Genomic DNA, 143,172 nt, shown 5'->3' with positions numbered 1-143,172 from the left:
TTGACATTCAGCACCTGGAAACATCCCTTTCTCCTTCGCAGATGGCCTTAACATACCTTATCTCACCCAGGCTCCCTGCTGCCTGGAATTAGAGAATTGACCCTATTCCCGCTGGACCTACCCAAGGTGTCACACAGCAAAGCGTGACGGAGCCAGAAAGAGAAGACAACAATCCTGACTCCTGTTCTAACTAACAGACAACAACCCCCCCTGAGGCAGGGATAAAGCCCAAGAAATAAGGTGTGAACATTTTCATGGAAACCATTTTCTGTCTGAAAATCCATTCAGATAAAACCACTTTGTTTCTTGAAATCATAAGAAGTAGGATGAAAATACTTTGCAAAAATACTTGTTTGCAAAACAAGAGCATCTCCTGTTTGTCACAGTGCATTCAACTGTCTCGTCGTACACAAAGGAGAGACACTATGATCTAGCAAAAAGAAAAAGGAGTGCTTGTGGCACCTTAGAGACTAACCAATTTATTTGAGCATAAGCTTTCGTGAGCTCCAGCTCACTTCATCGGATGCATCTGTAGCTCACGACAGCTGTAGCTCACGAAAGCTTATGCTCAAATAAATTGGTTAGTCTCTAAGGTGCCACAAGTCCTCCTGTTCTTTTTTGCAAATACAGACTAACACGGCTGCTACTCTGAAACCAACTATGATCTAGAAAATTAGATGAGATGCTTCAGTCTGAGCTAAGTAGTTGCTGCTCTTCACAATTTCAAAAGAATAAAATACAAATAAAAGAGAATATTAGGTCATAATCTGCTATGGCTCAGTGTGATCGGACACCTCCTAGTCTGCACTGCTCCAAGTGACACTCTTCAGTGGATCCCCAGCATCCACCCGTGGCGAGGTAGGTGGGAGAGGATTGTTATTCGTACTTGACAGAAGGAGAAACAAAGGCTGAGAAAGGAGCAGGGACTTGTCTTAGCTGATGCTGCCAGTCCATAGCAGAATTTCTCTCAAATGAGCTACAGACCAGCAATTGTTCATAGTAATTATGCAGCAAGTATTTGAGAAGAATTGGATTGTTCGAGAGGATATTGAACTGCTCCGAGACAATGAATGGAGAGCAGCATCCACATTGGTCAGACATATAACTGGTTGTGACTTATTTGCTTGGTCATAAAAGAGAACAACAAAGACCAGAGTTTCCTCCCTGTCAATAGCTCCCTCCTCAGCCAATCAAGGTTGAGACTTTGAGGGGTGGGAGGCTAAGGGTTCTCATCAAATAGCCCAAAGAATGGCCCTGGTCACCACCGAGGCGATCATTCTTGGAGCCCTATTCCAGTCTCACCTCTCTGTGAGGGCCTCCCACAACCCCCCCGGACCCCGCTCCACACACAGAGCTCCTGGTGGTGGGAGGAGAGCAGAGGAAAATGACAAAGGAAGCAAGAAGAGAAAGGTAGGAGGGACAGAGGAAAAGGGAAAACAAAAAGGAGAAAAACCAACGTCCCCAGTGATTCTAAGGGACAAAGTCCTAGGTCGGAAATAAAATACTTCCCCCACAATCTAATGTTTTCCTTTCCTAAAAATCAACCGACACCTGCTGGATCAGACTGAAGAGGTTCCAAACCTCTCCGAGGCTCTTACCTTCTATACAGGGATGTCTGTTTTCGATCAAAACCACTACAAGAAAAGGAGAAAACTCCGAAGAGGGTCCTCCTTGCTCTCACGAATGTGAAAGTGAATGCTCTCTCAGTCCTCCAGGAGAGACCTCGAGAAGGAGATGTGCTGAAGCAAAGCCACAGGGATCTCCGAGCTTGCCCCTGTCCTGCACCCCTGTCCTGCCTGGCTGATGTCAAGATCTCTCTGTGAGATCATCGCCTCCCCGCCACCTTTGTCCAATAGGCTGAGGTCCTGCCAAAGGCCCTTGTGATGTCACTGCCACACCCACCCCTCCCCTGCAGTGCTGATGTCCTGCCCCTGTCCAGCCACATTGGATGTTTCAGCCGCTTCCCCTGGATCACCCCACTCAATGACTCTTCCTTGTGGGGATGACACCGACTACACAGTAGAACACAGAGCTTCTTCCCCAGGCCGCAATTAGGTTTTCACAAGTTAGTTGACTTTGTGGCCAGAAGCAACCGTTACAGCATTTAATCCCATCCCCTGCGTATCCTAAGGCCTCCTCTATATCAGAAGAGCTGGGCTTTTCTTTACTCAAATGTTTTCCAGAAAGGCATCTAGATGGAGAATCTATCATTTCTCTTGGCAGTTTGTGCCAATGACGAATCACCCTCTTACAAATCCGGGTCTTATTGTCATTATACTTTTTCTGATTTCTGCTTCCATCCATGGGGTCTTGTCATGCCTTTCTCTGCTACATAAAAGAGCCCTTTTATACTCAACATTTTCTCTCCATGAAGTCAAGCAACTCACCCCTCCTTTGTCTTTTGTGTATACTAAACAGATTGAGCTTTTTCAATGTCTCAATAGAAGGCATCATCCCCAACACTCAATTATGAATCTTTTCTGTACCCTCTCCAATTGTTTTAACATAATCTTCAAAATGTGGACACAAGAACTGGATTCAACATTCCAGCATCAGTCTCACCAATGCTCTTTCACTTCCCTTTCCATTCTCACTACTCTATCCAGCCAAGAATGGCTTTAACCTTTTTTAACACAGTTTCACATTGACAGACCGTGCTGAGCAGCTCGTCCTCTATGGCCCCGAAATCCTTTTCAGGGTCGCTTCTTTCCAGCGGATTGTCCCCATTCTGTAGGGTGCCACCTGACCCCTTTGTTACTGAAGCTATGGGGTTGCATTTGGCTTGATTAAAACCTAATTATTTCGTAAGTATTTTAGAAGAACTAGCCCATTAGAGAGAGAATCCTGAATTACTCCAAGACAATGAATGGAGAAAAGCAGCAAGAGCAATCAAATACATGTTTGGTTATAGCCTATTTCCTTGGTCTGAAAAGAGAGTAAGGAGGACCTGAGTCTCCTCCCTCACAATAGTCCCAAGCTCCCCCAATCAGCATTGAGACTCTGAGAAGCAGAAAGGTGAGAGTCCTCACCAGATGTCTCGGGTCACCACCAGAGGGAGTCACTCTTAGAGCACCATTCCAGCCACATGTCTTTAGGAGCAACCCCCCATCCCCAACTCCACATGCACAGACAGGTCCTGGTGGTGAAAGGAAAGCAGGGGAAAAGGACAAAGATGCAAGAGAAGACGAGAAAGGAGGGAGAGACAGGAAAAGGGAAAACAAAAAGGCGAAACCCCAGTGTCCCCAGTAATTCTAAGGGACAAAGTCCTAGGTCTGAATTAAAATGCTGCCCCCACAATCTAGTGTTTTCCTTTCCTAAAAATCAGCTGGCACCTGATTGATCAGACTGGTCAGGTTCCAAACCTCTCCGAGGCTCTTACCTTCTATACAGGAACGTCTGTTTTTGAGCAAAACCACTACAAGAAAAGGAGAAAACTCCAAAGAGGGTCCTCCTTGCGCTCACAAATGTGAAAGTGAATGCTCTCTCAGTCCTCCAGGAGAGACCTCGAGAAGGAGACGTGCTGAAGCAAAGCCACAGGGATCTCCGAGGTTGCCCCTGTCCTGCACCCCTGTCCTGCCTGGCTGATGTCAAGATCTCTCTGTGAGATCATCGCCTCCCCAACACCTTTGTCCAATAGGCTGAGGTCCTGCCAAAGGCCCTTGTGATGTCACTGCCACACCCACCCCTCCCTTGCAGTGCTGATGTCCTGCCCCTGTCCAGCTACATTGAATGTTTCAGCCGCTTCCCCTGGATCATCCCACGCAATGAGTGTTCATTGTGGGCTCAAGCCGAACAAAGTAAAACATCAGAGGCTTCTCCCCGTGCTACACTCAGTTTTTCATAAATTAGCAGACTTTATGGACAGAAGAGACAATTAGAGCATGTCATCTGACCCCCTGCATATCACATGCTTTCTGGAGAGCATAGGAGCTAGTTTTTGACTACACATGTTCCAGAAAGGCATCTAGTCTTCATTAGAAGACATCAAGAGGTGGGGAATTCCCACCACTTCCCTTTCTAGTTTGTTCCTTTGGTGATTCATCCTCACGGTTGAATATGTGTGCCCTCTTTCTAATATGAATTGGTCTCTTTTGAGTTTCCAGCCACTGGGTCTTGTTATTCTTTTCTCTGCTAGATTAATGAGCCCTTTCATACCCGATATTTTCTCTCCATGAAGTCACTTCAACACTTCAATGACGTCACCTCCCGATCTTTTTTATAATCTAAACAGGCTGAGCTCTTTCAATAGCTTATTTGCAGGCATTTTTCTCCAGCCCTCAAAACGTTTCATTGCTTTTTGCTGCCCCATCTCCAATATTTCCAAATCTTTTTTCAAAGGTGGATGCCAAAACTGCATGCAGGATTCCATGATCAGTCTTCCTCATGGTTTCAGAGTAACAGCCGTGTTAGTCTGTATTCGCAAAAAGAAAAGGAGTACTTGTGGCACCTTAGAGACTAACCAATTTATTTGAGCATAAGCTTTCGTGAGCTACAGCTCACTTCATCGGATGCATACTGTGGAAAGTGTAGAAGATCTTTTTATATACATACAAAGCATGAAAAAATACCTCCTCCCACCCCACTCTCCTGCTACTAATAGCTTATCTAAAGTGATCACTGTCCTTACAATGTGTATGATAATCAAGTTGGGCCATTTCCAGCACAAATCCAGGTTTTCTCACACAGACCCCCACCGCACACACACAAACCCACTCTCCTGCTGGGAATAGCTTATATAAAGTGACCACTCTCCTTACAATGTGTATGATAATTAAGGTGGGCCATTTCCAGAACAAATCCAAATTTTTTCATGCTTTGTGTGTATATAAAAAGATCTTCTACACTTTCCACAGTATGCATCCGATGAAGTGAGCTGTAGCTCACAAAAGCTTATGCTCAAATAAATTGGTGAGTCTCTAAGGTGCCACAAGTACTCCTTTTCTTCCTCATGGTGTGTCACCTCCCTATGCTCCTCACTGCTCTTTTCACCCATCTAATGATGGCTTTAGCCCTCTTCACCACAGCATCACCCTGGGTGCTCATGTTGAATGGCTTGCCTAGCATGGCCCCAAAATCCTCTTCACAGTCAGTGCTTTCCTGGATACACTTCCCCACTCTGTAGGTGTGGCCTGCATGCTTTGTCGCTAGCTATAGGACCCTTCCTTTGGTTCTTTTCCAACTTGTTTTCTTTGAATGGCTCCACTTTATCAAGGGATCCGATTGCTCTGTGTCACTGCCCTCTCCTCATCATTAATTACCACTCTGCTACTATTTTATGACCCACCAACGTTAGCAGCAGTGATATTTTATTTGGGTTGCAGTTCATTGATATTTATTTTCAAGAATTAGTCCTTGAGAGCCTCTTCATATCCCTCGTGCCCATAACCTGCTCCACACAGCACAGTGAGAAAAGGCCGCCCAGCCCAGCTGTGCCCTAGGGGCTAAGCACAGAACAAATGTAGGAGCTTGTGTCATCCATAGCTTCTGAACAACATTTGGGGGTCATCAGCTTACAAAGACACTCTAGACCGGTGGCATAGACAGGCCCCAAATGTATCTAAGTGTCCTGCCTTGAAAAACAGAAGACACACCCCTAGAATCCTGACCTGGGATATTCTATCTGCTACCCAAGATCCATAAAACTGGAAATCCTGGACGCCCCATCATCTCAGGCATTGGCACCCTGACAGCAGGATTGTCTGGCTATGTAGACTCTCTCCTCAGGCCCTATGCTACCAGCACTCCCAGCTATCTTCCAGACACCACTGACTTCCTGAGGAAACTACAATCCATCGGTGATCTTCCTGAAAACACCATCCTGGCCACTATGGAGGTAGAAGCCCTCTACACCAACATTCCACACAAAGATGGACTACAAGCCGTCAAGAACAGTATCCCCGATAATGTCACGGCAAACCTGGTGGCTGAACTTTGTGACTTTGTCCTCACCCATAACTCTTTCACATCTGGGGACAATGTATACCTTCAGATCAGCGGCACTGCTATGGGTACCTGCATGGCCCCACGGTATGCCCGCATTTTTATGGCTGACTTAGAATAACGCTTCCTCAGCTCTCGTCCCCTAATGCCCCCACTCTACTTGGGCTACATTGATGACACCTTCATCATCTGGACCCATGGAAAAGAAGCCCTTGAGGAATTCCACCATGATTTCAACAATTTGCGTCTCACCATCATCCTCAGCCTGGACCAGTCCACACAAGAGATCCACTTCCTGGACACTACAGTGCTAATAAGCGATGGTCACATAAACACCACCCTATACTGGAAACCTATTGACCGCTATACTTACCTACATGCCTCCAGCTTCCAACCAGGACACACCACACAATCCATTGTCTACAGCCAAACTCTACCATACAACCGCATTTGCTCCAACCCCTCAGGCAGAGACAAATATCTACAAGATCTCTAGCAAGCATTCTTACAACTACAGTACACACCTGCTGAAGTGAAGAAACAGATTGACAGAGCCAGAAGAGTACCCAGAAGTTACCTACTACAGGACAGGCCTAACAAAGAAAATAACAGAACGCCACTAGCCATCACCTTCAGCCCCCAACTAAAACCTCTCCAATGCATCATCAAGGATCTACAACCTATCCTGAAGGACGCCCCATCACTCTCACAGATCTTTGGAGACAGGCCAGTCCTTGCGTACAGACAGCCCCCCAACCTGAAGCAAATACTCACCAGCAACCACACACCACACAACAGAACCACTAACCCAGGATCCTATCCTTGCAACAAAGCCCGTTGCCAACTCTGTCCACATATCTATTCAGGGGACACCATCATAGGGCCTAATCACATCAGCCACACTATCAGAGGCTCGTTCACCTGCACATCTACCAATGTGATATATGCCATCATGTGCCAGCAATGCCCCTCTGCCATGTACATTGGCCAAACTGGACAGTCTCTACATAAAAGAATAAATGGACACAAATCAGACGTCAAGTATTATAACATTCAAAAACCAGTCGGAGAACACTTCAATCTCTCTGGTCACTCGAACTCAGACCTAAAAGGGGCAATTCTTCAACAACAAAAAACTTCAAAAACAGACTCCAAGGAGAGACTGCTGAATTGGAATTAATTTGCAAACTGGATACAATTAATTTAGGCTTGAAGAAAGACTGGGAGTGGATGTGTCATTACACAAAGTAAAACTATTTCCCCTTGTTTATTTCCCCCCCTACCGTTCTTGTCAAGTGCTGGAAATGGCCCACCTTGATTATCACTACAAAAGGTTTTCTTCACCCTCCGCCCTTCCCCGCCCACCCCTACTCTCCTGCTGGTAATAGCTCACCTTTCCTGATCACTCTTGTTACAGTCTGTATGGTAACACCAATTCTTTCATGTTCTTTATGTATATAAAATCTCCACACTGTATTTTCTATTGCATACATCCGATGAAGTGAGCTGTAGCTCATGAAAGCTTACGCTCAAATGTCTTTGTTAGTCTCTAAGGTGCCACAAGTCCTCCTTTTCTTTTTGCGGATACAGACTAACATGGCTGCTACTCTGAAACAGTGTTAGTCTTGCAGATGCAGACTAACACGGCTGCTACTCTGCCATGCCTCCACCCACTTTAACCCAAAACAAACTCAGGTTTTGGATCAAAGGGGGTAGAGGCATGGAAGAGAGTATATAGTGAACAAAAGATTGATTTTAAAAGTGTCAGAACAATATTGTGAATACAGGAAATTCCTAGTCTTGACAATCTTTCACAAAAAACCCTTGCATTCCAAAAATAGTCACTTTTCTACAGACAATCCTTCCTTTGGAAAAGATTTTCAACCGTGTCTAGAAATTGCTCCCAGGTCAGTGTCTCTCTGAGCGTGGGCTGCACTCATTTGCCCTCCCCTTCCCCTGGGGATGTGTATGAAGCACTAGTTAGAGGGGTACAGAGGAGGTATAAATAAAGATGATTAGGTCTTGACGAATACACATGTGGAGGGTGTGGGGGGAGAGAGACATGACTGATTGTATTGTCCTGAAGTAGTGCACAGCTTCCAAAGACTTGGTGAATGCTTCTCTGGGGGTCTGATTCTGCAAACCAACTTCCAGGAGCATCAGATGTGCATCTGACAAGGCCCTGCTCCCTCCTCATGTCCAGGCCACTTGGCCAGTGGCTTGGCATGAGTAACTCTGATGCTGGACTACCATTTTCCTACCCCTTCCTCTATGTGCATTGTGAGCAGCTGCACTGCTGCACATCCAAGTGGCGAAAGAACCATCAACAGGCTTCACTCTTCTTCACTCTCTGGTCACGCAATTACAGACATGAAAGTTGCGATATTACAACAGAAAAACTTCAGAAACAGACTCCAACCAGAGACTGCTGAATTGCAATTCATTTGCAAATTGGATACAATTAACTTAGGCTTGAATAGAGACTGGGAGTGGTTGAGTCATTATGCAAGGTAACCTATTTCTCCTTGTTTATTCCTTCCCCCTCCCCCCCACTGTTCCTCAGACATTCTTGTTAAACCCTAGATTTGTGCTGGAAATGGCCCACCTTGATTATCATACACATTGTAAGGAGAGTGATCACTTTAGGTAAGCTATTACCAGCAGGAGAGTGGGGTGGGGGAGAGAAAATCTTTTGAAGTGATAAACGCCCATTTTTTCATGGTCTGTGTGTATAAAAACATCCTCACTGTATTTTCCACTTTATGCATCTGATGAAGTGAGCTGTAGCTCACGAAAGCTTAGGCTCAAATAAATTGGTTAGTCTCTAAGGTGCCACAAATCCTCCTTTTCTTTTTGCGAATACAGACGAACACGGCTGCTACTCTGAAACCTGACTACACAGAGTGCTGTCATTTGCACAAAGATAAAATGGAGAAATGTTGTGTGTGTTTAACCTCTTTCAATAAGTGGGCTCTTAAATGTTGCAAACAATTTCTAGCTCAACCAGAAGTTCAGGGCTTGAGGTAGGAGTCTCCCAGGCATTGTCTTCACTGCAAAAGTGTGTTTACATGGAGATAGCTAACTTGATGTAAAATCCGAGTAGAGACATAGAATAGAAACATAGAATATCAGGGTTGGAAGGGACCTCAGGTGGTCATCTAGTCCAACCCCCTGCTCAAAACAGGACCAATCCCCAATTAAATCATCCCAGCCAGGGCTTTGTCAAGCCTGACCTTAAAAACTTCTAAGGAAGGAGATTCTACCACCTCCCTAGGTAACGCATTCCAGTGTTTCACCACCCTCCTAGTGAAAATGTTTTTCCTAATATCCAACCTAAACCTCCCCCACTGCAACTTGAGACCATTACTCCTTGTCCTGTCCTCTTCTACCACTGAGAATAGTCGAGAACCATCCTCTCTGGAACCACCTCTCAGGTAGTTGAAAGCAGGTAGTATCAAATCCCCCCTCATTCTTCTCTTCTGCAGACTAAACAATCCCAGTTCCCTCAGCCTCTCCTCATAAGTCATGTGTTCCAGACCCCTAATCATTTTTGTTGCCCTTCACTGGACTCTCTCCAATTTATCCACATCCTTCTTGTAGTGTGGGACCCAAAACTGGACACAGTACTCCAGATGAGGCCTCACCAATGTCGAATAGAGGGGAACGATCACGTCCCTGGATCTGCTTGCTATGCCCCTACTTATACATCCCAAAATGCCATTGGCCTTCTTGGCAACAAGGGCACACTGCTGACTCATATCCAGCTTCTCGTCCACTGTCACCCCTAGTCCTTTTCCTCAGAACTGCTGCCTAGCCATTCGGTCCCTAGTCTGTAGCTGTGCATTGGGTTCTTCCGTCCTAAGTGCAGGACTCTGCACTTATCCTTATTGAACCTCATCAGATTTCTTTTGGCCCAATCCTCCAATTTGTCTAGGTCCCTCTGTATCCTATCCCTGCCCTCCAGGGTATCTACCACTCCTCCCAGTTTAGTAACATCCGCAAATTTGCTGAGAGTGCAATCCACACCATCCTCCAGATCATTTATGAAGATATTGAACAAAACCGGCCCAAGGACCGACCCCTGGGGCACTCCACTTGACACCGGCTGCCAACTAGACATGGAGCCATTGATCACTACCCGTTGAGCCCGACAATCTAGCCAACTTTCTACCCACCTTAGAGTGCATTCATCCAGCCCATACTTCTTTAACTTGCTGACAAGAATACTGTGGGAGACAGTGTCAAAAGCTTTACTAAAGTCAAGAAACAATACATCCACTGCTTTCCCTTCATCCACAGAACCAGTAATTTCATCATAGAAGGCGATTAGATTAGTGAGGCATGACCTTCCCTTGGTGAATCCATGCTGACTGTCCCTGATCACTTTCCTTTCATGTAAGTGCTTCAGGATAAGTGCTTCAGACAAGGCACAGGTGGCTTTAACCTCTGTGTCACTTGTCCAGGTAAATACTAGGCTGAGCGTATAGCATTCCTGGACTAGCTACATCAAGGTAAAAGACACCTCTCCCTCACCTCTACTAGTACTTTACATTGAGTTCGCCAGCTGAGTGTAAACACATACGTTTTGAGCTGGGAGGTTGATTTTGTTTTGTTTTGTTTTGCTGCTTTTTGGTGGTGAGGGGGGAGGGCACTGAAGCCATAATAGTGACATTCTCTAGCCTGTGTTATTTGTATTACTGTAGCACATAGGAGCCCCAGTCATGGATCAGGAACCGATTGTGCTAGGTGCTGTACAAAATAGTACAAAAGACAGTCCCTGCCCCAAAGAGTTGACAATCTAAGTATAAGACAAGAGACAGATGGAGACAGACAGACAGGGGAGTGCAAGGAAATAATGAGAGTGTATCGGTCGGTATGATAGGCAGTGGTCTGAGCGCCCCAGGAGACAGGCTGTTGAATTTTTGGTAGACACCAGGGCAAAGAAGAGCTTTGATTTGGGAATTGGAAATGGATAATGAGGTAGGTTTGCAAATGTTTAAGGGGCTCTCCTTCCGAGCATGAAGGGCATGTGGCAGAAAGCATGAAGGTGGTTGTCTGAAAATTTAACAAGTGGGTGTTGCTGGCAGCATGGACCGCTTGGAGGTGGGAATCAACACCTTGGTACAGTGAATGAGAGATGTCCGGTTGGGAGAGGACAGTATGTGAAGGGCCTTGAAAGAGAAGACAAGAAGCTTCTGTTTGATGCAATAGAGAAGGGGGAGCCAGTGGAGGGATGCAAAGAGGGGTGACATGGTGAAAGCAGTGGGCTCAGAGAATGATCCTTGCAGCTTGCAGCAATATTCTGAATGGATATGAGCTGGGGAAGAGGGAAAAGAGAAGCATGTGGCTGTAACTGAGATGTCATGTGATCAAAGCCTGGATGGCAATTTTAGCTGTGTGGATGGAGAGGAAAGGCTGTATCTTAGAGATGTTATGCAGGAAAACACCACAAGACTTAAGCACAGCCCTGGATGTGAGGACCTAGAGCAGAGGTGGGCAAAGTACGGCCCACGGGTCACATCCAGCCTGCGGGACTGTCCTGTTGGCCCCTGAGCTCCCAGCAGGGGAGGCTAGCCCTAGGTCCCTCCCCGCTGTTCCCTCGCCCCTGCGGTCTCACCTCACTGTGCCGCTGGTGCTCTGGCCTGCTGCTCCTACCGGGCAGCGTGGCTGCAAGCTCCTGCTGCTCTGAGCAGCGTGGTAAGCGGGTGGGGGGTGGGTTGGATAAGGGGCAGTCAGGGGAAAGGGGGCAGTTGGATGGGGTGGAGGTTCTGGGGGGGGCGGTCAGGGGATGGGGAACAGGGGGGGTTGGATAGGTGTGGGAATCCCGGGGGTGGGGCTGTCAGGGAGCAGGGGTGTGGACAGGGGTTGGGGCACTCAGGGACAGGGGTTGGTTAGGGGATGGGGTCCCAGAGGGGGCGGTTAGGGATGGGGGTCAGTCAGGGGGCGGGAAGTTGGGGGAGGTGGATAGGGGGTGGGGGCCAGGCTACTTGGGGAGTCACAGCCTTCTCTACCCGGCCCTCCATGCCGTTTTGCAACCCCGATGTGGCCCTTGGGCCAAAAAGTTTGCCCACCCCTGACCTAGAGAGAGGTGTGAGTGGAAGATGACAGGTTATGGGCCTGAGAGACAGGCAGGATGCTGGCGTTGTCCACAGCGATGGAGAAAGGAGGTAATAGAGAGGGCTTGGACAGGAGGGGAGAGACAGAGAGCTCTGCTCTAGCCATGTTGGGCTTGAGCTGACAGCTAGGTAGGCACAAGGAGATGTCCCAGAGACAGGCTGAGGTGTTCATTTGGCCAGCAGGAGATGGGGCTGGTGCAGAGAGGCAAATGGGTGAGTTGTCAGCATGGAGAGGGGAGTTGAATTTGTGTTTACAGAGGAGACAACCCAGAGACGAGGGGCAGAGGGAGAAGAGAACAGAAGAGGGAGGCTGGCCATAAACCACGTCACATTTACTGGTTTGTTTGTTTGTTTTTTTTCTCAAGACCTCCCCGCTCCTTGTCACACACTGTTACACCGAAACAAACCAGTAAGGACCCTCCCCGCCCCATGTGTTTATATACTATTTGGTCAGCCCCAGGGGACCAAGGACAGAGCCTATGGAAGGGCCCCGGGGAGCTGGCAGGAGGGGGAAGCAGCGATCAGAGGGGTCGGGGGTGGGGGGAGCAGGGGAGGGCAGAGGGAGGACAAGGTTTCAGGAGGAGGACGGGCAGGGGGGGCAGGCCAGGGAGGGCGAGGACTGAGCCCCGATCGGAGCTTTGCCTGGGGCCGGGCGGGACGCCGCTCGGGCACCCGGCCAGCCCGGGAGAGAGGGGGAAGGTTTGTGGGGAGCGGAGTGGCAGGGAGTCCAGGGGTTAAATGGAGGTGGGGCTGAGGGCGGGGATCGGCCGCTGTTGCGGTGACCCCCGGGCAGGGACGTTTCCGCTGTTCAGACCCACGTGGGAATGAAGCTGGCGCGGGGGTCACAGGGAAGCCGGTCGCTCTTCGGTTGCTCTGCGTCTGCGAACTCACCCGGCGGGATCCGCTGCGAGCCCGCCTGGCTGCTGGGACCTCAGCTCCTCCCCGGGCTGCGGCGCTGGGTGCTCTTCCCAGGGGTGAGACTCCGGGTCCCAGGGGTCCCTGCCCGGGCCACGGGTGGGTGGGTGGGTGCTGCTGGCTGCTCGGCGGTGGCTGGCTCGCTCGCTGCACGGCGGGGTTTGTGGGCCGGTTACAGCCACCGCTGGACTGGGGCGAAGTGGGACCGCGGGCCCGAATGGGGAGGGGAGGGGCCGGGGCTTGGGCCCGATTGGGGGGTGGGGCTCGGGCCCAAATGGGGGGCAGGGATCGGGCTCAGGGACCAAATGGGGAGGGGGAGGGACCGGAGCCCTAATGGGTGGCAGGGCTCGGGCTCGGAGCTGGGGACCGCATGGGGGGCGGGGCTCCGAGGGGGGGGCGGGGCTTGGGCGGTGCCTGGGGACCACATGGGGAGGGCAGCACAGTGGCAGGGGCCGGTCCTTGGCCGAAGGGCTGGGACTCTGGGCCAAAGGGGGGTGATTCGGGGGGCAGGCCCTGGGCCGAAGAGCGGGGGGGGGGTTCGGGAGAGCCCCCCCGGAAGGGAAAGGAGGGGCTGGGCAGAGGAGCGCTGGACACTGATTCAAGTCCCGCCCTTCAAGGAGGGGGCTGGACCAGGGACAAGGCTGTTTCGAGCCCCAGCCCCTCCCCTTCTGATATCTGACTCACACTTACTTCTAGGAGGATTGTGTGTGTGAGGAGGGTCTTCTCCCCCACCCCCCAGCTAGGTGCTTGTCACGGGTGGGAGGGGCCCATAGGACATCAGGTCTCTGAGGCCCTGGGGGTGGAGGGGCCGATAGGAGTTAAGGGGTTTTAATCATCATGGCACCGCCTTTGGCAGGGGGTTGGGCTGCTGGGCAGGGAACAAGAAACCACAAATGGCCTCCCGCACCGCTGACCTGTCCTGCTTGGTCCGTCTCGGGTTCAGATCTGCTGGAGAGTCTGGAGCAGGGACGGGGAGCCAGGGCCAGGACCTCTGCCTCGGCTTTGGTGCTGCCAAATCGGACCCACTCAGACCGAGAGAAGCCGACCCCAGCCCAGCACCTGCAGCAGTGTCTGTGGCCTGAGTGTCGCTGAGAGCGACAATGGGGCCAGCAGCTGGGTTGCTGAGAGCGAAGAGCCGCTGTAGGAGTTGTGTGTTAATGGCAATGGACACCTGGAGACTGGAGGGAACCCAGGTAATGGGGCATCTCTGCCTGGGGGCAGGCTGGAGAGAGACACTAAGACTGCCTGGGGTGCTGGAAGGGGGCGTGGCCCTCCCACTTTTTGTCACTGGCCCCGCCCCTCCCCCTCCTCTTCCCCCTGAGGTCCCCCCACCCCACCTCTGGCTGGCAGCTGGAGTCCAGGCAGTTGCAGGAAGCCGTGGATGACCCTCCACTTGCCTGGGGTGGGGGGCTGAGAGCAGCCCCAGGTCCGTATCCCTCCCCCCAGGCTCCCTGCCCAGAGCAGGGGGAGGGTCTGTAGTTCCCCACAGCTGCATCTTACCATGGCCCGGCTGCTGCTCTGAGGCCCTGCTACCCAGCCAGAGCCGGATCTTGGTAACAGCCCTAGGGTAGCTCTAGGGAGACATGGAGCCTCCATCTGCCCTTGGTGGGGGGGTCTGCCTGACCCTCTGGGCTCCCCTCCCAGAGCGTCTGACGGAAGGAGCAATCGACAGAACGGTGCCTGTTCCAGGGAGCTCCAGCCCCGGTGCTGTCAGTGAGACGTGTCCTCCCAGCCCTGCCTGACGGGTCTTTCTGTTTCAGACCCTCCTTGGAACTGCAAGAAAAGTCCAACCCGTAGAGTTGTCGTTGCACTGACAGTTGTATCGTCTGCTTTGATCGCTGCCATCATTGCTCTGGCAGGTGAGTTCCCAGCTTCCGCCCCGCTCCCTTCCCCTCCATCTACGATCTCCGTGCATCCCATTCCCCCGTGACCTACCACGGTCGCTCTCTCCTCCCGGCCTGTCTGGCTTCTGCCCCTGGGACAGAGGATTCCTGGGGGATCTTCCTCACCGACCCTCCTCCTGCTCCCTCCCAGACCCCTGCACCTGGGCAATCTCTGTGTCGGGACGATCTGACTGACATTAGCCCCTCAGCCCATCTCTGAGCACTTTGGACCCAAGTCGCCTTTGCCATGCGCCATGAAACAGTCCCTGTCCAGGGTGTCCAATGGGACAGGGTGCAGCGCAACCCTGAGCCCTTTGCCTTCCCTGTGTTGCTCTGAGGTTACCAGCCTGGCCTTCCTGGATCTTCAGGTCACGCCTGTGGCCGGGCGGCAGGTGCTGCCGTGTTACTGAAATGAGCCGTAGAAGTCAGTCGAGACCCCTCCACCAGTGCAGTGTGGAAACCCCCCAATCGCTGAGCTTGGCCATGAAGGGTCCCTTAGCACCATTCACACCCCCGGGCTGCCCAGACAGACGGCGTGTGCTCGTGCAGAGGGTGTCTGTTTGCCGTGCACATGAACCCTGCTGTATCCCCCAGTCGTCTGGGGCAGGGCGTGCTGGAGGCTGTCGGGGATGGGATTTCTCTACTGCCCTGGGATCTGATCACTGGGCCCCAGGAGGGTTTAGCAGCTGGCAGAGGGGATTGAATCCAGGTCTGTCTGCATTAGGAATCCTCTGTGCCGATGTCATGACATCCGTGCAGTTGAATTGGTGCAAACCGCTAAAGGAGACGCACTGCACTGGTGCACAAAGGAGCTTGCCTTGGTGCAGTTTGCTGCAGGAAGTTACCAGAGCGAGCCGCACTGCTCCAGCGCATCTCCAGGAGGTGTTTGCCCTGATGTCACTGCATCACTGTGATTATACTGGTGCAGATTGCTCTGATACAGATGGGCCCCGAATCCCAGCTCCCTGCTGTAATGGCAGGCTATTGCAATGGGCAGCATTGGCTCTCACTGTGTAAGGTGGGAATCTGTGAGCTTAGGGTTGGTTACACACCTGCAGGTGCAGGGAGCTCTGCAGAACATGTGGCATCTGACCTGGAGATGGATGGTGGAGACAGCCTGTGCCATCAACTGTTAGTCACTGACTTCTCTGCTCAGTTCAGTAGGGCAGGGGTGTGGGCTACCGTGCACTGGACAGTTAAATCTACAGGGTCAGACATGCCTTGTGCGTGAGGTGAACACATGCTCGTTTTCTGATCACCGCTGCCACGTTTCCTAACTCTTCCAGACCTAGAGTGTCTGTTCCTCGCTGAGCGCCAGCCACATGAAAAGGCTTGAAAACCAGCTACCGAGTTACTGTGGTGCAAACAAAAGTGACGTGCTCAAAAACATCTGGAGGGGTTTGAGTCCGACTCCTCTCAACTAGACAGGTCTTTCAAATCCTCTTTGGTGTCACTTATGGGTGACCCCACTGCTGCTCTTTCATGGCTCTGAAAGGGTTACACTGCCGTGAGGGCTTCCAGAAAGTGCCTTTCTTGCTGCTGTGTTTGGGGAGAGAAAAGTCTGCAGGTAGGAGGTGAATTAAGTTCCATCATTCCTGGCCCACAGTGCAACAGGTCACTTCCGATTGCTGTGCTTTCTGGCGCCCCCTTGTGTCTTTCATGTCCCTGCGTGAAATTTCCCAAGTTCTTCTCAGTTGTTCACCTGCTGTTTATTGCGAGGTTGAACGTCCAGCTGTTGATCTTGTGCCTGGGGTGAAATGCTCTGAGCCGTGTCAGTCCCTCGCAGGCTGGGAGTGTCCCTGGAATCCTTCTTGCCAGGCAAATTTACAGTGACAAACGTCTCCGTCCCCCTGCGTCTGATTGCCATGGTCCAGCCCCAGCTGGGGGTCCCAATGGGCTTGGCAAGCCGGTCAACTGACTGCCTGTTTGGCCACAGTCAAATACTCCAGCGAGAGCCCTGGGGGTAGGAGGCAGCCTGCCTTTCGGATTGCGTCTTGGAGCCTCACTTGTGTTTTCCGGAACCTGGTTTCATTGTTTTGCCTTTTTTTTCTGAGCTAAAATAACTCAGTGACATACATTTTTTAAAAAAAATGAGGTAGATCCGTATCTATCGAAAGCTAAACCTACTGGAGAGAATGACGTCTTGCTCTTTTTTGTTCCTGGCGGGAGGTAACCAATTCTGATAAATTGGTATTTTAAAATATCTGACCGCTCTTTGACAGATTTGACTGGTCAGTTGACCAATTTTTGTACCAGTCAAATGCCCAATTCTAGGTGTAACTCTTACCCTCCATGTGACTGTCTCATTCTCAGTGCTGACATCTCAGCTTTCATCAGCTGATCTGTGCCCCCCTGCTGGCCCCTCATGCCCGGACGGCTGGATGGGATACCGAGGGAAATGCGACTATTTCTCAGAGACGGAAGGGAGCTGGACCGACAGCCGGAGCCGCTGCTGTGCACCGGGTGCCTCCCTGGCTGGGATCGACAGTGAGCAGGAAATGGTGAGAGACTCTCGAATTGCCATACACTGATCTTGGCACAGTGGTGGCTGCTGCAGTAGGACCTGGGCTCTGCCCCGTGGAGTGAGGAGCAGCTCCGAGCCCTCCCGTGCTGGGAGGCCAGAGTGAATGAACTTCCAGCTGCTGAACGCCAGCCCTGGCTGGGCCCAGGGCCCTACTGTCTGTGTGTGATCACAGGGATTGCCCATTCTCAGCTGCCCCCCTCCCCAAATAGGGAGACAGCTTCTATCTAGGGCAGGGCTGGCTCAGGCATCTCCTGGCCTGCTGGCTGCTGGAGTGGGACTGAGAACCCAGCCAGTGCTCCTGTTGTGGGGATGGGAAAGGAGCAGCCAGCCGAGGAGGTGGGGGAGGAGGGGATCCTCTCAGATTGACTTCAGCTTGACTCGCTCCCTCCTCCTGCCTTGCTGTGGTGAGCGGGGGCTGATCTGTGAGAAGAGACGTCTCTGCAGAGAGCTCAGACCCAGCAGCTGCCTCAGCCCAGGGGGACTTGGGGTGTGGGTGACTGGGAGCACAGGGGTGGGGCTGCTCTGTGCAGGGGTAGGGTTAATACTGCCTGGGTGATCTTGTACTTTGCAAAAGGCAGGGGAACACCCCCCCCCCCAAAAAAAAAAAATAAACTGAGCACTCTTCAATATTGGGGGGAGGGATAGCTCAGTGGTTTGAGCATTGGACTGCTAAACCCAGGGTTGTGAGTTCAATTCTTGAGGGGACCGTTTAGGGGTATGGGGCAAAAATCTGTTGGATGATTTAATTGGGGATGGGGGTGGGACGAGAAGATCTCCTGAGGTCCCTTCCAACCCTGATACTCTATGAATATGAGACTGGGATTCTCTGCGGCACAGAGCCCAGGAGGGGTGGGGGTGGGGGTGGGGAAGCACCGGAGCTGGGGCTGATACCTGCTGTCCCTCGGCTTTCTTGAAGGCGTTCCTGCTGCGCCATAAGGGTGTCCAGGACCACTGGATCGGCCTCTGGAGGGAACAGGGTCAGCCCTGGAAATGGACCAACAGCACCAAATTCAACCACCTGTGAGTCTCTCTCACCCCTCTGTACTAATTCCCTGGGCTTGGGATTCTGGTGTCTGAGCTGTTTGAGTTCAGGTAGATCCACCATTCAGTGCTAGTGAAACAACCAGACACGACCCTGGTCCGTTTGCGTCCTGCGTGTATCGGAGACCGATGGGAGCCGGCATGTCCCTGAACTCTCGGCTCCTCCCCGCAGCACGGTGCTGGGCCGGAGACAGAGCCCGCCATAGCCAGAGATGCCCTCGCAGCGCGCTGGGATTTCAGCTGGGACACTCGCTGTTCTCCCCCAGCCCTCTTCAGCAAGGTCTCTGGGGTGTCTGACCCCCCCCACCCCCCCCAGGGAAAGGAGGCAGCAGGGAGCTCAGGTTAACAGTGGCTGCTAGAGAGGGCAGCATGCCGAGCACTGCATTGCAGGTGCAGGTCTCGCTGGGGACTGCAGCCGGCAGGTTTGAGTGACTTGGCTGGTGAGGCCTCTGAATCCGCAACAAGGCACAATGTTAAAGGAGCCTGCTGTTCATAGGTGCTGGAAGCCTGGGGATCCCACGGGAATGGGGTACAGTAGTGATGGCTGCCCGCGATGGGTTTCAGTGGGCTCCAAGTGTGATCACAAAACCAGAGCTGCTTGAACCCTGGTACTTCAGTAGTAGAAGCATGAGCCTCTGCCATAGGAGCGAAAGAATCCACTTCTTTAACTGAAACCCCCCCCGCAATTGATAAAGCTCTTTTGCAGGCCAGCCATTAGAGGGGGATGGAGATCCCCCCACTTCTCTGGTCTGGGTTACTTCAGTACTTTGAAAAATCAGGCTCTTTTGGCGCTGGGTCAGGCTCCCCAATGGACAGTCCCCATTCTGCTGTATTGGACCCAACCTTTGGATCCCACCTGCTTCCAGCCTCACTGGGTCTGAAGAGCTACCAGACACTGTCCTGAGTTCGGGCCTCTGTGGCACTCTCCTGGGGTACAGACTCCCTGTCTGGTATGCTCCTTAGGATGTGGGACCCTGAAGATCAGCTGCTGTAGGATCCAAAACCAGTGCTGAACCCTCCCAAATCTCCCGAGAGGCATGTTGTCCCTAGAGCTCCACCCTCCACACCAGATGAACTCTGGGAGAGTCACGTGAGGGTTACAAACAAGGAACACATGCCTTTACAAAGCAACTTCTTCAACACTCTCTTTTTTCCCCCATCCCCAATGGAAAGCTCAAGAGTTATAGATCAACGGAAAAGGAAACCCCTGAATGCAATTTCTTCTTTCAGTGTCATCTTGGTTCTGCTCCATGTGTTTCAAGGAGGCGAGATCCCTCCTTTCCCCCGCTTTTCCTGCTCAGTCGTCTGGTTCTGGTGATGGTCTGCCCCTCTTGTTAGAGGGCCGGTCCCTTTTGACAATCAGTCTAACAAATTCTCTCTGTCCTGCTGGGGACTGTCCATTCTCCAGCACCCCTGTGGGCTGCTCAGCATAGAGGGTCAGGAACAGTCAGCGGTTCTGCAAAGCCCCCGCTGTCCTGAGCTCTGCTCCTGAGGGGATGGGAGAGTAGCTGCTCCACACTCAGGCCTGCACTGTGGAGAACGGCTCCCCTGGCTGGGACTGGTGTGAAATGCCTGGCCTCTGCCTGACTGCAGCTCCCTGGCTTCTGTGTTGCAGGTTTCACTTAAGAGGAGGAGGTGACTGCACGTATCTGAACGACGAGAAAGGGGTCAGCAGCTCACGGTGCTACATGGGAAGACAGTGGATCTGTAGCAAACCTGAGGTGTATGTGATGGTGTCATCAATATAAAGGGAAGGGTACACACCTTTAAAATCCCTCCTGGCCAGAGGAAAAATCCTTTCACCTGTAAAGGGTTAAGAAGCTAGGAGAACCTCGCTGGCACCTGACCAAAATGACCAATGAGGAGACAAGATACTTTCAAAAGCTGGAAAGAGGGAGAACATCAAAGGGGTCTGTGTCTGTCTGGGTGAGGCTTTTGCCAGGGACAGAACAGGAATGGAGTCTTAGAACTTAGTAAGTAATCTAGCTAGATATGCGTTAGCTTATGATTTCTTTAAATCCTAGAGGGATTCTCTATGTTTTGAATCTAATTCCCCTGTAAGGTATTTACCGTCCTGATCTTACAGAGGTGATCCTTTTCTTTTTACTGTTTCTTCTATTAAAATGTTTCTTTTCAAGAACTGAATGCTTTTGTCATTGTTCTAAGATCCAAGGGCTTGGGTCTGTGGTCACCTATGCAAATTGGTGAGGATTTTTACCAAACCTTCCCCAGGAAGTGGGGTGCAAGGTTTTGGGGAGGATTTTGGGGGGAAAGATGTTTCCAAACAACACTTTCCCAGAAACCCGGTTAAACGTTTGGTGGTGGCAGTGGAAGTCCAAGGGTCAAATAGTTTGTACCTTGGGGAAGTTTTAACCTTAGCTGGTAAAGTAAGCTTAGGAGGTTTTCATGCAGGTCCCCACATTTGTACCCTAGAGTTCAAAGTGGGGAAGGAACCTTGACAGATGGGAAAAGAGACTGCACTGGAAAGGGGCTCAAAATGAGACTCCTAGAAGTGACACTTATACAACTCACACCTACTTGAAGGAGCCAAGATCTCAAAATCACGCAGTGGGGCCCTCAAGCAATAAGTGTGTCTCGTTTAAACTCCGTATGTGCCTTCTGCTTTTGAACCTTTTAAACTCAGGGTCACGTTGTCAAGCTTTTCTCTGCAGCTGAGAGGGAGTGATCTCATGAGAAGGAGTCTTACCTCATTTCCCCAGCATGTGGCTAAGGGAAGGCCTTGTTCATTTAGACTCCAGAACAGCATTTCTCAAATGCAGCCACCAGCTGATTGTTTGCAGCCACAAGAGCCTCCAAAGTGCCCCAACAATCGCTCAGATGTGAAGTATTAAAGGTGTCTTCTAAATGCCATAAATCCTAATGCGCGCTCCCTTTTAAATAGTACCATGCCGGCAGAGCTGAGCTACATAGGTGTGGTTTTCTTTCAAGTCACAAAGTGTATTCTTTGGCTAAGAACATAAGAACGGCCATACTGGGTCAGAGCAAAGGTCCATCCAGCCCAGTATCCTGTCTGCCGACAGCGGCCAAGGCCAGGTGCCCCAGAGGGAGTGAACCAAACAGGCAATGATCAAGTGATCTGTCTCCCGCCATCCATCTCCACCCTCTGACAAACAGAGGCTAGGGACAACATTCCTTACCCATCCTAGCTAATAGCCATTCATGGACTTAACTTCCATGAATTTATCCAGTTCTCTTTTAAACCCTGTTATAGTCCTAGCCTTCACAACCTCCTCAGGCAAGGAGTTCCACAGGTTGACTGTGTGCTGTGTGCGGAAGAACTTCCTTTTATTTGTTTTAAACCTGGTGCCCATTAATTTCATTTGGTGGCCCCTAATTCTTGTGTTGTGGGAACAAGTAAATAGCTTTTCCTGAGTCACTTTCTCTGCACCACTCATGATTTTATAGACCTCTAACCACTGTGTTTACATCTCATGTTATTGTAGCTCTGTAAGTGGCTATGGGCCATCTCACTGCGTGGTGTTTGGGTAGGTTGCAATTGTTCATGGGGGTGGGGAGGGAGGTGAAAAAGTTAAAATGTGACTGGGTATCAGAAAGTATTTCAGATAATCTAGTGCCAGAAAATGACCTTGAATGTGACAGCAGGTGGCTCCTCTGGGACCTTCTGCTAAGAAAAGCAAAACATAGAAAGAAAAAGAAACACTTCAGCACCAGGGGGAAAGGCAGTTTCCTGTGTTTCCGAAGCCATCTGATTCCATTTCTGAACAAGTTGCAGTGTGAGAGAGAAATTCATCAAATTGAAATGTATGTCGTGCAACGTCCCTACAGCACTTGTGCAAGGGAAGTTGAACCAAATTATTACGGTGAGCTTCAGAGGCGCAAGCTGTTAAATGATGCAAAAACCAAGCTGAAAAGACAACAGCAACGGCTTAGATTTTGTTGTTACTGTTATCATTATTATTACTGGGCTACGTTGATTGGGTTTTTTTGTCTGTGAAAGAAACTTTGGACATATTGGCAGATACATTCTTTCGTTATTAGTCATTATCCTTTCTATTATATAAAGCATTTTTAAATTTAGTTCAGAATTCTTGTACAGCCGTCCACCTTTGACCAAAAAAGCAAAAGAACAACAAAAAAGACAAGACTGTGCAAAGCACTGGTTTGTTCTGTGCTTAGGTCCAGTAAAGATAAGACACAACTGTACCTTATATTTATTATTGAGTCTGCAAAAAATCCCTATGTAAATATGCACATGTAATTTATTTTTTGTTTTTCCTACAGTTAGTTCAGTATTGTCAGAGCCTCATTCTGAGGCTGCCAAAAATTTGTGAGAACCCCAGCTCTAGAAATTGTTAGAAAACAAAATCCTATGTAACCATTACTTTCCAGTATTTGCAAAAAGAAAAGGAGGACTTGTGGCACCTTAGAGACTAACCAATTTATTTGAGCATAAGCTTTCGTGAGCTACAGCTCACTTCATCGGATGCATTCAGTGGAAAATACAATGGGGAGATTTATATACATAGAGAACATGAAACAATGGGTGTTACCAGTATTTATTCACTCTCGCTTGCATCTCTGCTCTTTGATAATAAACTCATTCCTGTTCTCTGTATATCTAAGTGCTGGGTTCTCAGTAGAGTGGTTGGCCTGAATTGAATCTTACAAGCTGCTGTGGACCGCGCCTGTGGGATTAGAGTCACAGTTCTGCATGTGCTCCGGGGAACGGGCTGAGCACTCCCGAGGGACGCTCAGAGGCTTTGGGAGTGTCTATCGCTAACCTGTACACAGAGAGCGAGGCCTGCAGGGGGCTGGAAGGTCAGGCTTGCGCTGCCAGAGGTGGTAGTTTGAGAGAGCTGACCCACGGCAGGCCTGGACAAGGCTCCCGCAAAAGTGCCTCGTATGCCTGCTATGGATCACTCAAACGGGCAGCCGTCCCCGGCTCATTCCACCCCTGCACCCCCCAGGTACAACCGGCAGAAGGCATTCGACCAGGGTGAGGAGAACACCTGCAATGCCCTGTCACCTGACTTGCTGAATTTGCCTCTGAGCCCATTTTCCCTTCCAGCTTGGGACTCCAGAACCCTGCCTTGTTGAGCCAGACATGCTTGCCAGCTGCAAACACAGACCCAGGTCTGGGCCACACCCCTAACGCTGCAGACTTTCACCCAAAACTTCTCAGCAGGTCACCTGTCTCCAGCACCCAGCTCCCAATGGGATCCAAACCCCAAATAAATCTGTTTTACTCTGTATAAAGTTTATACAGGGTAAACTCAAATTGTCCACCCTCTATAACACTGATAGGGAGAGATGCCCAGCTGTTTGCTCCCCCAGCTATTAATTACTTCCTCTGGGTTAATTAATAAACAAAAGTGATTTCATTAAATATAAAAAGTAGGATTTAAATGGTTTCAAGTAATAACAGACAGAACAAATAAGTTACCAAGAAAAATAAAACAAAACACGCAAGTCTAAGCCTAATACATTAAGAAACGGAATACAGATAAATCTCACCCTGAGAGATGTTCCAATAAACTTCTTTCCCAGACTGGACTCCCTCCAGTCTGGGCCCAATCCTTTCCCCTGGTACAGCCTTGTTCCAGCTCAGGTGGTAATTCGGGGATTTCTTATGACTGGCAGCCCCCTTTGTTCTGTTCCACCCCCTTTGATATCTTTGGCACAAGGCGGGAATCCTCTCACGGTCTCTCTGGGTTTCCACCCCTCCTTCTAAATGAAAAAGCACCAGGTTAAATATGAATTCAAGTATCATGTGACATGTTCACATGTCCTGTGAGCCCCCCTCCATTCTTTCAGGACTGGCCCGCACGTATGCAGTGAAGGCTTGCAGGTGAACAGAGCCATCTACAGTCAGTTGTCCTAGCTAATGGGAGCCATCAAGATTCTAAGCCACCATTAATGGCCCACACTTTGCATAACTACAGTTGGACCTCAGAGTGATATCTCATATTCCTAATTTCAGATACAAGAATGACACATTCATCCAAATAGGATGAACACACTCAGTAGATTTGTAAGGTCTCATTACAAAACTTATAGAGACCTTTTGCATAAAGCATATTCCAGTTACATCATATTCACACTTAAACATTTTTATAAAGCTTATGAAGTGCAATGTCACAGGGTCAATACCCTCAGAGGATACCTGCAGATAGAGGCTTCCCTGGCTGGTGGAAAGGCCTCAACTGCCCTGCTTCCCATGGCCAGAAGGCATTGTAGTGCAGCTATTCTCAGCTTACCCGGGCCTATGTGGAGCGGAATGTACATTAGAGCAGCCCCAAGGCTGCTCTGACTTAGACCTGGTCAGCACAAAGCCTGACGATCATTTGTCTACTCTCCGATCAGCATGGGCTGCCAGTGAGTTGGCCACCCAGGAAGCCTGGCCCTTCCCCTTGTGCCTGAGGTCCCGCCACTCCCCTTGTGCCCCCCTCCCTCTCCTTCTACCTACCTCTCCCCCACAGGAGCCCAAAGCACCCTCACCTCAGCCCACAGCCCCACCACTGGACGGCAGAGGTCGGGGGGCGAGACCCCAGCCCCGGGGCACTGCAACCTCAGTGCCCACAGCCCCATGATACCTGCTGCCCATGCTGATCACACTGTCTGGTTTGAAGAGATTTGATGTACGTTACCCTATTGTTCCCGTATCGTCTCCAAATCCCAGAGCTGTTGGCATGAAGACACCACTGGATACGGAACATTCATTCATTCCTAAATCTGCTCAAAGTTTGTAAGTGCAAAGAAGAAAGGAATAATAAAATATATATAAGAGAACCCCTGAGATGCCTAGCTCTGTAAACAGTGAGAGGTGAGGAAGCCCCTCTCGTGTGGGTGCATCGTAGGTGCCATATGCACACCCACCACTTCTCAAATCCGAGATGTTCTAATCCACATCCATCTCCTTGCCCTCCCATTCTCCCATCTCCTCCACCTCCATCTCCTCCATGTCGCTGCTGTCAGGGTCGTCCTGGGTCTCCGTCGGACCCCTGGCTTTTGGGCTATCTGCTGCTCCATAGAAATCCCTGGCAGCATCTCCCATTGGCAGCTGCAATGTGATATTCACAGCGAAGTACGAAGCATGGTTGAAATCTACAAGCGCAGAGCCCCGCGGCTGGGTTAGAGGCCAAGTGCACAGAGGTTTGTGCTGCTCATGCAGGTGGAGGGATGAAGGCAAAAACATCAAACTAGGAACCGAATTGGACAACCATTTCACTGTCGACAAAGATCTCATGCCCCTCAATCCCGACCAGCAGCTCCCTGCTAGCCCAGTTTTGTCAATACTCCTCAGTCCCACCCCAGAGCCCCCTGCGGTCCGGCCTTAGGTCACCCCAGACAGCTCTCTTGATTCTCTTCACTCCTTCTGTGGCAGATACAGGATACACAGCGGGGCGGTGTGCGGGTTTCCTTGGCACTCACTTCGAGTGAGCTCCATAACTCAAGGCTTCACCGTTCATTAGTAACACGCCAATTGCAACCCCACACCAGCCAAACCCATTCGCAGCGCCAGCAGGGCTTCCTTTCTGTTCCTTACCCGCCTTACAATTCTTGTACTGATCCCCGTCTTCTCTAATTTAGCTAAAAATTTCCCACGTGATACCATATCAAATGCTTTACTGAAGTCCAAGTATATTAGATCTGCTGCATTTCCCTTCTCTAAACAACCAGTTCTCAGCTCAAAGAAAGAGCTCAGGTTAGTCTGGCCCCATCTACCTTTGGTTCCATCCCCTTTTCCATTTACCTCTGTTGGAGACCCCAGGGCATGGCCACTAGTTAAGTTGAGGGGATGGAAGGCCATAAGGGTCGAGGAGGTCTCCCTGCTAAAGGCCGAGGGCTTCTTCTCAACCCCCCTTAATAGAATTTAGGCCTGGCTGGTTTGAGTAAGCTCTTTTGCTCTTAAAACAATGTTGCAGCCGCAGACCATGCCCCATAGTGTAAGGTTTGCTGACACCAAGTTAAAGATAATAGGAGAGAGAGCTACAAGGCCAGACAGGATGTGCTGGTTCTTTAAGTTGCTAGGAATGCTTGTTAGAGGTTGCAGGAAATAAACATTGTTCTAACCCATATAAGAAAGGCAGAGTATTTGTGCAAAGTTTTGATTGGCTGATGTGTAGTGCAGTAGCGTTAAGGAATATAAAAGTGTGTGTAATGACCTGCTCTGATGTGCAGGATTTGAGATTCTATTCTCCCTGTACCTTGTTTGCAGATGCAAATAAACTTTTCTGCTTCTCCATCCCATTGTGATTATTGAGTGACGCACACCGGGTAACGAACCCCCCCCGCTGTTGTTCGCCTCTGGCACTGGGTGCCGGCAACAGCTTTTGGAGTCCCAACGTGGGGTGACGAGGATGCAATTTAGCCTTGCCCAGATCCCTTCTGGAGGTCGAGGATTGCAGCGACAACCGACGCCCAGCACACACCGGTGAGTTCATTGGGGGCCTCAGAGGAGATGCAGTTTGATCGACCCCGGAGGGCACGACGGTGCAACGCACTCACATAGTGGAGAAGCAGCTGTGGGAGACGGTGAGGAACCGGTTCCTTGGATATAGGGGAGGAGCAGCTGCGGGCGATGTTGGGGAACCGGTCCCTTGGATAAGGTAGGAACCTTTTGAAATCCGGATTATATGCTCTGTTGGAACCTGGGGACGCCCAGAGTTACCCTGTAGGTATGGGACAGGAACAGAGCACCGGAGGTACAGTACGATGCACGCCCCTAGAGTGTATTTTAGTAAATTGGAAGATATTTGGATCAGATCCAATGGCTAAGGGTAAATTGAAGCAATTTTGAATGGTTGACTGGCCTCAGTACCAATTAGAGGACCAAGAACAGTGGCCTCCCGGAGGATCACTAAATCATAATACAATCCTCCAGTTACTCCTGTTCTGTCAGCGAACGGCGAAGTAGAATAAGCATTTGTATGCTTACTTATTTATAACCTTATAGTCTCGTACTGATATTTTACAATGCTGTAATTTAACCCCGATTGGCCCTGTAGCAATTAATGTCAGTCCCCGGATCCCCACCCCAAATGTACTGGCAGATCCGGTGTCTCCTTCGGCCCCTACACCCACACAGAGTGAGGCTCCTTCGGCCCCTACACCCACACAGAGCGAGGCTCAAAGTAAGATTCCTAGTGAAGCTCATAGTGAGGTTCAGGCTCCATCTGCTGGATTATACCCGTTACTTACCAAGACTAAAATTGCCCCTAATGCAATAGAAAGGACAAGCTCTTACCATGCAGGTCTATACTCATGCACCTTTTAATACTATGGACCTGGCCGCTTTCAAAGCACAGGCTGGAGAATTTTCTATCAACCCAAGCAAGTTGGTATCGGTTTTTGAGGGATGTCTTAGCAGCTACAAGCCAGGCTGGGATGATTGTAATGTCCTTCTGCAAACATTATTGACTGAGGTTAAACAAGAACAGGTCATAGCTAAAGCAAGGAAAAAAGCAAAAAGGCGATATGACCAAGACCGTAACAACGTCCCGATCCCAGATAATCAAGTTCCTATAAAAAATCCTAGGTGGGACCCAAATGACAATCAGGCTATGACACACCTCACCTTCTATAAGGAGCTGCTACTGTATAGACTCCGTCACGCAGCTGTCAGACGGAATAATTAAACTAAACCATAGAAGGTAGTGCAGGATCCAAAGGAAAGCCCTGGAGCTTTTTTGCAGCTCATTCGAAACACGATCCAACAGTATACCAATGCAGATCCTAATAATCCACAAACTGAGGCAGTTATTAAAGGAGTATTTACAAGCAGGGCAGCGCCCGACATTAAGAGAAAGCTACAGAAAAAGGAGGATTTCATAAGTATGACCATGGCACAGATTTTGGAAGCAGCAAATCAAGTGAATAGTTTAAAAAAAGTAAAAAAAACACAGCGCGCTTCTCTCCAAGGGGAGCTTGAACAGGGCCTCCAGCCCCAGCAGGAGGAAGCGTCTGCAACAGCCCCGGGGACCCAGCACAGTGAGCTCCCCTGGGGCAGCAGCAGCCTGGCCTGAGGGGAGAGAGGGAGAGAGACACAGCATGGGAGAGTAATGGAATAGTTCTGGTTTTGCACCGTGCAGCTAAGGAGAGCTCAGCTGAGCACCCAGGGCAGGCAGGGTGTTAGGGCAAGGGGCTGACAAAGGAGGAACTAGAGAGTGCCTGAATCCTGTACAATCCTCTAGTAAAGCTCAAATCTTGACCGCCTCAGGAAGCAAAGCATGGCTTGGAAAACTCTCCTCCCATTGCAAAGTGATTCCAGAGTTGTTAAATGAATCTCTAACTGGCTCTGTTGATCATCTGGTGGAACTGCCCATGCACCGTTTACACCACCAGCTTATTGAGCTTTCAGAGAGTCAGGTGATGGTGGGCTGGCCTTAGCTTTTGGTGAAGTTGCCGCCGATCTCGCCCGTTCCTTTTGCGCCTCTGACATGCCGTGGGTCGGGGTGTTTCTGGGGCTCTTCCTTCCAGCCCGCCCCTCTGGGTTTTTGGATGGCACTTCAGGTAAGAGATTCCATCTCCCTTCTGGACTGTTCAGTGGGGCTGGAGTCCTAAGCAGAAAAGGGGAGGGGGAGGTGTGTTGTCTTGGGGTTAGAGAAGGTAGAGCTGGGGCGGGGGGGTGCATGGCGGGGGGCAGCTGCAGGGCCCATGTGTTCCCAACACCTCCGCATGCCCCTTTCTTCAGGCTGTGTCCCGCCCAGGGGCGCTGGAACAATTTGTACAGTGAGGGGACAGAGAGCCACTGAGCCAAACTGTAAACCCTGGATAGGTTGGAAACCGCTTCAAGCCGGGGGGGGGCGGCAGCCCCGCTAGGTCCAGCACTGGTGGTCCTGCCCATGTCGATTTTACAGAAAATGTTTGGGGGCTTTTTTGTCCAGTTTTTTTATTTTTATTTATTTATTTGCAAATCCCCAGCTGCTGGCTGAGCAGGTGAAACTTAGAGACGCAGAGAATAGGGATGGAGGGAAGAGCGCATGGAAAGAACATACAGAGGAGGGGGGAGAGGGATTATTTTGTAAACTTTCTTTGAATGCAGTTTAGCAGCTGGAGACAGAGAGGATTGGCCAGCGCCTTGCATGCAGCCAGCCCCACTTGATCACAAGCAGAGAATCCCCTGGCAAGCCCCAGGTTAGGGAACTGGGGGTGCGGGGTGGGGCAGGTTTGAAGCGTGTGTCTTCTCGAGCAGGGGGAGTCGACCTTGGGTTTTAAGGTCTTGGGGCTGGGGGGAGCATGTCCTCACTGCAGAGTTAAGTGGAGTTATGGACACTGGGGGTTATAATCTGCTTGCAGAGATGTGCTGTGTAAATGCATGAGATGAAATCAGATCTGGTGCCAGCGTGAGAGGTGTGCATGGCGTGATGGGGGGTGTGTGTGTGAGTATGAGAAGCAGCCCTTGTTAATTACACGCTGCCCACTCATGGCAGGGAAATCCCAGCACTCACCTCTAGATCTTTCTGTGATCTACCTACAGGAAGGAGCAGGTGGATGGGACACCCCTTCATTCCCTGTCTCAGGATCTTCCCAGGCCTTCCTCACCTCTGACTCCGCTCTCCTGGTTGATTGTTAGGGCTGAGCTCTGGCTCTTTGTCCGGCCAAGCCCCAGCAGAAAATGCACAAGCCCCATGCCTGTAGAACGAATTGTAAGAAGCTTGGGGTCACATTCTTTTAGATCAAAACCCCCTTTGTTCTGCCACAGTAAATATCTCAAACATTTTGGTAGCAAGTTATTCGTTTAAAATCATTTTGTTTAAGAAGAGTCCTACCTCTCTTCGAGCCAGCATTGTTGATGTTCCTGGAGATGTTTTGCTCAGTCATGGAATGTCGGGGGTTCAAAAAACGCCATGGTTTGCTTCGAAAAAACTCTAAAAGTCTTGAGCAGGTTTTGCAAAATAATGCCCAGAGTTCGGCTCCTAAATCCAGAGGCAGCGCCCTGCAAATCTGCAGAGATCCGCTTCGTAGCCGTGGATCGTGTGCAGAAACAAATGTTGTACCCGCACAGGGCTCTATAAACGTGGCCTGATGCACAAGAGTGTGAGATCTTCTCGCTCTAACTGCAGCTGCTGAAGGCCTGGCACTTCAGTGTCCTTACAGGACCAAGAATGGATGGAAAGACATGAGAATGATTGCATTGCACGCTTCCCGTTGTGCTGCCTTGCAGCAGAATCGCATGCAGTGCAATGAGTGGGGAGTGGAGGGTTCTCAAGGGGAGAGGTACCTTCAGGCACAAGACCACTGATGTTCCCGGGGTACCCATGGCCTCTACCTCCACAGGGGGAAGAGCTAAAGAGCCTAACGATGCATTAATTAGAGGATTTCCTACAATTAGTTCCCTGTGACTTAGGCAAATATTCCTCATTCCCACCGTTGGCAACTCCCCTGATCTTTGTCATGCATCTCACGGTATTTGGTGTTTGATTTTCTAAAAGCCCCAGAGCCTGGAGTCCTGTGATAAGCACATCCATTTGTTTAAACCAAAATATGGGGTTTATGTAGGACGACTTGAAAAAAGTGACTTCCCCTGCTCCCTTCTCTTCCCCGACCCCACCCCCCACCCCGGCTCAAAACTCAAAAGATGAAAAAGCAGACCCCACCACAAATTTATTATTTTTAAATATTTCATGATTTTTAAGGCAACCTGCTGAGATTTGAAGGCTGTGGGTTGGCAAAACTCTGCAAGATACAATAAAATGGCATTCCAAGAGGACAGAGTTAAGGTTATATGGGGGAACCGGCACCTATAACTGAGCTCCTCCTGGTTAGCAGAGCTCTGTGGTTCGTTTTCCGCTGTAGTGCTAAGATTCTTTCCTAGTGTTACATGGGGAAGATCTCAGCTGAGCATTTCCTGGTTTTCTAACAGCTGAGTTTGGGGCAGTGACACCCCGGAAGGGCCTGGGGAGCAGAATTGCCTGTTGGTCAGCAAAAACAGGGTGGATTTGATTTTAAGTCAAATTGATTTAAATCACTAGTCAGGACGACTCGATTTAATCATGGATTTCTACATAAAAGTGTATTCTTGTTGGTTGTTATAACCTTAATACATGTTCTTCACAACTCAGAGATAGATGTAGGTTTCATTTTTAGAAGGTAGACACTATACATTTTTAAAGGGTGATTTATTCTGAAAACTTTTCAGATGAGTTTTACAGCTATCTGAGAAAATGAATGATTGTTTGGTTATTTCATTTACCCAAGGTTATTGAAGCAGATAGTTCCCCTCCCAATGACTTCATAAATATCTCCAATTCAACAGGTTAATCGTTAATATTTGGAGGATTTTCTTGCCAGGCTGTATATCACCTCTCCATATTTATTTATTTATTTGAAAACATTTTTGCTGTTAACAAGCATGTTACCTCTGGAGACACAAATCCACAGTTTGAGAACTGCAAAACTAAGCATCTCTGATGGTATCTTCTAGACTGAGCACTGAATCCCATTGGGTAGATAGAAAGATTAACCTACACAATCTATACAGAAGCCTGTGGAACCCCATAAGATTGGGTCCTTCATCCATGAAGTATTGGAACTCATTTACAAAACTTTTCTTAAACATTACATGAATATATTGTCTCATACTATAGAATTAGAATTTATCCTCCCTATTCCATGATGAGAGATCTTTGAGCTAGAATGTATCTTAATTAAAACTATCTTTAGATAGCTTTTTGAGGGACAAAAACCATTTTATCAAAAAAATCCAATTTTCTGATTTTTTTTTTAAATCATTGATTTTTATCCACCCTGTTTGCAAGTGAATAGCAAAGCTGGTCCCAGCAGGGAGCCAGAGTGTCCAAATTCTTAGCTGGTGGGAGAGCCTGTCTGTGAGCATCTGTAAAGCATCTCACTTCAACAGTGACTGGTTGAACGATTTATTGTAAGGGACACCCTTTCTCAGACCCTTTCCCTTTATGTCTCCCAACCCCTCACGTCAGTCCCTGACCCAGGATTGCCAAGCCAAACTCAAATACTACTTGTTTGAAATCTCACAGCTCGCCAAGATTACCTAATTGTCCAGGTGGCTGAGCCCGTTTTCCACAGGGTCAGTCTGAGTTCAAGTCAATGCCGCAGGGCATTTCAGGCTGCTGTCCTGTCTGGTCCAGCCCAGGGGACAATATCTGATGCTTCCAGGAAGAGCAAGAACCCGCTGTAACATACATGGCTAGTTTTACCACTCTGTAAATGCAGGTGGGGAATTAATTACTGCCCTCGGTGGCGTTCAGACTATGTCCTGAAGCATGGGATTGGGCCAGAGGGACAGCTAGCGCTGGACACAGTGTGTAGGGTCTTGGAGTGGGAAGTTCCTTGGAGAATTCCACTGGGTGGGAGACTCAGCTGTGAAGGAAGGGGGCGGGCAGGAGCATCTCATAAACCCAAGATTGGAATAACTGAAGTATTGTTCCTTTTACATGGAGCCTCAGCTCTCTGGAACCTCTGCAAACACTTTAACCACATGTTTAACTCCATCTGTAGGAGTAGCCTTGGATCGCAGTGGGAGGGCTCAGGTGCGTAAGTGTTTGCAGGGTGGGCGTTCAGGGCAGTCCCTGAGACGAGGGCAAAGCGGATGTGGTGTGCCACTGTCTGGATTTGGGAGCCTGCCTGCACACCAAATTCACTAGGTGCTGGGTGCATGACTGCAAGGCGCTGGGCTGGGGAAAATCAGCCCCGGGTGGTTATTTTGAGTAGAAAACCAGAGCCACTTCTGGGGTCTTTCAGCTTCTAATGCCCTTTCTCTTCTGCAGCTGGATGTAAGCCTATGATAAAATCCTTCTCAATGCCAAGTCAGTGCCATAAATCACTGGGCTGGGTGCAGGAATCAGTAGGCGACGTTCTCTGGCCTGGGTTATGCCAGGGCTCAGACTAAATTATTCTTCCCAAAACTTTTAAAAGCTGAGCCCCCTCCTCAAGGCAAAGAAACCAATCGTGCCCCTCACCCATCAGCAATGTGTTAGTGACCCCACCCCCCATTTTCCTGTATACATCTTCAAACCCCACCCTTCCCACCATGGCTAGCCCTTCCCCACGCTTCAGGAGACGCTGGAGGAGATGATCCTAACCGTCCCCTCTAACCTTAAGAACCTGAGGGACCCCATCTTGGAGCACCTTAAAAATCCCAGTTCCCAGACTCTGGAACAGGGGCTGCTTTGCCAGGCTCACCTTTCTCCCTCCGTCAGGTTGGCCGATGGGGATAATGAGCCTGGAGATCTCATTCCCGCTGCTCTGAGTGCTGCCCATGTGCACTCGACCCAACTCAGCTCTTCCTGTACCTCAGGAACATTTTCATCTTCTGGGATCCTCATGGCAGCAGTGGGATGATTTAACGGAGTCCCTTAGTCATGGGGCCTTTCTCTCTCTTTTGTTTCAGAGCCAGCGTTCTGGAATCGTCTCATGGTGTGTGGAGCGGTGGCAGTGGTGGGGGTGCTTGTCTTACTATACCTATGTGGGTTTTGGAAATGTAGCAGGAAAGTGTTTGCCTACTCGCAACTCGTCCTCAGGAAGCTGCTGACTCATCCCTCCCAGTAGCCTGGAAATCCGCAGGATTCCCAGGAATCTGAGCTCCCCGCAGTGTGTGACAGGGACAGGGACCAGGCCCAGGGAACCAGAAACAGGAATCGAGACCCAGCCCTGGAGAATGGGGAAGGAGACCTGTTTGCGATTTCGTATCCAGTCTGCTGAATTGGTCATGTCCAGACCCTCCCCCCAGTTCTTAAAAAGTCGAAGCATTTCATTTAGACACTTTCCAAACAAAGCATTTTGATTTTTCAGTTTGAAACTATTTTTTATTTAAAAATGTCCTTCACTTTTATTTTAAAAATTCAAAAAGTTATAACCCTTGAAATGTTCCTGGGTCTTTTTTTTTTTTTTTAAAGCTTTTTGGTTCATCAAAAATTTGGAAAAATGTTAGTTTTGTTCAACCTGAAACCGTTTTTGTTCCATCTCTTTTTTGGAATTGCCAGTGACCAAAAAATTCTGTTTGCCCAGCTCGAGGGGCGGGTGAGCATTTTGGCGGTTATATGGTGGGTCTCTAAGTCCCCTTGTTGCTCAAAGTTTTCTTACTGCAACAAATTAATTTGGGATGAGGGCAGGATGGGCAAAAGCTTCCTAAAAGTGGAGGGGGAGGGCTGCTGGCACAAAAACTGTGGCCCACCCCCTGTGCCACCCCTTCTCTTGAGGTCCTGCCCCCTCAAACTGCCCTTTTCCCTGAGGCCCCCCCTCACACCGCCTTTCTCCCTGAGCTCCCACTTCATGCCGCCCCTTGCCCCCAAAACACTGCCCTCCCCACTCCCTTCTCTCCCCCATCATCCAGTCGCTCACACTTATGGCCAGTAAAAAGTGGTGGGCCCTGGTCTCCCCTGTTCCGGCACCCCTGGATGAGAGTGGGAGAGGATGAAGAACTCCTTTCAAATATAACTCCCCACCACCCTCAGAAAAGCACAATTTGCCAGCAACAGCAAAACATGCACCTAACCAACCCGGGGCTAGTCAGGCTGTGTTGTGTGTGACATTCCCGTCCTGGGGCGGTTTATGTCTTGGAGAATGTGAACCCTGCCGGCCTGGGTGTTTCTCTGTGTAATGTGACCTCAGTGCTCCTGATGAGAGCCATTGTTTGTAAATGTTTCAGTAGCAGACATATTTATCATTCATGTACAGACAGACATTTATTCACAATTAGAACTGGTCAAAAATAGGGAGGGTGGAGAGGGTCATGAAAATTGAAGAAGAAACCACTCCCCCCCCATATTCTTCAAACTTATTTGGAAATGTTTTTAATGATCAAATTTTTGTTTCGTTTTGGTGGGAAAAACTCCATGTTCTCTCTCAAGTGGGCAGAGAAATCCGAAATGTTTTTTTTAAAGAGGGAACTTTTTTCAACTGATCAATGTAATCCAAAGTGGCATTTTTAGTTCAAAGGTTGCATTGTCAGTGTAAAACCTGTTACTGTATAACAAGATGAGTTTATTTTTCATGATGCATTGTTTGGGCCAGGTTCCAAGTGGCATTTCAGTTTTTGCACAGCTCTTCTCTTCTTGCATCTGCACCTCTCATAAGCTGTGGCCTTAATCTTGGGCCTGGAAACACTTACGTGCATGTTTAACTTTAATTACTGCTGTGAATAATTCCATTTCAATGGGACAACTCTGAGATCGGCTTTACACTACGGCCCTATATCGGTGTACCTATGTCATTTATTTAATTTTCTTTCATTTATATGTGAAAGTTCTTGAGAGGTTAAAGCAGGTAAAATACATGAACAGGTTCGGACAGTCCGAGTTTGTCCGTGCAAAATGACAGCAGAGACATGGGATCTGCTAGTTTTCCATAAGTCTCTCAGGGTTACCCAGGATAACTTTGGGGATCTCTGTCTTGCATCGGGAATGTTCCCTGAAAGTGTCCAAACAGCTCAGAGCCACAGAACCATTCCCTGGATCCATTCTTCTAGCTGTCTTCCCCAGAAAGCAGTCTGGCAAGCTCATTGCTAAGTTATCTGTCAAAACACTAGAGTTTTCAGGTGCCTAAGTAGCCCCTGGAATCATGGTTTAATTATCCTCCTCGAACCACCAAAATTGGAAATGGTGCCCCGGAGTGCACGGTACCCTACCGTGCTTCCCCCATAGGAACTGCATGAACAGGCAACTCTGCAAGTTCTCTGCATGCCTCTGCAAGTGACCCCCATGCCTCTCCATTTCTTTGGCCACATATATGCTGTCCCCATGCCGCGGCAAATCCAGAAAAAGAGGGAAAAGCTCACCACTGCGACCACCTGAGGGCGGTGTTGGGTTGAGATCAGCTGGTCAAAGCAGGCAATAGGGACAGAATCTGAGACTTGAAGCTCCTCGAGCGACCTCTGACCTTTCTAGACCTGCCCTTCAATCAGACACAGCGATTGTAAAGTTGAATGTGATAGTAACTAGACCCATTTTAAACCCTTCACCACACAAGACAAAGCCCGTAGGATTCATCATGAACTATTTATTTCTCCTCCCCTGGCTCCATGCAGCCACCAGCCACCTTGAAGCTTTCTCTCGTCTCTCCCAGGCTGTGCTCACTTGATTGCAGGAGCTCAGCGGAGGGTCCAGCTTTGCTCTTTCGCTTCCATTCTTTGCCTCTTTGGACGGCTGCATTTGCAAGTGAGCAGCCTGATGGAAGCACTGAGTCCTCTGTCTCGGCAGGCAGGCCCAGCCGCGAAAGCCAAAGACTCCCTGAGAACAGGGGGAGGTTCGCCTGAACTCTCAGGAGAGGAGGCTTGGCCCATAGGTTAGGGTTACCATATTTGAACTTTCAAAAAAGAGGACACTCCGAGGGTGGGGGGGGAGTGGTAGCCCTGCCACCTATCTACTCCCTCCCACTTCCTGCCCCCTGACTGCCCCCCACAGAACCGCCATCCCATCCAACCCCCCCTGCTCCTTGTCCCCTGATCGCCCCCTCCCAGGACCCTGCCCTCTATCTAAGTCTTCCTTCTCCCTGTCTCCAACTGCCCCCTCCTTAGACCCCTCCACCCTAACTGCCCCCCTTGAACTCCACCCCCTACCTGTCCCCTGACTGCCCCGCCCCCTATCCGCACCCCCGCCCCCTGACAGACCCCTGGCTCTCCCACACCCATCCAACCACTCCCTGTCCCCTGACTGCCCCCGCAGAACCCCCAACCCATCTAATCCCCCCTGCTCCCTGCCCCTGACTCCCCCCCGAACCTCCGCCCCATCCAACCCCTCCTGCTCCCTGTCCCTTGACTCCCCCGACCCCTCTTCATATGCCCACCCCCTGACAGGCTCCCCCCAGAACCCCTCATCCATCCAACCGCTCCTGCTCCCTGTCTCCTGACTGTCCCTTAGGACCCCATGCCCCTTCTCCAGCCCCCCCGGCCCCCGTACCCTGCTGCTCAGAGCAGTGTGTCTGGGGTGCGGAGCCAGACACAGTGCCGCGCTCCCCCGCAGAGTGCGCAGCTCCCCCTCTGCCCCCAGAGTGCTGCATTGGGAGGGAAATCCCGGCCTTTTGGGGAGTTTTACCAATTCCTCCCTGAGGGCAATTTAAAACCAAAAAACCGGACATGTCCGGGAAATTCCGGACGCATGGTAACCCGACCACAGGGACTCCAGGATCTGCAGCTGCTACCACCTGTATGGTGAATCCTCCGACTCATCACCAACCAGCTCTTCCCCATTCTGCAACCTGGCCCCATGGTCTGACCGTGCAGGAGAACAGAAACCCTTTGGGACAGCAGGAGAGTCTTCTCAATGCCGCACTCTACGCATGGCTTCCCGCGGTCATCGTGAAACACGACTACCCTGCCCCCAGGAGTGTCTCAAGGAGCTGCTGGCGCAGTCACTGGGCACCCACTCGTAATGCTCTCGGGCAGTGGCATTGCAGAGGGAGCTGAGCAGACCATCCCTTCTGTGACTTCCTGAATTGCTGCCAGGACGGATTCTCCTCTGCGCTAGGGAGAGTCCCCGAGGACAAGCAGCTGTGGTGGCGGAGGGGGCAAGACAAACACTCCCCATGAGCCCTTGACTAGCAGGCAAGCAGGACTCTGGGAGCCAAGGCATCGGTGTGACTTGCTGGGAGAACAGAGCTGGAGAGCAGAAAAGGGCATTGGAGGAATTGTAGAAAAGTCAGTGTCATGGCTGGGTCATGGGCAGCCAGACCTAGTGGTCAGAGGCAGAGTCCACACTCACGAGACAGGAGTCGAGAGTCAGCTGGGTCAGGACACTGGAAGGGCAGAAGCAAAAGACCAAATTGTGTTCAGCACCTCAAGTCAGATGCGTCACCCCGAGACCGGATGCCAGGAAATCAAGCCTGGGGAGTGGGAGCAGGAACAGCCAACACACGGTCCAGAGCCGGGGAGGAGCTCAGCTGTTCAGACAGCTTCTTGTTCCTGCTGCTGGTTTAAGGAGGTCCTGGGGGCCAATTAGCTGCTCTGGGACTCTGCCAATAGGAGCCTCAAACTGGGTCTGGACTTCGTCAGTCCTACGTAAGCAGTTTTTCGTAGGCTTCCAGGTGGTGTGCTGGAGGGTGGCTGCTCCCAGGAACCCTGCAGACCCGGGTTAATGACCCAGGGGTCAGGACAGTGAGTGATCTCTCCCCGCTCAAACCTCCTGCACAAAACAGTCTCATCTTACGGGCGCATCCTCTGAGAAGAAAGAAACACAGTCATGAGGACAAATAGGCTATAGAACAGGAGTCCCCTCTTTGTTGCAACAGCCCCAAGTGCCCAGAAGAGTGGACGGTTCTTACCTCCAGGAGATGCCTGGGATCTTCCATCTAAGCCTCAATGGGACCCCTGTTGCTTGGTCTGACAGGAGGAGATCATGTGTCCCCACTGCTCCCTGCACTGGGCTGGCTGCAGCACACATCTGTGTAAGAGGCTGGGCCAGAGAGATGTTACAATCAGGGTCCAGGAACCCCAGAAGGAGAACAGAGGGTCTGAAACCAGAAGACGAAGCAATCAAATCAGCGGATTCGACACAGAAGTTTTCTACCCTACAGGGACATCAAAGAAGGTCTGTTAGGAAAGCTGAGATGTTAGTCTGGAAACTGCTTAGGCAAAGATTGTGACTTGTGAAGATTCAGTTTTAGTCACTACAAAGTGTGTTGTGTTTTGTTTCTCTCTTTGAAATGTGTCTCTTTCTCTTGCTTAGTATCACTTAAATCTCTTCGTTACTATGCTTCCCAAACCACCTCAGTGTTGTGTGTTCGAGTGAAGTGTGATTCTCCAGCCTACCCAACAGGCTGAGCTGTGCCCTGTCTCTCTGAAGGTAGCGAATAATTTCTGAGCGGTGCTGGGCCCAGAGTCCAAGGGCAGTTCACCAGACATCTCGTGGGAAGCCCAGAGACCAAAGGAGCAGGGGAGATTCTGGCCCCACTGACCCATGGGAACTTCCCACAGAAGAGCCTACACAGGGCTCTAGACACGGCCACTTTGGGTGTGTACCAGAGTTCACTCACCGCTAGATGCTGGCCATGCCTCGTGTCACCGCTTTCTCTCTGGGCTAGCAACCCCGCTGATACTCACTCTTGCAGTTTCTTGGCTGGGAACTCAGCCCTCCAACCAGGTGACTGTCCTTTACTCCACTCCTTCCTGGGTTGTGCTCCTTGCAAACAAAGTCCCAAAATGTCTTGAACAGAAACAAGGCCTTCCACCCTCATGGGGAGTTCTGCCTCAGACTGATTTCGGTTCGGGTTGCCCTTCTTGGGTTTCTCTGGTCTTCTATGTCCCCTTCCTTAGGGACGGTGGGAGAAGCCAGTCCTATCCTGGACTCCAGGGTTTGGCCCAAGGCCGTCTACTGAACAGCTCACTCTGCTTCTGGACTTTTGATGCTGTTTTCCCTTGTTTCCTCTCAGGTGGGGCTCACTTGATCATCAATTTGGCCTAGCCCCAGGCTAGGCAGCCATAGGCCAGGCCACCCTGTTAGACACCTCCTCCTTCAAATCCGGTCCAGCCCGGCTGACAGGTTTGCTGAGGGGAGGGGGAAACCCCATTGCTGATCAGAAGGAGGTCAGAGTCTGTTCTCTAGGAGCTGAAGGTCCGTTTGTCCTGCTGCGGGAAGTGGAGCTGGAGGGCGGAGATGTTAGGTGAAAGAGACTGCATGATGGAGTTGGAGACTGAGGGACGGGAGCCTCCTCCCAGAAACCCTGCCAGGAGAAGAGGTTTGAGGAGGAGTTCTCTGGGGAGCCTCTTGCTTGGAAAAAAACAAGGGTGGCACATTGATGGAGATGTCTCTGTCCCAGGGATGGGGGAAGCTCCCAGCCAGGTTATGCAGCAGGGATCCCATTTCTCCCCCAAGAAACCCAGATGCCCAAAGAAGTCAATGGCTCTTACCTCCAAGAGGGAGCGGGGTCTTCCTTCTCAGCCTCTTTGAGAACTACCACTGCTTGGCTTCCTAGGACAAGAGACCTGTCCCCACTGCTCCCTAAGGTGGTTCAGCTTCTGACTGCACCCATCTGGGAGGCTGTCACACACCCCAGGGCCTAGAAGACACGGGGGGAGGAGGCTCCTCTTTATCTCAGACTCGGAGAGCCCAGAGAAGGGCCAAAGGAGGAATAAAGGGCAGGAGATGAAGCTAGCCCTGAGCCTCTGTCCCATCCTCACCTCTTCAAATGTGGAGTTTCCTGAGCTTCAATTGGGCACGCAGTCTGTAGCCTTGACCCAAAGGTCCTTCTGCGCCATATGGGGCAGGAAGATCTCTGCCTGGGAACACGGGGAATGGGATGGGGGTGAGATCAAGCAAAGAGGGGAGGGATATGGGTGTGAGGGAAAGAGCTCCTGCCCCAGATGAAGGAATTTGGGGGGCCAAGGGAAGGACACAGCTCCACAGAGAGGGGAGAGAGTTTCTGTGAATGCCAGGGCCTCCATTTCCGCTTCCACTAGCCTGGCATTTACAGTGAGACAGAGCAGTACCTGCAGCAGGGAGCGGGACTTGCTGGACAGGGAGGGGAACCCTGAAAAACGTCAGATGAGCCACAGCCCTTGCAGCTCCTCGGGCATCTGGTGCAAGTGCCGGATGATGTGAAGCTGGCCCATGACCTTGGCTGTGACATCCTCGTGCTGCAGGGGAACAAGAACATGGCAGAGACTGAGACACTCCCCAGGAATAAGGGAGGATGAAGGGCACCTGGAAGCAGCACCATCATTTCCACCCAGCACCTGCTCATGTCTGAGTGGTAGATTCACCCTCCTGACCCCCAGGATGGAGGCTTGCTGTCCTCTCTAGTGACCTCCAGTGCCAACCCCCCTCCTTGTCGGGTGAGCTCCTGTCACCTCCCCATCAGTGCCCCTGACAGCTGTTCCACCTCCAACCCACGTGGGGACACCGCTCAAGTTCGGAGAACCCTCTCTTCCACCCCTACCTCCATCCCCACCCAGGTAGGGCAGGGAGTGGGCTCTAGAAGGGTGGCGGGAGGGATTCTGGCAGCAGTGAAGTGGGATGGGGAGAGCTTGAGACCTTTCCCCAACACACCCCAGTGACAAAAGCTGAAACCACAGGATGGCAGCCCTGTTGAACGGGGCAGGTCAGCAGCCCCTGCCAACTGAATCCTCCCAATCTCTCGAGAGCGGGTCCAGCCCTACCAGCAGCAAGACCAGCTTCCCACGCCCATGTGCCTCAGTCAGTCACCATCACCACTCAGTCCTTGGCCTCCCAGGCTGGCAGGGATGGGAGCAACTCTCGATGGTGGCTCGGGTGACATGGACACTAGGCCATGGGGAAATGGGTGCAGCTCTGTGGGGCAGGAAAGGTTCCCAGAGGGCACTTAGGAGACTCTCCTGTCCTTCGCAGGAGTGATAGCAGAGCACCACATCCTAAGAACAGAAGTCCATGAAGTCCAGAAGTCCCCACTAGGCTCCTTGCTACTAGGCCAGCGCATGGCGAGAGGATGGGAAGGAGGCCTCTGGGCCCCACCTCAAGCTTCTGAGTCGATTGCAGCTGCTTACCGTGTCCCCCATCAGTTGCTGGGCTTCCCCCAGGAGGGAGTAGACGAGCACCAGCCCAGCCTGGCTGACACGCAGCAGGGGGTCGTGGATGGCCAGCAAAGCTGTCTGCACAAAGGATCTTCTCTGCCCGACGGAGAAGAATTTTCCAAAGACCTAAAGCCAAGAGGACATGAGGCTCGAGCAGATTGCCCAGAGCCAGCCTCCAAGTCCTGGCGGTACAATGGCGTCTCATGCCCCAAAGGGCGGGGAAGAGAGCTGCTGTGGCCAAGGCACTTCATTCCCCAGGAGGCTTTCAGGCTCCCAGGGCTCAGGGAAGCCCCTTTATTAAAAGGTCGCAGATGCTGAGGGACCAAAGCCTCCAGTGGCTCTTTCGGGAAGGCAATTTATGGCAGGGGCCAGGATGGGCTGGAAATGGATCTCTAATGTGTGTGAGCAGGCCCAATCTGCTGTGCAGGGCACAGAGATGACAGGGGACCCTGTCTTGCTTCCAGCAGAGAGATCTCCTGCACTTCAGTGACTAGAGGAGTGTGCATTTGTTCTTACGTGGGGAGGGGGTTGGAGCTGACAGACCAAAGGTCTCTTCCCCGAGCTAAGTGATTTCTCTAGTTGCTGGCTATGGCCCCTGCAACTCCTTGGTTTCTTCTTCAAGGGGAATCCAACCTGCAGCCTGACAAGAACAAGGAGACTCTTGGACCAGTCCCAGTGTGGGACCTTTAGCACCAGCGTGTCCCACTGGTTGCTGGATGAGGAACTCTGAACTGGAAATAAGGAGCGGGCTCTTTTCCTGTCTCCAGGAGGCATCCACTGCAGGGAACCCAGCCAGCTACACTCCCTGAGCTGTGTCATGCCCTGGCACAGTGCCCTTACCTCCCCCACTCTGGCTGTGTTCTTGTAGCCCAAGAGCCTGCTGTCCTGGTGCCAGTCGTAGCACCAGAGATCTTCCGCCTCATGTATGGTCAGGCCTGGAAGAAAGAGAGAGAGAGAGAGAGAGACTTTTCTCCTCCTTCTGGTTCCAGTTTCTGTGTCCTTCCAATCCCATTGGTGGCTGCACAGTGGAGTGGAGAAGAACAGAGGCAGAGAGAGACTTGTCCTCCAGCTGGGGTCAGTCTGAGAGAAATGGTCTGGGGTCCCATTATCAACCTGTGGTCACTCTCAGTGCCCTATTGGGTTCCGTGTCCCAGCTGGGTTCCTTACCCCTCTGTTGGAGCAGCAGTTGGTAAAGCCGGTAAGTCCCCTCCCTGGCCTGCCGGCTGATGTCCTTGTCTGGATCGCTGACAAATAGAGCCAGCTGGGCCACATGGTGCCCCATCCGAGGGAACTCGGCTGAGATCTAATGGAAGGGAGAGCAGAGGGGACTCCATCAGCATTTTCCTCTCAGCTCCCTGTGCGCCCTGGGCCAGAGGGCTCCTTCCCCTTAGCCCCTCTGCAGGAGATGCTGGGGGAGAGGAGCTTGAGATCGAGCCTTCATTTGCTCTGTTGCCAAGGGAGCCCGGGATGCCAAGCAGGGGCTGGAGCATGGTCCCCTTAAAGGCCCAGGGACAACACTGAACCAGGACAAGAAGAACTTGACTCAAGCCTAGCTCAATCCTGCTCTGACTCTGCCTCCCCATGAAGAACCCTCCTAAGCCACAGCCCTGGCAGCAGCAGCAGATCCTGTAGCCCGCTGGAGCCAGCCCACCTCCGCCTGGAGCCAGCAAGCTGGGCTCAGAGCTCACTTACGTCAAACTCAGGGAGGGTGACTGTGTATCTCAGCAGGGCTGTGCTGCTCCTGATAGCCCTGCCTCGCTCCTGGGACACCCTGGACACGACCCAGAGGTTGACATGCTGTGGGGAAAGGAGGCAGGTCAGACTCAGTGGCCAGCTGCTCCTGCTTTGCAAATGAGCCCCCCACGCCCCCAGCCCCAGGGGCCTGAGACATTCTGCGCAGGGGGGAATATCTGAGTCCTTGGTGGCAGAGCTTTAGAAGGGGATTCTTTCCCCCAGGATGCAGCTTGTACCCTTCAGGTCACCACTTCTCCGCGTCTCTCTAGATTGGGACAATGTTCGGGGTCGGGGCTGGTCCCATCCTCCCAGAATTCCTGATTCCTGAACAGTTCACCAGAAAGAAGACTGAACCCTCGGCCCTTCCCTGCTACGCAAATCCTTGGGGGGATGTAGGGAGTGACTGAGAGCACAAGCCCCCCAGGAATTTCAGAGCAGATCAGAGGGAAGGGCTGATTCCCTGGGGCCCTCCTGTTTCTCTAGGAAGGAGCATGTGCCTCTTCTCTGAGAACTATCTCCCTAATCTCATGGGCTCTGTGTGTTGGAGGGGAGGGGGAAGGGTGGATTTTCAGACTCTCACTCCCCAAGACAGCCAGGAGCCCTGTGCTTAGTGCTCAGCAGAACCAGGCAGAGCTCTGGCTTGGAGTCCCAGCTCCTTCCTCTGTTCCTCAAGAAGGAAGGACCTGACACTACATTGCACTGACCCACCAACCAAGGACGGCCCACTGGGGACCCAGCTAGGAGGACAGAGTAGAAAATGGATCTTCCAGTCTCTCCTTACCAGTCCCCCAAAGAGTTACGGTCAAATGGGGCTCACCTCCAAGATGAAGTTGAGCCTGTCTGTGTCTGGGGACTCTGCCAGCAGGTTCCCCAGCATGGCATCCAGGACCTCTGGGATGACTTTGTGCAGAGTCTGCAAAGCATGGGTCAGACTTAGGGAACCTGGGCCTACACCTGCCACAGGATGGGAAGAGGGGTCTCTGGGAAGCACTGGGGAGACTCCCAAACACATCTCCCAGCCTCTCTCCTTCACATCCCACTGCAGGCAATTCGCAAGAATTGATGACCCCTGGACCTTTAATCCATGAGCTTAGCAGGTCTCTGCAGAGGGCCTTGTAGGCAGAAGAGTAGGAAACAGCCAAGTTGGATGGAAGCTGGGCTTCTGGGCAAAACACGGCTTATGAAAGAAAGAAAGAAAGAAAGAAAGAAAGAAAGAAAGAAAGAAAGAAAGAAAGAAAGAAAGAAAGAAAGAAAGAAAGAAAGCAATCCCCCAGGGAGGCGTAATCTCTTCCCTGCTGGAGGGAAGGATCCAAGCCTGCAGCTTGTTCCATCTCCACTACCCCACCCCTAAAGCTGGAGCTCCAGTGAATCAAGAGAGCAGGGACCAAGGACTATTCTGGAAGAGGAGGAGGATGGAGGAGGAGGAGGTACCTGGATGCCGGTGGTGTCCTTCTCCGTGCCCAGGGTGAAGACGGAGTGAAGGGCAGCTCGCAAGAGGTGGGTCTCTAGGGTTGGCTCCAGGGCAGGTTTCATGGTGCTGGCAAGAGAGAGGAGCTGCTATTAGACTGTGCAGTACGGGGTGGGACTGTCGCCAACACAGACACCAAGCCACAGGGATAGAGGCACAGGCTGGCGAGAATGGAAACTGAGGCACTTAGCTAGGGAATGACAAGGCCAAGGCGTCCCAGACAGACAGTGGCAGGACAGGAATAGCTGCTGTTCCCTGGAGCCTGCTGCCCCTCCTGTATCTGATCCCCGGAGTGAGCCCCTCCCCAAGGCCCCTGTCATGTTATGGGAGTGAAAAGAAGAGCCCCGCCAGGAGAGAGTGACCCTTCCCACCCCACCATCTCTGCCAGAGGCGCCACTCTTGGGAGGTGACCTGGGAGGGAGAGTGACGGTGACTCCCAGCCTTGGGCCTGAGCAGCACTGGAGTGAGGGGAGCCGGCGGGGTGGGGGGATGGGGCTGTCTCGGTACCAGAAGTTCCCCACTGCAGCCAGGGAGTGGGCGAGGACGGCGCTGGGTGACGAGTCATCGGGAAGCTCCTCGATGAGCTCCTGTGAGACGCGAAGGAGACAAAGGAGCGTGTGAGATTCAGGCCCGACTGACACCTCCCATTGACGAGATGACACAGCCAGTGCCCCACATGGCCAGCAGGATCCCCCACCACCTCCCGCTCCTCCAATTCCTTCCTGCCCATCAAACTTGTCCTCCTTCCCAGATTCCTGCAAAGCTCACTCCCAATCCCCTTCTCTCCTCCTCCCTGTCAAAACTGCCCCCATTCAGCCCCATCCCGATGACCGAGCTGGGACCATGTGATTCCTTGGCCCCCACTCTCAGCTGTCCTCCAGCCCCACAATTCCCCCCCTGCCCACTACTGACCAATCTCACAATTTCTCCCTTCTCTTCTCCCAAGTCTTCAGCCCGAGGAATCCTTGTCCTCTGCTGCCCCCTCCAACACCACCCAGTCCCCACCCATGAGCCCGGCCATACCCCTGCCAAACCCATGTCTCTCTCCTCCCTCCAGCTGCCGTATGGCTTGTCTCACTCACCACAATCCTCTTCACCACAGCCGCCTTGCAGCAGCGCGGCTCCAGCGTGTCCTCCCCTCTCTCCCGTGCAGCCAGACATGCGGGGTAGATGGCCTGAAGGAACAGGAGCTGCTGCCCCTCATCCTGTACCCACCGGGAGTGGGGTATAGCAAGAGAGAACCTGTTAGCTAGGGACCTTCCTACCCCACCCAAACCAGCTCCAGGGCTCAGGCCTCAATGGGGGATTGTGGGGACCCGCCTATTGTCCAAATCCCCCACCACTCCTACACAAGCAGGATCAGGAAGTGGGACAGTGCCTGTGGGGGGAAACGACCTCGGCTGTTGTGGGACAAACACCCCCATCTTGGGAGTCCCACATCATGGGTGTAAAAGGGCCCCATTAGGGGTGGTGGATCATGAGGGACAAGACCCTCGGCAGGGGGTGGAGATGCTGGGAAGGGACAGGGCAATCTTGGTTCCAGCCCAGGTGGGGAACAGTTGTACCTTATCTCTGCACTGGAGCTGCTCTCGGATGACCTTGAGAGCAGCTTCGTCTTTGGCCATGTGCACCCCTTCCTCCTGCTCCGAATCCCGGGGGGTCCCTGCACCAGGGAGGGAAGGACAGGGGCGTGGTGGGCAGAGCAGGATTCAAGACCCCCCTTCCCACCTCAGGCACCCAGGGCAGATGGGGCCCCAAACCAAAGTGGCAGCAGCTCTTCACGCCCCCACCCCCAGGTCCCCGTGCGGAAGGGGCAGCTGTTTGACGGCTGCTGCTGTCCATGGGGTTCCCGTGGCTCAGGCCAGACACCTGGGATGGGGACCCCCCCCATATCCCTGGGAGAGCGTCTGGGCCCAGGGTGTTCACATCCCCGTCCTCACCCGTCCCTCAGCCCAGCCTGGCTCCTCACCTGGAACAAAGCAGTGGCCTCCATCAGCCTGGCTGCTGCCAGAGGCCCAGGTGCTGCCGCTGTCCCCTGCTGAGCTGCCGGTGCTGGAACAGGGACCTTCCACCTCCTGGCCGGCGGGGGCTGGAAGGGCCTCAGAGACCGGGCAGGGCGATGCCTCCTGATGGGAAGGAGGGCTGGGCTCCTGGGGCCGCTGCTGCCCACACAACAAGCCCCAGAGCCACCCTGCCCGGCGCCCCTCCTGGGCTGGGTCCTGTCTGCCAAACCGCAGCCTGGGCCAGCTCCACTGGGGCCTGGTCGGGGCCTCTCCCAGCTCGGCGCCTGCGCCGGGAGCCGGGGTCCTTTTCCAGAAGGCCGGGCACTTCCGCCGTCTGGCCTGGACGGGACCTGCTTCCCCGCCAGCGGGGACGCAGGGCTTGCTCTGCCCCTTGGGAAGTCGGCAGCTGCTTCCCTCAGGCTCTGGGGCCACCTGCAGAGCCTTCCTCCGCAACATCCGCAGGAGCCTGGCCATCCTGGAACCGAGCGGGAGCAGGGGTGAGACTGGGCTCAAGGCAGCCTTTCACTCCTGGGCCTTTTCCTTCCCTCCTCCTCCCTGCTCCAACCACAGCAGCCCCTTCTGCCCCTACAGGAGTGCAGGGAGTGCCATCTACACACACGGGCAGGAGTTCATTGCATGATCTGCTCCCAACGTTCCCCTCGTGATCCCTGCTGCTGCAACAGCCAGGAAGTCTCATCCTTTTCCAGCAATGGGGTCAGTCCCAAAGACCATCGGTTCCTCTGGACAAGCAGTCCCCTCCTGTCGTCCCAGGCCACTCTCCCACCCAGGATAGAGAAGGAAGAGAAGCCAGGAGTCCGGACTTCTCCTGGGAAACCATTCCCCACGTCAAAGTCACAAAGAGCCTAGGCACAGGAAGACCAGGGCCCTCCTTGTTCCCCCTTGATTTCCAGACTCAGCAGCTCACAGGGTCTGGCCCAGCTCCGAGACTCTCAGCCTGGGGAACGGTGTCCCACAAGGGAAGGGCTGGGAGCCCCATTGCTGGAACCTTTCCAAACACACTGGAGACGGCTCTGGAGAAGCCCCTGCCTGGCCTAAGAATGAGGGGCTCTTGGGGGCTGTTTGCAAAGGAAATCCCCCTTTGGAGATAGTCTCTCCCCATTTCTGCCTCTCCCTAGACAGACAGGGGAAGCCACCGAGGAACGCGAATGCCACTCACTTGCTCTCAGTGATGGGATGATGGATGGCGGATGTTCAGGGTCAGCAGACTTCCCACGCCCTCCTCCTCACTCTCCAAGCCCAAGGAAGGCTGGAGAGGGTGGTGACCTCAGGAGTTACCCTGCCCAGCCAGCAGGCAGGGTGATGACACTAGGGCGATTGACTAGCTGTGAAAACAAGAGTCTGTCTTATTGCCAAGGGACGGAGAAACTCAGCCAGCAGCAGGGGGGTGCAGAACACTGTCCTAGGGCGGAGGTGACAGCGCCTCCAGGATCCTGACATCCCAGCACTTTACACACCTTCCTGGAGCCTCCCAAACCCACTGAGCTGTAGCCATGGGACCCTAACCCTACTGATGGCAAACGGGCCTCAGCTAGGAGCACAGGGTCACACTGAGTTTCAGAGCCATGGATCGACCCCTTCACTAACCACTGCCGCACACTCCCTCCACAGCTGGCAATTGCAACCAGGCCCTAATGTCTGCTCCCCCTGCCTTTGAGAGGGAGGGTCACTCCTGCTTCCATTGCTGCCTCTTGATCTGTGGGACTTTGGGCAAGTTGCTCCCCCTCTCCATGGCTCTCTGGGACTCACATCCCTGAATGGGCTTTAAAAAAAACAATGGTTAAAGTTTGGCCCCAACTAGTTCTTGTTTCTTGAGACTAGCCATATCAGCAAAGTTTAGAATTCTTGACATTCAACACCTGGAAACATCCCTTTCTCCTTCGCAGACGGCCTTAACATCCCTTATCTCACCCAGGCTCCCTGCTGCCTGGAATTAGAGAATTGACCCTATTCCCACTGGACCTACCCAAGGTGTCACACAGCAAAGCGTGACGGAGCCAGAAAGAGAAGACAACAATCCTGACTCCTGTTCTAACTAACAGACAGCAACCCCCCCGGAGGCAGGGATAAAGCCCAGAAAATAAGGTGTGAACATTTTCATGGAAACCGTTTTCTGTCTGAAAATCCATTCAGATAAAACCACTTTGTTTCTTGAAATCATAAGAAGTAGGATGAAAATTCTTTGCAAAAATACTTGTTTGCAAAACAAGAGCATCTCCTGTTTGTCACAGTGCATTCAACTGTCTCGTCGTACACAAAGGGGAGACACTATGATCTAGCAAAAAGAAAAGGAGTACTTGTAGCACCTTAGAGACTAACCAATTTATTTGAGCATAAGCTTTCGTGAGCTCCAGCTCACTTCATCGGATGCATCTGTAGCTCACGACAGCTGTAGCTCACGAAAGCTTATGCTCAAATAAATTGGTTAGTCTCTAAGGTGCCACAAGTCCTCCTGTTCTTTTTTGCAAATACAGACTAACACGGCTGCTACTCTGAAACCAACTATGATCTAGAAAATTAGATGAGATGCTTCAGTCTGAGCTAAGTAGTTGCTGCTCTTCACAATTTCAAAAGAATAAAATACAAATAAAAGAGAATATTAGGTCATAATCTGCTATGGCTCAGTGTGATCGGACACCTCCTAGTCTGCACTGCTCCAAGTGACACTCTTCAGTGGATCCCCAGCATCCACCCGTGGCGAGGTAGGTGGGAGAGGATTGTTATTCGTACTTGACAGAAGGAGAAACAAAGGCTGAGAAAGGAGCAGGGACTTGTCTTAGCTGATGCTGCCAGTCCGTAGCAGAATTGCTCTCAAATGAGCTACAGACCAGCAATTGTTCACAGTAATTATGCAGCAAGTATTTGAGAAGAATTGGATTGTTCGAGAGGATATTGAACTGCTCCGAGACAATGAATGGAGAGCAGCATCCACATTGGTCAGACATATAACTGGTTGTGACTTATTTGCTTGGTCATAAAAGAGAACAACAAAGACCAGAGTTTCCTCCCTGTCAATAGCTCCCTCCTCAGCCAATCAAGGTTGAGACTTTGAGGGGTGGGAGGCTAAGGGTTCTCATTAAATAGCCCAAAGAATGGCCCTGGTCACCACCGAGGCGATCATTCTTGGAGCCCTATTCCAGTCTCACCTCTCTGTGAGGGCCTCCCACAACCCCCCCGGACCCCGCTCCACACACAGAGCTCCTGGTGGTGGGAGGAGAGCAGAGGAAAATGACAAAGGAAGCAAGAAGAGAAAGGTAGGAGGGACAGAGGAAAAGGGAAAACAAAAAGGAGAAAAACCAACGTCCCCAGTGATTCTAAGGGACAAAGTCCTAGGTCGGAAATAAAATACTTCCCCCACAATCTAATGTTTTCCTTTCCTAAAAATCAACAGGCACCTGATGGATCAGACTGAAGAGGTTCCAAACCTCTCCGAGGCTCTTACCTTCTATACAGGGATGTCTGTTTTCGATCAAAACCACTACAAGAAAAGGAGAAAACTCCGAAGAGGGTCCTCCTTGCTCTCACGAATGTGAAAGTGAATGCTCTCTCAGTCCTCCAGGAGAGACCTCGAGAAGGAGATGTGCTGAAGCAAAGCCACAGGGATCTCCGAGCTTGCCCCTGTCCTGCACCCCTGTCCTGCCTGGCTGATGTCAAGATCTCTCTGTGAGATCATCGCCTCCCCGCCACCTTTGTCCAATAGGCTGAGGTCCTGCCAAAGGCCCTTGTGATGTCACTGCCACACCCACCCCTCCCCTGCAGTGCTGATGTCCTGCCCCTGTCCAGCCACATTGGATGTTTCAGCCGCTTCCCCTGGATCACCCCACTCAATGACTCTTCCTTGTGGGGATGACACCGACTACACAGTAGAACACAGAGCTTCTTCCCCAGGCCGCAATTAGGTTTTCACAAGTTAGTTGACTTTGTGGCCAGAAGCAACCGTTAGAGCATTTAATCTCATCCCCTGCGTATCCTAAGGCCTCCTCTATGTCAGAAGAGCTGGGCTTTTCTTTTACTCAAATGTTTTCCAGAAAGGCATCTAGATGGAGAATCTATCATTTCTCTTGGCAGTTTGTGCCAATGACGAATCACCCTCTTACAAATCCGGGTCTTATTGTCATTATACTTTTTCTGATTTCTGCTTCCATCCATGGGGTCTTGTCATGCCTTTCTCTGCTACATAAAAGAGCCCTTTTATACTCAACATTTTCTCTCCATGAAGTCAAGCAACTCACCCCTCATTTGTCTTTTGTGTATACTAAACAGATTGAGCTTTTTCAATGTCTCATTAGAAGGCATCATCCCCAACACTCAATTACAAATCTTTTCTGTACCCTCTCCAATTGTTTTAACATAATCTTCAAAATGTGGACACAAGAACTGGATTCAACATTCCAGTATCAGTCTCACCAATGCTCTTTCACTTCCCTTTCCATTCTCACTACTCTATCCAGCCAAGAATGGCTTTAACCTTTTTTAACACAGTTTCACATTGACAGACCGTGCTGAGCAGCTCGTCCTCTATGGCCCCGAAATCCTTTTCAGGGTTGCTGCTTTCCAGCGGATTGTCCCCCATTCTGTAGGGTGCCACCTGACCCCTTTGTTACTGAAGCTATGGGGTTGCATTTGGCTTTATTAAAACCTAATTATTTCGTAAGTATTTTAGAAGAACTAGCCCATTAGAGAGAGAATCCTGAATTACTCCAAGACAATGAATGGAGAAAAGCAGCAAGAGCAATCAAATACATGTTTGGTTATAGCCTATTTCCTTGGTCTGAAAAGAGAGTAAGGAGGACCTGAGTCTCCTCCCTCACAATAGTCCCAAGCTCCCCCAATCAGCATTGAGACTCTGAGAAGCAGAAAGGTGAGAGTCCTCACCAGATGTCTCGGGTCACCACCAGAGGGAGTCACTCTTAGAGCACCATTCCAGCCACATGTCTTTAGGAGCAACCCCCCATCCCCAACTCCACATGCACAGACAGGTCCTGGTGGTGAAAGGAAAGCAGGGGAAAAGGACAAAGATGCAAGAGAAGACGAGAAAGGAGGGAGAGACAGGAAAAGGGAAAACAAAAAGGAGAAACCCCAGTGTCCCCAGTAATTCTAAGGGACAAAGTCCTAGGTCTGAATTAAAATGCTGCCCCCACAATCTAGTGTTTTCCTTTCCTAAAAATCAGCTGGCACCTGATTGATCAGACTGGTCAGGTTCCAAACCTCTCCGAGGCTCTTACCTTCTATACAGGGATGTCTGTTTTTGAGCAAAACCACTACAAGAAAAGGAGAAAACTCCAAAGAGGGTCCTCCTTGCGCTCACAAATGTGAAAGTGAATGCTCTCTCAGTCCTCCAGGAGAGACCTCGAGAAGGAGACGTGCTGAAGCAAAGCCACAGGGATCTCCAAGCTTGCCCCTGTCCTGCACCCCTGTCCTGCCTGGCTGATGTCAAGATCTCTCTGTGAGATCATCGCCTCCCCACCACCTTTGTCCAATAGGCTGAGGTCCTGCCAAAGGCCCTTGTGATGTCACTGCCACACCCACCCCTCCCTTGCAGTGCTGATGTCCTGCCCCTGTCCAGCTACATTGAATGTTTCAGCCGCTTCCCCTGGATCATCCCACGCAATGAGTGTTCATTGTGTGCTCAAGCCGAACAAAGTAAAACATCAGAGGCTTCTCCCCGTGCTACACTCAGTTTTTCATAAATTAGCAGACTTTATGGACAGAAGAGACAATTAGAGCATGTCATCTGACCCCCTGCATATCACATGCTTTCTGGAGAGCATAGGAGCTAGTTTTTGACTACACACGTTCCAGAAAGGCATCTAGTCTTCATTAGAAGACATCAAGAGGTGGGGAATTCCCACCACTTCCCTTTCTAGTTTGTTCCTTTGGTGATTCATCCTCACGGTTGAATATGTGTGCCCTCTTTCTAATATGAATTGGTCTCTTTTGAGTTTCCAGCCACTGGGTCTTGTTATTCTTTTCTCTGCTAGATTAATGAGCCCTTTCATACCCGATATTTTCTCTCCATGAAGTCACTTCAACACTTCAATGACGTCACCTCCCGATCTTTTTTATAATCTAAACAGGCTGAGCTCTTTCAATAGCTTATTTGCAGGCATTTTTCTCCAGCCCTCAAAACGTTTCATTGCTTTTTGCTGCCCCATCTCCAATATTTCCAAATCTTTTTTCAAAGGTGGATGCCAAAACTGCATGCAGGATTCCATGATCAGTCTTCCTCATGGTTTCAGAGTAACAGCCGTGTTAGTCTGTATTCGCAAAAAGAAAAGGAGTACTTGTGGCACCTTAGAGACTAACCAATTTATTTGAGCATAAGCTTTCGTGAGCTACAGCTCACTTCATCGGATGCATACTGTGGAAAGTGTAGAAGATCTTTTTATATACATACAAAGCATGAAAAAATACCTCCTCCCACCCCACTCTCCTGCTACTAATAGCTTATCTAAAGTGATCACTGTCCTTACAATGTGTATGATAATCAAGTTGGGCCATTTCCAGCACAAATCCAGGTTTTCTCACACAGACCCCCACCGCACACACACAAACCCACTCTCCTGCTGGGAATAGCTTATATAAAGTGACCACTCTCCTTACAATGTGTATGATAATTAAGGTGGGCCATTTCCAGAACAAATCCAAATTTTTTCATGCTTTGTGTGTATATAAAAAGATCTTCTACACTTTCCACAGTATGCATCCGATGAAGTGAGCTGTAGCTCACAAAAGCTTATGCTCAAATAAATTGGTGAGTCTCTAAGGTGCCACAAGTACTCCTTTTCTTCCTCATGGTGTGTCACCTCCCTATGCTCCTCACTGCTCTTTTCATCCATCTAATGATGGCTTTAGCCCTCTTCACCACAGCATCACCCTGGGTGCTCATGTTGAATGGCTTGCCTAGCATGGCCCCAAAATCCTCTTCACAGTCAGTGCTTTCCTGGATACACTTCCCCACTCTGTAGGTGTGGCCTGCATGCTTTGTCGCTAGCTATAGGACCCTTCCTTTGGTTCTTTTCCAACTTGTTTTCTTTGAATGGCTCCACTTTATCAAGGGATCCGATTGCTCTGTGTCACTGCCCTCTCCTCATCATTAATTACCACTCTGCTACTATTTTATCACTCACCAATGTTAGCAGCAGTGATATTTTATTTGGGTTGCAGTTCATTGATATTTATTTTCAAGAATTAGTCCTTGAGAGCCTCTTCATATCCCTCGTGCCCATAACCTGCTCCACACAGCACAGTGAGAAAAGGCCGCCCAGCCCAGCTGTGCCCTAGGGGCTAAGCACAGAACAAATGTAGGAGCTTGTGTCATCCATAGCTTCTGAACAACATGTGGGGGTCATCAGCTTACAAAGACACTCTAGACCGGTAGCATAGACAGGCCCCAAATGTATCTAAGTGTCCCGCCTTGAAAAACAGAAGACAAAAAAACATAACCTTGAGTAGCTTTATTTTACAGTCGTGGAAACTGAGGCACACAGAAGCAAAGAGATTCGCTCATGGTCAAAAAGTCAGGAATAGAAAATGGCCAATCTGCTGATAGTCAGTCCTGGGCCCTAGCCGTGTTTGTCCTGGCCTCTCTGCTTCAGCTCCAGTAACAACCCGAGTGGAGGTTTTCTTCCTCTCCGTGTCCTTTAACTTCACGTCACTGGAGAAGAAAGATTGCTTCTGACCAGCTGGCTCTAATGCTTAAAAACCTTCATTTTTTTCTTTCGCTAGGAGGATAACGCTGGACGTTTTCTCTCATTCACTTTCCTTTGGAATAATTTCAATCCAGTCCAAAGGATTTCCTTTTCCATTGTGTCTTCAGTACCTTTCCTAGCAAACAGTTCCTGTTCGAGCACAGGTTTCCAGTTTCAGGCTGTCCCAGGGGGAGATAGCCATGAAAGGGGTAGTAGCTGAACTGAAGCTATCCCCAGGTGAAGGGAATAAGTGCAGGGGTCACATGGGAAGGAGCAGCATGTAACTAGGATCCAGGCCTGTTGGGCGATATAAGAACAGCCTCTGCTCAGCCAGGAGAGAGACCCGCAATGGGAGCAGGCCTGGGAGGGGCTTGGATAGTCCTTTCAAGTCAGTTTCGGTACACAGTAGGGGATGGAACAGCCAAGCTGCTAGGGTTGGGAGCTGGGCCTCCTGGCAGTGTCCAGGAACGAAAGCACAGCACCTGCCAGGAAGGGAGTCCCCACAGAGGGACACCGTAATCTCCCAGGGAGGGAAAAGGCTCTCACTGCCATTTCTTAACCTCATGGGGTGTTCTCCTGCTCTGCCAACCCCACCCCTATTTCAGCATCTCCAGGTGCCTGAGGAAGCAGGCACCAGAGGCCATCCTGCAGCTGGGACAGAGATGGAGGTTGATGACCTACCTGCCCGTGGTGACCATGGTGCAGGACAGCCCTCAGGATATGCGAATGCAGCTCCAGATCTGCAGAATGCACCTTCCTTTTGCTGGCACGAGACCTTGCAGGTTGCGGGAGGTGAGACAGGCACTAACTTTTGGTAACCCTCAGTGGGATCAGAGGGTAATGGTTTGTAGAAAGTGGTGTTGGAGAGCTTTACAAAAACTAGGCAAGCCATTTACAACACACACTTTGTTTTTCTACAAAAGAAAAAGGACACTAAACTATCTAAACTACTACATGCCACAAGGGGCCACAACAGTGGTTCCCTTAACCCACCCAGCAATATTGTTAATGTCTCCAACTATACTCTTAGCCCAGCAGAAGAATCTGTCCTATCTCGGGGCCTCTCCTTCTGCCCCTCCACCCCCACGAATAAGATACCATTCTGTGGTGACCTAGAATCCTATTTTCGATGTCTCTGACTCAAGGAATATTTCTCACACCTCTGAACAACATACTAACCCACAGAGAGCTTCCTACCAAGACGACAAAAAGAAGGATTCTGGGTGGACTCCTCCTGAAGGTCGAAACAACAGACTGGACTTCTACAGAGAGTGCTTCCGCCGACGTGCACGGGCTGAAATTGTGGAAAGCAACATAACTTGCCCCATAACCTCAGCCGTGCAGAACACAACGCCATCCACAGCCTCAGAAACAGCTCAGACATCATAATCAAAAAGGCTGACAAAGGAGGTGCTGTCGTCATCATGAATAGGTCAGAATATAAACAAGAGGCTGCTAGGCAGGTCTCCAAAACCACTTTCTACAAGCCATTACCCTCTGATCCCACTGCGGGTTACCAAAAGAAACTACACCATCTGCTCAAGAAACTCCCTGAAAAAGCACAAGAACAAATCCGCACAGACACACCCCTAGAATCCTGACCTGGGATATTCTATCTGCTACCCAAGATCCATAAGCCTGGAAATCCTGGACGCCCCATCATCTCAGGCATTGGCACCCTGACAGCAGGATTGTCTGGCTATGTAGACTCTCTCCTCAGGCCCTATGCTACCAGCACTCCCAGCTATCTTCCAGACACCAGTGACTTCCTGAGGAAACTACAATCCATCGGTGATCTTCCTGAAAACACCATCCTGGCCACTATGGATGTAGAAGCCCTCTACACCAACATTCCACACAAAGATGGACTACAAGCCGTCAAGAACAGTATCCCCGATAATGTCTCGGCAAACCTGGTGGCTGAACTTTGTGACTTTGTCCTCACCCATAACTCTTTCACATTTGGGGACAATGTATACCTTCAAGTCGGCCGGATTGCTATGGGTACCCGCATGGCCCCACAGTATGCCCGCATTTTTATGGCTGACTTAGAATAACGCTTCCTCAGCTCTCGTCCCCTAATGCCCCTACTCTACTTGGGCTACATTGATGACACCTTCATCATCTGGACCCATGGAAAAGAAGCCCTTGAGGAATTCCACCATGATTTCAACAATTTGCGTCCCACCATCATCCTCAGCCTGGACCAGTCCACACAAGAGATCCACTTCCTGGACACTACAGTGCTAATAAGCGATGGTCACATAAACACCACCCTATACTGGAAACCTATTGACCGCTATACTTACCTACATGCCTCCAGCTTCCAACCAGGACACACCACACAATCCATTGTCTACAGCCAAACTCTACCATACAACCGCATTTGCTCCAACCCCTCAGGCAGAGACAAATATCTACAAGATCTCTAGCAAGCATTCTGACAACTACAGTACACACCTGCTGAAGTGAAGAAACAGATTGACAGAGCCAGAAGAGTACCCAGAAGTTACCTACTACAGGACAGGCCTAACAAAGAAAATAACAGAACGCCACTAGCCGTCACCTTCAGCCACCAACTAAAACCTCTCCAATGCATCATCAAGGATCTACAACCTATCCTGAAGGACGCCCCATCACTCTCACAGATCTTTGGAGACAGGCCAGTCCTTGCCTACAGACAGCCCCCCAACCTGAAGCAAATACTCATCAGCAACCACACACCACACAACAGAACCACTAACCCAGGATCCTATCCTTGCAACAAAGCCCGTTGCCAACTCTGTCCACATATCTATTCAGGGGACACCATCATAGGGCCTAATCACATCAGCCACACTATCAGAGGCTCGTTCACCTGCACATCTACCAATGTGATATATGCCACCATGTGCCAGCAATGCCCTTCTGCCATGTACATTGGCTAAACTGGACAGTCTCTACATAAAAGAATAAATGGACACAAATCAGACGTCAAGTATTATAACATTCAAAAACCAGTCGGAGAACACTTCAATCTCTCTGGTCACTCGAACTCAGACCTAAAAGGGGCAATTCTTCAACAACAAAAAACTTCAAAAACAGACTCCAAGGAGAGACTGCTGAATTGGAATTAATTTGCAAACTGGATACAATTAATTTAGGCTTGAAGAAAGACTGGGAGTGGATGTGTCATTACACAAAGTAAAACTATTTCCCCTTGTTTATTTCCCCCCCTACCGTTCTTGTCAAGTGCTGGAAATGGCCCACCTTGATTATCACTACAAAAGGTTTTCTTCACCCTCCGCCCTTCCCCGCCCACCCCTACTCTCCTGCTGGTAATAGCTCACCTTTCCTGATCACTCTTGTTACAGTCTGTATGGTAACACCAATTCTTTCATGTTCTTTATGTATATAAAATCTCCACACTGTATTTTCTATTGCATACATCCGATGAAGTGAGCTGTAGCTCATGAAAGCTTACGCTCAAATGTCTTTGTTAGTCTCTAAGGTGCCACAAGTCCTCCTTTTCTTTTTGCGGATACAGACTAACATGGCTGCTACTCTGAAACAGTGTTAGTCTTGCAGATGCAGACTAACACGGCTGCTACTCTGCCATGCCTCCACCCACTTTAACCCAAAACAAACTCAGGTTTTGGATCAAAGGGGGTAGAGGCATGGAAGAGAGTATATAGTGAACAAAAGATTGATTTTAAAAGTGTCAGAACAATATTGTGAATACAGGAAATTCCTAGTCTTGACAATCTTTCACAAAAAACCCTTGCATTCCAAAAATAGTCACTTTTCTACAGACAATCCTTCCTTTGGAAAAGATTTTCAACCGTGTCTAGAAATTGCTCCCAGGTCAGTGTCTCTCTGAGCGTGGGCTGCACTCATTTGCCCTCCCCTTCCCCTGGGGATGTGTATGAAGCACTAGTTAGAGGGGTACAGAGGAGGTATAAATAAAGATGATTAGGTCTTGACGAATACACATGTGGAGGGTGTGGGGGGAGAGAGACATGACTGATTGTATTGTCCTGAAGTAGTGCACAGCTTCCAAAGACTTGGTGAATGCTTCTCTGGGGGTCTGATTCTGCAAACCAACTTCCAGGAGCATCAGATGTGCATCTGACAAGGCCCTGCTCCCTCCTCATGTCCAGGCCACTTGGCCAGTGGCTTGGCATGAGTAACTCTGATGCTGGACTACCATTTTCCTACCCCTTCCTCTATGTGCATTGTGAGCAGCTGCACTGCTGCACATCCAAGTGGCGAAAGAACCATCAACAGGCTTCACTCTTCTTCACTCTCTGGTCACGCAATTACAGACATGAAAGTTGCGATATTACAACAGAAAAACTTCAGAAACAGACTCCAACCAGAGACTGCTGAATTGCAATTCATTTGCAAATTGGATACAATTAACTTAGGCTTGAATAGAGACTGGGAGTGGTTGAGTCATTATGCAAGGTAACCTATTTCTCCTTGTTTATTCCTTCCCCCTCCCCCCCACTGTTCCTCAGACATTCTTGTTAAACCCTAGATTTGTGCTGGAAATGGCCCACCTTGATTATCATACACATTGTAAGGAGAGTGATCACTTTAGGTAAGCTATTACCAGCAGGAGAGTGGGGTGGGGGAGAGAAAATCTTTTGAAGTGATAAACACCCATTTTTTCATGGTCTGTGTGTATAAAAACATCCTCACTGTATTTTCCACTTTATGCATCTGATGAAGTGAGCTGTAGCTCACGAAAGCTTAGGCTCAAATAAATTGGTTAGTCTCTAAGGTGCCACAAATCCTCCTTTTCTTTTTGCGAATACAGACGAACACGGCTGCTACTCTGAAACCTGACTACACAGAGTGCTGTCATTTGCACAAAGATAAAATGGAGAAATGTTGTGTGTGTTTAACCTCTTTCAATAAGTGGGCTCTTAAATGTTGCAAACAATTTCTAGCTCAACCAGAAGTTCAGGGCTTGAGGTAGGAGTCTCCCAGGCATTGTCTTCACTGCAAAAGTGTGTTTACATGGAGATAGCTAACTTGATGTAAAATCCGAGTAGAGACATAGAATAGAAACATAGAATATCAGGGTTGGAAGGGACCTCAGGTGGTCATCTAGTCCAACCCCCTGCTCAAAACAGGACCAATCCCCAATTAAATCATCCCAGCCAGGGCTTTGTCAAGCCTGACCTTAAAAACTTCTAAGGAAGGAGATTCTACCACCTCCCTAGGTAACGCATTCCAGTGTTTCACCACCCTCCTAGTGAAAATGTTTTTCCTAATATCCAACCTAAACCTCCCCCACTGCAACTTGAGACCATTACTCCTTGTCCTGTCCTCTTCTACCACTGAGAATAGTCGAGAACCATCCTCTCTGGAACCACCTCTCAGGTAGTTGAAAGCAGGTAGTATCAAATCCCCCCTCATTCTTCTCTTCTGCAGACTAAACAATCCCAGTTCCCTCAGCCTCTCCTCATAAGTCATGTGTTCCAGACCCCTAATCATTTTTGTTGCCCTTCACTGGACTCTCTCCAATTTATCCACATCCTTCTTGTAGTGTGGGACCCAAAACTGGACACAGTACTCCAGATGAGGCCTCACCAATGTCGAATAGAGGGGAACGATCACGTCCCTGGATCTGCTTGCTATGCCCCTACTTATACATCCCAAAATGCCATTGGCCTTCTTGGCAACAAGGGCACACTGCTGACTCATATCCAGCTTCTCGTCCACTGTCACCCCTAGTCCTTTTCCTCAGAACTGCTGCCTAGCCATTCGGTCCCTAGTCTGTAGCTGTGCATTGGGTTCTTCCGTCCTAAGTGCAGGACTCTGCACTTATCCTTATTGAACCTCATCAGATTTCTTTTGGCCCAATCCTCCAATTTGTCTAGGTCCCTCTGTATCCTATCCCTGCCCTCCAGGGTATCTACCACTCCTCCCAGTTTAGTAACATCCGCAAATTTGCTGAGAGTGCAATCCACACCATCCTCCAGATCATTTATGAAGATATTGAACAAAACCGGCCCAAGGACCGACCCCTGGGGCACTCCACTTGACACCGGCTGCCAACTAGACATGGAGCCATTGATCACTACCCGTTGAGCCCGACAATCTAGCCAACTTTCTACCCACCTTAGAGTGCATTCATCCAGCCCATACTTCTTTAACTTGCTGACAAGAATACTGTGGGAGACAGTGTCAAAAGCTTTACTAAAGTCAAGAAACAATACATCCACTGCTTTCCCTTCATCCACAGAACCAGTAATTTCATCATAGAAGGCGATTAGATTAGTGAGGCATGACCTTCCCTTGGTGAATCCATGCTGACTGTCCCTGATCACTTTCCTTTCATGTAAGTGCTTCAGGATAAGTGCTTCAGACAAGGCACAGGTGGCTTTAACCTCTGTGTCACTTGTCCAGGTAAATACTAGGCTGAGCGTATAGCATTCCTGGACTAGCTACATCAAGGTAAAAGACACCTCTCCCTCACCTCTACTAGTACTTTACATTGAGTTCGCCAGCTGAGTGTAAACACATACGTTTTGAGCTGGGAGGTTGATTTTGTTTTGTTTTGTTTTGCTGCTTTTTGGTGGTGAGGGGGGAGGGCACTGAAGCCATAATAGTGACATTCTCTAGCCTGTGTTATTTGTATTACTGTAGCACATAGGAGCCCCAGTCATGGATCAGGAACCGATTGTGCTAGGTGCTGTACAAAATAGTACAAAAGACAGTCCCTGCCCCAAAGAGTTGACAATCTAAGTATAAGACAAGAGACAGATGGAGACAGACAGACAGGGGAGTGCAAGGAAATAATGAGAGTGTATCGGTCGGTATGATAGGCAGTGGTCTGAGCGCCCCAGGAGACAGGCTGTTGAATTTTTGGTAGACACCAGGGCAAAGAAGAGCTTTGATTTGGGAATTGGAAATGGATAATGAGGTAGGTTTGCAAATGTTTAAGGGGCTCTCCTTCCGAGCATGAAGGGCATGTGGCAGAAAGCATGAAGGTGGTTGTCTGAAAATTTAACAAGTGGGTGTTGCTGGCAGCATGGACCGCTTGGAGGTGGGAATCAACACCTTGGTACAGTGAATGAGAGATGTCCGGTTGGGAGAGGACAGTATGTGAAGGGCCTTGAAAGAGAAGACAAGAAGCTTCTGTTTGATGCAATAGAGAAGGGGGAGCCAGTGGAGGGATGCAAAGAGGGGTGACATGGTGAAAGCAGTGGGCTCAGAGAATGATCCTTGCAGCTTGCAGCAATATTCTGAATGGAGATGAGCTGGGGAAGAGGGAAAAGAGAAGCATGTGGCTGTAACTGAGATGTCATGTGATCAAAGCCTGGATGGCAATTTTAGCTGTGTGGATGGAGAGGAAAGGCTGTATCTTAGAGATGTTATGCAGGAAAACACCACAAGACTTAAGCACAGCCCTGGATGTGAGGACCTAGAGCAGAGGTGGGCAAAGTACGGCCCACGGGTCACATCCAGCCTGCGGGACTGTCCTGTTGGCCCCTGAGCTCCCAGCAGGGGAGGCTAGCCCCCGGTCCCTCCCCGCTGTCCCCTCGCCCCTGCGGCCTCACCTCACTGTGCCGCTGGTGCTCTGGCCTGCTGCTCCTACCGGGCAGCGTGGCTGCGAGCTCCTGCTGCTCTGAGCAGCGTGGTAAGCGGGTGGGGGGTGGGTTGGATAAGGGGCAGTCAGGGGAAAGGGGGCAGTTGGATGGGGTGGAGGTTCTGGGGGGGGCGGTCAGGGGATGGGGAACAGGGGGGGTTGGATAGGTGTGGGAATCCCGGGGGTGGGGCTGTCAGGGAGCAGGGGTGTGGACAGGGGTTGGGGCACTCAGGGACAGGGGTTGGTTAGGGGATGGGGTCCCAGAGGGGGTGGTTAGGGATGGGGGTCAGTCAGGGGGCGGGAAGTTGGGGGAGGTGGATAGGGGGTGGGGGCCAGGCTACTTGGGGAGTCACAGCCTTCTCTACCCGGCCCTCCATGCCGTTTTGCAACCCCGATGTGGCCCTTGGGCCAAAAAGTTTGCCCACCCCTGACCTAGAGAGAGGTGTGAGTGGAAGATGACAGGTTATGGGCCTGAGAGACAGGCAGGATGCTGGCGTTGTCCACAGCGATGGAGAAAGGAGGTAATAGAGAGGGCTTGGACAGGAGGGGAGAGACAGAGAGCTCTGCTCTAGCCATGTTGGGCTTGAGCTGACAGCTAGGTAGGCACAAGGAGATGTCCCAGAGACAGGCTGAGGTGTTCATTTGGCCAGCAGGAGATGGGGCTGGTGCAGAGAGGCAAATGGGTGAGTTGTCAGAATGGAGAGGGGAGTTGAATTTGTGTTTACAGAGGAGACAACCCAGAGAGGAGGGGCAGAGGGAGAAGAGAACAGAAGAGGGAGGCTGGCCATAAACCATGTCACATTTACTGGTTTGTTTGTTTGTTTTTTTTCTCAAGACCTCCCCGCTCCTTGTCACACACTGTTACACCGAAACAAACCAGTAAGGACCCTCCCTGCCCCATGTGTTTATATACTATTTGGTCAGCCCCAGGGGACCAAGGACAGAGCCTATGGAAGGGCCCCGGGGAGCTGGCAGGAGGGGGAAGCAGCGATCAGAGGGGTCGGGGGTGGGGGGAGCAGGGGAGGGCAGAGGGAGGACAAGGTTTCAGGAGGAGGACGGGCAGGGGGGGCAGGCCAGGGAGGGCGAGGACTGAGCCCCGATCGGAGCTTTGCCCGGGGCCGGGCGGGACGCCGCTCGGGCACCCGGCCAGCCCGGGAGAGAGGGGGAAGGTTTGTGGGGAGCGGAGCGGCTGGGAGTCCAGGGGTTAAATGGAGGTGGGGCTGAGGGCGGGGATCGGCCGCTGTTGCGGTGACCCCCGGGCAGGGACGTATCCGCTGTTCAGACCCACGTGGGAATGAAGCTGGCGCGGGGGTCACAGGGAAGCCGGTCGCTCTTCGGTCGCTCTGCGTCTGCAAACTCACTCGGCGGGATCCACTGCGAGCCCGCCTGGCTGCTGGGACCTCAGCTCCTCCCCGGGCTGCGGCGCTGGGCGCTCTTCCCGCGGGTGAGACTCCGGGTCCCAGGGGTCCCTGCCCGGGCCGCGGGTGGGTGGGTGGGTGCTGCTGGCTGCTCGGCGGTGGCTGGCTCGCTCGCTGCACGGCGGGGTTTGCGGGACGGTTCCAGCCACCGCTGGACTGGGGCGAGGGGGGACCGCGGGACCGAATGGGGAGGGGGAGGGGCCGGGGCTCGGGCCCAAATGGGGGGCGGGGCTCAGGCTCAGGGACCAAATGGGGAGGGGGAGGGACCGGAGCCCTAATGGGTGGCAGGGCTCGGGCTCGGAGCTGGGGACCTCATGGGGGGCGGGGCTCCGAAGGGGGGCGGGGCTTCGGCGGTGTCTGGGGACCGCATGGGGAGGGCAGTGCAGTGGCAGGGGCCAGTCCTTGGCCGAAGGGCTGGGACTCTGGGCCAAAGGGTGGTGATTCGGGGGGCAGGCCCTGGGCCGAAGAGCGGGGGGGGTTCGGGAGAGCCCCCCGGGAAGGGAAAGGAGGGGCTGGGCAGAGGAGCGCTGGACACTGATTCAAGTCCCCCCTTCAAGGAGGGGGCTGGACCAGGGACAAGGTTGTTTCGAGCACCAGCCCCTCCCCTTCTGATATCCGACTCACACTTACTTCTAGGAGGATTGTGTGAGTGAGGAGGGTCTTCTCCCCCACCCCCCAGCTGGGTGCCTGTCACGGGTAGGAGGGGCCCGTAGGAGATCAGGTCTCTGAGGCCCTGGGGGCACAGGGGCCGATAGGAGTTAAGGGGTTTTAATCATCATGGCACCGCCTTTGGCAGGGGGTTGGGCTGCTGGGCAGGGAACAAGAAACCACAAATGGCCTCCCCCACCGCTGACCTGTCCTGCTTTGTCCGTCTCAGGTTCAGATCGGCTGGAGAGTCTGGAGCAGGGACGGGGAGCCAGGGCCAGGACCTCTGCCTCGGCTTTGCTGCTGCCAAATCGGACCCACTCAGACCGAGAGGAGCCGACCCCAGCCCAGCACCTGCAGCAGCGTCTGTGGCCTGAGTGTCGCTGAGAGCAACAATGGGGCCAGCAGCTGGGTTGCTGAGAGCGAAGAGCCGCTGTAGGAGTTGTGTGTTAATGGCAATGGACACCTGGAGACTGGAGGGAACCCAGGTAATGGGGCATCTCTGCCTGGGGGCAGGCTGGAGAGAGACACTGAGACTGCCTGGGGTGCTGGAAGGGGGCGTGGCCCTCCCACTTTTTGTCACTGGCCCCGCCCCTCCCCCTCCTCTTCCCCCTGAGGTCCCCCCACCCCACCTCTGGCTGGCAGCTGGAGTCCAGGCAGTTGCAGGGAGCCGTGGATGACCCTCCACTTGCCTGGGGTGGGGGGCTCAGAGCAGCCCCAGGTCCGTATCCCTCCCCCCAGGCTCCCTGCCCAGAGCAGGGGGAGTGTCTGTACTTCCCCACAGCTGCGTCTTACCATGGCCCGGCTGCTGCTCTGAGGCCCTGCTACCCAGCCAGAGCCGGATCTTGGTAACAGCCCCAGGGTAGCTCTAGGGAGACATGGAGCCTCCATCTGCCCTTGGTGGGGGGGTCTGCCTGACCCTCTGGGCTCCCCTCCCAGAGTGTCTGACGGAAGGAGCAATCGACAGAACGGTGCCTGTTCCAGGGCAGCTCCAGCCCCGGTGCTGTCAGTGAGACGTGTCCTCCCAGCCCTGCCTGACGGGTCTTTCTGTTTCAGACCCTCCTTGGAACTGCAAGAAAAGTCCAACCCGTAGAGTTGTCGTTGCACTGACAGTTGTATCGTCTGCTTTGATCGCTGCCATCATTGCTCTGGCAGGTGAGTTCCCAGCTTCCGCCCCGCTCCCTTCCCCTCCATCTACGATCTCCGTGCATCCCATTCCCCCGTGACCTACCACGGTCGCTCTCTCCTCCCGGCCTGTCTGGCTTCTGCCCCTGGGACAGAGGATTCCTGGGGGATCTTCCTCACCGACCCTCCTCCTGCTCCCTCCCAGACCCCTGCACCTGGGCACTCTCTGTGTCGGGACGATCTGACTGACATTAGCCCCCCCAGCCCATCTCTGAGCACTTTGGACCCAAGTCGCCTTTGCCATGCGCCATGAAACAGTCCCTGTCCAGGGTGTCCAATGGGACAGGGTGCAGTGCATCCCTGAGCCCTTTGCCTTCCCTGTGTTGCTCTGAGGTTACCAGCCTGGCCTTCCTGGATCTTCAGGTCACGCCTGTGGCCGGGCGGCAGGTGCTGCCGTGTTACTGAAATGAGCCGTAGAAGTCAGTCGAGACCCCTCCACCAGCGCAGTGTGGAAACCCCCCAATCGCTGAGCTTGGCCATGAAGGGTCCCGTAGCACCATTCACACCCCCGGGCTGCCCAGACAGACAGCGTGTGCTCGTGCAGAGGGTGTCTGTTTGCCGTGCACATGAACCCTGCTGTATCCCCCCGTCGTCGGGGACAGGGCATGCTGGAGACTGTTGGGGATGGGATTTCTCTACTGCCCTGGGATCTGATCACTGGGCCCCAGGAGGGTTTAGCGGCTGGCAGAGGGGATTGAATCCAGGTCTGTCTGCATTAGGAATCCTCTGTGCCGATGTCATGACATCCGTGCAGTTGAATTGGTGCAAACCGCTAAAGGAGACGCACTGCACTGGTGCACAAAGGAGCTTGCCTTGGTGCAGTTTGCTGCAGGAAGTTACCAGAGCGAGCCGCACTGCTCCAGCGCATCTCCAGGAGGTGTTTGCCCTGATGTCACTGCATCACTGTGATTATACTGGTGCAGATTGCTCTGATACAGATGGACCCTGAATCCCAGCTCCCTGCTGTAATGGCAGGCTATTGCAATGGGCAGCATTGGCTCTCACTGTGTAAGGTGGGAATCTGTGAGCTTAGGGTTGGTTACACACCTGCAGGTGCAGGGAGCTCTGCAGAACATGTGGCATCTGACCTGGAGATGGATGGTGGAGACAGCCTGTGCCATCAACTGTTAGTCACTGACTTCTCTGCTCAGTTCAGTAGGGCAGGGGTGTGGGCTACCGTGCACTGGACAGTGAAATCTACAGGGTCAGACATGCCTTGTGCGTGAGGTGAACACATGCTCGTTTTCTGATCACCGCTGCCACGTTTCCTAACTCTTCCAGACCTAGAGTGTCTGTTCCTCGCTGAGCGCCAGCCACATGAGAAGGCTTGAAAACCAGCTACCGAGTTACTGTGGTGCAAACAAAAGTGACGTGCTCAAAAACATCTGGAGGGGTTTGAGTCCGACTCCTCTCAACTAGACAGGTCTTTCAAATCCTCTTTGTTGTCACTTATGGGTGACCCCACTGCTGCTCTTTCATGGCTCTGAAAGGGTTACACTGCCGTGAGGGCTTCCAGAAAGTGCCTTTCTTGCTGCTGTGTTTGGGGAGAGAAAAGTCTGCAGGTAGGAGGTGAATTAAGTTCCATCATTCCTGGCCCACAGTGCAACAGGTCGCTTCCGGTTGCTGCGCTTTCTGGCGCCCCCTTGTGGCTTTCATGGCCCTGCGTGAAAGTTCCCAAGTTCTTCTCAGTTGTTCACCTGCTGTTTATTGCGAGGTTGAACGTCCAGCTGTTGATCTTGTGCCTGGGGTGAAATGCTCTGAGCTGTGTCAGTCCCTCGCAGGCTGGGAGTGTCCCTGGAATCCTTCTTGCCAGGCAAATTTACAGTGACAAACGTCTCCGTCCCCCTGCGTCTGATTGCCATGGTCCAGCCCCAGCTGGGGGTCCCAATGGGCTTGGCAAGCCGGTCAACTGACTGCCTGTTTGGCCACAGTCAAATACTCCAGCGAGAGCCCTGGGGGTAGGAGGCAGCCTGCCTTTCGGATTGCGTCTTGGAGCCTCACTTGTGTTTTCCGGAACCTGGTTTCATTGTTTTGCCTTTTTTTTCTGAGCTAAAATAACTCAGTGAAGTACATTTTTTAAAAAAAAAATTAGGTAGATCCGTATCTATCGAAAGCTAAACCTACTGGAGAGAATGACGTCTTGCTCTTTTTTGTTCCTGGCGGGAGGTAACCAATTCTGATAAATTTGGTATTTTAAAATATCTGACCACTCTTTGACAGATTTGACTGGTCAGTTGACCAATTTTTGTACCAGTCAAATGCCCAATTCTAGGTGTAACTCTTACCCTCCATGTGACTGTCTCATTCTCAGTACTGACATCTCAGCTTTCATCAGCTGATCTGTGCCCCCCTGCTGGCCCCTCGTGCCCGGACGGCTGGATGGGATACCGAGGGAAATGCTACTATTTCTCAGAGACGGAAGGGAGCTGGACCGACAGCCGGAGCCGCTGCTGTGCAACGGGTGCCTCCCTGGCTGGAATCGACAGTGAGCACGAAATGGTGAGAGACTCTCTAATTGCCATACACTGATCTTGGCACAGTGGTGGCTGCTGCAGTAGGACCTGGGCTCTGCCCCGTGGGGTGAGGAGCAGCTCTGAGCCCTCCCGTGCTGGGAGGCCAGAGTGAATGAACTTCCAGCTGCTGAACGCCAGCCCTGGCTGGGCCCAGGGCCCTACTGTCTGTGTGTGATCACAGGGATTTCCCATTCTCAGCTGCCTCCCTCCCCAAATAGGGAGACAGCTTCTGTCTAGGGCAGGGCTGGCTCAGGCATCTCCTGGCCTGCTGGCTGCTGGAGTGGGACTGAGAACCCAGCCAGTGCTCCTGTTGTGGGGATGGGAAAGGAGCAGCCAGCCGAGGAGGCGGGGGAGGAGGGGATCCTCTCACATTGACTTCAGCTTGACTCGCTCCCACTTCAGCTTGACTCGCTCCCTCCTCCTGCCTTGCTGTGGTGAGCGGGGGCTGATCTGTGAGAAGAGACGTCTCTGCAGAGAGCTCAGACCCAGCAGCTGCCCCCAGCCCAGGGGGACTTGGGGTATGGGTGACTGGGAGCACAGGGGTGGGGCTGCTCTGTGCAGGGGGAGGGTTAATACTGCCTGGGTGATCTTGTACTTTGCAAAAGGCAGAGGAACACCCCCCAAAAAAAAAAAATAAACTGAGCACTCTTCAATATGGGGGGAGGGATAGCTCAGTGGTTTGAGCATTGGCCTGCTAAACCCAGGGTTGTGAGTTGAATTCTTGAGGGGGCCATTTAGGGGTATGGGGCAAAAATCTGTTGGATGATTTAATTGGGGATGGGGGTGGGACTAGAAGATCTCCTGAGGTCCCTTCCAACCCTGATACTCTATGAATATGCAGCTGGGATTCTCTGCGGCACAGAGCCCTGGAGGGGTGGGGGTGGGGAAGCACTGGAGCTGGGGCTGATACCTGCTGTCCCTCAGCTTTCTTGAAGGCATTCCTGCTGCGCCATCAGGGTGTCCAGGACCACTGGATCGGCCTCCGGAGGGAACAGGGTCAGCCCTGGAAATGGACCAACAGCACCAAATTCAACCACCTGTGAGTCTCTCTCACCCCTCTGTACTAATTCCCTGGGCTTGGGATTCTGGTGTCTGAGCTGTTTGAGTTCAGGTAGATCCACCATTCAGTGCTAGTGAAACAACCAGACACGACCCTGGTCAGTCTAACAAATTCTCTCTGTCCTGCTGGGGACTGTCCATTCTCCAGGACCCCTGTGGGCTGCTCAGCATAGAGGGTCAGGAACAGTCAGCGGTTCTGCAAAGCCCCCGCTGTCCTGAGCTCTGCTCCTGAGGGGCTGGGAGAGTAGCTGCTCCGCACTCAGGCCTGCACTGTGGAGAACGGCTCCCCTGGCTGGGACTGGTGTGAAATGCCTGGCCTCTGCCTGACTGCAGCTCCCTGGCTTCTGTGTTGCAGGTTTCACTTAAGAGGAGGAGGTGACTGCGTGTATCTGAACGACGAGAAAGGGGTCAGCAGCTCACGGTGCTACATGGGAAGACAGTGGATCTGTAGCAAACCTGAGGTGTATGTGATGGTGTCATAAATATAAAGGGAAGGGTACACACCTTTAAAATCCCTCCTGGCCAGAGGAAAAATCCTTTCACCTGTAAAGGGTTAAGAAGCTAGGAGAACCTCGCTGGCACCTGACCAAAATGACCAATGAGGAGACAAGATACTTTCAAAAGCTGGAAAGAGGGAGAACATCCAAGGGGTCTGTGTCTGTCTGGGTGAGGCTTTTGCCAGGGACAGAACAGGAATGGAGTCTTAGAACTTAGTAAGTAATCTAGCTAGATATGCGTTAGCTTATGATTTCTTTAAATGGCTGATAAAATAAGTTGTGCTGAATAGAATGAATATTCCTGTCTGTGTGTCTTTTTGTAACCTAAGGTTTTGCCTAGAGGGGTTCTCTATGTTTTGAATCTAATTACCCTGTAAGGTATTTACCGTCCTGATCTTACAGAGGTGATCCTTTTCTTTTTACTGTTTCTTCTATTAAAATGTTTCTTTTCAAGAACTGAATGCTTTTGTCATTGCCCTAAGATCCACGGGCTTGGGTCTGTGGTCACCTATGCAAATTGGTGAGGATTTTTACCAAACCTTCCCCAGGAAGTGGGATGCAAGGTTTTGGGGAGGATTTTGGGGGGAAAGACGTTTCCAAACAACACTTTCCCAGAAACCCGGTTAAACATTTGGTGGTGGCAGTGGAAGTCCAAGGGTCAAATAGTTTGTACCTTGGGGAAGTTTTAACCTAAGCTGGTAAAGTAAGCTTAGGAGGTTTTCATGCAGGTCCCCACATTTGTACCCTAGAGTTCAAAGTGGGGAAGGAACCTTGACAGATGGGAAAAGAGACTGCACTGGAAAGGGGCTCGAAATGAGACTCCTAGAAGTGAAACTTACACAACTCACACCTACTTGAACGAGCCAAGATCTCAAAATCAGGCAGTGGGGCCCTCAAGCAATAAGTGTGTCTTGTTTAAACTCGTTTAAACTTCGTATTCGCCTTCTTCTTTTGAACCTTTTAAACTCAGGGTCACGTTGTCAAGCTTTTCTCTGCAGCTGAGAGGGAGTGATCTCATGAGAAGGAGTCTTTCCTCATTTCCCCAGCATGTGGCTAAGGGAAGGCCTTGTTCGTTTAGACTCCAGAACAGCATTTCTCAAATGCAGCCAGCAGCCGATTGTTTTGCAGCCACAAGAGCCTCCAAAGTGCCCCAACTATCGCTCAGATGTTAAGTATTAAAGGTGTCTTCTAAATGCCATAAATCCTCATGCGTGCTCCCTTTTAAATAGTACCATGCCGGCAGAGCTGAGCTACATAGGTGTGGTTTTCTTTCAAGTCACAAAGTGTATTCTTTGGCTAAGAACATAAGAACGGCCATACTGGGTCAGAGCAAAGGTCCATCCAGCCCAGTATCCTGTCTGCCGACAGCGGCCAACGCCAGGTGCCCCAGAGGGAGTGAACCTAACAGGCAATGATCAAGTGATCTGTCTCCCGCCATCCATCTCCACCCTCTGACAAACAGAGGCTAGGGACACCATTCCTTACCCATCCTAGCTAATAGCCATTCATGGACTTAACTTCCATGAATTTATCCAGTTCTCTTTTAAACCCTGTTATAGTCCTAGCCTTCACAACCTCCTCAGGCAAGGAGTTCCACAGGTTGATTGTGTGCTGTGTGAGGAAGAACTGCCTTTTATTTGTTTTAAACCTGGTGCCCATTAATTTCCTTTGGTGGCTCCTAATTCTTGTGTTATGGGAACAAGTAAATAGCTTTTCCTGCGTCACTTTCTCCGCACCACTCATGATTTTATAGACCTCTAACCACTGTGTTTACATCTCATGTTATTGTAGCTCTGTAAGTGGCTATGGGCCACCTCACTGCATGGTGTTTGGGCAGGTTGCGATTGTTCATGGGGGTGGGGAGGGAGGTGAAAAAGGTAAAATGTGACTGGGTATCAGAAAGTATTTCAGATAATCTAGTGCCAGAAAATGACCTTGAATGTGACAGCAGGTGGCTCCTCTGGGACCTTCTGCTAAGAAAAGCAAAACATAGAAAGAAAAAGAAACACTTCAGCACCAGGGGGAAAGGCAGTTTCCTGTGTTTCCGAAGCCATCTGATTCCATTTCTGAACAAGTTGCAGTGTGAGAGAGAAATTCATCAAATTGAAATGTATGTCGTGCAACGTCCCTACAGCACTTGTGCAAGGAAGTTGAACCAAATTACTACGGTGAGCTTCAGAGGCGCAAGCTGTTAAATGATGCAAAAACCAAGCTGAAAAGACAACAGCAACGGCTCAGATTTTGTTGTTACTGTTATCATTATTATTACTGGGCTACGTTGATTGGGTTTTTTTGTCTGTGAAAGAAACTTTGGACATATTGGCAGATACATTCTTTCGTTATTAGTCATTATCCTTTCTATTATATAAAGCATTTTTAAATTTAGTTCAGAATTGTTGTACAGCTGTCCCCCTTTGACCAAAAAAGCAAAAGAACAACTAAAAAGACAAGACTGTGCAAAGCACTGGTTTGTTCTGTGCTTAGGTCCAGTAAAGATAAGACACAACTGTACCTTATATTTATTATTGAGTCTGCAAAAAATCCCTATGTAAATATGCACATGTAATTTATTTTTTGTTTTTCCTACAGTTAGTTCAGTATTGTCAGAGCCTCATTCTGAGGCTGCCAAAAATTTGTGAGAACCCCAGCTCTAGAAAGTGTTAGAAAACAAAATCCTATGTAACCATTACTTTCCAGTATTTGCAAAAAGAAAAGGAGGACTTGTGGCACCTTAGAGACTAACCAATTTATTTGAGCATAAGCTTTCGTGAGCTACAGCTCACTTCATCGGATGCATTCAGTGGAAAATACAATGGGGAGATTTATATACATAGAGAACATGAAACAATGGGTGTTACCAGTATTTATTCACTCTCGCTTGCATCTCTGCTCTTTGATAATAAACTCATTCCTGTTCTCTGTATATCTAAGTGCTGGGTTCTCAGTAGAGTGGTTGGCCTGAATTGAATCTTACAAGCTGCTGTGGACCGCGCCTGTGGGATTAGAGTCACAGTTCTGCATGTGCTCCGGGGAACGGGCTGAGCACTCCCGAGGGACGCTCAGAGGCTTTGGGAGTGTCTATCACTAACCTGTTCACAGAGAGCGAGGCCTGCAGGGGGCTGGAAGGTCAGGCTTGAGCTGCCAGGGGTGGTAGTTTGAGAGAGCTGACCCACGGCAGGCCTGGACAAGGCTCCCCCAAAGGTGCCTCGTATGCCTGCTATGGATCACTCAAACGGGCAGACGTCCCCGGCTCATTCCACCCCTGCACCCCCCAGGTACAACCCGCACAAGGCATTCGACCAGGGTGAGGAGAACACCTGCAATGCCCTGTCACCTGACGTGCTGAATTTGCCTCTGAGCCCATTTTCCCTTCCAGCTTGGGACTCCAGAACCCTGCCTTGTTGAGCCAGACATGCTTGCCAGCTGCAAACACAGACCCAGGTCTGGGCCACACCCCCAACGCTGCAGACTTTCACCCAAAACTGCTCAGCAGGTCACCTGTCTCCAGCACCCAGCTCCCAATGGGATCCAAACCCCAAATAAATCTGTTTTACTCTGTATAAAGTTTATACAGGGTAAACTCAAATTGTCCACCCTCTATAACACTGATAGGGAGAGATGCCCAGCTGTTTGCTCCCCCAGGTATTAATCACTTACTCTGGGTTAATTAAAAAACAAAAGTGATTTCATTAAATATAAAAAGTAGGATTTAAATAGTTTCAAGTAATAACAGACAGAACAAATAAGTTACCAAGAAAAATAAAACAAAACACGCAAGTCTAAGCCTAATACATTAAGAAACGGAATACAGATAAATCTCACCCTGAGAGATGTTCCAATAAGCTTCTCTCCCAGACTGGACTCCCTCCAGTCTGGGCCCAATCCTTTCCCCTGGTACAGCCTTGTTCCAGCTCAGGTGGTAACTCGGGGATTTCTTATGACTGGCAGCCCCCTTTGTTCTGTTCCACCCCCTTTGATATCTTTGGCACAAGGCGGGAATCCTCTCACGGTCTCTCTGGGTTTCCACCCCTCCTTCTAAATGGAAAAGCACCAGGTTAAATATGAATTCAAGTATCATGTGACATGTTCACATGTCCTGTGAGCCCCCCTCCATTCTTTCAGGACTGGCCCGCACGTATGCAGTGAAGGCTTGCAGGTGAACAGAGCCATCTACAGTCAGTTGTCCTAGCTAATGGGAGCCATCAAGATTCTAAGCCACCATTAATGGCCCACACTTTGCATAACTACAGTTGGACCTCAGAGTGATATCTCATATTCCTAATTTCAGATACAAGAATGACACATTCATCCAAATAGGATGAACACACTCAGTAGATTTGTAAGGTCTCATTACAAAACTTATAGAGACCTTTTGCATAAAGCATATTCCAGTTACATCATATTCACACTTAAACATTTTTATAAAGCTTATGAAGTGCAATGTCACAGGGTCAATACCCTCAGAGGATACCTGCAGATAGAGGCTTCCCTGGCAGGTGGAAAGGCCTCAACTGCCCTGCTTCCCATGGCCAGAAGGCATTGTAGTGCAGCTATTCTCAGCTTACCCGGGCCTATGTGGAGCGGAATGTACATTAGAGCAGCCCCAAGGCTGCTCTGACTTAGACCTGGTCAGCACAAAGCCTGACGATCATTTGTCTACTCTCCGATCAGCACGGGCTGCCAGTGAGTTGGCCACCCAGGAAGCCTGGCCCTTCCCCTTGTCCCTGAGGTCCTGCCACTCCCCTTCTGCCCCCCTCCCTCTCCTTCTACCTACCTCTCCCCCGCAGGAGCCCAAAGCACCCTCACCACAACCCACAGCCCCAGCACTAGACGGCAGAGGTCGGGGGGCGAGACCCCAGCCCCGGGGCACTGCAACCTCAGTGCCCACAGCCCCATGATACCTACTGCTCATGCTGATCACACTGTCTGGTTTGAGATTTGATGTACGTTACCCTATTGTTCCCGTATCGTCTCCAAATCCCAGAGCTGTTGGCATGAAGACACCACTGGATACGGAACATTCATTCATTCCTAAATCTGCTCAAAGTTTGTAAGTGCAAAGAAGAAAGGAATAATAAAATATATATAAGAGAACCCCTGAGATGCCTAGCTCTGTAAACAGTGAGAGGTGAGGAAGCCCCTCTCGTGTGGGTGCATCGTAGGTGCCATATGCACACCCAGCACTTCTCAAATCTGAGATGTTCTAATCCACATCCATCTCCTTGCCCTCCCATTCTCCCATCTCCTCCACCTCCATCTCCTCCATGTCGCTGCTGTCAGGGTCGTCCTGGGTCTCCGTCGGAGCCCTGGCTTTTGGGCTATCTGCTGCTCCATAGAAATCCCTGGCAACATCTCCCATTGGCAGCTGCAATGTGATGTTCACAGCAAAGTACGAAGCATGGTTGAAATCTACAAGCGCAGAGCCCCGCGGCTGGGTTAGAGGCCAAGTGCACAGAGGTTTGTGCTGCTCATGCAGGTGGAGGGATGAAGGCAAAAACATCAAACTAGGAACCGAATTGGACAACCATTTCACTGTAGACAAAGATCTCATGCGCCTCAATCCCGACCAGCAGCTCCCTGCTAGCCCAGTTTTGTCAATACTCCTCAGTCCCACCCCAGAGCCCCCTGCGGTTCCGGCCTTAGGTCACCCCAGACAGCTCTCTTGATTCTCTTCACTCCTTCTGTGGCAGATACAGGATACACAGCGGGGCGGTGTGCGGGTTTCCTTGGCACTCACTTCGAGTGAGCTCCATAACTCAAGGCTTCACCGTTCATTAGTAACACGCCAATTGCAACCCCACACCAGCCAAACCCATTCGCAGCGCCAGCAGGGCTTCCTTTCTGTTCCTTACCCGCCTTACAATTCTTGTACTGATCCCCGTCTTCTCTAATTTAGCTAAGAATTTCCCACGTGATACCGTATCAAATGCTTTACTGAAGTCCAAGTATATTAGATCTGCTGCATTTCCCTTCTCTAAACAACCAGTTCTCAGCTCAAAGAAAGAGCTCAGGTTAGTCTGGCCCCATCTACCTTTGGTTCCATCCCCTTTTCCATTTACCTCTGTTGGAGACCCCAGGGCATGGCCACTAGTTAAGTTGAGGGGATGGAAGGCCATAAGGGTCGAGGAGGTCTCCCTGCTAAAGGCCTAAGGGCTTCTTCTCAACCCCCCTTAATAGAATTTAGGCCTGGCTGGTTTGAGTAAGCTCTCTTGCTCTTAAAACAATGTTGCAGCCCCAGACAATGCCCCATAGTGTAAGGTTTGCTGACACCAAGTTAAAGATAATAGGAGAGAGAGCTACAAGGCCAGACAGGATGTGCTGGTTCTTTAAGTTGCTAGGAATGCTTGTTAGAGGTTGCAGGAAATAAACATTGTTCTAACCCATATAAGAAAGGCAGAGTATTTGTGCAAAGTTTTGATTGGCTGATGTGTAGTGCAGTAGCGTTAAGGAATATAAAAGTGTGTGTAATGACCTGCTCTGATGTGCAGGATTTGAGATTCTATTCTCCCTGTACCTTGTTTGCAGATGCAAATAAACTTTTCTGCTTCTCCACCCCGTTGTGATTATTGAGTGACGCACACCGGGTAACGAACCCCCCCGCTGTTGTTCGCCTCTGGCACTGGGTGCCGGCAACAGCTTTTGGAGTCCCAACGTGGGGTGACGAGGATGCAATTTAGCCTTGCCCAGATCCCTTCTGGAGGTCGAGGATTGCAGCGACAACCGACGCCCAGCACACACCGGTGAGTTCATTGGGGGCCTCAGAGGAGACGCAGTTTGATCGACCCCGGAGGGCACGACGGTGCAACGCACTCACATAGTGGAGAAGCAGCTGTGGGAGACGGTGAGGAACCGGTTCCTTGGATATAGGGGAGGAGCAGCTGCAGGCGATGTTGGGGAACCGGTCCCTTGGATAAGGTAGGAACCTTTTGAAATCCGGATTATATGCTCTGTTGGAACCTGGGGACGCCCAGAGTTACCCTGTAGGTATGGGACAGGAACAGAGCACCGGAGGTACAGTACGATGCATGCCCCTAGAGTGTATTTTAGTAAATTGGAAGATATTTGGATCAGATCCAATGGCTAAGGGTAAATTGAAGCAAATGTGTATGGTTCACTGGCCTCAGTACCAATTAGAGGACCAAGAACAGTGGCCTCCCAGAGGATCACTAAATCATAATACAATCCTCCAGTTACTCCTGTTCTGTCAGCGAACGGCGAAGTAGAATAAGCATTTGTATGCTTACTTATTTATAACCTTATAGTCTCGTACTGATATTTTACAATGCTGTAATTTAACCCCGATTGGCCCTGTAGGAATTAATGTCAGTCCCCGGATCCCCACCCCAAATGTAATGGCAGATCCGGTGTCTCCTTTGGCCCCTACACCCAGACAGAGCGAGACTCAAAGTAAGATTCCTAGTGAAGCTCATAGTGAGGTTCAGGCTCCATCTGCTGGATTATACCCGTTACTTACCAAGACTAAAATCGCCCCTAATGCAATAGAAAGGACAAGCTCTTACCATGCAGGTCTATACTCATGCACCTTTTAATCCTATGGACCTGGCCGCTTTCAAAGCACAGGCTGGAGAATTTTCTATCAACCCAAGCAAGTTGGTATCGGTTTTTGAGGGATGTCTTAGCAGCTACAAGCCAGGCTGGGATGATTGTAATGTCCTTCTGCAAACATTATTGACTGAGGTTAAACAAGAACAGGTCATAGCTAAAGCAAGGAAAAAAGCAAAAAGGCGATATGACCAAGACCGTAACAACGTCCCGATCCCAGATAATCAAGTTCCTATAAAAAATCCTAGGTGGGACCCAAATGACAATCAGGCTATGACCCACCTCACCTCCTCTAAGGAGCTGCTACTGTATAGACTCCGTCACGCAGCTGTCAGATAGAATAATTAAACTAAACCATAGAAGGTAGTGCAGGATCCAAAGGAAAGCCCTGGAGCTTTTTTTGCAGCGCATTCGAAACACGACCCAACAGTATACCAATGCAGATCCTAATAATCCACAAACTGAGGCAGTTATTAAAGGAGTATTTACAAGGAGGGCAGCCCCGACATTAAGAGAAAGCTACAGAAAAAGGAGGATTTGATAAGTATGACCATGGCACAGATTTTGGAAGCAGCAAATCAAGTGCATAGTTTAAAAAAAGTAAAAAAAACACAGCGCGCTTCTCTCCAAGGGGAGCTTGAACAGGGCCTCCAGCCCCAGCAGGAGGAAGCGTCTGCAACAGCCCCCGGGACCCAGCACAGTGACACCCCTGACCCCAGTGAGCTCCCCTGGGGCAGCAGCAGCCTGAGGGGAGAGAGGGAGAGAGACACAGCAGGGGAGAGTAATGGGATAGTTCTGGTTTTGCACCGTGCAGCTAGGGAGAGCTCAGCTGAGCACCCAGGGCAGGCAGGGTGTTAGGCAGCAGGCAAGGGGCTGACAAAAGAGGAACTAGAGAGTGCCTGAATCCTGTACAATCCTCTAGTAAAGCTCAAATCTTGACCGCCTCAGGAAGCAAAGCATGGCTCGGAAAACTCTCCTCCCATTGCAAAGCCATTCCAGAGTTATTAAATGAATCTCTAACCAGCTCTGTTGATCGTCTGGTGGAACTGCCCATGCACCGTTTACACCACCAGCTTACTGCGCTTTCCTAGAGTCAGGTGATGGTGGGCTGGCCTTAGTTTTTGGTGAAGTTGCCGCCGATCTCGCCCGTTCCTTTTGCGCCTCTGACATGCCGTGGGTCGGGGTGTTTCTGGGGCTCTTCCTTCCAGCCCGCCCCTCTGGGTTTTTGGATGGCACTTCAGGTAAGAGATTCCATCTCCCTTCTGGACTGTTCAGTGGGGCTGGAGTCCTAAGCAGAAAAGGGGAGGCGGAGGTGTGTTGTCTGGGGGTTAGAGAAGGTAGAGCTGGGGCGGGGGGGGTGCATGGCGGGGGGCAGCTGCAGGGCCCATGTGTTCCCAACACCTCCGCATGCCCCTTTCTTCAGGCCCTGTCCCGCCCAGGGGCGCTGGAACAATTTGTACAGTGAGGGGGCAGAGAGCCACTGAGCCAAACTGTAAACCCTGGATAGGATGGAAACCGCTTCAAGCCGGGGGAGGGGGGCGGCAGCCCCGCTAGGTCCAGCACTGGTGGTCCTGCCCATGTCGATTTTACAGAAAATATTTGGGGGCTTTTTTGTCCAGTTTTTTTATTTTTATTTATTTATTTGCAAATCCCCAGCTGCTGGCTGAGCAGGTGAAACTTAGAGACGCAGAGAATAGGGATGGAGGGAAGAGCGCATGGAAAGAACATACAGAGGAGGGGGGAGAGGGATTATTTTGTAAACTTTCTTTGAATGCAGTTGAGCAGCTGGAGACAGAGAGGATTGGCCAGCGCCTTGCATGCAGCCAGCCCCACTTGATCACAAGCAGAGAATCCCCTGGCAAGCCCCAGGTTAGGGAACTGGGGGTGCGGGGTGGGGCAGGTTTGAAGCGTGTGTCTTCTCGAGCAGGGGGAGTCGACCTTGGGTTTTAAGGTCTTGGGGCTGGGGGGAGCATGTCCTCACTGCAGAGTTAACTGGAGTTATGGACACTGGGGGTTATAATCTGCTTGCAGAGATGTGCTGTGTAAATGCATGAGATGAAATCAGATCTGGTGCCAGCGTGAGAGGTGTGCATGGCGTGATGGGGGGTGTGTGTGTGAGTATGAGAAGCAGCCCTTGTTAATTGCACGCTGCCCATTCATGGCAGGGAAATCCCAGCACTCACCTCTAGATCTTTCTGTGATCTACCTACAGGAAGGAGTAGGTGGATGGGACACCCCTTCATTCCCTGTCTCAGGATCTTCTCAGGCCTTCCTCACCTCTGACTCCGCTCTCCCGGTTGATTGTTAGGGCTGAGCTCTGGCTCTTTGTCCGGCCAAGCCCCAGCAGAAAATGCACAAGCCCCATGCCTGTAGAACGAATTGTAAGAAGCTTGGGGTCACATTCTTTTAGATCAAAACCCCCTTTGTTCTGCCACAGCAAATATCTCAAACTTTTTGGTAGCAAGTTATTCGTTTAAAATCATTTTGTTTAAGAAGAGTCCTACCTCTCTTCGAGCCAGCATTGTTGATGTTCCTGGAGATGTTTTGCTCAGTCATGGAATATCGGGGGTTTAAAAAACGCCATGATTTGCTTCAAAAAAGCTCTAAAAGTCTTGAGCAGGTTTTGCAAAATAATGCCCAGAGTTCAGCTCCTAAATCCAGAGGCAGCGCCCTGCAAATCTGCAGAGATCCGCTTCGTAGCTGTGGATCATGTGCAGAAACAAATGTTGTACCCGCACAGGGCTCTATAAACGTGGCCTGATGCACAAGAGTGTGAGACCTTCTCGCTCTAACTGCAGCTGCTGAAGGCCTGGCACTTCAGTGTCCTTACAGGACCAAGAATGGACGGAAGGACATGAGAATGATTGCATTGCACGCTTCCCATTGTGCTGCCCTGCAGCAGAATTGCATGAAGTACAATGGGTGGGGAGTGGAGGGTTGTCAAGGGGAGAGGTACCTTCAGGCACAAGACCACTGATGTTCCCGGGGTACCCATGGCCTCTACCTCCACAGGGGGAAGAGCTAAAGAGCCTAACGATGCATTAATTAGAGGATTCCCTCCAATTAGTTCCCTGTGACTTAGGCAAATATTCCTCATTCCCACTGTTGGCAACTCCCCTGATCTTTGTCATGCATCTCACGGTATTTGGTGTTTGATTTTCTAAAAGCCCCAGAGCCTGGAGTCCTGTGATAAGCACATCCATTTGTTTAAACCAAAATATGGGGTTTATGTAGGACGACTTGAAAAAAGTGACTTCCCCTGATCCCTTCTCTTCCCCGACCCCACCCCCCACCCCGGCTCAAAACTCAAAAGATGAAAAAGCAGACCCCACCACAAATTTATTATTTTTAAAGATTTCATGATTTTTAAGGCAACCTGCTGAGATTTGAAGGCTGTGGGTTGGCAAAACTCTGCAAGATACAATAAAGTGGCATTCCAAGAGGACAGAGTTAAGGTTATATGGGAGAACCGGCACCTATAACTGAGCTCCTCCTGGTTAGCAGAGCTCTGTGGTTCGTTTTCCGCTGTAGTGCTAAGATTCTTTCCTAGTGTTACATGGGGAAGATCTCAGCTGAGCATTTCCTGGTTTTCTAACAGCTGAGTTTGGGGCAGTGACACCCCGGAAGGGCCTGGGGAGCAGAACTGCCTGTAGGTCAGCAAAAACAGGGTGGATTTGATTTTAAATCAAATTGATTTAAATCACTAGTCAGGACGACTCGATTTAATCATGGATTTCTACATAAAAGTGTATTCTTGTTGGTTGTTATAACCTTAATACATGTTCTTCACAACTCAGAGATAGATGTAGGTTTCATTTTTAGAAGGTACACACTATACATTTTTAAAGGGTGATTTATTCTGAAAACTTTTCAGATGAGTTTTACAGCTATCTCAGAAAATGAATGATTGTTTGGTTATTTTATTTACCCAAGGTTATTGAAGCAGATAGTTCCCCTCCCAATGACTTCATAAATATCTCCAATTCAACAGGTTAATCGTTAATGTTTGGAGGATTTTCTTGCCAGGCTGTATATCACCTCTCTATATTTATTTATTTATTTGAAAACATTTTTGCTGTTAACAAGCATGTTACCTCTGGAGACACAAATCCACAGTTTGAGAACTGCAAAATCAAGCATCTCTGATGGTATCTTCTAGACTGAGCACTGAATCCCATTGGGTAGATAGAAAGATTAACCTACACAATCTATACAGAAGCCTGTGGAACCCCATAAGATTGGGTCCTTCATCCATGAAGTATTGGAACTCATTTACAAAACTTTTCTTAAACATTACATGAATATATTGTCTCATACTATAGAATTAGAATTTATCCTCCCTATTCCATGATGAGAGATCTTTGAGCTAGAATGTATCTTAATTAAAACTATCTTTAGATAGCTTTTGGAGGGGCAAAAACCATTTTATCAAAAAAATCCAATTTTTTTTATTTTTTTTTTTTAAATCATTGATTTTTATCCACCCTGTTTGCAAGTGAATAGCAAAGCTGGTCCCAGCAGGGAGCCAGAGTGTCCAAATTCTTAGCTGGTGGGAGAGCCTGTCTGTGAGCATCTGTAAAGCATCTCACTTCAACAGTGACTGGTTGAATGATTTATTGTAAGGGACGCCCTTTCTCAGACCCTTTCCCTTTATTGTCTCCCAACCCCTCACGTCAGTCCCTGACCCAGGATTGCCAAGCCAAACTCAAATACTACTTGTTTGAAATCTCACAGCTCGCCAAGATTACCTAATTGTCCAGGTGGCTGAGCCCGTTTTCCACAGGGTCAGTCTGAGTTCAAGTCAATGCCGCAGGGCATTTCAAGCTGCTGTCCTGTCTGGTCCAGCCCAGGGGACAATATCTGATGCTTCCAGGAAAAGCGAGAACCCGCTGTAACATACATGGCTAGTTTTACCACGCTGTAAATGCAGGTGGGGAATTAATTACTGACCTCGGTGGCGTTCAGGCTATGTCCTGAAGCATGGGATTGGGCCAGAGGGACAGCTAGCGCTGGACACAGTGTGTAGGGTCTCGGAGTGGGAAGTTCCTTGGAGAATTCCACTGGGTGGGAGACTCAGCTGTGAAGGGAGGGGGCGGGCAGGAGCATCTCATAAACCCAAGATTGGAATAACTGAAGTAATGTTCCTTTTACATGGAGCCTCAGCTCTCTGGAACCTCTGCAAACACTTTAACCACATGTTTAACTCCATCTGTAGGAGTAGCCTTGGATCGCAGTGGGAGGGCTCAGGTGCGTAAGTGTTTGCAGGGTGGGCGCTCAGGGCAGTCCCTGAGACCAGGGCAAAGCGGTTGTGACGTGCCATTGTCTGGATTTGGGAGCCTGCCTGCACACCAAATTCACTAGGTGCTGGGTGCATGACTGCAAGGCGCTGGGCTGGGGAAAATCAGCCCCGGGTGGTTATTTTGAGTAGAAAACCAGAGCCACTTCTGGGGTCTTTCAGCTTCTAATGCCCTTTCTCTTCTGCAGCTGGATGTAAGCCTATGATAAAATCCTTCTCAATGCCAAGTCAGTGCCATAAATCACTGGGCTGGGTGCAGGAATCAGTAGGCGACGTTCTCTGGCCTGGGTTATGCCAGGGCTCAGACTAAATTATTCTTCCCAAAACTTTTGAAAGCTGAGCCCCGTCCTCAAGGCAAAGAAACCAATCGTGCCCCTCACCCATCAGCAATGTGTTAGTGACCCCACCCCCCATTTTCCTGTATACATCTTCAAACCCCACCCTTCCCACCATGGCTAGCCCTTCCCCACGCTTCAGGAGACGCTGGAGGAGATGATCCTAACCGTCCCCTCTAACCTTAAGAACCTGAGGGACCCCATCTTGGAGCATCTTAAAAATCCCAGTTCTCAGACTCTGGAACAGGGGCTGCTTTGCCGGGCTCACCTTTCTCCCTCCGTCAGGTTGGCCGATGGGGATAATGAGCCTGGAGATCTCATTCCCGCTGCTCTGAGTGCTGCCCATGTGCACTCGACCCAACTCAGCTCTTACTGTACCCCAGGAACGTCTTCATCTTCTGGGATCCTCATGGCAGCCGTGGGATGATTTAACGGACTCCCTTAGTCATGGGGCCTTTCTCTCTCTTTTGTTTCAGAGCCAGCGTCCTGGAATCGTCTCCTGGTGCGTGGAGTGGTGGCAGTGGTGGGGGTGCTAGTCTCACTATACGAATGTGGGTTTTGGAAAGGTAGCGGGAAAGTGTTTGCCTACTCGCGACTCGTCTTCAGGAAGCTGCTGACTCATCCCTCCCCGCAGCCTGGAAGTCGGCAGGATTCCCAGGAATCTGAGCTCCCCGCAGTGTGTGACAGGGACGGGGACCAGGCCCAGGGAACCAGAAACGGGAATCGAGACCCAGCCCTGGAGAATGGGGAAGGAGACCTGTTTGCGAATTCGTATCCAGTCTGCTGAATTGTTCATGTCCAGACCCTCCCCCCAGTTCTTAAAAAGTCGAAGCATTTCATTTAGACACTTTCCAAACAAACCATTTTGATTTTTCAGTTTGAAACAATTTTTTATTTAAAAATGTCCTTCACTTTTATTTTAAAAATTCAAAAGTTATAACCCTTGAAATGTTCCTGGGTCTTTTTTTTTTTTTAAAGCTTTTTGGTTCATCAAAAATTTGGAAAAATGTTAGTTTTGTTCAACCTGAAACCGTTTTTTTTCCATCTCTTTTTTGGAATTGCCAGTGACCAAAAAATCCTGTTTGCCCAGCTCGAGGGGCGGGTGAGGATTTTGGTGGTTATATTGTGGGTCTCTAAGTCCCCTTGTTGCTCAAAGTTTTCTTACTGCAACAAATTAATTTGGGATGAGGGCAGGATGGGCAAAAGCTTCCTAAAAGTGGCGGGGGAGGCTGCTGGTACAAAAACTGTGGCCCACACCCTGTGCCACCCCTTCTCCTCGAGGTCCTGCCCCCTCAAACTGCCCTTTTCCCTGAGGCCGCCCCTCACACCGCCTTTCTCCCTGAGCTCCCACTTCATGCCGCCCCTTGCCCCCAAAACACTGCCCTCCCCACTCCCTTCTCTCCCCCATCATCCAGTCGCTCACACTTATGGCCAGTAAAAAGTGGTGGGCCCTGGTCTCCCCTGTTCCGGCACCCCTGGATGAGAGTGGGAGAGGATGAAGAACTCCTTTCAAATATAACTCCCCCCCACCCTCAGAAAAGCACAATTTGCCAGCAACAGCAAAACATGCACCTAACCAACCCGGGCCAGTCACGCTGTGTTGTGTGTGACATTTCCATCCTGGGGCGGTTTATGTCTTGGAGAATGTGAACCCTGCCGGCCTGGGTGTTTCTCTGCGTAATGTGATCTCAGTGCTCCTGATGAGAGCCATTGTTTGTAAATGTTTCAGTAGCAGACATATTTATCATTCATGTACAGACAGACATTTATTCACAATTAGAACTGGTCAAAAATAGGGAGGGTGGAGAGGCTCATGAAAATTGAAGAAGAAACCACTCCCCCCCCCCATATTCTTCAAACTTATTTGGAAATGTTTTTAATTATCAAATTTCTGTTTCGTTTTGGTGGGAAAAACTCCATGTTCTCTCTCAAGTGGGCAGAGAAATCCCAATTTTTTTTTTAAAGAGGTAACTTTTTTCAAATGATCAATGTAATCCAAAGTGGCATTTTTAGTTCAAAGGTTGCATTGTCAGTGTAAAACCCTTTTGAACCAGCTCTGTTACTGTATAACAAGATGAGTTTATTTTTCATGATGCATTGTTTGGGCCAGGTTCCAAGTGGCATTTCTGTTTTTGCACAGCTCTTCTCTTCTTGCATCTGCACCTCTCATAAGCTGTGGCCTTAATCTTGGGCCTGGAAACACTTACGTGCATGTTTAACTTTAATTGCTGCTGTGAATAATTCCATTTCAATGGGACAACTCTGAGATCGGCTTTACGCTACGGCCCTATATCGGTGTACCAATGTCATTTATTTAATTTTCTTTCTTTTATATGTGAAAGTTCTTGAGAGGTTAAAGCAGGTAAAATACATGAACAGGTTCGGACAGTTCGAGTTTGTCCGTGCAAAGTGACAGCAGAGATGTGGGATCTGCTAGTTTTCCATAAGTCTCTCAGGGTTACCCAGGATAACTTTGGGGATCTCTGTCTTGCATCAGGAATGTTCCCTGAAAGTGTCCAAACAGCTCAGAGCTACAGAACCATTCCCTGGATCCATTCTTCTAGCTGTCTTCCCCAGAAAGCAGTCTGGCAAGTGTTCCTGTCAGCTCATTGCTAAGTTATCTGTCAAAACACTAGAGTTTTCAGGTGCCTAAGTAGCCCCTGGAATCATGGTGAAATTATCCTCCCCGCCACCACCAAAGTTGGAAATGGTGCCCCGGAGTGCACGGTACCCTACTGCGCTTCCCCCATAGGAACTGCATGAACAGGCAACTCTGCAAGTTCTCTGCATGCCTCTGCAAGTGACCCCCATGCCTCTCCATTTCCTTGGCCACATGTATCCTGTCCCCATGCCAGTGGCGAATCCAGAAAAAGAGGGAAAAGTTCACCACTGCGACCACCTGAGGGCGGTGTTGGGTTGAGATCAGCTGGTCAAAGCAGGGACAGAATCTCAGACTTGAAGCTCCTTGAGCGACCTCTGACCTTTCTAGACCTGCCCTTCTATCAGACACAGTGATTGTAAAGTTGAATGTGATAGTAACTAGACCCATTTTAAACCCTTCACCACACAAGACAAAGCCCGTAGGATTCATCATGAACTATTTATTTCTCCTCCCCTGGCTCCATGCAGCCACCAGCCACCTTGAAGCTTTCTCTCGTCTCTCCCAGGCTGTGCTCACTTGATTGCAGGAGCTCAGTGGAGGATCCAGCTTTGCTCTTTCGCTTCCATTCTTTACCTCTTTGGACGGCTGCATTTGCAAGTGAGCAGCCTGATGGAAGCACTGAGTCCTCTGTCTCGGCAGGCAGGCCCAGCCGCGAAAGCCAAAGACACCCTGAGAACAGGGGGAGGTTCGCCTGAACTCTCAGGAGCGGAGGCGTGGCCCATAGGGTAGGGTTACCATATTTGAACTTTCAAAAAAGAGGACACTCCGAGGGTGGGGGAGGGAGTGGTAGCCCTGCCCCCTATCTACTCCCTCCCACTTCCTGCCCCCTGACTGCCCCCCACAGAACCGCCATCCCATCCAACCCCCCCTGCTCCTTGTCCCCTGATCACCCCCTCCCAGGACCCTGCCCTCTTTTTAAGTCTTCCTTCTCCCTGTCTCCAACTGCCCCCTCCTTAGACCCCTCCACCCTAACTGCCCCCCTTGAACTCCACCCCCTACCTGTCCCCTGACTGCCCCGCCCCCTATCCGCACCCCCGCCCCCTGACAGATCCCTGGCTCTCCCACACCCATCCAACCACTCCCTGTCCCCTGACTGCCCCCGCAGAACCCCCAACCCATCTAATCCCCCCTGCTCCCTGCCCCTGACTCCCCCCCAAACCTCCGCCCCATCCAACCCCTCCCGCTCCCTGTCCCTTGACTCCCCCGACCCCTCTTCATATGCCCACCCCCTGACAGGCTCCCCCCAGAACCCCTCATCCATCCAACCCCTCCTGCTCCCTGTCTCCTGACTGTCCCTTGGGACCCCATGCCCCTTCTCCAGCCCCCCCGGCCCCCGTACCCTGCTGCTCAGAGCAGTGTGTCTGGGGTGCGGAGCCAGACACAGTGCCGTGCTCCCCTGCAGAGTGCGCAGCTCCCCCCCCCCAGCCCCCAGAGTGCTGCATTGGGAGGGAAATCCCGGCCCTTTGGAGAGTTTTACAAATTCCTCCCTGAGGGCAATTTAGAACCCAAAAAGCCGGACATGTCCGGGAAACTCCGGACGCATGGTAACCCGACCACAGGGACTCCAGGATCTGCAGCTGCTACCACCTGTATGGTGAATCCTCCGACTCATCACCAACCAGCTCTTCCCCATTCTGCAACCTGGCCCCATGGTCTGACCGTGCAGGAGAACAGAAACCCTTTGGGACAGCAGGAGAGTCTTCTCAATGCCGCACTCTTTGCATCGCTTCCCGCGGTCATTGTGAAACACGACTACCCTGCCCCCAGGAGTGTCTCAAGGAGCTGCCGGCGCAGTCACTGGGCACCCACTCGTAATGCTCTCGGGCAGTGGCATTGCAGAGGGAGCTGAGCAGACCATCCCTTCTGTGACTTCCTGAATTGCTGCCAGGACGGATTCTCCTCTGCGCTAGGGAGAGCCCCCGAGGAAAAGCAGCTGTGGTGGGGGAGGGGGCAAGACAAACACTCCCCATGAGCCCTTGACTAGCAGGCAAGCAGGACTCTGGGAGCCAAGGCATCGGTGTGTCTTGCTGGGAGAACAGAGCTGGAGAGCAGAAAAGGGCACTGGAGGAATTGTAGAAAAGTCAGTGTCATGGCCGGGTCATGGGCAGCCAGACCTAGTGGTCAGAGGCAGAGTCCACACTCACAAGACAGGAGTCGAGAGTCAGCTGGGTCAGGACACTGGAAGAGCTGAAGCAAAAGACCAAATTGTGTTCAGCACCTCAAGTCAGATGAGTCACCCCGAGTGCGGATGCCAGGAAATCAAGCCTGGGGAATGGGAGCAGGAACAGCCAACACACGGTCCAGAGCCGGGGAGGAGCTCGGGTGTTCAGGCAGCTTCTTGTTCCTGCTGCTGGTTTAAGGAGGTCCTGGGGGCCAATTAGCTGCTCTGGGACTCTGCCAATAGGAGCCTCAAACTGGGTCTGGACTTCATCAGTCCTAGGTAAGCAGTTTTTCGTAGGCTTCCAGGTGGCGTGCTGGAGGGTGGCTGCTCCCAGGAACCCTGCAGACCCAGGTTAATGACCCAGGGGTCAGGGCAGTGAGTGATCTCTCCCCGCTCAAACCTCCTGCACAAAACAGTCTCCAGGGTCCCGGGCGCATCCTCTGAGAAGAAAGAAACACAGTCATGAGGACAAATAGGCTATGGAACAGGAGCCCCCTCTTTGTTGCAACAGCCCCAAGTGCCCAGAAGAGTGGACGGTTCTTGCCTCCAGGAGATGCCTGGGATCTTCCATCTAAGCCTCAATGGGACCCCTGTTGCTTGGTCTGACAGAAGGAGATTATGTGTCCCCACTGCTCCCTGCACTGGGCTGGCTGCAGCACACATCTGTGTGAGAGGCTGGGCCAGAGAGATGTTACAATCAGGGTCCAGGCAGCCCAGAAGGAGAACAGAGGGTCTGAAACCAGAAGACGAAGCAATCAAATCAGCGGATTCGACAGAGAAGTTTTCTACCCTACAGGGACATCAAAGAAGGTCTGTTAGGAAAGCTGAGATGTTAGTCTGGAAACTGCTAAGGCAAAGATTGTGACTTTTTAAGATTCAGTTTTAGTCACTACAAAGTGTGTTGTGTTTTGTTTCTCTCTTTGAAATGTGTCTCTTTCGCTTGCTTAGTATCACTTAAATCTCTTCTTTGTTACTATGCTTCCCAAACCACCTCAGTGTTGTGTGTTCGAGTGAAGTGAGATTCTCCAGCCTACCCAACAGGCTGAGCTGTGCCCTGTCTCTTTGAAGGTAGCGAATAATTTCTGAGCGGTGCTGGGCCCAGGGTCCCAGGGCAGTTCACCGGACATATCCTGTGAAGCCCAAAGAGACCAAAGGAGCAGGAGAGATTCTGGCCCCGCTGACCCATGGGAACTTCCCAAAGAAGAGCCTACACAGGGCTCTAGACACGGCCACTTTGGGTGTGTACCAGAGTTCACTCACCGCTAGATGCTGGCCAGGCCTCGTGTCACCGCTTTCTCCCTGGGCGAGCAACCGCGCTGATACTCACTCTTGCAGTTTGTTGGCTGGGAACTCAGCCCTCCAACCAGGTGACTGTCCTTTACTCCACTCCTTCCTGGGTTGTGCTCCTTGCAAACAAAGTCCCAAAATGTCTTGAACAGAAACAAGGCCTTCCACCATCATGGGGAGTTCTGCCTCAGCCTGATTTCGGTTCGGGTTGCCCTTCTTGGGTTTCTCTGGTCTTCTATGTCCCCTTCCTTTGGGACGGTGAGAGAAGCCAGTCCTACCCTGGACTCCAGGGTTTGGCCCAAGGCCGTCTACTGAACAGCTTACTCTGCTTCTGGACTTTTGATGCTGTTTTCCCTTGTTTCCTCTCAGGTGGGGCTCACTTGATCATCAATTTGGCCTAGCCCCAGGCTAGGCAGCCATAGGCCAGGCCACCCTGTTAGATACCTCCCTCCTTCAAATCCGGTCCAGCCCGGCTGACAGGTTTGCTGAGGGGAGGGGGAAACCCCATTGCTGATCAGAAGGAGGTCAGAGTCTGTTCTCTAGGAGCTGAAGGTCCGTTTGTCCTGCTGCGGGAAGTGGAGCTGGAGGGCGGAGATGTTAGGTGAAAGAGACTGCATGATGGAGTTGGAGACTGAGGGACGGGAGCCTCCTCCCAGAAACCCTGCCAGGAGAAGAGGTTTGAGGAGGAGTTCTCTGGGGAGCCTCTTGCTTGGAAAAAAACAAGGGTGGCACATTGATGGAGATGTCTCTGTCCCAGGGATGGGGGAAGCTCCCAGCCAGGCTATGCAGCAGGGATCCCATTTCTCCCCCAAGAAACCCAGATGCCCAAAGAAGTCAATGGCTCTTACCTCCAAGAGAGAGCAGGGTCTTCCGTCTCAGCCTCTTTGAGAACTACCACTGCTTGGCTTCCTCGGACAAGGGACCTGTCCCCACTGCTCCCTAAGGTGGTTCAGCTTCTGACTGCACCCATCTGGGAGGCTGTCACACGCCCCAGGGCCTAGAAGACACGGGGGGAGGAGGCTCCTCTTCATCTCAGACTCAGAGAGCCCAGAGAAGGGCCAAAGGAAGAATAAAGGGCAGGAGATGAAGCTAGCCCTGAGCCTCTGTCCCATCCTCACCTCTTCAAATGTGGAGCTTCCTGAGCTTCAGTTGGGCAGACAGTCTGACACAAAGGTCCTTCTGCGCCATATGGGGCAGGAAGAACTCTGCCTGGGAGCACAGGGAATGGGATGGGGGTGAGATCAAGGAAAGAGGGGAGGGATATGGGTGTGAGGGAAAGAGCTCCTGCCCCACATGAAGGAATTTGGGGGGGCCGAGGGAAGGACACAGCTCCACAGAGAGGGGAGAGAATTTCTGTGAATGCAAGGGCCTCCGTTTCTGCTTCCACTAGCCTGGCATTTACAGTGAGACAGAGCAGTACCTGCAGCAGGGAGCGGGACTTGCTGAACAGGGAGGGGAACCTTGAAGAGCGTCAGATGAGCCACAGCCCTTGCAGCGCCTCGGGCATCTGGTGCAAGTGCCGGATGATGTGAAGCTGGCCCATGACCTTGGCTGTGACATCCTCGTGCTGCAGGGGAACGAGAACATGGCAGAGACTGAGACACTCCCCAGGAATCAGGGAGGATGAAGGGCACCTGGAACCAGCACCATCATTTCCACCCAGCAGCTGCTCATGTCTGAGTGGTAGATTCACCCTCCTGACCCCCAGGATGGAGGCTTGCTGTCCTCTCTAGTGACCTCCAGTGCCAAACCCCCTCCTTGTTGGGTGAGCTCCTGCCACCTCCCCATCAGTGCCCCTGACAGCTGTTCCACCTCCAACCCACGTGGGGACACCGCTCAAATTCGGAGAACCCTCCCCTCCACCCCTACCTCCATCCCCACCCAGGTAGGGCAGGGAGGGGGCTCTAGAAGGGTGGCGGGGGGCGGGAGGGATTCTGGCAGCAGTGAAGTGGGATGGGGAGAGCTTGAGACCTTTCCCCAACACACCCCAGTGACAAAAGCTGAAACCACAGGATGGCAGCCCTGTTGAACGGGGCAGGTCAGCAGCCCCTGCCAACTGAATCCTCCCAATCTCTCGAGAGCGGGTCCAGCCCTACCAGCAGCAAGACCAGCTTCCCACGCCCATGTGCCTCAGTCAGTTACCATCACCAGTCAGTCCTTGGCCTCCCAGGCTGCCAGGGATGGGAGCAACTCTCGATGGTGGCTGGGGTGACATGGACACTAGGCCATGGGGAAATGGGTGCAGCTCTGTGGGGCAGGAAAGGTTCCCAGAGGGCACTTAGGGGACTCTCCTGTCCTTCCCAGGAGTGATAGCAGAGCACCACATCCTAAGAACAGAAGTCCATGAAGTCCAGAAGTCCCCACTAGGCTCCTTCCTACCAGGCCAGCGCATGGCGAGAGGATGGGAAGGAGGCCCTGGGCCCCACCCCAAGCTTCTGAGTCGATTGCAGCTGTTTACCGTGTCCCCCATCAGTTGCTGGGCTTCGCCCAGGAGGGAGTAGACGAGCACCAGCCCAGCCTGGCTGACACACAACAGGGGGTCGTGGATGGCCAGCAAAGCTGTCTGCACGAAGGATCTTCTCTGCCCGACGGAGAAGAATTTTCCAAAGACCTAAAACCAAGAGGACATGAGGCTCGAGCAGATTGCCCAGAGCCAGCCTCCAAGTCCCGGCGGTACAATGGCGTCTCATGCCCCAAAGGGCGGGGAAGAGAGCTGCTGTGGCCAAGGCAGTTCATTCCCCAGGAGGCTTTCAGGCTCCCAGGGCTCAGGGAAGCCCCTTTATTAAAAGGTCGCAGATGCTGAGGGACCAAAGCCTCCAGTGGCTCTTTCGGGAAGGCAATTTATGGCAGGGGCCAGGATGGGCTGGAAATGGATCTCTAACGTGTGTGAGCAGGCCCAATCTGCTTTGCAGGGCACAGAGATGACAGGGGACCCTGTCTTGCTTCCAGCAGAGAGATCTCCTGCACCTCAGCGGCTAGAGGAGTCTGCGTGTGTTGTTACGTGGGGAGGGGGTTGGAGCTGACAGACCAAAGGTCTCTTCCCCAAGCTCAGTGATTTCTCTAGTTGCTGGCTATGGCCTCTGCAACTCCTTGGTTTCTTCAAGGGGAATCCAACCTGCAGCCTGACAAGAACAAGGAGACTCATGGCCCAGTCCCAGTGTGGGACCTTTAGCACCAGCGTGTCTCACTGGTTGCTGGATGAGGAACTCTGAACTGGAAATAAGGAGCGGGCTCTTTTCCTGTCTCCAGGAGGCATCCACTGCAGGGAACCCAGCCAGCTACACTCCCTGAGCTGTGTCATGCCCTGGCCTTTACTCATGCCCTGGCCCAGTGCCCTTACCTCCCCCACTCTGGCTGTATTCTTGTAGCCCAACAGCCTGCTGTCCTGGTGCCAGTCGTAGCACCAGAGATCTTCCGCCTCATGTATGGTCAGGCCTGGAAGAAAGAGAGAGAGAGAGACTTTTCTCCTCATTCTGGTTGCAGTTTCTGTGTCCTTCCAATCCCATTGGTGGCTGCACAGTGGAGTGGAGAAGAACAGAGGCAGAGAGAGACTTGTCCTCCAGCTGGGGTCAGTCTGAGAGAAATGGTCTGGGGTTCCATTATCAACCTGTGGTCACTCTCAGTCCCCTATTGGGTTCCGTGTCCCAGCTGGGTTCCTTACCCCTCTGTTGGAGCAGCAGTTGGTAGAGCCGGTAAGTCCCCTCCCTGGCCTGCCGGCTGATGTCCTTGTCTGGATCGCTGACAAATAGAGCCAGCTGGGCCACATGGTGCCCCATCCGAGGGAACTCGGCTGAGATCTAATGGAAGGGAGACCAGAGGGGACTCCATCAGCATTTTCCTCTCACCTCCCTGTCCGCCCTGGGCCAGAGGGCTCCTTCCCCTAAGCCCCTCTGCAGGAGATGCTGGGGGAGAGGAGCTTGAGATCTAGCCTTCATTTGCTCTGCTGCCAAGGGAGCCCAGGATGCCAAGCAGGGGCTGGAGCATGGTCCCCTTAAAGGCCCAGGGACAACACTGAACCAGGACAAGAAGAACTTGACTCAAGCTAGCTCAGTCCTGCTCTGACTCTGCCTCCCCATGAAGAACCCTCCTAAGCCACAGCCCCGGCAGCAGCAGCAAATCCTGCAGCCCGCTGGAGCCAGCCCGCCTCCGCCTGGAGCCAGCAAGCTGGGCTCGGAGCTCACTTACGTCAAACTCAGGGAGAGTGACTGTGTATCTCAGCAGGGCTGTGCTGCTCCTGATGGCCCTGGCTCGCTCCTGCGACACCCTGGACACGACCCAGAGGTTGACATGCTGTGGGGAAAGGAGGCAGGTCAGACTCAGTGGCCAGCTGCTCCTGCTTTGCAAATGAGCCCCGCAAGCCCCCAGCCCCAGGGGCCTGAGACATTCTGCGCAGGGGAGAATATCTGAGTCCTTGATGGCAGAGCTTTAGAAGGGGATTCTTTCCCCCAGGATGCAGCTTGTACCCTTCAGGTCACAACTTCTCCGCGTCTCTCTAGATTGGGACAATGTTCGGGGTCAGGGCTGGTTCCATCCTCCCAGAATTCCTGATTCCTGAACAGTTCACCAGAAAGAAGACTGAACCCTCGGCCCTTCCCTGCTACGCAAATCCTTGGGGGGATGGAGGGAGTGACTGAGAACACAATCCCCACAGGAATTTCAGAGCAGATCAGAGGGAAGGGCTGATTCCCTGGGGCCCTCCTGTTTCTCTAGGAAGGAGCATGTGCCTCTTCTCTGAGAACTATCTCCCTAATCTCATGGGCTCTGTGTGTTGGAGGGGAGGGGAAAGGGTGGATTTTCAGACTCTCACTCCCCAAGACAGCCAGGAGCCCAGTGCTTAGTGCTCAGCAGAACCAGGCAGAGCTCTGGCTTGGAGTCCCAGCTCCTTACTCTGTTCCTCAAGAAGGAAGGACCTGACACTACATTGCACTGACCTCCCCAACCAAGGACAGCCCACTGGGGACCCAGCTAGGAGGACAGAGTAGAAAATGGATCTTCAAGTCTCTCCTTTCCAGTCCCCCAAAGAGTTACGGTGAAATGGGGCTCACCTCCAAGATGAAGTGGAGCCTGTCTGTGTCTGGGGACTCTGCCAGCAGGTTCCCCAGCATGGCATCCAGGACCTCTGGGACGACTTTGTGCAGAGTCTGCAAAGCATGGGTCAGACTTAGGGAACCTGGGCCTAAACCTGCCACAGGATGGGAAGAGGGGTCTCTGGGAAGCACTGGGGAGACTCCCAAACACATCTCCCGGTCTCTCTCCTTCACATCCCACTGCAGGCAATTCGCAAGAATTGATGACCCCTGGACCTTTTGATCCATGAGATTAGCAGGTCTCTGCAGAGGGCCTTGTAGGCAGAAGAGTAGGAAACAGCCAAGTTGCTATGGATGGAAGCTGGGCTTCTGGGCAAAACACGGCTTATGAAAGAAAGAAAGAAAGAAAGAAAGAAAGAAAGAAAGAAAGAAAGAAAGAAAGAAAGAAAGAAAGAAAGAAAGAAAGAAAGAAAGAAAGAAAGAAAGAAAGCAATCCCCCAGGGAGGCGTAATCTCTTCCCTGCTGGAGGGAAGGATCCAAGCCTGCAGCTTGTTCCATCTCCACTACCCCACCCCTAAAGATGGAGCTCCAGTGAATCAAGAGAGCAGGGACCAAGGACTACTCTGGAAGAAGAGGAGGATGGAGGAGGAGGAGGTACCTGGATGCCGGTGGTGTCCTTCTCCGTGCCCAGGGTGAAGACGGAGAGAAGGGCAGCTCGCAAGAGGTGGGTCTCTAGGGCTGGCTCCAGGGCAGGTTTCATGGTGCTGGCAAGAGAGAGGAGCTGCTATTAGACTGTGCAGTACGGGGGTGGGACTGTCGCCAACACAGACACCAAGCCACAGGGATAGAGGCACAGGCTGGCGAGAATGGAAACTGAGGCACTTAGCTAGGGAATGACAAGGCCAAGGCGTCACAGACAGACAATGGCAGGACAGGAATAGCTGCTGTTCCCTGGAGCCTGCTGCTCCTCCTGTATCTGATCCCCAGAGTGAGCTCCTCCCCAAGGCCCCTGTCATGTTATGGGAGTGAAAAGAAGAGCCCCACAAGGAGAGAGTGACCCTTCCCACGCCACCATCTCTGCCAGAGGCGCCACTCTTGGGAGGTGACCTGGGAGGGACAGTGACGGTGACTCCCAGCCTTGGGCCTGAGCAGCACTGGGGTGAGGGGAGCAGGCGGGGTCGGGGGGTGGGGCTGTCTCGGTACCAGAGGTTGCCCACTGCAGCCAGGGAGTGGGCGAGGACGGCGCTGGGTGACGAGTCATCGGGAAGCTCCTCGATGAGCTCCTGTGAGACGCGAAGGAGACAAAGGAGCGTATGAGATTCAGGCCCGACTGACACCTCCCAATGACGAGATGACACAGCCAGTGCCCCACATGGCCAGCAGGATTCCCCACCACCTCCTGCTCCTCCAATTCCTTCCTGCCCATCAAACTTGTCCCCCTTCCCGGATTTCTGCAAAGCTCACTCCCAATCCCCTTCTCTCCTCCTCCCTGTCAAAACTGCCCCCATTCAGCCCCATCCCGATGACCGAGCTGGGACCATGTGATTCCTTGGCCCGCACTCTCAGCTGTCCTCCAGCCCCACAATTCCCCCCCTGCCCACTACTGACCAATCTCACAATTTCTCCCTTCTCTTCTCCCAAGTCTTCAGCCTGAGGAATCCTTGTCCTCTGCTGCCCCCTCCAACACCACCCAGTCCCTACCCATGAGCCCGGACATACCCCTGCCAAACCCATGTCTATCTCCTCCCTCCAGTTGCCGTATGGCGTGTCTCACTCACCACAATCCTCTTCACCACAGCCGCCTTGCAGCAGAGCGGCTCCAGCGTGTCCTCGCCTCTCTCCCGTGCAGCCAGACATGCGGGGTAGATGGCCTGAAGGAACAGGAGCTGCTGCCCCTCATCCTGTACCCACCGGGAGTGGGGTATAGCAAGAGAGAACCTGTTAGCTAGGGACCTTCCTACCCCACCCAAACCAGCTCCAGGGCTCAGGCCTCAATGGGGGATTGTGTGGACCCGCCTATTGTTCAAATCCCCCACCACTCCTACACAAGCAGGATCAGGAAGTGGGACAGTGCCTGTGGGGGGAAACGACCTCGGCTGTTGTGGGACAAACACCCCCATCTTGGGGGTCCCACATCATGGATGTAAAAGGGCCCCATTAGGGGTGGTGGATCAGGAGGGACAAGACCCTCGGCAGGGGGTGGGGATGCTGGGAAGGGACAGGGCAATCTTGGTTCAAGCCCAGGTGGGGAACATTTGTACCTTATCTCTGCACTGGAGCTGCTCTCGGATGATCTTGAGAGCAGCTTAATCTTTGGCCATGTGCACCCCATCCTCCTGCTCCGAATCCAGGGGGGTCCCTGCACCAGGGAGGGAAGGACAGGGGCGTGGTGGGCAGAGCAGGATTCAAGACCCCCCTTCCCACCTCAGGCACCCAGGGCAGATCGGGCCCCAAACCTCCCTCTCAGGGATGCCTTCAGGCCCCAACAGCTTCAGAAGCCCAGAGCAGAGCCCCTCCTCCACTGGCCAGGACTCCAGGGCAGGTGCCGATTCTCCCAGCCCCGGAGCAGCAAGGACCAAAGTGGCAGCAGCTCTTCACGCCCCCACCCCCAGGTCCCCGTGCGGAAGGGGCAGCTGTGTGATGGCTGCTGCTGTCCGTGGGGTTCCCGTGGCTCAGGCCAGACACCTGGGATGGGGACCCCCCCCCCCGTATCCCTGGGAGAGCGTCTAGGACCAGGGTGTTCACATCCCGTCCTCACCCCTCCCTCAGCCCAACCTGGCTCCTCACCTGGAACAAAGCAGTGGCCTCCATCAGCCTGGCTGCTGCCAGAGGCCCAGGTGCTGCCGCTGTCCCATGCTGAGCTGCCGGTGCTGGGACAGGGACCTTCCACCTCCTGGCCGGCGGGGGCTGGAAGGGCCTCAGAGACCGGGCAGGGCGATGCCTTCTGATGGGAAGGAGGGCTGGGCTCCTGGGGCCGCTGCTGCCCACACAACAAGCCCCAGAGCCACCCTGCCCGGCGCCCCTCCTGGGCTGGGTCCTGTCTGCAAAACCGCAGCCTGGGCCAGCTCCATTGGGGCCTGGTCGGGGCCTCTCCCAGCTTGGCGCCTGCGCCGGGAGCCGGGTTCCTTTTCCAGAAGGCCGGGCACTTCCGCCGTCTGGCCTGGACGGGACCTGCTTCCCCGCCAGCGGGGACGCAGGGCTTGCTCTGCCCCTTGGGAAGGTGGCAGCTGCTTCCCTCAGGCTCTGGGGCCACCTGCAGAGCCTTCCTCCGCAACATCCGCAGGAGCCTGGCCATCCTGGAACCGAGCGGGGAGCAGGGGTGAGACTGGGCTCAAGGCAGCCTTTCACTCCTGGGCCTTTTCCGTCCCTCCTCCTCCCTCCTCCAACCACAGCAGCCCCTTCTGCCCCCACAGGAGTGCAGGGAGTGCCATCTACACACAAGGGCGGGAGTTCATTGCATGATATTCTCCCAATGTTCCCCCTCTTAATCCCTGCTGCTGCAATATCCAGGAAGTCTCATCCTTTTCCAGCAATGGGGTCAGTTCCTAAGACCATCGGTTCCTCTGGACAAGCAGTCCCCTCCTGTCGTCCCAGGCCACTCTCCCACCCAGGCTAGAGAAGGAACAGAAGCCAGGAGTACGGACTTCTCCTGGGAAACCATTCCCCATGGCAAAGTTACAAAGAGCCTAGGCACAGGAAGACCAGGACCCTCCTCGTTCCCCCTTGATTTCCAGACTCAGCAGCTCACAGGGTCTGGCCCAGCTCCGAGACTCTCAGCCTGGGGAACGGTGTCCCACAAGGGAAGGGCTGGGAGCCCCATTGCTGGAACCTTTCCAAACACACTGGAGACCGCTCTGGAGAAGCCCCTGCCTGGCCTAAGAGTGAGGGGCTCTTGGGGGCTGTTTGCAAAGGAAATCCCCTTTGGAGATAGTCTCTCCCCATTTCTGCCTCTCCCTAGACAGACAGGGGAAGCCACCGAGGAACCCGAATGCCACTCACTTGCTCTCAGTGATGGTATGATGGATGGCGGATGTTCAGGGTCAGCAGACTTCCCACGCCCTCCTCCTCACTCTCCAAGCCCAAGGCAGGCTGGAGAGGGTGGTGACCTCAGGAGTTACCCTGCCCAGCCAGCAGGCAGGGTGATGACACTAGGGCGATCGACTAGCTGTGAAAACAAGAGTCTGTCTTATTGCCAAGGGACGGAGAAACTCAGCCAGCAGCAGGGGGGTGCAGAACACTGCCCTAGGGCGGAGGTGACAGCGCCTCCAGGATTCTGACATCCCAGCACTTTACACACCTTCCTGGAGCCTCCCAAACCCACTGAGCTGTAGCCATGGGACCCTAACCCGACTGACGGCAAACGGGCCTCAGCTGGGAGCACAGGGTCACACTGAGTGTCAGAGCCATGGATGGACCCCTTCACTAACCACTGCCGCACACTCCCTCCACAGCTGGCAATTGCAACCAGGCCCTAATGGCTGGTCCCCCTGCCTTTGAGAGGGAGGGTCACTCCTGCTTCCATTGCTGCCTCTTGATCTGTGGGACTTTGGGCAAGTTGCTCCCCCTCTCCATGGCTCTCTGGGACTCACATCCCTGAATGGGCTTTAAAAAAAACAATGGTTAAAGTTTGGCCCCAACTAGTTCTTGTTTCTCGAGACTAGCCATTTCAGCAAAGTTTAGAATTCTTGACATTCAACACCTGGAAACATCCCTTTCTCCTTCGCAGACGGCCTTAACATCCCTTATCTCACCCAGGCTCCCTGCTGCCTGGAGTTAGAGAATTGACCCTATTCCCACTGGACCTACCCAAGGTGTCACACAGCAAAGCGGTGACGGAGCCAGAAAGAGAAGACAACAATCCTGACTCCTGTTCTAACTAACAGACAACAACCCACCCAGAGGCAGGGATAAAGCCCAGGAAATAAGGTGTGAACATTTTCATGGAAACCGTTTTCTGTCTGAAAATCCATTCAGATGAAACCACTTTGTTTCTTGAAATCATAAGAAGTAGGATGAAAATTCTTTGCAAAAATATTTGTTTGCAAAACAAGAGCATCTCCTGTTTGTCACAGTGCATTCAACTGTCTCGTCGTACACAAAGGGGAGACACTATGATCGAGCAAAAAGAAAAGGAGGACTTGTGGCACCTTAGAGACTAACGAATTTATTTGAGCATAAGCTTTTGTGAGCTCCAGCTCACTTCATCGGATGCATCTGTAGCTCACGACAGCTGTAGCTCACGAAAGCATATGCTCAAATAAATTGGTTAGTCTCTAAGGTGCCACAAGTCCTCCTGTTCTTTTTTGCAAATACAGACTAACACGGCTGCTACTCTGAAACCAACTATGATCTAGAAAATTAGATGAGATGCTTCAGTCTGAGCTAAGTAGTTGCTGCTCTTCACAATTTCAAAAGAATAAAATACAAATAAAAGAGAATATTAGGTCGTAATCTGATATGGCTCAGTGTGATCGGACACCTCCTAGTCTGTACTGCTCCGAGTGACACTCTTCAGTGGATCCCCAGCATCCACCCATGGCGAGGTAGGTGCGAGAGGATTGTTATTCGTACTTGACAGAAGGAGAAACAAAGGCTGAGAAAGGAGCAGGGACTTGTCTTAGCTGATGCAGCCAGTCCGTAGCAGAATTGCTCTCAAATGAGCTACAGACCAACAATTGTTCATAGTAATTATGCAGCAAGTATTTGAGAAGAATTGGATTGTTCGAGAGAATATTGAACTGCTCTGAGACAATGAATGGAGAGCAGCATCCACATTGGTCAGACATATAACTGGTTGTGACTTATTTGCTTGGTCATAAAAGAGAACAACAAAGACCAGAGTTTCCTCCCTGTCAATAGCTCCCTCCTCAGCCAATCAAGGTTGAGACTTTGAGGGGTGGGGGGCTAAGGGTTCTCATCAAATAGCCCAAAGAATGGCCCTGGTCACCACCGAGGCGATCGTTCTCGGAGCCCTATTCCAGTCTCACCTCTCTGTGAGGGCCTCCCACAACCTCCCCGGCTCCTGCTCCACACACAGATCTCCTCTTGGTGGGAGGAGAGCAGAGGAAAATGACAAAGGAAGCAAGAAGAGAAAGGTAGGAGGGACAGAGGAAAAGGGAAAACAAAAAGGAGAAAAACCAACGTCCCCAGTGATTCTAAGGGACAAAGTCCTAGGTCGGAAATCAAATACTTCCCCCACAATCTAATGTTTTCCTTTCCTAAAAATCAACCGGCACCTGATGGATCAGACTGAAGAGATTCCAAACCTCTCCGAGGCTCTTACCTTACCTTCTATACAGGGATGTCTGTTTTCGATCAAAACCACTACAAGAAAAGGAGAAAACTCCGAAGAGGGTCCTCCTTGCTCTCACGAATGTGAAAGTGAATGCTCTCTCAGTCCTCCAGGAGAGACCTCGAGAAGGAGACGTGCTGAAGCAAAGCCACAGGGATCTCCGAGCTTGCCCCTGTCCTGCACCCCTGTCCTGCCTGGCTGATGTCAAGATCTCTCTGTGAGATCATTGCCTCCCCACCACCTTTGTCCAATAGGCTGAGGTCCTGCCAAAGGCCCTTGTGATGTTACTGCCACACCACCCCTCCCTTGCAGTGCTGATGTCCTGCCCCTGTCCAGCCACATTGGATGTTTCAGCCGCTTCCCCTGGATCACCCCACGCAATGACTCTTCCTTGTGGGGATGACACCGACTACACAGTAGAACACAGAGCTTCTTCCCCAGGCCGCAATTAGGTTTTCACAAGTTAGTTGACTTTATGGCCAGAGGCAACCGTTAGAGCATTTAATCTCATCCCCTGCGTATCCTAAGGCCTCCTGTATATCAGAAGAGCTGGGCTTTTCTTTTACTCAAATGTTTTCCAGAAAGGCATCTAGTCTTTATTCGAAGAGATCAAGAGATGGAGAATCCATCATTTCTCTTGGCAGTTTGTGCCAATGACGAATCACCCTCTTACAAATCCGGGTCTTATTGTCATTATACTTTTTCTGATTTCTGCTTCCATCCATGGGGTCTTGTCATGCCTTTCTCTGCTACATAAAAGAGCCCTTTTATACTCAACATTTTCTCTCCATGAAGCCAAGCAACTCACCTCTCATTTGTCTTTTGTGTATACTAAACAGATTGAGCTTTTTCAATGTCTCATTAGAAGGCATCATCCCCATCACTCAATTAGGAATCTTTTCTGTACCCTCTCCAATTGTTTTTACATAATCTTCAAAATGTGGACACAAGAACTGGATTCAACATTCCAGCATCAGTCTCACCAATGCTCTTTCACTTCCCTTTCCATTCTCACTACTCTATCCAGCCAAGAATGGCTTTAACCTTTTTTAACACAGTTTCACATTGACAGACCGTGCTGAGCAGCTCGTCCTCTATGGCCCCGAAATCCTTTCCAGGGTCGCTGCTTTCCAGCGGATTGTCCCCCATTCTGTAGGGTGCCACCTGACTCCTTTGTTACTGAAGCTATGGGGTTGCATGTGGCTTTATTTAAACCTAATTATTTCGTAAGTATTTTAGAAGAACTAGCCCATTAGAGAGAGAATTGTGAATTACTCCAAGACAATGAATGGAGAAAAGCGGCAAGAGCAATCAAATACATGTTTGCTTATGGCCTATTTCCTTGGTCTTAAAAGAGAGTAACGAGGACCTGAGTCTCCTCCCTCACAATAGCCCCAAGCTCCCCCAATCAGCATTGAGACTCTGAGAAGCAGAAAGCTGAGAGTCCTCACCAGATGTCCCGGGTCACCACCAGAGGGAGTCATTCTTAGAGCACCATTCCAGCCACATGTCTTTGGGAGCAACCCCCCATCCCCAACTCCACATGCACAGACAGGTCCTGGTGGTGAAAGGAAAGCAGGGGAAAAGGACAAAGATGCAAGAGAGGACGAGAAAGGAGGGAGAGACAGGAAAAGGGAAAACAAAAAGGAGAAACCCCAGTGTCCCCAGTAATTCTAAGGGACAAAGTCCTAGGTCTGAATTAAAATGCTGCCCCCACAATCTAGTGTTTTCCTTTCCTAAAAATCAGCTGGCACCTGATTGATCAGACTGGTCAGGTTCCAAACCTCTCCGAGGCTCTTACCTTCTATACAGGAATGTCTGTTTTTGAGCAAAACCACTACAAGAAAAGGAGAAAACTCTGAAGAGGGTCCTCCTTGCGCTCACAAATGTGAAAGTGAATGCTCTCTCAGTCCTCCAGGAGAGACCTCGAGAAGGAGACGTGCTGAAGCAAAGCCACAGGGATCTCCGAGCTTGCCCCTGTCCTGCACCCCTGTTCTGCCTGGCTGATGTCAAGATCTCTCTGTGAGATCATCGCCTCCCCGCCACCTTTGTCCAATAGGCTGAGGTCCTGCCAAAGACCCTTGTGATGTCACTGCCACACCCACCCCTCCCTTGCAGTGCTGATGTCCTGCCCCTGTCCAGCTACATTGGATGTTTCAGCCGCTTCCCCTGGATCACCCCACGCAATGAGCGTTCATTGTGGGCTCAAGTCGAACAAAGTAAAACATCAGAGGCTTCTCCCCGTGCTACGCTCAGTTTTTCATCAATTAGCAGACTTTATGGACAGAAGAGACAATTAGAGCATGTCATCTGACCCCCTGCATATCACATGCTTTCTGTAGAGCTTAGGAGCTAGTTTTTGACTACACACGTTCCAGAAAGGCATCTAGTCTTCATTAGAAGACATCAAGAGGTGGGGAATTCCCACCACTTCCCTTTCTAGTTTGTTCCTTTGGTGATTCATCCTCACGGTTGAATATGTGTGCCCTCTTTCTAATATGAATTGGTCTCTTTTCAGTTTCCAGCCACTGGGTCTTGTTATTCTTTTCTCTGCTAGATTAATGAGCCCTTTCATATCTGTTGCCGGCACCCAGTGCTGAGAGGCTGAACAACAGCTTGAGTGGTTCGTTACCCGGTGTGCTGCACCCAATAATCACAACGGGGTGGAGAAGCAGAAAAGTTTATTTGAAGCTTCAAAAAGGTACAGGGAGATTTGAATCTCAAATCCTGTACAACAAAGCAGGAAGTTACACAGGCTTTTATACATCCTTTTTCCCAGCATACTTATCCAATAGCAAGCTGCTCCAAGTATCCATATAGCCAGCCAATCCAGTTCCCAGCTAGTTCCCTGATTCTCTGTATCATTTGTTAAACTATACATAAAGCTGCTTTATTCAGCATTGTTCTTCCATATCTCCCCTGTTTGGCCTTGCTTAGTTTCAGGCAGTCTGACTCTGCAACATACTGTTGCAGATTCTCAGCATAACTGCTGTGTGTGCCTCCAGGCGGGGGGGCCAAGGACACTTGGGCCTAGCACGCAGAGCTGCTGCGAGTGCCTCCAGGCAGGAGTGGGGCCAAGGACACTGGGGCCTAGCGCGAGGGGGCTTCATCGACACTCGTGGTCTTCCATCCCCTCGAGTTACCCAGTGGCCATGCCCCAGTGTTCCCAACAACTCCCCCCTTTGAGAACACTCAACAGCCTTGGCTCTGAGTTTTCTCACTTGGGCTACTTATTTCTTTACAATATGACTTTGCATAAGCACTTTGTGATAGCCCTGAAGAGAATGACTTATTAACTTTTGCAAAAGGGCCCTGACACATGATACTGCACAGCATAATACCAGTAATACAAGCAATACAGGAAAGAGAATTTTCAATAGCAGGCTAAATAAACCACCAAGCTAAGACGACAAACCCCAGCCTGAAAACAAGGTTTGCAACCAATCGTTTTCTGGGGCAGTATAGGCAACCTGTGCTCCGGCTCGGGCATGGGCCTCAGCCTGTACCACCTTTTTATAGATTTCATAACTGCTATCATTTACATATACACAACATCGGGGCCTGACGAGGGCACAAACCCCTCCTTGGGATGCCAAGAGATAGTCCAAAGCCAGCCTGTTTTGGAGGGAAAAGGTCCTGAGCTGCTGTACCTCTTTATTTAATGTTTTTACTGCTGACCCTAAATCACTAACCGAGTCCTCTAACTCTAAGGCCACTTTCTCAAGTACCATCTGCAGCCTTATAGTATAGCGGCCTATGCATGCCAGGGCTGGCCCGGTAAACAGTGGCGCTATTCCCAGTACAAAGCACCCTACCAGCTTCTCGGTTGTGAGGGGATTCTTCATATTGCCCTCCAATGCCTTAGTCAGTCGCCGCAGGGTTTTTTCTCGTGACTCAACAGAGGTGTCTCGGGCATTTCTAATCTTTCCTTTGGGCAGTGTGGCAGTTATGGAAAGATGAGGAACTCCATGAGCTATATAACAGCTACCTGTCCAGTTGGCTGGCAGTACCTTGTAAGCCTTTCGGCCACATACAAAATAGTGACCCTGTAGGGCCCAGTAAGGACTATTTCTTAAGGGGATTTCTGGGATATTTAAGGCTGCTTTTCCAAACAGTTCATATGCCCCTAGGGGGACATCCCATCCTCCTGATTGGGCACAAGTGGGGGCATTTCTAATTGTGCCATTCAAATTACACTCGCCATAGGGACCACTACAAACCCACCATTGGCTTGCTACATTGGAGATATTAACTGGACGGCAAGTTACATTTCCAAACCCCTTTTTTGTGGTAAGATTATTTGTAAGTGTTTCCCTAAAAGGGGAGGAACCATTACACCCACACTGTTGGCCTCCCCTGTTGGTTTTTATCCAATACCCATCAGCCCACTGTGTAATAACACAGGAGCTCTTTCCCACAGGATGCCCATAGGGATCAGATTGGTTTCGGGTAAAACATAACACTCCCTCAGCGAGTACTGCAACTGAATACTCCTGGTCCTGATGTTCGTTAAATTAGCAACATGGTGCGCAAGCGAAACAAAGGAGTTATGCTCCCGATATGCACAGTTTGGAAATACCAATACAGAGAATAACAATGTTACCCAATTAATTATCACCAGAGTCTTCCCAACCCAGGGTCTTTAGTACCTGGGTGGGCCCATTTTAGCATTAAGGTGCCCGCTATTTGTGTCTTTTAAACAGTAGCTTTAGCCCGAGATCGTCACTAGATGAGGAGTCAGCAGGTTGGACGGTCCACTGTTCTGCTGACGAGGGGGCAGGTACTGCCTTCAGACGAGAGTGATGGATCCAGTTCTTGTGTCCCTCGATCTTTGCCGCTGTATGGGAGATCAGCAGGACGGTATAGGGTCCTTTCCACCTTTCCTGGAGAGGCTCGTCTTTCCAGGTGCGAACAAGCACAGAGTCACCGGGCTGTAAGGAGTGGACGGGAGAGTCCAAGGGGAGAGGCTGGGAATCCTTGGTATACCTGTGAAGAGACAAGAGAACAGCAGACAGGGAACACATATACTGTGACAAAAAACCATTACCCAACTCCCATTCCCCTGACAGAACCGGGGTGCCATTCATAGGCCATGCCCTTCCAAACATAATTTCAAAGGGACTGAGCCCTAATCTACCCTTTGGGAGAACGCGGATACGGAGTAGGACGAGGGGCAAAGCATCAGGCCATAGCAGTGAGGCTTCTTGGCACACTTTTGAGAGATGCCGTTTAAGGGTCTGATTGGTACGCTCCACTACACCACTGGCTTGCGGTCTCCAGGGCGTATGGAGTTTCCAGGGGATCTGTAAGGCATGTGAGATGCTTTGAATGATTTTTGACGTGAAGTGTGTCCCGTTGTCAGATTCCATCCACAGGGGGAGTCCAAAGCGAGGAATGAGCTCCTTAACAAACTTGAGGGCCACTGTCCTGGCAGTGCAGTTACGGCATGGGAAGGCTTCCGGCCATCCGCTGAACCGATCCACTAAGACAAGGAGATATTTGAACCCTTGGGTCCGGGGAAACTCAGTAAAGTCTATTTGCCACACTTGTCCAGGGCCCGGAGTGGGTTCTAGGGCAGCTGGTGGCACAGGATGTCCCGGTCGGGGGTTATTCTTTTGGCAGACTAAGCAGTCCGCTTGTACCTGGGCAGCCAGGGGTCGGAGTCCAGAAGTGATAAAGTATTTTCCCATTAGTTGGATAAGTGCTTCCCTGCCAGCATGAGTGGTTTGATGTAGTTTCTGCAGCACTGGCCGGATTAGGCCCTTTGGAAAGAGGACCTTCCCTTCTGGGGAATGGAGCCATCCCTCCTTTTCCCGGAGATTGAGTTTGTCAGTTAACTGTCTCTCCTCCCCAGAGTACTGAGGGGTTGGAAGTTCCCCTACTGATGGGATAAGGGCATGCATATGGGCATTCTCAGTCTGAGGGGATGGCAGGGTGGCAGCATGCTTAGCCTCTCTATCTGCTCGGGCGTTACCTCTGGCCACATCTTGATCCTCCCTTTGATGGGCTTTACAGTGTACCACTGCCACTTCTGAGGGGAGTTGTACAGCTTCTAGGAGCCGGAGGATTTGGGGCCCGTACTTGACTGGGGAGCCTTGGGCTGTCAGCATTCCCCTTTGCTTCCATAGGCCAGCATGAGCATGCAGCACACCAAAAGCATACTTTGAATCAGTAAAAATGTTGACCCGCTTTCCTTTTGACAGTTCAAGTGCACGGGTCAGGGCTATCAGTTCGGCAAGCTGGGCAGAGGTCCCAGCAGGCAAACCTTCAGCTTCCACAGTGTCATGGAGGGTCACAACAGCATAACCCGCCCTCCTTTGCCCATCTATTACAGTACTGCTACCATCAGTGTACCACTCATAATCTGCATTTGGGAGGGGTACATCCTTTAAATCCAGACGGCTGGAGTACTGGACATCTATGATCTCTAAACAGTCATGTTTCTGTTCCTCTGTTTCTGGCAAGAGGGTGGCTGGGTTAAGGGAGGGGCAAGGCTGTAAGGTGACTTCAGAGTTCTCTAACAGCTTAGCCTGGTACCGAGCAATCCGAGCCTGGGTGAGCCAAAGCCCTCCCTTTGCATCCAATAAGGCTCGGACCATATGGGGAGTATAGATTTGCATAACCCCTCCCAATGTTAGCTTCTCAGCTTCCTCAAGCAATAGGGCAGTAGCTGCGACCGCCCGTAAACATGCCGGCCAACCCTTTGCAACCTGATCCAATTGCTTAGAAAAATAAGCCACAGGACGCTTCCATGCTCCTAACAGCTGTGTAAGCACTCCTAGGGCCACCCCCCTTCGTTCATGTACATACAACTGAAATGGCTTAGAGAGATCCGGCAGGCCCAGAGCCGGGGCTTCCATCAATTTTCTTTTCAGGATTTTAAATGCCCTGTCAGCCTCTGGGGTCCAATAGAAGGGGTCATGATCTGCTCCTTTTACACAGTCGTACAGGGGTTTAGCCCACAGTCCAAACTCTGGGATCCATATCCTGCAAAAGCCTGCCATACCCAGAAATGCCCTGAGCCGCTTACAATTATTTGGAGAGGAACTTGACAGAGAGATTCCTTTCTTTTTTTTCCACTTGAACGCTGACGCTCCCCTTGCCTTATGTGAAACCCGAGGTACCGTACCTCTGGGAGGGCAATTTGAGCCTTACTCCGTGCTACACGATATCCCCGGAGTCCAATAAAATTCAGGAGGCTCACGGTGGCTTTAAGGCAGGGTTTTTGGCCCACAGTGGCAATTAACAAATCATCTACATACTGCAGAAGGAGAGCCTCCTCATTATCCCACTCCTGTAGGTCCCTGGCCAGAGCCTGGCCAAAAAGGGTGGGAGAGTTTTCAAATCCCTGGGCCAACACTGTCCAGCAAAGTTGCTTTTTAACCCTTTTTCGGTCCTCCCACTCGAAGGAGAAGATCTCCTGTGATGGGGTGGCAACTGGGATGGTAAAGAAAGCATCTTTCAGATCAAGGACTGAAAAATGGGTATACTGTCCCCCTATAGAAGCCAATAAGGTGTACGGGTTAGGGACAAGAGGGTGCAGAGTTTTAACCCGTTCATTGACTGCCCTTAGGTCCTGTACCAGCCGATACGTGCCATCAGGCTTCTGCACGGGTAGAATGGGAGTGTTCCAGGCTGACTGACATTCCCGGAGAATACCATACATTAGGAATCGATCTATAGTTTCCTGTAAACCTTCTCTGGCTTCCCTCTTGATTGGATACTGTTTTACTTGCACTGGGCCTTTCCCTGGTATGAGCTGAATAGTAATAGGGGTCTGGTGGGTAGCCTTTCCTGGAATCCCTGATGCCCACACGAGGGGGTACACCTGGTCTTCCCACGGGCTCCATTCTGGGGCTTGCATGGCTGAGGGCTCAACTGCAAGGGTCATGATCCAGGCATTCTCAGGGGGTAAGGTAAGGGTTATTTCGTCCTCAGTAAAATGCAGGGTGGCACCGAGGCGACAAAGTAGATCCCGTCCCAGCAGAGGTGTTGGACACTCAGGGAGGTATACCAGCTTGTGGGATATAGTCCTGTCTCCCAAAGCACATTCCGCTGGGGCATACACTGGGCACTTGGTGTCCCTGCCTGTGGCTCCCACCACGGTAAGGGAATCTGCTACTGGCAACTGAAGAGGCTGATTTACGGCAGTTCGGGCCGCTCCAGAGTCCACTAAAAAATCTATTTCTGAGCTTCCCACCCGCATCTTTACTCGGGGTTCCGGGGGTAGGGTGGTCCGTCTCCCCTGACACCCCTATTCCTGCTCCACCATCGCCATCATAGGGACACCTCCCTTTTCTTTCCTCTTTGGGCACTCATTTTTCCAGTGTCCCTCCTGTTGACACAGGGCACACTGGTTGCGACCCAGTCGTCTCTCCTGCAGGCCTGGACGGTCGCGTCCACGGCCCCTTCCTCCCCGGCCACTTCTCTTAGTGCCGGCCTGTACCGCTGTTACCATCAATCTCACTTGCTTTCTCTCCTTCTCTGTCTCTCTCAGACTATAAGCTCGGTTTGCAGTCTCTAAAATTTGTGCCATGGTCATACCCATTAAATCCTCCTTTTTTGTAACTTTCTCTTAATATCAGGGGCTGCTCTGCTCGTAAAAATTCCCTTAATAATTGACTCAGTTGCCTGATCATCGGGGTCTGCATTAGTGTTCTGTCGAATGGTGTCCCGAATACGCTGCAGAAAGGCCCCTGGGCTTTCTTTTAAATCCTGCATTACTTCATATGGCTTTGCCCAATTATTATGTCGGACAGCCGAGTGATGGAGTCCATGTAAAAGCAACTCCTTATAGGAGGTAAGGCGCGTCATATCCCCATGATCATTTGGATCCCACCTGGGGTCTGCTCGGGGGACTTGTGCATCCGGGTCAGGGACATTAATACGATCCCGGTCGTACCGTCTCTGCGCCTCCTCCCTTGCCTTGGACACAACCTGTTGTCTTTCAACCTCAGACAATAGGGTTCGCAGGAGGACGTTACAATCATCCCAGTCCGGCTTGTGACTACTGAGGCACCCCTCAAAGACTGATATAAACCTGCTTGGGTTCGTTGAGAATTCCCCAGCCTGTGTTTTAAAAGCTGCTAAGTCTATTGGATTGAATGGCACATGGGTGTAAACTTGCATAGTGGTAGCCTGACGTCCGTCTGCCCCTGGGCAAGCCACAACAGTCTCGGTAAGCAAAGGATAGAGTCCCACCGAGGGGGCAATCTCTGTAACCCGAGGCATCCTACCCTTATACGGTGGGAGTGTGGGGGCCGAAGGGGACACCGGCTCTGCCATTACAGTGGGGGTGGGGGTCTGGGGACTAACATTAGCTGCTACCGAACCAGTCGGAGTCAGATTACAGCGCTGTAAAATATCTGGTCGAGTACATAAAGTCAGAAACAAATGCGCATACATATGTTCATTCCATTTCCTTGTTCTCTGACAGAACAGGAGTAACTGAAGGATCGTGTTGTAATTAATTGACCCTCCTGGTGGCCACCACTCCTGGTCCTCTAGTTGATATTGAGGCCAGTCAACTGTACAGAATCGTTTTAATTGGCTCTTAGTCATCGGATCCGCACCAAATACCTTCCAGTTTGCTAGAATGCACTCTAGGGGCGTACACCGTGCCCTAACCTCTGAGCTCTGTCCCTGTCCCATACCTACAGGGTAACTCTGGGCGTCCCCAGGTTCCAACAGAGCATATAATCCGGATTTTAAAAGGTTCCTACCTTATCCAAGGGACCGGTTCTTCACTGTGGCCTGCAGCTGCTCCTCCCCCACGTCTAAGGGACCGGTTCTTCACCGCCGTCCACAACTGCTTCTCCACTATATGAGTGCGTTGCACCGTTGTGCCCTCCGGGGTCGATCAAATCGCTTCTCCTCCGAGGCCCCCGATGAACTCACCGGTGCGCGCTGGGCATCGGTTCTCGCCGCAATCCTCGACCTCCAGGAGGGGTCCGGGCAAGGCTAAATTGCAGCCTCGTCGCCCACCCAGGGACGCCAAAAGCTGTTGCCGGCACCCAGTGCCGAGAGGCTGAACAACAGCTTGAGTGGTTCGTTACCCGGTGTGCTGCACCCAATAATCACAACGGGGTGGAGAAGCAGAAAAGTTTATTTGAAGCTTCAAAAAGGTACAGGGAGATTTGAATCTCAAATCCTGTACAACAAAGCAGGAAGTTACACAGGCTTTTATACATCCTTTTTCCCAGCATACTTATCCAATAGCAAGCTGCTCCAAGTATCCATATAGCCAGCCAATCCAGTTCCCAGCTAGTTCCCTGATTCTCTGTATCATTTGTTAAACTATACATAAAGCTGCTTTATTCAGCATTGTTCTTCCATATCTCCCCTGTTTGGCCTTGCTTAGTTTCAGGCAGTCTGACTCTGCAACATACTGTTGCAGATTCTCAGCATAACTGCTGTGTGTGCCTCCAGGCGGGGGGGCCAAGGACACTTGGGCCTAGCACGCAGAGCTGCTGCGAGTGCCTCCAGGCAGGAGGGGGGCCAAGGACACTGGGGCCTAGCGCGAGGGGGCTTCATCGACACTCGTGGTCTTCCATCCCCTCGAGTTACCCAGTGGCCATGCCCCAGTGTTCCCAACATATCCAATATTTTCTCTCCATGAAGTCACTTCAACACTTCAATGATGTCACCTCCCGATCTTTTTTATCATCTAAACAGGCTGAGCTCTTTCAATAGCTTATTCGCAGGCATTTTTCTCCAGCCCTCAAAACGTTTCATTGCTTTTTGCTGCCCCATCTCCAATATTTCCAAATCTTTTTTCAAAGGTGGATGCCAAAACTGCAAGCAGGATTCCATGATCAGTCTTCCTCATGGTTTCAGAGTAACAGCCGTGTTAGTCTGTATTCGCAAAAAGAAAAGGAGTACTTGTGGCACCTTAGAGACTAACCAATTTATTTGAGCATAAGCTTTCGTGAGCTACAGCTCACTTCATCGGATGCATACTGTGGAAAGTGTAGAAGATCTTTTTATATACATACAAAGCATGAAAAAATACCTCCTCCCACCCCACTCTCCTGCTACTAATAGCTTATCTAAAGTGATCACTCTCCTTACAATGTGTATGATAATCAAGTTGGGCCATTTCCAGCACAAATCCAGGTTTTCTCACACACACCCCCACCGCGCACACACAAACCCACTGTCCTGCTGGGAATAGCTTATCTAAAGTGACCACTCTCCTTACAATGTGTATGATAATCAAGGTGGGCCATTGCCAGCACAAATCCAAATTTTTTCATGCTTTGTGTGTATATAAAAAGATCTTCTACACTTTCCACAGTATGCATCCGATGAAGTGAGCTGTAGCTCACAAAAGCTTATGCTCAAATAAATTGGTTAGTCTCTAAGGTGCCACAAGTACTCCTTTTCTTCCTCATGGTGTGTCACCTCCCTATGCTCCTCACTGCTCTTTTCATACATCTAATGATGGCTTTAGCCCTGTTCACCACAGCATCACCCTGGGTGCTCATGTTGAATGGCTTGCCTAGCATGGCCCCGAAATCCTCTTCACCGTCAGTGCTTTCCTGGATACACTTCCCCACTCTGTAGGTGTGGCCTGTATGCTTTGTTGCTAGCTATAGGACCCTTCTTTTGGTTCTTTTCCAACTTGTTTTCTTTGAATGGCTCCTCTTTATCAAGGGATCCGATTGCTCTGTGTCACTGCCCTCTCCTCATCATTAATTACCACTCTGCTACTATTTTATCACCCACCAACGTTAGCAGCAGTGATATTTTATTTGGGTTGCAGTTCATTGATATTTATTTTCAAGAATTAGTCCTTGAGAACCTCTTCATACCCCTCGTGCCCATAATCTGCTCCACACAGCACAGTGAGAAAAGGCCACCCAGCCCAGCTGTGCCCTAGGGGCTAAGCACAGAACAAATGTAGGAGCTTGTGTCATCCATAGCTTCTGAACAACATGTGGGGGTCATCAGCTTATAAAGACACTCTAGACCGGTAGCACAGACAGGCCCCAAATGTATCTAAGTGTCCCGCCTTGAAAAACAGAAGACAAAAAAACATAACCTTGAGTAGCTTTGTTTTATAGTTGTGGAAACTGAGGCACACAGAAGCAAAGAGATTCGCTCATGGTCAAAAAGTCAGGAATAGAAAATGGCCAATCTGCTGATAGTCAGTCCTGGGCCCTAGCCGTGTTTGTCCTGGCCTCTCTGCTTCAGCTCCAGTAACAACCCGAGTGGAGGTTTTCTTCCTCTCCGTGTCCTTTAACTTCACGTCACTGGAGAAGAAAGATTGTTTCTGACCAGCTGGCTCTAATGCTTAAAAACCTTCATTTTTTTCTTTCGCTAGGAGGATAACGCTGGACGTTTTCTCTCATTCACTTTCCTTTGGAATAATTTCAATCCAGTCCAAAGGATTTCCTTTTCCATTGTGTCTTCAGCACCTTTCCTAGCAAACAGTTCCTGTTCAAGCACACATTTCCAGTTTCAGGCTGTCCCAGGGTAGTAGCTCAACTGAACCTATCCCCAGGTGAAGGGAATAAGTGCAGGGGTCACATGGGAAGGAGCAGCATGTAACTAGGATCCAGGCCTGTTGGGCGATATAAGAACAGCCTGTGCTCAGCCAGGAGAGAGACCTGCAATGGAAGCAGGCCTGGGAGGGGCTTGGATAGTCCTTTCAAGTCAGTTTTGGTACACAGCAGGGGATGGAACAGCCAAGCTGCTAGGGTTGGGAGCTGGGCCTCCTGGCAGTGTCCAAGAACGAAAGCACAGCACCTGCCAGGAAGGGAGTCCCCACAGAGGGACACTGTAATCTTCCAGGGAGGGAAAAGTCTCTCACTGCCATTTCTTAACCTCATGGGGTGTTCTCCTGCTCTGCCAACCCCACCCCTATTTCAGCATCTCCAGGTGCCTGAGGAAGCAGGCACCAGAGGCCATCCTGCAGCTGGGGCAGAGATGGAGGTTGATGACCTACCTGCCCATGGTGACCATGGTGCAGGACAGCCCTCAGGACATGCGAATGCAGCTCCAGATCTGCAGAATGCACCTTCCCTTTGCTGGCACGAGACCTTGCAGGTTGCGGGAGGTGAGACAGGCACTAACTTTTGGTAACCCTCAGTGGGATCAGAGGGTAATGGTTTGTAGAAAGTGGTGTTGGAGAGCTTTACAAAAACTAGGCAAGCCATTTACAACACACACTTTGTTTCTCTACAAAAGAGAAAGGACACTAAACTATCTAAACTACTACATGCCACAAGGGGCCACAACAGTGGTTCCCTTAACCCACCCAGCAATATTGTTAATGTCTCCAACTATACTCTTAGCCCAGCAGAAGAATCTGTCCTATCTCGGGGCCTCTCCTTCTGCCCCTCCACCCCCACGAATATGATACCGTTCTGTGGTGACCTAGAATCCTATTTTCGATGTCTCCGACTCAAGGAATATTTCTCACACCTCTGAACAACATACTAACCCACAGAGAGCTTCCTACCAAGACGACAAAAAGAAGGATTCTGGGTGGACTCCTCCTGAAGGTCGAAACAACGGACTGGACTTCTACAGAGAGTGCTTCCGCCGACGTGCATGGGCTGAAATTGTGGAAAGCAACGTCACTTGCCCCATAACCTCAGCCGTGCAGAACACAACGCCATCCACAGCCTCAGAAACAGCTCAGACATCATAATCAAAAAGGCTGACAAAGGAGGTGCTGTCGTCATCATGAATAGGTCAGAATATAAACAAGAGGCTGCTAGGCAGGTCTCCAACACTACTTTCTACAAGCCATTACCCTCTGATCCCACTGCGGGTTACCAAAAGAAACTACACCATCTGCTCAAGAAACTCCCTGAAAAAGCACAAGAACAAATCCGCACAGACACACCCCTAGAACCCTGACCTGGGATATTCTATCTGCTACCCAAGATCCATAAGCCTGGAAATCCTGGACGCCCCATCATCTCAGGCATTGGCACCCTGACAGCTGTATTGTCTGGCTATGTAGACTCTCTCCTCAGGCCCTATGCTACCAGCACTCCCAGCTATCTTCCAGACACCACTGACTTCCTGAGGAAACTACAATCCATCGATGATCTTCCTGAAAACACCATCCTGGCCACTATGGATGTAGAAGCCCTCTACGCCAACATTCATAGAATCATAGAATCATAGAATATCAGGGTTGGAAGGGACCCCTGAAGGTCATCTAGTCCAACCCCCTGCTCGAAGCAGGACCAATTCCCAGTTAAATCATTCCAGCCAGGGCTTTGTCAAGCCTGACCTTAAAAACTTCCAAGGAAGGAGATTCCACCACCTCCCTAGGTAACGCATTCCAGTGTTTCACCACCCTCTTAGTGAAAAAGTTTTTCCTAATATCCAATCTAAACCTCCCCCACTGCAACTTGAGACCATTACTCCTCGTTCTGTCATCTGCTACCATTGAGAACAGTCTAGAGCCATCCTCTTTGGAACCCCCTTTCAGGTAGTTGAAAGCAGCTATCAAATCCCCCCTCATTCTTCTCTTCTGCAGGCTAAACAATCCCAGCTCCCTCAGCCTCTCCTCATAAGTCATGTGTTCTAGACCCCTAATCATTTTTGTTGCCCTTCGCTGGACTCTCTCCAATTTATCCACATCCTTCTTGTAGTGTGGGGCCCAAAACTGGACACAGTACTCCTGATGAGGCCTCACCAATGTCGAATAGTCCATTCCACACAAAGATGTTCTTTGTGTGGAATAGTCACCATTCCACACAAAGATGGACTACAAGCCGTCAAGAACAGTATCCCCGATAATGTCACGGCAAACCTGGTGGCTGAACTTTGTGACTTTGTCCTCACCCATAACTCTTTCACATTTGGGGACAATGTATACCTTCAAGTCAGCGGGATTGCTATGGGTACCCGCATGGCCCCACAGTATGCCCGCATTTTTATGGCTGACTTAGAATAACGCTTCCTCAGCTCTCGTCCCCTAATGCCCCTACTCTACTTGGGCTACATTGATGACACCTTCATCATCTGGACCCATGGAAAAGAAGCCCTTGAGGAATTCCACCATGATTTCAACAATTTGCATCCCACCATCATCCTCAGCCTGGACCAGTCCACACAAGAGATCCACTTCCTGGACACTACGGTGCTAATAAGCGATGGTCACATAAACACCACCCTATACTGGAAACCTATTGACTGCTATACTTACCTACATGGCTCCAGCTTCCAACCAGGACACACCACACGATCCATTGTCTACAGCCAAACTCTACCATACAACCGCATTTGCTCCAACCCCTCAGGCAGAGACAAATATCTACAAGATCTCTGTCAAGCATTCTTACAACTACAATACACACCTGCTGAAGTGAAGAAACAGATTGACAGAGCCAGAAGAGTACCCAGAAGTTACCTACTACAGGACAGGCCCAACAAAGAAAATAACAGAACACCACTAGCCGTCACCTTCAGCCCCCAACTAAAACCTCTCCAATGCATCATCAAGGATCTACAACCTATCCTGAAGGATGCCCCATCACTCTCACAGATCTTTGGAGACAGCCCAGTCCTTGCGTACAGACAGCCCCCCAACCTGAAGCAAATACTCACCAGCAACCACACACCACACAACAGAACCACTAACCCAGGATCCTATCCTTGCAACAAAGCCCGTTGCCAACTGTGTCCACATATCTATTCAGGGGACACCATCATAGGGCCTAATCACATCAGCCACACTATCAGAGGCTCGTTCACCTGCACATCTACCAATGTGATATATGCCATGATGTGCCAACAATGCCCCTCTGCCATGTACATTGGCCAAACTGGACAGTCTCTACATAAAAGAATAAATGGACACAAATCAGACGTCAAGTATTATAACATTCAAAAACCAGTCGGAGAACACTTCAATCTCTCTGGTCACTCGAACTCAGACCTAAAAGGGGCAATTCTTCAACAACAAAAAACTTCAAAAACAGACTCCAAGGAGAGACTGCTGAATTGGAATTAATTTGCAAACTGGATACAATTAATTTAGGCTTGAATAAAGACTGGGAGTGGATGTGTCATTACACAAAGTAAAACTATTTCCCCTTTTTTATTTCCCCCCCTACTGTTCTTGTCAACTGCTGGAAATGGCCCACCTTGATTATCACTACAAAAGGTTTTCTTCACCCTCCGCCCTTCTCCTCCCACCCCTACTCTCCTGCTGGTAATAGCTCACCTGCTGGTAATAGCTCACCTTTTTGAGACCATTACTCCTTGTCCTGTCCTCTTCCACCACTAAGAATAGTCTAGAACCATCCTCTCTGGAACCACCTCTCAGGTAGTTGAAAGCATCTATCAAATCCCCCCTCACTCTTCTCTTCCGCAGACTAAACAATCCCAGTTCCCTCAGCCTCTCCTCATAAATCATGTGTTCCAGACCCCTAATCATTTTTGTTGCCCTTCGCTGGACTCTTTCCAATTTATCCACATCCTTCTTGTAGTGTGGGGCTCAAAACTGGACACAGTACTCCAGATGAGACCACACCAATGTCTAATAGAGGGGGACAATCACGTCCCTCGATCTGCTCGCTATGCCCCTACTTATACATCCCAAAATGCCATTGGCCTTCTTGGCAACAAGGGCACACTGCTGACTCATATCCAGCTTCTCGTCCACTGTCACCCCAGGTCCTTTTCCGCAGAACTGCTGCCTAGCCATTCAGTCCCTAGTCTGTAGCTGTGCATTGGGTTCTTCCGTCCTAAGTGCAGGACCCTGCACTTATCCTTATTGAACCTCATCAGATTTCTTTTGGCCCAATCCTCCAATTTGCCTAGGTCCCTCTGTATCCTATCCCTGCCCTCCAGCGTATCTACCACTCCTCCCAGTTTAGTATCATCCGCAAATTTGCTGAGAGTGCAATCCACACCATCCTCCAGATCATTTATGAAGATATTGAACAAAACCGGCCCCCGGACCGACCCCTGGGGCACTCCACTTGACACCGGCTGCCAACTAGACATGGAGCCATTGATCACTACCCATTGAGCCTGACAATCTAGCCAACTTTCTACCCACCTTATAGTGCATTCATCCAGCCCATACTTCTTTAACTTGCTGACAAGAATACCGTGGGAGACAGTGTCAAAAGCTTTGCTAAAGTCAAGATACAATACATCCACTGCTTTCCCTTCATCCACAGAACCAGTAATCTCATCATAGAAGGCGATTAGATTAGTCAGGCATGACCTTCCCTTGGTGAATCCATGGAATAAAGTCCTTATTTACTTTCTCCACACCAGTCCTGATTTTATAGACCTCTATCGTATCCCCCCTTAGTTGTCTCTTTCCCAAGCAGAAAAGTCCCAGTCTTATTAATCTCTCCTCATATGGAAGCTGTTCCATACCCCTAGTCATGTTTATTGCCATTTTCTGAAGCTTTTCCAATTCCAATATATCTTTTTTGAGATGGGGCGACCACATCTGCGCACAGTATTCAAGATGTGGGCATACCATGGATTTATATAGAGGCAATATGATATTTTGTGTCTTTTTATCTATCCCTTTCTTAATGATTCCCAACATTCTGTTTGATTTTTTTGACTGCCACTGCACATTGAGTGGATGTTTTCAGAGAACTATCCACAATGACTCCAAGAATTCTTTCTTGAGTGGTAACAGCTAATTTAGACCCCTAAAAAGTATGGCTCTGGTTTGGGAATCCCCGTCACATTCTCAGCCATGAAGACTGATGCAAAGAATTCATTTAGTTTCTCCGCAATGGCCTCATCATCCTTGAGTGCTCCTTTAGCATCTTGATTGTCCAATGGCCCCACTGGTTGTTTAGCAGGGTTCCTGCTTCGGATGTCCTTAAAAAATTTTTTGCTCTTAGTTTTTGACTCTTTGGCTGGCTGTTCTTCAAATTCTTTTTTGGCCTTTCTAATTATATTTTTACACTTCATTTGTCAGAGTTTATGCTCCTTTCTAGTCTCCTCATTAGGATTTAACTTCTATTTTTTAAAGGATGCCTTTTTGCCTTTCACTGCTTCTTTTACTTTGTTGTGTAACCACAGTGACACTTTTCTGGTTCTCTTACTATGTTTTTTAATTTGCGGTATACATTTAAGTTGAGCCTCCATTATGGTGTCTTTAAAATGTTTCCATGCAGGTTGCAGGGATTTCACTTTTGGCGCTGTACCTTTTAATTTCTGTTTCACTAACCTCCTCATTTTTGTGTAGTTCCCCTTTCTGAAATTAAATGCTATGGTGTTGTGCTGCTGTAGTGTTTTCCCCACCACAGGGATGTTAAACCTTTACTAGTGTGTCTTTAAGTGAGGTGTTTGGGAAAATCTCTGCTTGGTAAACAAAGGCTGTTGCACATCTTCCCCACATTGAGGGGGGAGAGAATTAATTAATGAGCTTGCATTGTACAGATCCTGTGCAGTGCAAGATGGTATAATTCTGGGCTCATACTCCAATAGGGGTGCAAGGCTGGGGAGCTGGGAAAATGGATGTTGTCTCCTGTTTGTCCTTGAGTGGCTTAGGTAAAGCACTGAGGTAACTCAAAAGGAGTACTTGTGGCACCTTAGAGACTAACCAGTTTATTTGAGCATGAGCTTTCGTGAGCTACAGCTCACTTCATCATTCATCTGATGAAGTGAGCTGTAGCTCACGAAAGCTCATGCTCAAATAAACTGGTTAGTCTCTAAGGTGCCACAAGTACTCCTTTTCTTTTTGCGAATACAGACTAACACGGCTGTTACTCTGAAACCTGAGGTAACTCAGTTAGGTGTGTGGCGTCACCTGCTGTCATGTTGGGTGATAACAGGGCCTGGAGGGGCTGGCTGTGTATCACCAGTAGAGTAGTGTGAGAAAGGACAACTCAGCTGAATTGTTAGGAGGCACAGCAGTTCCAACCACTCCCAGACTACACCCCGGGGAGTGACAACCTCTCACAGCGGGCAATGACCCTAACTCAGGCTGAGCAGAGGGAACCTTTTCCCTGTGCCTTCCCCAGCAATCCTCCCACCCTTTGCCCAGCCCAGTGCTGCCACGCTCTCCCTGCCAAAGTTACCGACTGGGTGTGGGAGACCTTTCCTTCTCCTGCTGCACCTCCCCCTGGCATTTTTCTGGCTCACTCAGCTTCTCTCCCTGGCAGCCAGGCCCAAATGTGGAGCAGAGGGGTCAGGACAGAGATGCTTCTCACGTTTGAGGGTGGCTACTCTGGTTTGCTGCCTTTGTGTACAGAGCCTGGCTGGGGAAGGGGTGGCTCGCCTCCTGTCTCACTGCCTGGACCTGGCTGCCAGGAAGAGGGGGCTGGTTGCAGGACCAGAACCCAGCCTAGTGGTATTGTTTTCACAAGAGCCTCCAGGGCTGTAATGTTACCAGGGGGCTCGTTCCAGCTCAGCAAACAGCAGGAGTCAGTTCCAGGAAGGGAAACACCCAGGTGCTGCTACAGGGGGGGCTTGTTTCTGAGCTCGGGAAAGTGAACCTTACCCTGTTACACTGTCCAGAGGGAGCCATGGCTGCAGGGAGCTCTGTGGAAAGTCTCCAGGATGAAGCTACTTGTCCCATCTGTCTGGAGTATTTCACAGAACCTGTCACTCTGGAGTGTGGGCACAATTTCTGCCGAGCCTGCACCAGCCAGTGCTGGGGAGAATCAGACACAGGCATCACCTGCCCTCAGTGCAGACAAGCTGTGCAACAGAGAAACCTCAGGCCAAACAGGCAGCTGGCGAATGTCCTAGAAATAGCCAAATGGCTGAGTGTCCAGGCAGCGAAGGATCAGGAGTGTGTGTGGAACGCCAGAAGGCTCTGACACTGTTCTGTGAAGAAGATCAAACCCCCATCTGTGTGGTTTGCCATCTGTCCCGGACTCACCGAGCTCACACTGTGGTCCCCATAAAGGAGGATAACCAGGAGTACAAGGTAGGGAATTGCTGTCAAGTTCAATGAGTAACAGCTTTGGATTTTTATGCCAGGTGGAAGTTGCCTGTCAGAGGTGTGACTGCATTGTTCAACTCTGTAAGGCCTTCATTGTATGGGAGATGCTATAAACAATAAATGAGACAGCTGGGTGGCAGGAAGGGCAAACAATTAAGACTTGAAAAATTTCTAATGGGGGAAAGTTTTACCTGAGAAGCAGAATCCTTTTCAAACCCAGCTCCCACTGGTGAACTAAGGGAACTCTCTATGGAACAGAAGCTGTTAAATGATTAGTGAGGTTTAAGTCACCTGCAGGCCTGTCTATGTGAGACTGTTGCCTTCAGACTGGAGAATATCAAGTTAAAAAGCTGATGTTGTCATTGCTGATTTGTATCTTAGCATTTATCATCATTGTTGTTATTTGCATCCCAGTAGCCACTACAGACCCCAGATGAGATTTGACCTTGATTTTGCTGGAACCTGCACAAAACAGTGTGAGGGACAATCCCGGCTCTGAGCAGGGATAATCTAATGTATAGGCTAATCTGAGAAGAAAAATGCAGAGTGGGATGGGAAATGGAGGGTCAGAGCGGGGAAATTAATTGCCTAAGGTCACCCAGCAGGAGAGTGACTGGGTGGGCAATAGGACCAAAGTCTCTCAAGGCCCACACCAGTGCCTGAACCATGAGACCATGCTGTTGTGGCCCTAGCAGCGATGAAGTCTGTTAGAAGGGGAAGACTCTTTGAGAAAAGTCTGAATCATAGAATATTAGGGTTGGAAGGGACCTCAGGAGGTCATCTAGTCCAACCCCCTGCTCAAAGCAGGACCAATCCCCAATTTTTGCCCCATATCCCTAAATGGCCCCCTCAAGGATTGAAGTCACAACCCTGGGTTTAGCAGGCCAAAGCTCAAATCACTGAGCTATCCCTCCCTCCAAGCCAGTAAGGAGATGAAGTTTCTCCTTGGGATTCTGAATTTCCATGAGGGGTTAAACTGAGATGCACTCTCACCCCTAAAAATAAAAATCAAACCACCCAAATCATTTCTGTTGATTCAGGATAAAATCCAGCTCTATTTGAAGATTCTGAAGGAAGAGAGAGAAAATTTCCAGGGATTTAACTTGAATAGAGAGAAGAAAAGCCAGGAGTATCTGGTAGGTTCCTGTTATTAACCTGCATTGACATGGGATGTGAGGTTGGTTTGTAGGCAGATTCCCTTGTGGCCTTAGGAAATGTTGGCTTTTATCTACTACTCCGTTACCACGGATGCTCTGTGTGTATGTGTGTACTCACCTCCATACAGATGGCCTGAAAAATCCTCTTCTCCATCTTCAGATTCTAAGCTTTCATTTCTGGTAATGAATTCTTGTCCACCTTTTGTGGCTTTGATGAAAATCTAGCCAAAATGATCTGAATGTATCCAATGCAGAGTTCTGTACCTGTCTGCACCTTTTGTTCAATTGATTCATTTTTTCTTTCCATACATCTGTGTCAACGTAGTTCTGTGTAGAGCTGAGTAAACAACAGGACTTTTCATTGACTGGAAATTGGGAAAAAAATGGTCAAACCAAAAATAATTTTAAAAAATTTAGCAAATCAGTGTTCCATTTTTTCTTGGGCAGAGTGTTTTCCTTCAATTTTGACCATGAAGAAGGACTTTTTGAAGCAAAAACTAATTTCAAATTGAATAATCAAAACATTTTCTTGATTTTTTAAATGATTTCTTTATTTATCTGCTTATTTATTTCTTTATTTATCCATCCAAAAAAGGTGGGTGACATTGAGAAGAATTCATTAAATATTTCAGAGTCAATGAATCTGCCTTTTCCCTCCAAAAAAGTTTAGCGCAAAAAATGTCACTCAGATCTAGTCTAGTGCTAAATCTTGCCTCCGGCAGCCTTGGATCTGCATTTTTAAAGGCCCCTGGTAACACGATATCCTAACCATGTCAGACATGAGAATATACCTTTAAGAGATATAGGGGCCAAATGGGAAGGTGTGAGAAAATCCTCTTTCTATTAATCACAGGTCACAGGCAAGTGTTAGATGTCTTAGAATGTGCAAAGAAATTCTCCCTCCTGCACACTCAGCACTCCATGAAAGGACCCCAGGCTCCATTCACATCCCAAACAAGCCCTTTCCCTATTTTCTTACAGAAACAGACAGAAACAGAGTGGCAGAAGATTTTATCTGAATTTCAGAAACTGTGGCAGTTCCTGGAGGAAAAAGAGCGACTCCTGCTGGCCGAGCTGGAAAAACAGGACAAGGAGATTGTGAAGATACAGAATGAAAATGTTACTAAACTCTCTGAGGAGATTTCCCATCTCAGTGAGCTGATCAGTGAGATGGAGGGGAAGTATCTGAAGCCAGTAAGCAAATTCCTGCAGGTGAGACAGAGTAAGAAATACCCCAGATCCCACCACAGGGACAGGACCATTCCCAAATTGTGGGCACTGGAGTCCAGCTGTCGGTGAATTCCTGAAATGTGCATTACAATTTTTCTATGACGAATTAGAGATATATAGATATGAGAGATGGAAAAGCCCCATTAGCTGAGATAATCCATGGTTCTGGGGCTAGACCAGAGCTTCTTTTTTCAAGATTTGCAAAATCCCTTCCCTGCAATCCTCAGTGTGTTTCAAGTGGGTCTCAAATTATTTTTCTCTTTTTCCCCTCTAGGATGTCAGAAGTACCTTGAGCAGGTACATGGCTCTTTCTCACTCCCACACACACTTCACATGCTGGGAAAGGACTTGGAAGCCATGTTAACCCCGCTTCTCTCCAGGGCTACATGGAAAAATGTGTGGGGCAGGTTCACATTTTGGATACAAATCTCTTTAATGAATTTAATCCTGATGTTCTCACTGTCTTTCTGTCTGGAATAGCTCACAACTGTGAATGCCAAATTCAGGTCAGATGCCAGAAAACAGGGCAGACACCCTAAACTGGTGGTATATTCTATAATTAGATTTCACCAAACCAGTAACGAACATGCACTCCTGGATCTCTGTATCAGTCTTACCATGGAGTCAAAGACAGTCCCCTTAGGATCTCCAGCCCTTCTTGGCACCCAGACAAACTGGGCTTTGTGATATTGGTCACTATACCAAATATCACATCACATTAGGTTACTCCCAACCACAAACGGTCAGTTACTTACCCTGGTCAAATTTGTACTCTGGATCTCACCAAAGACAAAGCTGAAGTAAATTCACTAGTAAACTAAAGATTTATTAGCTAAGAAAAAGAACTGAGACTTATTGAGAGGTTTAAGCAGGTAAAATACATTAACAGGTGAGTCAAAGTTTATAATTCCAAGATGATAGCAGAGATGTAGTAGTCTGCTAGTTTTCCAAAAGTCTCTCAGGGATACCCAAAATCACTTTGGGGACCTCCTTCCACTCACTCAGTATTCTACCCTCTTCGAATCTAAAACAGTTCAGAGATACAGGATCATTCCCTGGAATCAGTATTTACGGCTTCTTTCCACAAAAAGCAATCATCCAAGTGTTTTCATCACAGCATGCATTTTTCCTTTGTTGACTAAATGCAGACTGAGCCTGAAGATTTCCATTGTCGAATGCAATGACCCATGCTTTGAAGTCAGCATGCTTCTTCATTTCCTGTTCCAAGGCTCCAATCCTGTCTGATGGGCAATTAAATCACAGAGATATTACATTATGTATGTCCCTGTACTTAATTGACCCTAGATCAAAAGTGTGTGTTAGCATCAAGATGAGAATTTACTTGATGTGTAAAGTTCATGAGAACTAATGGATTGTTACATGCTATTACCTAACAGTATGCATTATGTATGAGATAGCAGAAAACAGGTTACAGATGAGAAGACAATATCATTCACATTTCCTTTGAACTAGATTAATACTCAAATGAATTAGTACACTTAACATTTCTTTGATATTCACACAGAAGTGAATTGGCCTATGGCTTTGACCTGAGCTGGCCTGGTGGTGTCACACTGACCTTTTTTAGAGAAGACTCTGGAATTATCTATTCAGGGGGAAAGATTAACCTAAAGTATTTCTTAGAGATGTCACACAAACAACAGCCCCCCAACAGTTAAAAACACAGAACATAGGGAATACTTATAGGATGGGGGACTCTAATGTGGGAAGCAGTTACTCTGAAAAAGATTTGTGGATCATGGTGGATAATCAGCTGAACATGAGCGCCCAGTGTAATGCTGTGGCTAATTGGGCTAATCTTATCCTTAGCTGTCTAAACAAAGGAACATCAAGCAAGAGTAAGCAGGTTATATTACCTTTGTATTTAGCATTGGTGCAACCACTACTGGAATACTGTGTCCAGTTCTGGTGTACTCAATTCACGAAGGGTGTTGATAAACTGGAAAGGGTTCAGAGAAGAGCCATGAGAATGATTAAAAGATTGGAAAACATACCTTATAGTGAGAGACTTGAGCAGCTCAATCTATTTAACTCAAAGAGAAAGTGAAGGGGTCACACCTTATCACGCAAGAGAATGTGATCTACCTACCTGATCACACAAAAGAATGTGCTTAAGGAGCTGATAAGCCTACCTATAGTATATAGGAAAAGCATCTGCAATATCTTGGGAGACTAATCTGAGAGACATACAGTCACATTCCAGGGTGCAGTCCAGACCAGAGAAGGGTTGTGTCACTGCCTGCCCTGCAGCCTTGGGTCCCTCACAATGCTTTGCTGTTGTAGCTCCCCCACTGGGCTGCTCTCAACTAGCCTACCAGCATGCAGGACACACCCTGAGTGTTTCTATGTTGCTTCAGCCCTGGTCTAGTATCTCTGACCCCAACAGCCTCTCAGTAACATGCCAGCCACACTCCGGCTTCCACCAGCCTTGGTTACTACTTGCAGGGTGATCCTACCATATTCCCAGTCCTGAATTTTCCCCAAAACATGTGCTCTGCAATGTCCAACCCTCTCCTGAACAGTTCAGATATTAAGGTTCATTGCTCTTGTACAAAGTAATTATTCAACAATTTGCTACTTTAACTGGAGTTGCCAAACAGTTCAGTTTAAACACAGCACTGGATTGGTCTAGATTAAAAAACAAACAAACTAACTAACAAAACAAAAGAAGATAGGATTTAAATTAACTCACAGATAAGAGAGAAAATTAGAAGTGGTTTTAAGCAAATAGAAGTAAAAACATGCATCTAGAAGTCTAAAACAATCTAGCAAGTTTTGGTTCAAGGTTTTGTTCAAGAGGGACTTTCTCAGTTACAGTCTTCCAGGCAAGATTATGACTGTCCCTTTCCTTGGTCAGGATCTCTCCCAGAGGCCCAAAGATGTGTTGTTTTAGGTGAAAGAGAGACTGTGTGGGGTTTTCTGCCCCCCTCTTTTATGTGCAGTGTTGTTGTAGCCCAGGATATTAGAGAGACAAGGTGGATGCATGGACTTGTATTGGTGAGCGAGACAAGCTTTCAACCTTACATAGAGCTGTTCTTCAGCTTAAAAGCTTGACTCTCTCATGAACAGAAGTTGGTCCAATAAAAGATACTACCTCATCCACCTTGTCTCTCTCTCTTTTATAGTCCACGTGAACCTTTGAAATGAATAGGTACCTTGATGAAGAAAAGAAATTTGACAGTAAAGGGCTCTTTAGTTTAGCAGACAAAGGAATATGAAGATACAATGACTGGAAGTTGAAGCTGGGTAAATTCAAAAAACATAAGGCTCGTATTTTTAACAGTGAGGATAATTTACCCATGGAACACCTTACAAAGGTTTGTTGTGGATTCTTCATCACCAGAAATTTTAAAATCAAAATTGGATTTTTTTTTTTTTTGGAAATATATGCCCTAGTTCAACCGCAGCTGCCCCGCTGCCCCCTTTCAAGCTGGGGCCTGTGGCAGGTGCAGGAAGGAGAATCATGAGGGGCTGTGAGTGCAGCAGTTCCCTGCACTGTGCGAGAGCGTCTCTCCCTGCCTGTGACTGATGGGAAATGTCCAACTCCTACCTGACACCAGCTCCCTGGCTTCTGTCTTGCAGGTTTGTGATAAGAGGAGGAGGAGACTGCGCGTATCTGAACGATCTGAGTGCGGTCAGCAGCTTGCGATGCACCAGTGAGAGACACTGGATCTGCACCAAACCCGATGCATTTACACAGGCACAGGAGGCTGCCGTGGCAGGGGGCTCGTAAGAAGAGTACTGTGGAATTAGTCCCGGAAAAGCCAGACTGATCTCTTTACAAGATCACATCTGAGCAATTCCAGAATATTGGGGAATGCTCTGCGCATGACTGGGCAGAGCACTGTGGATGCAGGTGAAAACCAGAGATGCTATTTGCACATCTTGTCCCCCAACCCGTGCCATCTCTTTTTCCGCCAGTGGAATAGCTCAAATCCAGCCTTTCCAAACTACCTCAGCTGGACAGGAACTCTGCCTAACTGAGCCAAGGCACCAGCCTCCACTTGCACTGCCCTGACATTCCCCCACAGATCAGGCTGGCTCACCTGTGTGTTAACATAGGTATTAGCGTTATAAGACTGTGTTCAGCCTTTATTGAATGCTTGTGAGCTGCTGCAGCATTAATCTAATTTCTTCTGACCTCTGTATCCCACATTGTAAGGTAATGTTGGAGAGTTTGTTTTGGGAGCCTCTGTGACTGTGTAAATCACCAGACAGGAGAGTGAATTAAGGCATTAAGGAGTATGAAGTGCTGATCATCAGCAGCTCAGAGCAAAAGGGAGGAGGTGGGATACAAGAAGGAACTGAATCTAGCTCGTTGATGCTGGGGGGCAAGGTTTTCTAGGCATAAGCAAGAGTTCCCCAGCTGCTTAGCCTGGGTTAGCCCTAAAGGACAGAGTTTATAATGGATCAGTGATACACAGACTGCAGCTCATGAGCTGCAAGTGAGTCTTTAATGTGTCTCCTGCCGCTCTTTGTAGCACATGATATCAAAACACTGTGATTTCATTGTTAACCAGTCAGGATGCTTTTACTATGTTATTAGCCACTAAGTTATTTGCTGCGAGCATTTGTATAAAAAACTAAATATTTCCCCTGCCCTTCTGTTTAAATAGGAGAAGTACTATAGTAAATGAAACAATGAATTCACGCTACTGTGGCTCTTTTGGGTAAGGCTGATCACTAATTTCGCTCCTGAACCACTGAGGTCGGAGCACCACTGCTATAGATGCTTCTGTTACCTTTTTGAAACTTTGTAGCTTAGTTGTGTAGATATGTTCACCCGCTTTAGCCTTGTAAATAAATCTTATTTCCTTTTTAATAAATTATCATAGAATAAGACTGGCTACATGCGCTGTCTTTGGTGTGACATCTAAGGTGCAGTTCACCTGGGGTGCCTGGACCTGTGGGACTGGGAGTAACCTGAATACTGTCGTGATTCTGAGTGCAAGAGACCATCTGTCTCACAAAGGCAGGCTCACCTGTGTTGCGAGACACATCGGAGTACCCAAGGGGACTGCATGGCTAGGCTGTTACGATGTCGGAGGAGATTACCCTGCATGTTTGGTTGGTGAAATCTATGTCTAGAATTCTCAACCAGTTTGGATTTGTGTCCTGGTTCCCAGCAGTCTGCCCTGAGGTTGATGCGCACTCTCTCAAGACACTGCAGACAGCACTACTGCACGGCCTTGGCTCCAGTTCCCTCCTTCCAGGAGAGAGGAGCTGAGCCTGCCCAGAGATGCAGTTTGGGGGAAAGACGTATGTGACCCAGGGACCCCTTGGTGCCAACTGGCAGGCAGCACAGAAGGTTTTACAGGAATCTCCTGGGTCTGATCTTTACATCAGTCATTTTAAACCTTTCCAGATGACTGTACCTCTTTCAGGAGTCTGATTTGTCACCTCACTTAAAAAGTGAAATTCCAGTTAAAAACTACTCTCTTACAAAAGCAGACATAAAAAATACAGAAGCATCACAGCCACTATTACTGAAAAAAGAAAAGGAGGACTTGTGGCACCTTAGAGACTAACCAAATATTATTTGAGCATAAGCTTTCGTGGGCTACAGCTCACTTCATCGGATGCATAAAAGTGGAAAATGCAGTGAGGATGTTTTTATACACACAGATCATGAAAAAATGGGTGTTTATCACTTCAAAAGGTTTTCTCTCCCCCAACCCCACTCTCCTGCTGGTAATAGCTTATCTAAAGTGATCACTCTCCTTACAATGTGTATGATAATCAAGGTGGGCCATTTCCAGCACAAATCCAGGGTTTAACAAGAACGTCTGAGGACCAGAGGTGAGGGGTGGGAACAGAGAAAACCTTTTGAAGTGATAAACACCCATTTTTTCATGATCTGTGTGTATAAAAACATCCTCACTGCATTTTCCACTTTTATGCATCCGATGAAGTGAGCTGTAGCCCACGAAAGCTTATGCTCAAATAATATTTGGTTAGTCTCTAAGGTGCCACAAGTCCTCCTTTTCTTTTTGCGAATACAGGCTAACACGGCTGCTACTCTGAAACCTGTCATTATTACTGAAAAATGGCTGACGTTCTCATTGTTACCATATAATAAAATAAATCAATGGAAATAAAAATCTTGTACTTCCATTTCAGTGTATAGGATATAGAGCAGTGTAAACAAGTCACTATCTGAAATTTTAGTTTGTACTGACTTCGCTAGTGCTTTTTATGTAGCCTGTTTTAAAACTAGGTAAATATCTGGATGAGTTGATGTATCCCCTGGAAGACCTCTGCATATCGCCAGAAGTACATGTACCCTGGTTGAGAACCAGTGGTCTACAGAATAGTTCACCAAAGGGGGCATGTGAGGTCTGTATCAAGGGCCAGTAGCCCAATGGTCACCATAATCGGAGAAAGACCTTTGTACAGATACTATGTAAGGAGCTGTGTCTTTAGACTGACAATGATGCCGTTAAGGTCTTGGAGTTAAAGCAGGTCATGGGAGGTGATGTACCTCAGATCCTCCTTTCAGACAGGAGGCAACTGAGGTTCCCTCCCTGTCTGGCCATCTGTGTATTGTGTGCCTGATGTTGGATGTCTCTTTGCGCACTGAGCCAGGTGCAAAATTAGATTGCAAAATCCACAAAAAAGGGAAATCTACAGGAAGAAACTAACAGCAGGGGGCTGTGTGTGTGTGTCCATCTGTGGTGTTTAAGCATAAAGACAAAGGATCGGTCTGATCTCTCTCGGTGTGCAGAGACATACTGGATCCTTGCCCTTGGAGACAAACTGACAGTATGCATGTCTCATGAAAGAAGGGTCCGAGCCTGCCTGGCTGTGAAGTGCTGCAAGGATTTCGGGTGAGCTGTACTTGGTTAGACAGGAGAATATCTTGTTAGTTCAGTCTCGGCTCTAGAACGTATGTTGTGACTTTGATATATGTAACCATTTGTTTCCAACACTTTCACTTGACTCTTGGCTTTGTTGAACTGAGGCGTGATTTCGCTGTGAGCCTATGGCAGTGCTGTGTGTTAAGTGGAGCAGTGATCTGAGCTGGACCTGGTAAGCTGGGGCAGAGGATGTTAACTGTTCCTTTGGAAATAGTGAATCTGTGAATCCTGCCAATGCCCAGGGGACCAGGGACTAGACGCTCCAGACTGATGCTCAGAGGGCTTGAGGGCAGAGTGGGCCTATTGCTACCCTGCAGTTGACTGCAGGCCCAGCAGCGAGTGTGTGTGGCCAGTGGAGTTGGGGAGCTGACCCCTGGCAGGCACAGACAAGGCTCCCTCAGGCAAAGGGCAGGTGGTGGCGAGGTGCCTCCCAGCCCTGGGTACCCTGGGAAACATTGCAGGGTATTAACTTGCTGCAGGTTTGGGGCAGTTAGAAATTACACCCCAAGGCTCCAGCCCAGTGAGAAGGACCGAGGAGAGGAACTGTGACTGCGAGGGGCACCTGAGTCCCAGCACCGCCCAGAGTTCTGCTCTGCCTAAAGCCACAGTCCCGCCCCGTGAGTAGGGCTTTACCAAATTCATGACCATGAAAAATGCATCTCAGCCTGTGAAATCTGGTCTCCCCTGTGAAATCTGGCTGCGGGAGGAGGGGGGGTATATGTCACAGAACTGCCACCCTTACGTCTACGCTGCCTTCAGAGCTGGGCGGCCAGAGAGCAGCAGCAGCTGGTCTGGTGCCCAGCTCTGAAGGCAGCACTGCTGCCAGCAACAGTGCAGAAGTGAGGGTGGCATGGTGGGGGGAGGGGCCAACCTTATGGGTGGGGTGATGCGGGCAACTGCCCCGAGCGCGGTGGTCAGGAGGGAACCCCACCAACCGCCAGCTCCAGGCCCTTTTAACCTCTGAGTGCTGGACCCTGGAATGGGGGAGGGGCAGGGCTGGGAGCGTCCCGGGCAGGGGCTCCTACCGTGTGCCAGGCTCTAGCTGCAAGTTCGGGCTGGGCTGGGGAGGAACAGGACCTCGTCCCCTGCATGGGCTGCTCCCAGGGCCAGATCAGAGCCACCGCCAGGAACCTCCCCCAGCAGCAGAAAGCTCCATGGCTGCCGGCCGGGAGCCCAGCTCTGAAGGTAGCACCACTGCCAGGAGCAGTGCCGAAGTCAGGGTCGCAATACCGTGACACCCCTCCCCCAATAGCCTTGAGACCCCCCCATGACCCTCTTCTGGGATGGGATCCACACAGTTACAACAGGGTGACATTTCAGATTGAAATAGCTAAAACATTGTGTAGAGAGTTGTCACTTTGGATGGGCTATTACCAGCAGGAGAGTGAGTTTGTGTGTGGGGGGGTGGAGGGTGAAATGTTGTCACTTTGGATGGGCTATTACCAGCAGGAGAGTGAGTTTGTGTGTGGGGGGGGTGGAGGGTGAGAAAACCTGGATTTGTGCTGGAAATGGCCCAACTTGATTATCACTTTAGATAAGCTATTACCAGCAGGACAGTGGGGTGGGAGGAGGTATTGTTTTATGATCTCTGTGTGTATATAAAGTCTGCTGCAGTTTCCACGGTATGCATCTGATGAAGTGAGCTGTAGCTCACGAAAGCTCATGCTCAAATAAATTGGTTAGTCTCTAAGGTGCCACAAGTACTCCGTTCCTTTTGCACAGAGCCTCAGCTCTTTGGAACCTCTGCAAATGCTTTAGCCACGTGTGGAACTAGCTGTCACCTGCAGCCCCCAACTAAAACCTCTCCAACGCATTATCAAGGATCTACAACCTATCCTGAAGGACGACCCATCACTCTCACAAAGCTTGGGACACAGGCCAGTCCTTGCCTTTAGACAGCCCCCCACCTGAAGCAAATACTCACCAGCAACCACATACCACACAACAGAACCACTAACTGAGGAATCTATCCTTGCAACAAAGCCCGTTGCCAACTGGGCCCACATATCTATTCAGGGGACACCATCACAGGGCCTAATCACATCAGCCACACTATCAGAGGCTCGTTCACCTGCACATCTACCAATGTGATCTATGCCATCGTGTGCCAACAATGGCCCTCTGCCATGTACATTGGTCAAACTGGACAGTCTCTATGTAAAAGAATAAATGGACACAAATCAGATGTCAAGAATTATAACATTCATAAACCAGTCGGAGAACACTTCAATCGCTCTGGTCACACGATTACAGACATGAAAGTTGTGATATTACAAAAGAAAAACTTCAGAAACAGACTTCAACAAGAGACTGCTGAATTGGAATTCATTTGCAAATTGGATACAATTAACTTAGGCTTGAATAGAGACTGGGAGTGGTTGAGTCATTATGCAAAGTAACCTATTTCCCCTTGTTTATTCCTTCCCCCGCCCCCCACTGTTCCTCAGATGTTCTTGTTAAACCCTGGATTTATGCTGGAAATGGCCCTGCTTGATTATCATACACATTGTTAGGAGAGTGATCACTTTAGATAAGCTATTACCAGCAGGAGAGTGGAGTGGGAGGAGAGAAAACCTTTTGAAGTGATAAACACCCATTTTTTCATGGTCTGTGTGTATAAAAACATCTTCACTATATTTTCCACTTTATGCATCTGATGAAGTGAGCTGTAGCTCACGAAAGCTTATGCTCAAATAAATTGGTTAGTCTCTGAGGTGCCACAAGTCCTCCTTTTCTTTTTGCGAATACAGACTAGCATGGCTGCTACTCTGAAACCTGACTACACAGAGTGCTGTCAGTTGCACAAAGATAAAATGGAGATATGTTGTGTGTGTTTAACTTCTTTCAATCAGTGGGCTCTTAAATGTTGCAAATAATTTCTAGCTCAACCAGAAGTTAGGGGCTTGAGATAGGAGTCTCCCAGGCATTGTCTTCACTGCAAAAGTGGGTTTACACGGAGATAGCTAACTTGATGTAAAATCCTAGTGGAGACAAGGCACAGGTGGCTTTAACCTCTGTGTCACTTGCCCAGGCAAATTCCAGGCTGAGCATATAGCATTCCTGGACTAGCTACATCAAAGTAAAAGACACCTCTCCCTCACCTCTACTAGTACTATACATTGAGTTAGCCAGCTGAGTGTAAACACATACGTTCTGAGCTGGGAGGTTGATTTTTTTTTGTTTTGTTTTGCTGCTTTTTGGTGGTGGTGGGGAGGGCACTGAAGCCATAATAGTGACATTCTCTAGCCTGTGTTATTTGTATTACTGTAGCACATAGGAGCCCCAGTCATGGATCAAGACCCCATTGTGCTAGGTGCTGTACAAAACAGTACAAAAGACAGTCCCTGCGCCAAAGAGTTGACAATCTAAGTATAAGACAAGAGACAGATGGAGACAGACAGACAGGGGAGCGCAAGGAAATAATGAGACTGTATCGGTCGGTATGATAGGCAGTGGTCTCAGCACCTCAGGAGACAGGCTGTTGAATTTTTGGTAGACACCAGGGCAAAGAAGAGCTTTGATTTGGGAATTGGAGATGGATAATGAGGTAGGTTTGAAAATGTTGAAGGGGCTCTCCTCCCGAGCATGTAGGGCATGTGGCAGAAAGCATGAAGGTGGTTGTCTGAAAATTTAACAAGTGGGTGTTGCTGGCAGCATGGACCAATTGGAGGTGGGAGTCAACCCCTTGGTAGAGTGAATGGGAGATGTCAGGCTGGGAGAGGACAGTACGGGAAGGGCCTTGAAAGCGAAGACAAGCAGCTTCTGTTTGATGCAATAGAGAAGGGGGAGCCAGTGGAGGGATGCAAAGAGGGGTGACATGGTGAAAGCAGTGGACTAGGAGAATGATCTTTGCAGCTTGCAGCAATATTCTGAATGGATCTGAGCTGGGCAAGAGGGAGAAGAGAAGCATGTGGTGGTAACTGAGATGTGATGTGATCAGAGCCTTGATGGGAATTTTAGCTGTGTGGATGGAGAGGAAAGGCTGTATCTTAGAGATGTTATGCAGGAAAACTCCACAAGACTTAAGCACAGCCCTGGATGTGAGGACCTAGAGCAGAGGTGGGCAAACTACAGCCCGCGGGCCACATTCGGCCTGCGGGACTGTCCTGCCCAGTCCCTGAGCTCCCGGCAGGGGAGGCTAGCCCCCGGTCCGTCCCCTGCTGTCCCCCCGCCCCTGCAGCCTCACCTCACTGCGCCGTCAGCGCTCTGGCCCGCTGCTCCTACCGGGCTGCGAGGCGGCGGGGCTGCGAGCTCCTGCTGCTCTGAGCAGCATGGTAAGGGAGGGGGGGTTAGATAAGGGGCAGTCAGGGACGGGGGCAGTTGGATGGGGTGGAGGTTCTGGGGGGGGCGGTCAGGAGATGAGGAACAGGGGGGTTGGATCGGTGTGGGATTCCCGGGGGTGGGGGCTGTCAGGGAGCAGGGGTGTGGATAGGGGTTGGGGCACTCAGGGGACAGTGGTTGGATACAATATGGGGTCCCAGAGGGGGCGGTTAGGGATGGGGTCAGTCAGGGGGCGGGAAGTGGGAGGGGGTGGATAGGGGGTGGGGGTCAGACTGATCTTTGAAAACAGCGTGAGAAACCTCAAACCCTGTAACAGCCATTTCTGGGTGGGATCTGGGGTCCCGCCCACCTCAGGGCCAGGGGGCACAGGAGGAGGAGGAGGGGAGGGTGGCGTGGCGTTGATAGCCATGGAAACAGAGTATTAGGGAAGGTTTCTGGCTGTAACAACCGTAACACAAAATGTCCACTGGAAACCAAAGGACAGCACATTGTTCATCACAGAGAGCAGGGCTCCCCTTGAAAGCCTCCTATCCCCACACCCAGAGAACGGGCTGCATGCAGAGCAGACTCAGGAGAGGGGGTGGGGAGAACACGTGGGGCGGGAGGGGAGAGATTGAAATTGAGGTGAGGAAAGGAAGGAGGGAGGATTGAGAAAAGGGGGAACAGGAGAAACGCAGGAAGGGGACGGGGGAGAGAAAGAACTAGGGTAGAAGCAGGAACTGGAGAAGGAAAGAGAGAGAAGAGAGGAGGGAGAAGAAGAAAAACCTGAAAGAATCAGGGAGGGAATGTGGGAGCAGCCCCCAGCGACTGCGATAAAGAAAACCCAGAGCTGGGAATGAAACCCGCAGTCACGGCCCCTGGAATCAAAGTGCACCTCAGAGAGGTGAACCACTGAGGGGGGTTGGGGGGTCAGATTGCACCCTTCAGCATGGCCCCCCTCCATGCACCATGTAACCTAAACCAGCTCCCCACATCTGCCTGGAATCAGGGAGGTGTTTGCTGCTAGCCAGAGACGCTCAGGTGGGATATGTGAGCCGTGGCTCCAAGGCTCCCTGGCTGGCCACCAACCAGTTGTTCCAGCAGCCCCGGGGCTGGATCGGCTAGCAGGAGGCGCTCGGGGGAGGGGTGGAGAGGAGCAAGTGGCAGGCTGGGGAGGGGCCTCGGGGGAGGGGATGGAGAGGAGTGAGTGGTGGCCATGCGGGGCGGGACCTCGGGGGAAGGGGGCAGGAAGAGGTGGAGCGAGGACGGGGCCTCGGGGTGGAGCACCCACCAGGAGAAACAAAAGTCTGCACATGTGACGGGCCGGGCCTCCTCTTCGACCACACAGCCTCGTGCCTGTGTCACACTCTGTGCTCCCCGCTCCGGGGGACCTGCAGGCCACTGGTCAGCCACTTCCCTTAGTGGCTACTGCAGCGTATTGTCTGGCCATTTTCTCATGGCCCCAGCATCCTCTTTGCCCTCGCCTCAGGGCTTCAGCGTGCAAGCCCCAGCAGCCTCTCTCGCTCCCCCATTCCCCGTACACTGCCCCCTAGGTCAAGTGGCTGCAACGCGGCTGTTAGCCCATCCTGGGTCTTTGTCCCAGCCCTGCCGCCAGCCACCCATGGGCCCTGCATAATCCAGCAGGTTTTGGTCATTGCCTGACTGCTGCGTATGATCTGCATGCTCTGGTCCTCTTTGGCCCCTGGCAACCAGCAAGCAAGAAGTGGCCATGAGCCAGGAGGCTCCTATCATGGCTCTAAATCACGTGCTTGACCCCCTGGGTCCTTTACTGCCGTGGCAGGTTATTTAGACACTGCAATGGCCCATACTGTCTGTTCCCTGCTGCACATGTAGGAGGGGTGAACTAAAGGGCTCTGTCCCCTGAAGGGATTTGGCGCGCTTTGTGCTAATCTGATCAGTGTCATTACAAATGTCCCGCCACGCCGGTCAAGTTTCATTCATTTCAACAGCGGATGTAGTCAAGGCTCTTGGTGCCTTGTCCAATCCAGGATCAGGATGCTAATAGAGTATATGGCCACGCCCCTGTGTGTATTGCAGTCCCCTTGCGGCTGGCTTTTTCCCCGGGTTTTTCCTTCCACTAGCAATGGGAGAAGACATGATGTGTGTGAAGGGGGGAGTTCGGGCTCCCCCCTCAGCTAAAGCACAGAGAGGGCGAGATGGAGCAGGGACCTGACCTGCAAGGAGTGCTGCAGCCATGAAGTCCCTGGACGAGGGAAGCTGTGATCTTCCTACGTAGCAGTGGCTTGTGACACTGACTCCCAACCCCTGCTCTGCAAAGAGGGACACGGGCTTGGGTGGAGATCAGAGGTTATTTGGGAGACCCTGATATTGCAGCAGCCCTATTGTTGTTTTTACAGCCCCCAAAGGTGGGCTAAAGGGCCTCCCAGGACACATGAATGATGTACTATTATTTGCAGATTTAATAATTTTATTAAGATGATGCTGAAATAAAAAGAAAACGGTACAAAGTTTAAGCATAGAAGTTTCTGGTTACCACGGAATAAGGTACAGATTACCAAGGGGTGTGAAATTCGGTTTAGGAACAGATGGCGTAAGGAATACATAATCTGCAATCTCCCCGATTGGGGGTAAAAGTTTAACGGGTCAAAGTACAGACATTGAGATATGGGGTCATGTTGTTCATATAATGGCTATATTCAGGTGTGGAGTATAATGAGTGGATACAATGATGAGGATGGCTTTACATTCATTTGGTGGGATTTAATGTTCAGTGATTTATGGCTCCCAGCAGAACAGAATCCCATTGTGCTCGGTGCTGTATCTGTATGTAGTAAGAGACTGTCTCTGCCCTGAAGAGCTGTGCTAGGTGCTGTAGAGACACTTAGTTAGAACTGCATGGTCTCTACCCTGAAGCTGGTATGATCCAGTTTCACATGTGGCACCAGGAAAGGGATGAACAAAATATCTGAAAGGAGGATAGGTGTGTTACTGCCTCAGTTTCCATAGATACAGGTTTTTTAGGTCTACTTCTGAGTCCCCAGCTTGCCTAATCCCTATGGTATATCACAGCCCCAGTGCATGAAATGCAGCCACCTCTGGGTTGGGGCAGCTGGCAATAGCCATGCATCAAGGTTGCCCAGGGATTGCTTACCAAGTACTGAAATATAACTGCCTCTGGGGTTTGGGTGCAGCAGCTGGTTGACAGCCATATAGTAACAATGCACAGCAATCGCTCGTCCAGTGCTGAAATGCAGCCATCTCTGGGGTGGGACTCATCAAATGTTTAAATGTATATCAACGTTTTTTGCAAAAAATTTTAGTTGCACTTTTTCCTCTTAGAACAAACTCAGGTTTTGGGTCAAAGGGGGTGGAGGCATGGAAGAGAGCATGTAGTGAACAAGAGATTGATTTTAAAAGTGTCAGAACAATATTGTGAAACCAGGAAATTCCTACAGTCTTGACAATCTTTCCTGAAAAACCCTTGCATTCCAAAAATAGTCACTTTTCTACAGACAAACCTTCCTTTGGAAAAGATTTTCAACCGTGTCTAGAAATCGCTCCCAGGTCAGTGTCTCTCTGAGTGTGGGGTGCACTCATTTGCCCTCCCCTTCCCTTGGGGATGTGTATGAAGCACTAGTTAGAGGGGTACAGAAAATCATAGAATCATAGAATCATAGAATATCAGGGTTGGAAGGGACCCCTGAAGGTCATCTAGTCCAACCCCCTGCTCGAAGCAGGACCAATTCCCAGTTAAATCATCCTAGCCAGGGCTTTGTCAAGCCTGACCTTAAAAACCTCTAACGAAGGAGATTCCACCACCTCCCTAGGTAACGCATTCCAGTGTTTCACCACCCTCTTAGTGAAAAAGTTTTTCCTAATATCCAATCTAAACCTCCCCCACTGCAACTTGAGACCATTACTCCTCGTTCTGTCATCTGCTACCATTGAGAACAGTCTAGAGCCATCCTCTTTGGAACCCCCTTTCAGGTAGTTGAAAGCAGCTATCAAATCCCCCCTCATTCTTCTCTTCTGCAGGCTAAACAATCCCAGCTCCCTCAGCCTCTCCTCATAAGTCATGTGTTCTAGACCCCTAATCATTTTTGTTGCCCTTCGCTGGACTCTCTCCAATTTATCCACATCCTTCTTGTAGTGTGGGGCCCAAAACTGGACACAGTACTCCAGATGAGGCCTCACCAATGTCGAATAGAGGGGAACGATCACGTCCCTCGATCTGCTCGCTATGCCCCTACTTATACATCCCAAAATGCCATTGGCCTTCTTGGCAACAAGGGCACACTGCTGACTCATATCCAGCTTCTCGTCCACTGTCACCCCTAGGTCCTTTTCCGCAGAACTGCTGCCTAGCCATTCGGTCCCTAGTCTGTAGCGGTGCATTGGATTCTTCCGTCCTAAGTGCAGGACCCTGCACTTATCCTTATTGAACCTCATCAGATTTCTTTTGGCCCAATCCTCCAATTTGTCTAGGTCCTTCTGTATCCTATCCCTCCCCTCCAGCATATCTACCACTCCTCCCAGTTTAGTATCATCCGCATAAATGTATAAATAAAGATGATTAGGTCTTGACGAATACACATGTGGAGGGTGTGTGGGGGGAGAGACATGACTGATTGTATTGTCCTGAAGCAGTGCACAGCTTCCAAAGATTTGGTGAATACTTCTCTGGGGGAAGCAGTGAAACTGACTACACAGAGTGCTGTCAAAAGAAAAAGAGTACTTGTGGCACCTTAAAGACTAACCAATTTATATGAGCATAAGCTTTCGTGAGCTACAGCTCACTTCATCGGATGCATTCAGTGGAAAATACAGTGGGGAGATTTATATACACACAGAACATGAAACAATGGGTGTTACCATACACACTGTAAGGAGAGTGATCACTTAAGATGAGCTATTACCAGAAAAAAATGGGGGGGGGGGAGAAAACCTTTTGTAGTGATAATCAAGGTGAGCCATTTTCAGCAGTTTACAAGAACATCTGAGGAACAGTGGGGGTGGGGGGAGAATAAACATGGGGAAATAGTTTCACTTTGTGTAATTACCCATCCACTCCCAGTCTCTATTCAAGCCTAAGTTAATTGTATCCAATTTGCAAATGAATTCCAATTCAGCAGTCTCTCCTTGAAGTCTGTTTCTGAAGTTTTTTGTTGTTGAAGAATTGCCACTTTTAGGTCTGAGTTCGAGTGACCAGAGAGATTGAAGTGTTCTCCGACTGGTTTTTGAATGTTATAATTCTTGACGTCTGATTTGTGTCCATTTATTCTTTTACGTAGAGACTGTCCAGTTTGACCAATGTACATGGCAGAGGGCCATTGCTTGCACATGATGGCATATACCATATTGGTAGATGTGCAGGTGAACGAGCCTCTGATAGTGTGGCTGATTTTATTAGGCGCTATGATGGTGTCCCCTGAATGGATATGTGGACACAGTTGGCAACAGGCTTTGTTGCAAGGATAGGTTCCTGGGTCAGTGGTTCTGTGGTGTGGTGTGTGGTTGCTGGTGAGTATTTGCTTCAGGTTGGGGGGCTGTCTGTAAGCAAGGACTGGCCTGTCTCCCAAGATCTGTGAAAGCGATGGGTCGTCCTTCAGGATAGGTTGTAGATCCCTGATGATGCACTGGAGAGGTTTTAGTTGGGGGCTGAATGTGATGGCTAGCGGCGTTCTGTTATTTTCTTTGTTGGGCCTGTCCTGTAGTAGGTGGCTTCTGGGTACTCTTCTGGCTCTGTCAATCTGTTTCTTCACTTCAGCAGGTGGGTATTGTAGTTGTAAGAATGCTTGATAGAGCTCTTGTAGGTGTTTGTCTCTGTCTGAGGGGTTGGAGCAAATGTGGTTGTATTGTAGAGCTTGGCTGTAGACAATGGATCGTGTGCTGTGGTCTGGGTGAAAGCTGGAGGCATGTAGCTAGGAATAGCGGTCACTAGGTTTCTGGTATAGGGTGGTGTTTATGTGACCATCGCTTACTAGCACCATAGTGTCCAGGAAGTGGATCTCTTGTGTGGACTGGTCCAGGCTGACGTTGATGGTGGGATGGAAGTTGTTGAAATCATGGTGGAATTCCTCGCGGGCTTCTTTTCCATGGGTCCAGATGATGAAGATGTCATCAGTATAGCGCAAGTAGAGTAGGGGCATTAGGGGACGAGAGCTGAGGAAGCGTTGTTCTAAGTCAGCCATAAAAATGTGGCATACTGTGGGGCCATGCGGGTACCCATAGCAGTGCTGCTGATTTGAAGGTATACATTGTCCCAAATGTGAAAGAGTTATGGGTGAGGACAAAGTCACAAAGTTCAGCCAGCATGTTTGCCGTGATATTATCGGGGATACTGTTCCTGATGGCTTGTAGTCCATCTTTGTGTGGAATGTTGGTGTAGAGGGCTTCTACATCCATAGTGGCCAGGATGGTGTTTTCAGGAAGATCACCGATGGATTGTAGTTTCCTCAGGAAGTCAGTGGTGTCTGGAAGATAGCTGGGAGTGCTGGTAGCATAGGGCCTGAGGAGGGAGTCTACATAGCCAGACAATCTCGCTGTCAGGGTGCCAATGCTTGAGATGATGGGGCGCCCAGGATTTCCAGGTTTAAGGATCTTGGGTAGCAGATAGAATACCCCAGGTCGGGGTTCCATGGGTGTGTCTGTGCTGATTTGTTCTTGTGCTTTTTCAGGGAGCTTCTTGAGCAAATGCTGTAGTTTCTTTTGGTAACCCTCAGTGGGATCAGAGGGTAATGGCTTGTAGAAAGTGGTGTTGGAGAGCTGCCGAGCAGCCTCTTGTTCATATTCCGACCTATTCATGATGACAACAGCACCTCCTTTGTCTGCCTTTTTGATTATGATGTCTGAGCTGTTTCTGAGGTTGTGGATGGCGTTGTGTTCTGCACGGCTGAGGTTATGGGGCAAGTGATGCTGCTTTTCCACTATTTCAGCCCGTGCACGTCTGTAGAAGTCCAGTCTGTTGTTTCGACCTTCAGGAGGAGTTCACCTAGAATCCTTCTTTTTGTAGTGTTGGTAGCAAGGTCTCTGTGGGTTAGTATGTTGTTCAGAGGTGTGTTGGAAATATTCCTTGAGTGGGAGACGTCGAAAATAGGATTCTAGGTCACCACAGAATTGTATCATGTTCGTGGGGGTGGAGGGGCAGAAGGAGAGGCCCCGAGATAGGACAGATTCTTCTGCTGGGCTAAGACTATAGTTGGATAGATTAACAATATTGCTGGGTGGGTTAAGGGAACCACTGTTGTGGCCCCTTGTGGCATGTAGTAGTTTAGAGAGTTTAGTGTCCTTTTTCTTTTGTAGAGAAGCAAAGTGTGTGTTGTAAATGGCTTGTCTAGTTTTTGTAAAGTCCAGCCATGAGGAAGTTTGTGTGGAAGGTTGTTTTTTTATGAGAGTATCCAGCTTTGAGAGCTCATTCTTAATCTTTCCCTGTTTGCTGTAGAGGATGTTGGTCAGGTGGTTCCGCAGTTTCTTTGAGAGTGTGTGGCACAGGCTGTCAGCATAGTCTGTGTGGTATGTAGGTTGTAATGGAGTTTTTACCTTCAGTCCTTTTGGTATGATGTCCATCTGTTTGCATTTGGAAAGGAAGATGACGTCTGTCTGTATCTGTATGAGTTTTTTCATGAAGTTGATAGATTTCCACTCCATATGGCTAAATTCAGTGCCTTGCACCATGACAGGTTTCAGAGTAGCAGCCGTGTTAGTCTGTATTTGCAAAAAGAAAAGGAGTACTTGTGCACCTTGTTTGATGCAATAGAGAAGGGGGAGCCGGGTTAAATGGAGGCGGGGCTGAGGGCGGGGGGCATGTGCATCGGCCGCTGTTGTGAGGAAATCGGGCGCTGGCGTTTCAGCTGTGGCTGAGGTCGCGCTGTGGCTGTGAACTCACCCGGCGGGATGCGGCTGCAAGCCGGCCTGGCTGGTGTGCGGGACCTCACCTCCTTCCCCACGGCTGCGCCACTGGGCGCTATTCCTGTGGGTGAGACGCTCCCGGTCCCAGGGGTCCCTGAAAGAGCCACCCAGGGCTTGGGAGGGAGGGAGGGTGCTGCTGGCTGCTCTGCGGTGGCTCGCTCTCTGCGCGGCGGGGTTTGCGGGCTGGTTACAGTCACAGCCGGGCTGGGGCGAGGGGGCACGGTGGGCCCAAATGGGGCGGGGGCCGGGAGGGGAAGGGCTCGGGGCTGGGGACCGAATGGGGGTCGGGCTCGGGCTCAGGGCTGGGGACCGAATGGGGGCGGGGCTCCAAATAGGGAGAGTGTGGCTGGAATGGGGGCGGAGCTCGGGCAGGTGTCTAGGAACCGCATGGGGGTGGGGCTCCAAATGGGGGGCTCGGGCGGTGGCTGGGGACCGCATGGGGAGGGCAGCGCTGTGGCAGGGGCCGGTTCTTGGCTGAAGGGAGGTGGATTCTGGGCCAAAAGGGGGCGATTCGGGGGGCGGGCCCCGGGCCAAAGGGCGGGGGGGGTTCGAGAGCCCCCCCGGGAAGGGAAAGGAAGGGTCGGGCAGAGGAGCGCAGGACACTGGTTCAAGTCCCGCCCTGCCAGGAGGGGGCTGGGCCAGGGACAGGGCTGTTTCGAGCCCCAGCCCCGTCCCCTTATGATATCCTACTCACACTTACTTCTAGGAGGATTGTGTGTGTGAGGAGGGTCTTCTCCCCCACCCCCCAGCTAGGTGCCTGTCACGGGTGGGAGGGGCCCGTAGGACATCAGGTCTCTGAGGCCCTGGGGGCGGAGGGGCCGATAGGAGTTAAGGGGTTTTAATCATCATGGCACCGCCTTTGGCAGGGGGTTGGGCTGCTGGGCAGGGAACAAGAAACCACAAATGGCCTCCCCCACTGCTGACCTGTCCTGCTTGGTCCTTCCGGTTTCAGATCAGCTGGAGAGTCTGGAGCAGGGACGGGGAGCCAGGGCCAGGACCTCTGCCTCGGCTTTGCTGCTGCCAAATCGGACCCACTCAGACCGAGCGGAGCCGACCCCAGTCCAGCACCTGCAGCAGCGTCTGTGGCCTGAGTGTCGCTGAGAGCGACAATGGGGCCAGCAGCTGGGTTGCTGAGAGCGAAGAGCCGCTGTAGGAGTTGTGTGTTAATGGCAATGGACACCTGGAGACTGGAGGGAACCCAGGTAATGGGGCATCTCTGCCTGGGGGCAGGCTGAAGAGAGACACTGAGACTGCCTGGGGTGCTGGAAGGGGGCGTGGCCCTCCCACTTTTTGTCACTGGCCCCGCCCCTCCCCCTCCTCTTCCCCCTGAGGTCCCCCCACCCCACCTCTGGCTGGCAGCTGGAGTCCAGGCAGTTGCAGGGAGCCGTGGATGACCCTCCACTTGCCTGGGGTGGGGGGCTGAGAGCAGCCCCAGGTCCGTATCCCTCCCCCCAGGCTCCCTGCCCAGAGCAGGGGGAGTGTCTGTACTTCCCCACAGCTGCTGCTCTTACCATGGCCCGGCTGCTGCTCTGAGGCCCTGCTACCCAGCCAGAGCCGGATCTTGG

General features: G+C 50.7%; 1 protein-coding gene across 1 annotated transcript; it reads left to right on the top strand.

Moving 5' to 3' along the window:
• The first annotated feature begins 61,797 nt into the window (after nt 1–61,797).
• Nucleotides 61,798–126,333, top strand: LOC144274948 (C-type lectin domain family 2 member D-like). The gene is made up of 5 exons (XM_077834038.1): nt 61,798–61,830; nt 63,619–63,799; nt 67,915–68,102; nt 69,052–69,155; nt 126,183–126,333. Exons 1-5 carry the CDS (start codon nt 61,798–61,800, stop codon nt 126,331–126,333), a joined length of 657 nt encoding a protein of 218 aa, XP_077690164.1.
• The last annotated feature ends 16,839 nt before the right edge of the window (nt 126,334–143,172 follow it).

Source organism: Eretmochelys imbricata, chromosome 14, assembly GCF_965152235.1.
Source record: "Eretmochelys imbricata isolate rEreImb1 chromosome 14, rEreImb1.hap1, whole genome shotgun sequence".
Lineage (NCBI taxonomy): Eukaryota > Metazoa > Chordata > Testudines > Cheloniidae > Eretmochelys > Eretmochelys imbricata.
Note: the sequence above shows the minus strand (reverse complement) of the source record. Positions and strands in the feature narration are given on the sequence as shown.

Bases quoted from the DNA above. Each gene is read 5' to 3' on its own strand.
- LOC144274948 (XM_077834038.1), top strand. From the start codon at position 61,798: ATGGACCGCTTGGAGGTGGGAATCAACACCTTG. The intron at 61,831-63,618 runs GTACAGTGAATG...ACCCCCGGGCAG, and splicing joins AGGTGGGAATCAACACCTTG to GGACGTATCCGCTGTTCAGA. The intron at 69,156-126,182 runs GTGAGTCTCTCT...TCTGTCTTGCAG, and splicing joins AGCACCAAATTCAACCACCT to GTTTGTGATAAGAGGAGGAG.